Source organism: Drosophila innubila, chromosome X, assembly GCF_004354385.1.
Source record: "Drosophila innubila isolate TH190305 chromosome X, UK_Dinn_1.0, whole genome shotgun sequence".
Taxonomy (NCBI): Eukaryota; Metazoa; Arthropoda; class Insecta; order Diptera; family Drosophilidae; genus Drosophila; species Drosophila innubila.
Window position 1 is genome coordinate 33,800,359 of NC_047626.1, and position 110,063 is coordinate 33,910,421.

The 110,063-nt window shown below is 34.1% G+C and overlaps 2 protein-coding genes across 6 annotated transcripts; one reads left to right on the plus strand and one right to left on the minus strand.

Moving 5' to 3' along the window:
• Positions 1-11,696: 11,696 nt before the first annotated feature.
• LOC117784083 lies at positions 11,697-51,906 on the minus strand. 5 transcript variants are annotated; one of them, XM_034621703.1, is made up of 7 exons: positions 51,664-51,906; positions 36,292-36,474; positions 20,765-20,872; positions 14,357-14,694; positions 12,447-12,567; positions 12,176-12,385; positions 11,697-12,017 (listed from the first exon to the last, which is right to left on the minus strand). In XM_034621703.1, exons 2-7 carry the CDS (start codon positions 36,427-36,429, stop codon positions 11,952-11,954), a joined length of 981 nt encoding a protein of 326 aa, XP_034477594.1. In that variant the 5' UTR covers positions 36,430-36,474; positions 51,664-51,906; the 3' UTR covers positions 11,697-11,951. The 5 variants fall into 5 exon arrangements, with proteins under 5 accessions (XP_034477594.1, XP_034477587.1, XP_034477610.1 ...); XM_034621696.1 differs by having other exon boundaries at positions 12,447-12,582; positions 51,664-51,905; XM_034621719.1 differs by lacking the exons at positions 11,697-12,017; positions 12,176-12,385; positions 12,447-12,567; positions 14,357-14,694 and adding exons at positions 17,507-17,567; positions 17,687-17,980 and having other exon boundaries at positions 51,664-51,894.
• A 36,297-nt stretch (positions 51,907-88,203) lies between these two features.
• LOC117794008 lies at positions 88,204-94,060 on the plus strand. Its single transcript, XM_034634471.1, has 7 exons — positions 88,204-88,911; positions 89,000-89,107; positions 90,148-90,294; positions 93,065-93,133; positions 93,195-93,338; positions 93,404-93,463; positions 93,591-94,060. Exons 1-7 carry the CDS (start codon positions 88,204-88,206, stop codon positions 93,921-93,923), a joined length of 1,569 nt encoding a protein of 522 aa, XP_034490362.1. The 3' UTR covers positions 93,924-94,060.
• The last annotated feature ends 16,003 nt before the right edge of the window (positions 94,061-110,063 follow it).

Genomic DNA, 110,063 nt, shown 5'->3' on the forward strand with positions numbered 1-110,063 from the left:
CGTTATTACTTTTTACGAACGCTTTCGTCAAAAAAATGATTTTTGCCACGCTTTTCGACATCCTGCCCCAGTGTGCGCCGTTGCGACGAAAAGTTGCTCCCGGGGCAAAAATTTTGTCGGCGCCCCCTCCACCCCTAACAATTTCTTTTTAGCAACACATTTTTTAAGCAAATTAACAAAACAAAGATGATTACTTTAAAAAACTGACAACTCTAGTGTCAAAAATGTTTACTAACTTTAATTAAATGTTACTACATTAAAAACTTATAACATGATATTTAGCTCATTACATAAAAATGGGTACTATTAGATTCGTGACAGATTATGGTACACCATTTTGAACACTTTTATCTCCGAGACTATTAGAGTTGGAGGAACAAAATCAGGTGACAATACTCTTAGGATGTTGACCTATCGGAAGTTAATTTTAAAATTTGGCCAGGCCCACGTCCGCCCTTGTTTTTTTAGTAAGATCAAGTATTTTTGACTTCTTTGACTTTTAAATGCTGAGTCGTTGCCATTTCATCTGCATATTGTCTGAATTTAACAATAACATCCTGATAAATACTTTACAAATACATGCTAAAATGAAGAATTTAAAGCTTTAATTTTAGATTGGTTTGTTTTATCTAAAATTTTAAAACGCAAAATTGATTTAAGGTCCCCAACTTGAGGTATTAATTGTTAGCTTTTATGAAAGCAAAATCATAAATTACTTTACCCATATTTGAATATATTCGATTGATGGCAAACGGAGACTTCAAATCATCAGAAACAATAAAAAGTGGCTCAAATCTCAATTTTAGTTGCTAAATGATGGGGTGGATTGATTCTAAAAATGGAATTCGAAATGTACCAGTTTCTGATATGTATTTGCTATCATCTGCAGCCACATATTAAAATTGTTTTCGCACTTTTCGTTGTCTAATTAATTTAAATTTAGGCTCAACCCCTCAACAAGTTCAAACTCTTTTTGAAATATTTCAAAATTTTATATTTTCGGCGCCCCTAATATCTTAGCGCCCGGGGCGGTTCATTCATACATAGTCTTAGATTAAAATCATTTGTTTTAGAGCCATTAATTTTCCAAAAGAACGTGTCCGCTTTGTTTTAAACGGATTTTTACCAATTTTGGTATTGTTAAAAAAATGTAAGTCCAATGTTTTCCAATCGATCTCAACAGTTGATATCGTTTTTAAAAATCAAAATAAAATAACTATAAAAATAATAATTTTTTTTTAAATAATCTGGAATCCACAGAAAGTGCTTAAATTACCTGGCACTATAGTAGGTACATACAAACCTGTTAAAACATAAGGGGGGACCTTAGAACTACTAAAGCTCACATATATGTTCTCTTTACTCTTAGACACCTAAGACCGTCTACAAAAGGTCATCACTTAAATCTATTTATATTTAAAATCAAACGTTTTCGCAACCTAAACATCAAATACGATTTTCGACAATGTTGTGACTAATTACACTAGGCAACAAATTTTAAATTTTTGGCTATTACAAGAACCAAACCCACTTTTTTTTTTATAGATATGGCCAGCGCCGCACAGTGGGTAGATCCTCATTTTGCGTTGCAAAAATCATATCTTTGAACCAGTAAAGATATTTTCAAAATTTAAAATTTGATAGAAAACTTCATAAGATTTAAAATGAGTGTTTCCACTGCGTAATAGGCCTACTGGTTGATTTAGGGCTTTCGGTCAAAGTTGAAAATATTTTCAGTGCATATTTTACAAGTAAAATTAAAAAAAAAAATTATTTATTTTTGTTCGAAATATAATTTAAATCTTTTTATTTTTTAAACAGCATCGTTTAATATATAAAAAGTTGTATTATGTTTATTTAAAAAATTTTTTTGTTTTTTGATAAATCTTGTATGATGCCCGGCATAACGAAAGCGTATGTAATTGTACTGCGCTCTTCCTCTTCTATTACCATTTTTTTGCGAGGTTGCATCAGTTTTTGTCCTATAACTTCCCCAGACGCAGCTGGACGCATAAAAGACCGGGGCTATTTCGTTAGAGAATTGATTAACAAAGACTCCTGTGGTAGTGGGATCGAGTCCAAATGAGTCCAATTTTTGTTCTATTCCATCAAAGTCAAAAAATAGCCTAATTTTAGTGCTTTTTTTAAACATCACTGGGATAAAAGGTCAACAAGTGAAGAAACAAAATTCTGCGGCATTTAATTAGAAATGAATGTACTTTTCATATGAAAACAATAACATAAAGAACGGTCATATAACTTGTCATCAAATCAGTTTTTAAGTTTGCATTTTTTATAAAATTTTCACATTTTTGCGCGCACTGAAAAGTGGGTCAACTTTGAGAGGCTGTCACGCCCACAATTTTTACCCGATTTCAAAAATCTTTTGGATTCGTAATCTTTCAAGTTTTCCCTATCGAATGCCGTTATTACTTTTTACGAACGCTTTCGTCAAAAAAATGATTTTTGCCACGCTTTTCGACATCCTGCCCCAGTGTGCGCCGTTGCGACGAAAAGTTGCTCCCGGGGCAAAAATTTTGTCGGCGCCCCCTCCACCCCTAACAATTTCTTTTTAGCAACACATTTTTTAAGCAAATTAACAAAACAAAGATGATTACTTTAAAAAACTGACAACTCTAGTGTCAAAAATGTTTACTAACTTTAATTAAATGTTACTACATTAAAAACTTATAACATGATAATTAGCTCATTACATAAAAATGGGTACTATTAGATTCGTGACAGATTATGGTACACCATTTTGAACACTTTTATCTCCGAGACTATTAGAGTTGGAGGAACAAAATCAGGTGACAATACTCTTAGGATGTTGACCTATCGGAAGTTAATTTTAAAATTTGGCCAGGCCCACGTCCGCCCTTGTTTTTTTAGTAAGATCAAGTATTTTTGACTTCTTTGACTTTTTAAATGCTGAGTCGTTGCCATTTCATCTGCATATTGTCTGAATTTAACAATAACATCCTGATAAATACTTTACAAATACATGCTAAAATGAAGAATTTTAAGCTTTAATTTTAGATTGGTTTGTTTTTATCTAAAATTTTAAAAACGCAAAATTGATTTAAGGTCCCCCAACTTGAGGTATTAATTGTTAGCTTTTATGAAAGCAAAATCATAAATTACTTTACCCATATTTGAATATATTCGATTGATGGCAAACGGAGACTTCAAATCATCAGAAACAATAAAAAGTGGCTCAAATCTCAATTTTAGTTGCTAAATGATGGGGTGGATTGATTCTAAAAATGGAATTCGAAATGTACCAGTTTCTGATATGTATTTGCTATCATCTGCAGCCACATATTAAAATTGTTTTCGCACTTTTCGTTGTCTAATTAATTTAAATTTAGGCTCAACCCCTCAACAAGTTCAAACTCTTTTTGAAATATTTCAAAATTTTATATTTTCGGCGCCCCTAATATCTTAGCGCCCGGGGCGGTTCATTCATACATAGTCTTAGATTAAAATCATTTGTTTTAGAGCCATTAATTTTTGAATTAAGAAAATAATGTTTTGTGTTTAGCTTTTTTTTTTAGATGTTTTTACTTGAAGGTTCAAGGAAACGTCGGAAAAAATTGATTACACTTTCTTTTCTATTTTATTTACAAAGCATTAATTAAGCGTCGTTTAAGATATGATTCATTAAAATCTATGAAGAGACGGCTAAGTAACTAGCATATAAGCAATGAAGCAATTTTTACTCAATGGTGGATTTTCGACTGATCGGTCTCTTAAAAGCTATATGTTATAGTGGTCCGATTCCAACCAAATTTGGACAGGTTGTATAAGGCAATACGAGTTTTTAATTTGTAAGTTTGGTACAGACAACTTAAAAAATAAAAAAGTTTCTCATACTAAAGGTTGCTTATCGATCGTTCCTATGGCAGCTATATAATATAGTGGCCCGACTTCTACCAAATTTGTTTAGGATGTAATGGGCAATTAAACATTTCCAATTTATACCTGTTACTTATTTCAATATATGTAAAAGTACATTAAAGAAAATAGTACTTTAAGGAAATTGCTTGTATTACATTGAAAATATTAAATCTCCATAACTGCCGTTCTACTTGTCCGATCTTGATGAGATTTAGTGTGCTAATATATAATATTGCTAGGTAAAGTTAATACCATAAAAACTGTATTATCTTAAAAACTGTAGGTGCTAAATTTAAATCAAACGTGATCTGCGTAGGGTCTATAGAAATGTGTGTACCAAATTTGGTTACTCTATCTCGTTTAGTGTTAGCGATCCTATTGTTTATACAGACGAACGAACGGTTTATCGCGATTTGCATGGGCGGAAGGGGTCGTGTCAAAAATTTAATACGAACATGACCTGCTTCAACGCTTTTGGAGTCTGTGTGTGAAAGTTTGGTATCTGTATCTCTTATAGTCTCTGAGATCTAGGCGGTCACACAGACGGACAGACAGACAAACGGACGGACAGACGGACACATGGGTATAACGACTCGGCTGTTAATGCTGATCAAGAAAATATATAATTAATGGGGTCGGAGATGCCTCCTTCTCCTTGTGACATACATTCAAACAAACACAATATACCCTTTTCCTTGTTTTTCAAGTTCAATTGAGTCAGGAATATTTTTGGTAGGATGTTTTTTCAATAATTTGTTGATAAATTGATAACGGATATGAAATTATTCTTGAATTCCAAAAAAAAAAACATCTTCGCGAGGTAAAAGTCTAGTGACGAAAGTCTAGATACCCTAAATTCTTTTCTGATATCCAATTTTGGGACGAACGATATTAAATTTAATATATAAATTATATAAAAATTATAATTTTAAATCAAAATAATTCGGCAATCGGCACTGCACAGAAAAGCTATTTTTAAAGGTAATAGTCCTAGGCTGGGCCAACTCCAAACAAATAAAAACTACATCCTAGAGAGGGGTTCGGGAATGTAAATAGGGGACCGTAGAAAAAAAAATCGCGGGATTTTTACATCTACATCCTAGAGGGGTTGATGAATGTTAATAAAAAAAAATTTGTCCGGGGCGCTTTATTCTCACTTCATGAGCATATAAATCCTTCTCCAATTGACCAAATATCCAAAATAATGATCTTTTTTATTATATTATTTTTCGAATGAGATTTTTCAAAATAAAACTCACAAACCCATGGTGTACTTGGTAAACAGGCCATAAAATGGACATGTCAAATAAAAGTAGTTGCAGAAAGCAATATCAAAAATAGGCAATTTGTATGGAAACTTCAAAGATAAATTAATCTGTTTCATGAGATAAGGGGGTGTAAATAGGAGGAAAAAAATTTAAATGATTGCAGCTAATGGGGCCGTTGGGTTCTTTTGGTAAAAATGTTAATTTTAAATTAGAAATGCTTTCGACACTAGACTTTTACCTCTTGTAGAGGTTTTTTTGTGGGATTATCTATTAAACCCACTTTTTTGGATAGATTTGAAGCCCCAAATTTTGACTTTTTTTTTACCTTATTTTCGAGGTGCTCCTACATTTGTCGTCAATACTCGAGAATGCCTTTCCGATTTTCAAAAGCTTTAATTTTTCTGAAAGCTTATAAATATATCTCTAATTCATTAATACACAGTCAATGATTTAAACCAATAATTTTAGAGCCTTCAATTTTTAAATTAAGAAAATTATAAATTTTTTATTTATTATTTTTTAAAATTTTTTTACTTTAAAATTCTTTAAATTAAGAAAGGTTTAAGCTGTTATTTGCATAGCTGCATTGCACTGAATTAGGCGTTGTTTAAGCTATAATTCATTAAAATCTATGGAGAGACGGCTAAGTCATTAGCATTTAAATAAACAAATAAATTTCAAGTTAAGGTAAATTTTCGACTGATCGGTCCCATGGCAGCTATATGTTATAGTAGTCCGATTCCAATCAAATTTAGACTGGTTGAACAAGACGATACGAGATTCATAATTTGTGCGTTTGGTACAGATATCTTAAAAAATACAAAAGTTTTTCATACAGATGTAAAGGACCACATAAAATACACAATTTGTGAGTTTGGTTGAAATATCTTTGAAAATAAAAAAGTTTTTTATAATATAGTTGGATTTTTGGTTGATCGTTCATATGGCAGCTGTATTGAATAGTGAACCGATGTGAAAAATATTCGGTAGGGATATATAACACATTACCAGATACACAACCTGCGTGATTAGATAATATATCTTAAGAAACAGCAGAAGCTTTCATACTAATGGCTGATTCTGAACCGTTCCCTCCTATGCCAGCTATATGATATAGTAACCCGATTTTAACCAAATATGGTCAAAATGTTTAAAATAACATCAAATTGATATTGTGTGAGATTCGTTAAGATATCTCAAAAATCACAAAAAAATGCATACTAAAGGTCATGCCGCTCCACAAGGAAGTCATAAAAATCGACAAAAAACATTCATAGATATAAAATAATATTATATCGCCGTCTTTTCATAGATTTTAGTGAATCATATCTTAAAACAAGTGGGAAAGGTTATAGTCGAGATCCCGACTATAGGATACCCGTCTTCTTCAATATATATAAAAGTACTTTAAAGAAATTACTTGTATTACTTTGAAAACATTAAATCGCCATAACTGCCGTTCTACTTGTCCGATCTTGATGCGACTCAGTGGGATAATAGATAATATAACTAGATAACGTTAATGACCGCTAAAAACGTATTATCTTAAAAACTGTGCGTGTGGTGGTTTTTCGCGATTTGCGCGGGCGAAGGGGGCGTGGCTTAAATTTGAAACAAACTTGATCTGCGTGGGGTATATAGAAATATGTGTGCTCTATCTCTTATAGTCTCTGAGATCCTTCTGTTAATACAGACCAACAGTCGGTATTTCGCGAAGAGGGCGTGTCAAATAAACAAACTTGACCTTCTTCAACGCATTTGGAATCTGTGGGTGAAAGTATAGTCTATCTAGTATAGTCTCTGAAATCAAGGCGCTCACACGGACGGACTTTATGGGGTCGGAGATGCCTCCTTCTCCCTGTTACATACATTCCAACGAACACAATATACCCCTTACTTATGATTTTTTTAATTCGAAAGTTTATGTCTCTTAAAAATTCTAGTTTCAATCTTAGACAGTGTATAAACGAATTTAAGATATATTCATTAGCTTTCAGAAAAATTTAAGTTTTTAAAAATCGGTTTTGGCGTTCTCGAGTAATCATAACAAATGTGGGCGCACCTCTGAAAAAAGTAATAAAAAAATCCAAATCTTACAAAATTCTTAAAGAAAAACTCACCATTAAAAAAAAGTGTTTTTTTCTATATAAGGCCCCATATCTTTTAAAAAAAATTGGGTTTGGCTCGTCAATAAGTTTAAGGTCAGAATGTACAAAACTAACATTGATGCATATTCTATAAGTTTGCTTAGGATGTCTCAAAAACAAAACACTTTTTCAGACTAAAACTTGACTTTCTACCGATCGGTCCTATGACAGCTATATGATATATTCGACTGATTTAAACAAACTTTGGTCAGGATGGATAAAACCAAGCTAAATGCATATTCTATCAATTGGATTAAGTCATTTCATTCCAATTTCTTGAAGGAAACAAACTCTGTTTCTGCTCTTCGTCCTTGGATTGTAACTGCCCATTAGGCCGTCCATCAAAGGGACTCCTTCCAATGTGATTATTGCATTCCTTTTTTATTTGGAGGCAACTGATTTTTATATATAGCTTCTGCATCCTACCATAATGCAGTGCTTTAGCTCTTTCTTCAATTTGATTGGCTCTGAGGAGTGGTGATTTCCTAACATATATTTGGATGCCAGCCTACCGCATTTGTTAACTTTTCACTGTACCGAATTTATGAAAACTCCTTGAATCTTGGAGCAGAACTCGGCGGGAAGCAGACTGGATTTGAGAACTAGTTGGTTCAAGTATGGGCAACGAAGATCGAATGCTTTGGAAAGACTGTTGCAGTTGTTGATGAGGATAGTTCTTCTATATCGATGGATATAGCACCAACACTTTAGGTGAAATTGTTGCGTGAGTGTCTTGGGAAGAATTGAATGAGAGTCTTAAATCTTGAAGAAATGCATCGGAATTATCATTTTAAATAATTTTCCAATTTTCTAATGGTTTCGGAATATTCTGGGTTTCTAGATTGAATGTTGTCGACAACATAATCGGAGTCGCATCACTGTTATAACTGCTAAACTTATCATCGCTTCTAAAGAAGCAAGCAATTGTTCATTTAAAATTGCTTATAAATTAATATATTTTATCACTGCGGGCGGCAGTTCGCGATAGTGACGAAAGCATCACGAAGGGTGCGAAAGGCGACTAACAATATATACAGCTAAGTTGGAAAATTTGCTACAACTGTCCGATCAGTTTATACCGACAACTATATACCGACAACTGGTTCAAAGGACAGCTAAAATTTAAATTTTTAGTGGTCATATCAAAATGAAAAAAAAAGTCAGTTTGTCTGTTTGTATCAAAGCGCTAAAAAAGCTTAGATGTAATGATGGGGATTTATTCCTTTTCAAAAATCTAGGAATGTTTGTTCTACGACTTTTTGAAAAAACCGCTAGTTCAGCGGAAAAACGCTAAATCTCGCTAAAATTGAAACCTCAACAGTTTTCAAACCATAGAAACTACAGATATGTTCTGTATATCATTGGAAAGCTGTGTTTGAGGGCTTTTATGCGTACCGTAAATACTTAAGTACTCAGGTAACGTTTTACAGGTGATATAATGTTTTTGAGCTTACATTTTGGCGATTTCTGACAAAACGGCTCTAACGATTTTTGTTAAATTTTAATATGTTGTAATACGTAATATGTTGTATACGTACTCAGGTAACGTTTTACAGGTGATATAATGTTTTTGAGCTTACATTTTGGCGATTTCTGACAAAACGGCTCTAACGATTTTTGTATGTATTTTTAATATGTTGTAATAAGTACAATTTCCATTTTTTTGGTATATGAACATAAATTTTGGTTGAGGGGTTCTCAAGATTTATACCTGTTAAGTGAATAAATACATTTTTCTATTGGTCGAAAATCACTTTAAGTCCGAAAAACTTTTTGGTCTTATGAGATATCTCAACCAAACTGATACAATATGCATTTAACTTGGTTTTATATATCCTGACCAAAGTTGGTTCAAATCGGACCACTATATCATATAGCTGTCAAAAGACCGATCGGGTCAAAATTAGGTTTAGTATGAAAACCATATGCATTCAAGTCAGTTTTAAAAATCCTGACCGAAGTTAGTTCTTATGGAACCACTATATCATATAGCTGTCATATAACCAATCGGGCGAAAATCAAGTTCTACTGTGAAAAACTTTTTTGTTTTATGAGAAATCTTAACCAAACTAATACAATATGCATTTAACTTGGTTTTATATATCCTGACCAAAGTTAGTTCAAATCGGACCACTATATCATATAGCTGTCATAGGACGGATCGGTCCAATATTAAGTCTTAGTATGAAAAACTTTTTTGTTTTACGAGATATCGTAACCAAACTAATAGAATATGCAATTAAGTTAGACGTATATATCCTGACCAAAGTTGGTTTTAATTGAACCACTATTTCATATAGCTGTTATAGGACCGATCGGGTGAAATCCAAATCTTAGTATGAAATAATTTTTTTTTTTATAGTAAGTACGGGGTCGATGCTTAACAAAACTCTGTAAAAAAAAACGGTTCATCGGAAAATAATCATATAAATTTTAAAACGTCAGCAAATCAATTCTAAACACATAATAAATAAACTCGAATAGAACAATTTATTAGTTTTCCACTTATAATCTAAAAACGGAAGACCGTCTACAGACGGTCTTACTCGTTAGAGGGTTAAGATACCTCAAAAAACAAAAATCTTTTTCATACTAAGACCTAATTAAGAGTCTCTGTTGCAGCTATAGGATATAGTGGAGCGATTTTAACCAAATATGCTCAGGATGTATAATACCAGCCCAGATGCATATTCCATCAGTTTGGTTCTGATATCTCAACAAACAAACAACTTTTTCATACTACAACTTCATTTTCGATGTATCGTTCCTATGACAGCTATAGGATATAGTGGTCCGATCCAAAAATAAAAACAAGCTTGATCTACCTATGGTATCCAGGAACCCACATATGAAGTCTCTAGCTTTTATGGTTTCTGAGATCGACGCGTTCAAACAGACAGACGGACATGGCTTAATCGACTCGGCTCTTGATCCTGATCAAGAATATATATACTTTGGGAAATCTGGGCTCAGGGTATAAAAAGTAGTTGAAGTATACAACTCTTGTCTATTATTTTCTCCAGCTAACCCACTAACACCGTCTGCAGACGGTCCTTAAAATTTTTTTTTTACCTGCCACTTTCAGGTGAAATATTTTTTTAAGCACAACTTTTTAGTATTTTAGTCCAAAATCATACTGGAACCAAAATTCCCAAATCAAAATTCTGCGTATTCCGATTGCAGTGGTTAGTTTCCAAAATACTTCTGTAAAATCCAAAAATTCTTCTTGACTTACGACCAAAGCAACTTTGTCTTGGTAAACAGGTACCTTACATTAGATTTAGAAAATCTCATTCATAATCTGCGATCACAAAATTATAGTTTTCACGCCGAGCATTTTTTTTGCTGATCTAGGTCTCCTCCGTTATATTTTTGACATTTAGGCACACACAAAAGGGAAGTGTCGGTGTTTGGTGATCAGACTGCTCTTCCTGAATCTGAATTCCATTTTGTTGTAGCACGTCGGGATTTTTTCCGATCCTCAAATAACCTGCCTTTCAAATTAATCCGCCACATTTTTTGACTTCGTTTGTTTGCATAGCGCCCCTCTGCATTACTTAAAGCCAGCGACTGAGCTAACTACCAGTGTTGCACCACGGGGCTAGAACTGGGTGGTACCTCCACAACAGGGAAGCTGTAAAATCCGACAATCCATTGTAAAATGGTTATATGTAGTTGTAATTGTATATAAACCGTTTCTCAACAATAAATTTTATTTATATACATGAAAAATTCACTTAAACTGCTAAGTATAATTCATTAAAACATATTTCGCTTAGAAGTAAACTAAAAAACTCCGGTTGAAACCAGTTGATTTAATAAAGAACTTTTTCGCATAAACAACTGCGCATATGAAAACCTTGTTGTCAAAATTTTTGTGTTGTCAAATCTTAATTGATTAACTTTAATTACGTTTAATTTATTTCATGAGACATGAGAAATGGAGGCTTTATACTATGTATATTTATATGAGTTACTAATGTTGATCGCAGGTAAATGGTTGAGGACAAATTTTCTTTTTATAGATAATTGTGAATTCGAGTTCTCCGTCTTGTACATAAATTTATATTTTAAAAAATAATAGTAAGTAAAACACCACAGTCATGATTTTTTAAGTAAAAAAAATTAACGAAGTTAATGAATCGTTTAGGAAAATTGAATGTACATAATCAAGTTCATCCATATTAAGGCAGTAGCAAAATATTTACATAAGTTTGAGAAGGGATAGTGAGAAGCAGTTCAAGAAATTAAGAGACAGCAAGCTAGTTTTTCTTTTGTTTTTTTTCATATACATATTTAAATACATATGTATATAAATTTTGTTTGAAATTTTTTCAATATTTTTTCATATTAAAGCAAAAAAAGAATAAATAAATTTCGATTTGATTTTTTTCGTTATCTTTTGTATTGTAATTCTTGATTACAATGTGATTGCTTGTGTTACTTATTTAAATTTGATTAATTTATAAACAATATTAAATTTGCTAAAAATGTACACTTTTCTTCATTGCCAAATAAAATCGTTCAATGTATATAATGTTTTTATGTGTGTGTGGAAGTAGTTGAAGGTGCGTGATTCTGTACAGTTGGGTTGACTTGACTAAACCGGGCGGTAAGGACGTGGATATAAAAGCAGTTAGATCAGCGCTGTTATCAATTTGGCCTTGAAGTTCACAAACTTTTCACTGGTGGCTGCAACGCGCTGCAATGACAAATAAAGAATATTTAATTATTTTTGATTTTATTCAAATGGAGTTTCAATTTTTTATGATATTTAAAATTTTAAAATTACATTTCGCTAACTGCTCTTGGTTGACGTTCTATAAACAAATAATATTAAATATACAATTTATTTCTTACCAATATTAAGTCTTGTACAAGATTGGCAAGTCCACGATTGGCCAAGACTACGAGACGTGTCACGGGGCCGGGAATACCTTCGGTGTAACCGTCAACTGTGCGTGTGCTATCGCTACCTCCATCCGTATCATCTGTGCTGCTGCTAGAGCCGCCGCCTAAGCTATTGGCTGCTTCATCACCTTGCTGTGTCTGAACACTGCCAGAAAAAAGCTGAGAGACGAGATAGAATAGTTGACACGACGCTAATGCATCAAGTTTCAGGTGTACTTACGCGCACCACATCCAGCAAAAAGTTACCAGATCCGCCGCCCAAACTATTGCCACTTGGCGAGGCACCGGCACCTCCACCGCTTGAACCGCCAGCCAGACCAGCACCTCCGAAGCTCAGGAACCTTTTGAATAGATTGCTTTTGTGGTGTTTGATTGCATTATGGAAAGGGGGAGTGGGGGGAAACGTGAACCAAAGTGTGTAATTAGGTAAGTGTCGGGAAATAATTTTACGTGTTGGATTTGTTAATATTATTCTGAGGACAACTGTTGGCCAACATAGATATTTGTCAGCTAGTATTAGCTATTTTCAGAGTTCGATTGATAGAAAATTTTGAAAATTGCTACTAGCCGAAAATATGGATATTTTAAATATATATTTAACTATTACTTCCTATTAACTTTTTTTCCAAAACTATGTGCAAAACTACATCGAAAAAACTATTGAGCAACTCTGTCCGTGATAATATAAAATAAAAATGAATATTGAACTATGCTTTTGGCGTGGCTGTAAATGATATATTTAACAAAAAAAAAAACCTATACACGAGGTAAAAGTCTAGTGACTAAAGCAATTTTTGGCCCCAAAAGTTCTGATATCCAATTTTGTGACGAACAAAATGCAGTTTAATATAAAAATTTTTAATAAAAATATAAATTAATAAAAAGAAAACGAAAATTGGCATTGTGCACTGTGCGCAAAACTGCTTTGTACATAAAAATTACTTTTTGCGCAGTGCCGAATGCCAATTTTCGTTTTTTTTTTTTTTTTATTAATTTATGTTTTTATTTAAAATTTTTATATTAAACTGCATTTTGTTCGTCACATTTAAATTGCATTTCAATTTCTTTCATTTAATAATCTTTTGAACTACTTGTCAGATTTGGGTGATCGAGATATCAATCGACGTGTATTTTTGATAAAAAAAATTTTAAAAATACAAAATTTTACCATAAGACCCCAATGGCCCCATTAGCTGCAATCATTACAATTTTTTTACAATTTACCATTTTATTCACTATAGACATTAGAAGAACATATTATGGCTGATAAGACTTTGACCGAGTAAAGAAAACCTATATTTTTGATGTAAAGTTTACATTGTAAGCCATTGTTCTACTCGCTCCTTTTGTTATTGAAAATCATCTTTGCTGTAGAAAGGGCAGTCTTCATATATGTATTGCAATGTAAATTGTACATCCTTGGCTAGGATATGTTATCGATTAGATACATTCTGTGGTCGGCAGTTTAGTTTTGTACGTGTTATTTGGTTTGCCGGTGTACATTGATTGAAATTTGTAACCGTAACCGAAACAAAACCCTTTAATATAGCGCCGAGATAGCCGTTTAGAAACCAACTCATGTTGTTATTGTGAGATCATCGTTTTTTAAACTACATAGATATGTATTTTTTATTTTGTCGGGAGCAGAACTAAGCATGTTATTCTCTGCATAATCAATATCTGTTATAAGTCTAGCCTGCACATTTGCATAAGCATATTGCTAACATTATGTAAAATAACACTCTTAATGTTTTTTGTGGCTTGTGCAGCATCATACAATGTGCAGCATCATGCAATTGAGTGATGAGTGACTCAATTGCTGTTATCGAAAATATACGCATGCACACAACGCTGCTCAATTGAAGCCACGCTTGGTTTTTATTTTCGATATTTAATTCGCAAAAAGGGCTTACAAAATAGTAAATCCTCGAAAAAATTTTGAATGTTGATATCATTAAATGGATTTTCTGTTTTAAAATGAAAGAATTATTGCTTACTTATTTCACATATTATTCGAACGAAACCGATATAAAAATATTTTTCATAAGCAGTAACTGAAGATTAAAATAATATTATAGTTTTGTTTCGGTTTGATTTCATGACTGATAGTGTACAGGAAATTTCACTTACCTTTTATTGCGATCATCCAGATCAGCAGTATCCTCGGTAGAGTCAAGTGTCAACTCATCAATTGCTGGCGACTTCGATTCCGATAATTGCAAGTCGTTCGTGACTAATGTTTTCACATTAGTAGATTCGGTGTCAGAATTAACCGTGTGTAGCTCATTTTTAAAACTTAGCTGTATGGGCTCATTGGTCTTGAGAGGAATTGGCGCCTGGGCAACGGGCGATTGGTCAACTGCAGCTGCAGCGGCTTCTGCCTCTTTCACCTGACGTGCTACTCTTATGGTTTCCTCGAGTTGTTTGTTAATAGCCGAAAGATCGATTTTAGTATTAGTTGCGCCGTTCTGTGATGGGAACAGAGTTATCCGCAGGGTCGACCACACGTTTGTTGAAAGGGTGTTTTTTTTTTATATTTGTGTTGTAGCAATTTAGAATTTTGTAGTTGATTATGTGCATGTTGTATGTTGGATATGTATGTTCGGATGTGAATTATGGTTTGTATTGTGTTTTTGTTTCGATTTCATAGCGTAGAATTTTGGATAGTGTGGGGAGGTGTATTGGTAATTAATGTACCCGTGACATGTTATTTATGTTTGTAAGTGTCGTGGTGGGTTAATGGTGTGTTGAATGGACAAATTTACCGGACGTCAATCATTGGATATGTTAGTATTTAAATAGAGTGATATTAGACAGGAAATTATTTTATTTTTATGTATGAATGATTTCATTGTTGGTGGCATTGTAGGTTATGATTTTGCCAGTTTTGTTTTATATAATATGGAAGTACAAATATTGTGGATTAATTGGTTGGTGATGAAATAATGCACGAGCCACAAATGCAAGTAACGTATTTATGTATACATTTTAAGATTTTTTCGATTATTTTAATTATTATTATTTCGATTGTTTTAGATTTAATTACAGTTTGGTGATTTTATTGCGTAACAAATTTTCGATTTTGAAATACGGATATTTATAACATTTTGTAGATTTGTTAAATTTATTTTTATATTATAATTTTTAGTTATTTGCACAAATCGAATCGGTTTAATGGAACATGAAAATAAAGAGAAAAAAGTTTCAAAATAAACAAAAGAGGAAACAAAAGCAGATAGACAAATGAGCAATTAATAAAGGCAATTTATCGCCACGGTAGACACATGAGAGTGAGGACGCATGTGTTGTAGCAAAAACCAAAAATGTTCTGACCATGGATATCAAAAGAGTGGTAGAGAGAACGATTTAGGAGTTACTATCAGCGAGGCTTGAAAGTTTTTTTAATTTAAGGAAAACACTAAAACCAACCATTTTAATTTGAGTTTTGGGTTAAGCCCTTATTTTCTTTTTACGTATGTTTCGTACTATTTTATTTTTTAAATCTTGATTGAATTTCGCTTCGTTTTAATATTTTAACCATTCATATCTATGTAGAGAAGGCTAACCTGTCTAATTTTAAGTTAAGGTAGATTTTCAAACGATTTCAACTAAACTTCATCAGGTTGTAAAATACGAGATACATAATTTGTGAGTTTGGTTGAAATATCTTAAAAAATAAAAAAGTTTTTCATTGTTAAGGTTGACTTTCGACCGATTGATTCTATGGCAGCTATATGCGACAGTGACCCGTTTTTAGCAAAATTTGGTAAGACTATGTAACATAAAAACCTGTGATATTGGTTGATGTATCCCAAGAAATTACAAAATATTTCATTCTATAGGCTGATGGTATAGTAATTTGACTTAAATCAAAAATTGTCAGAAAATGTAAGGCAACAAAAAGTTAATAATCTGCGAGATTAATTTAGGTATCAATGGTCAAAACCTCAAAAACTCCTCAAGAGGAAAAATTTTAAAGGACCACTTATGTAGTTTTTTATCATTTTCATGAGGAGCTTGGGAGATTTTGACCTTTAGTACGAAAAAAGTTTGTGGTTTTTGAGATATCTAAATGAATCTCACGGATTATTAGCTTTTAATTTAATCAATTATAATATGCTATATGAATAATGCTATGTAAATACAGACTCAAACAATATGTCGAATTTTCCTAGAATTTTAATGTAAAAAAAAACATTTAAAAAAATCAAAATTTTCTTAATTTTTAATTTTTCTAAATTAAAAGCTTGTATGAACATGACATGGATATGAAACTATCAAGGCTAAGATGGATAATAAGAGATTTTAGCCGATTCTATGCGAATGCTGTGGTGGTTTTGGTAAGGACACGCTCTATTGCTAGCAGTTTAAAGTTCATATTTGGCGTCTCAAAAATTTTTCCAAGAAATTGGTCCAATTTTTATCACTAAAAGTATATTAGCTTTAACAATTTTTGGCATTCTGACAATAATTTGTAAGCCGTTTTAATGAAACATTTTTATTATTATATGTAAACATATAGCTGTGAAGATAGGAACCACCGCAGTATTCGCATGGAATTCGCTGGCTATATCCACTTGACATTTTTGTATGGGACACTTTATTGCATGACAGTGAAACATCTTTAGAATCCATTGCCTTTAATGTTAAGCATCCATGAAGGCACTTGTGAATGTTGATAATGTCTTGGCTCGTGTTATGAAAACAATAAAAAAAAACTTCTTAGAAACTTCTATAAAATAGTTTTATGAATATCGTAATGAATGGTTTGAGTACCCAGCTTGCGATTATTTCAGCTTAACAAATCTCATATAGATATTTTACAAATGTTTTGCTATATTTAATATTTTTATATTATAAGCAATGTTCAAATGTTATGTTCAAAATAAAGCACTATACTTTTAAATGCATCGGCCATGAATATAGTAAAATAGAATTGAGTAAAAATCTGTTGCATCAAGTTATTAAAAACACGCACTGAAGGGAAAGTATAATTAAGAGAGAGATAAAGTGAAAGTGACAAAGATAGAACAGTAAAGTGATCGAGGAAGAAAGATTAATAGCGAGATTGCTGTAGCTGTAGAAAAACTTGTATGAGGAGACATTACTATCGTCAGAAAATAATGTCTGTGACAGAGACTGTTGATATGTTGTGCATTATTGATGGTATTAGAGTATCAAAAACCACAAAAAAAAATAAAATTTCATATATTACAAAATAAAATTTTATATTTTCTTATATACATTTTCATAGTGCAGGTCTGTAATTGTATTTTTTGATGGGAATTGCCGTTTTTTTTTGTTGTTATTGTTGTTCTTGTAGGATATCCAATTCAGGTTTCTGTTTTGAAAACATGGAACAAAATTTTATAATTATTAAAAAAAATTGATTTCCAATTCGTGTAGGTATATGAAAATGCATAAATACATTGCTTAGTTGTTGTAGCAAATTACACGCACTTTTTATTTGGTAGGAGTGGTAGTCTCGGTGCTCTTTTCATCCGCATCTATCTCGTTGTCATTATCGGGTTCAAAGGTGGGCAGCTCGATGGTAACCCGTGTGCCACTATCTCCACTCGTTTCAGTGCTAGCGGTTTTACTAGTGCCACTGCTCTCGTCATCATCTTCAAAGTCAGCATCAAAGGTTGTGCGGGCTGCATTCGCGGTATTTCCTTGAATCGCGGTGCGTAAGACTGTTGGGCCCAAAGTTCGCAGAAGCTTGGAGATGATGCGATTTGCTTGCTCATCAATTTGCTACAACAATCAGGTTTTGATCAAAGGCCGGATTCGGGTGTGGTTTACAACGAAGTATAGTTGGGTATTTTTCGGTATTGATGTGCGTGTGCATTGGGAACAGTGTAAAGAATGGTTTTTATTGTGTTGTTCTTGTTGTTTTTAGTGTTAAGTATTGTAGCAAAGGTTAGAATTGTGAAAGAATGTTTTCTGATCTCTGATTGAATCGAATGTGGCAATAAATTTAAAAATCAAAATCCGAGTCAAGAAAGTGTTTTACAAACACTGTAGACGTGTATATTTAAAAATTTATTGCATGTTCAAAAGTCGATTCATCGACGTTAAGTCGATGTTTTCACATCACTACACTTTAGTAGTGATGTATAACAAAACAGAAAATTAAGTTTCAGATTGAGTTTTAAACATCGATTTCACGATTCATCGGAGAAAATGAGATAAATTATTCGATTCATCAATGTTCCACAGAAATTTTCAAGTTGCCTCTTTTTTATTAATCAAAATAAACTCTAGTGAATTGTAAAGAGGCAAGTTTTTATGATCATTAATTTATTTCACTCGATTCATCGCCAAGAAAACATCTAATAAAAGTAGTTGACACTGCTTTATAGTTTTCGTTTTTAAGGAATAAGTACATTAAATATTTAAAATTAGTTAAAATATCTTATTATTATTTAGTTGAAATCTAATATCTTTCACCAATAGTTCAGTAGAGTTTTCAAAAACTTTGCTCATTGGCTGTTATTTCGTCTGAACCTAATTTAAATCTTTTCACTACACCAGGTAAGCCCCGCAACCCGCTCAATAAATACAATCAATATCATGAGTTTGGCATTCTTCTAAAAAAAAGTCCTTGCTACAAGAGCCTTATTATATTTGTTGTGTCTGTTCATCTAGTTGTTGTTTGTTGATTTTAAGATTGTTCAAATGTGCTTGGGTTTCATTTTTAATTAATCATAGACCGGCAATAATTTCGTGATGTTGTTTTCAGTTGTAGACACCACTGTTGCTGTTGTTGTTGGCGGTACAAGAATTTTTGTTGTTGTTGTTGGAGTTCTGGATGTTGGTAAATTATTTCTGGTTGTAATAAAATAGTTTGTAGAATTTAATAAACGATTAATATCGGTTATAATTGTAAGCAATTGTGGTTGATCGATGATATTATTGTTGTCTTTGTTGCTGTTGGGATACTGGATGGAGTTGGTGGTGGGTGCTAATTGGGAGGTTGTTGTTACATTTGTTTCTTCATCAGCTGTAACTACTGGCGCTGTATTTGAATTTGCTGTCATTATAATTGTTGGCTCAGTTACCAAAACGCGGGGCAACAATTCGGGCGCCACATCTGCCCCAATTTTTTTACTTTCTGTGGAGACTTTGGTGTCTGTTGTTATGCTGGGGCTAGGACTGGGACTGGTGGTGGTGAAGGTGGTTGTTGTTGTTGATGATGATGTTGATGCTGTTACTATTTCGTTTGTTTCGCTCATACGCTCACTCACTTTGTTCGCCAAGGACGATTCCGGCTCTGGCGCAAATGTAGGCAAATCGATTTTAACCTGTGAGCTGCTATCAGATGTATCTGAAGCTGGAGTTGCTGTTGCTGTTGGTATTGGAGCGCCAACATCATCATTATCGTCAAAACTATCGTCATCGAAATCGGCATCAAAGCTGCTGTCTGCTGACGGTGTGGTGCTTCCACCCCCTGCACCTCCGCGATTTCCCGACAGAACGCTATTAAGCAGACCTGGACCGGCGACGCGAATTACTTGTGCTATAATGCGATTAACAATAGAGTCGATTTCCTAGGAGGAAGACAGAGAGATATACAGAAAAACTGACTGTGCACAGGCTTGTTCCGATCAACTGCCATGAAATTCAAATGATGACGCGTTATTCTTGTTGTTGTTCAAATTTTAGTCGGCGTTGTTGTTGTTTTTGTTGTTGAATTTGTAATAGTGTTGAAGTTGATGACGGCGGTTGCTTTTGTTGTGGTTGATGTTGTTGTTCTGCAACTTGATGATTAGCCAATTGTTTAATGTTTGTTTGATTAGGGTTGAATCAATTTCAGTGCGCTTTGGTATTTTGTATTTATTATTAATTAGCTAGCAAATTAACATGTCTGGAATATGTTTTAGTTTTGCGATAGTCTGTTTAGGTAGGACAAGCTTTCTACTGGTGCTGACATGGCATGCATGGTGGATAATGGTGGTAAAGTGCTTTAATAAGTGCACTAAATACTAAAAAGTACTGAGAATAGCGAAAGACTACTTAGAGATGTGTAGTAACATGCAGCGTATTTTGGGTGGGAATGGGATAGTAAACTATTAAAACGAATGCCAATTTGCTAAAACTACACATTGATTAAATTTCAATTGTCCTTAAGCTTGTAGTCAAAATCCTTGTCGGGATTAAAATTGGTTAACTCCTCGGGTAGGCTCTCATAATCCTTGTCGAGCGGCAGCGCTATATCATTATCATCAGCATCAACAATAGGTTTCCGGGGAGAACTAAGTTCCGGATTAAGAACTGTGCCCAAGATGACAGGCCCAACACGTTGCAATATATTATTGACTAGACGATTAATTTGCATATTGATTTCCTATGAAATGTCCAGGCAATACAACAATTAACAATTACAGAGCCACACAACTTTCCGAATAACTATAAAACTAATTTTTTTTGGGCGTATATACGTATCTATCCATCTAATAGAAAGACTTTTTTGAATCTAACCAAAGTTCAGATACATGAACTGATAGGGGAGTAAAGATTTGTGGGCATCGCACTTACCTTTGTTATATCTGGAAAGAGTTCACGCAGTAGCCCAATCGTTCTTTTGTTGCGATCGGCTATCAGTTGTTCTTGATCCTGTGACCCAAGTGTCAAGACATCGATTTCCTGTAAGAGACGTAAGCAATTACAATTACATAACTTTACTGACAGTTTAATACATCCCACAAAAAAAACCTCTACACGAGGTAAAAGTCTAGTGATATTAAATTTTGTGATAAACAAAATAAAGTTTAATATAAAAATGTTAAATAATAATATAAATTAATAAAAAAACAACACGAAAATTGACATTCTGCACTGTGCGCGAAAAGGGTGCGCTATCACAAACATAATAAATACTTTTTGAGCAGTACCAAATGCCAATTTTCGTGTTTATTTTTTAAAATTTATATTTTTATTTAAAAGTTTTAGATTAAACTGAATTTTGTTCGTCACCAAATTGGATATCAGCAATTTTGGGGCTGGAATATGCTTTCGTCACTAGACTTTTACCTCGTGTAGAGGTTTTTTTTTGTGTGATATCAGCAAATTTTTTCAATTGCTTTTGCTTTCGACATTATAACTAAGTCGTTAATGCAGACAAATATTAAAATAATAAATTCACTTTTTGAATTTTTTTCGTATTTCAAAAAAATTTGTTTCTTTAATAATAAAGAGAAAAAAACACATAAATTAATAATTAATATGCGTTGCAGAAAGGCACAACTAATTTAATTCATTTAAACTAGTTTAGCAAAACTAGCAATATAAAATTTTCTGGCAACACTGTTTGTTTTCGCCTCGCAAAACCTTTTTGCTGCATAGGTGTGCTAATATGAAACTTTATTGCTGCTGTCATCATTGAACTCTAAGTATTATGTTTATAATCACTTAATTGGTAACATCTTGCCGAAATGAACTTTTACAGATATGGGTGATATACCTAAAAACGCGGCATTTTATTGAATATAACATATTAAAATTTGATAAAGACGAGTTGTGTCAATTTTTAAAAAATCGCCAAAATGTAAGCTAAACAAGTGGGAAAGGCTACAGTCGAAAGTACTTTAAAGAAATTACTTGTATTACTTTGAAAACATTAAATCGCCATAACTGCCGTTCTACTTGTCCGATCTTGATGCGACTCAGTGGGATAATAGATAATATAACTGCGTGGGGTATATAGAAATCTGTGTGCTCTATTTCTTATAGTCTCTGAGATCCTTTTGTTAATACAGACCAACAGTCGGTTTTTCGCGATTTGCGGGGGCGGAAGAGGGCGTGTCAAATAAACAAACTTGACCTGCTCCAACGCATTTGGAGTCTATGGGTGAAAGTTTGATATCTTACTAGTATAGTCTCTGAGATCTAGGCGCTCCCACGGACGGACAGACTTGGCTGTTGATGCTGATCAAGAATATATGTACTTTATGGGGTCGGAGATGCCTCCTTCTCCCTGTTACATACATTCCAACGAACACAATATACCCTTTTACTTATTTTTTAAGTAATGGGTATAAAAACCTTGTATCACCTGCAAAATGTTGCCTGAGTACTTTAGAAAAAAAATCTAAAGATAAGCCTAGAGCCATCAAACACACCTTTCCAATGATTCATATAACATATATGTAGCATCTATGGTTTGGAAACTATTGAGGCTTACATTTTAGCGGGATTTAGCGTATTCCCGCTAAATTAGCGGTTTTTTCCAAAAAGTAGAACAAACAATTCTAGATTTTCGAAATGGAATAAATCCCCATCATTACATCTAAGCTTTTTTAGCGCTTTGATACAAACAGACAAACAAACAAACTGACTTTTCATCTCATTTTGAGAAGTCCTCTTAAAATTTCAAATTTAATTATCTGTTGAACTAGTTGTCGGATTTGGGTGATCGAGGTATCAAATTCTACCAAAAGACCCCAACAGCCCTATTAGCTGCAATCTTTAAAATTTTTCCCCTCCCACTTACACCCCCTTATCTCATGAACCAAGTAAGTTAGCAAAAGTTACGCCATTTTGTTAGATTGGACTAAACTTTTCGATCGGGTTATAACTTCATCTGGATGGACAGTCGTAGCAAATTTTCCACCTTTCGCACCCTTCTTCAAATTTTGCAGTAGACACGAAATTTTCGATCGGGAGCACTACAACAAATCCAACAAAAACTACCATTATGTTTGAGTTATGGGTTATTCCACATGTTTATATTATAATTATAATTATAAAATATTTTGTGTTACAACTAAAAATTATTTTAAATATAAAATATAATATAAATAGAATAAACAGAATATGTGACCAAATTTCACTGGTGTTGTCATTGAAGTGTCAAATTTCTTTATCACTGTATTTGAGGTTTACATTGCTCTGCGACGATTTTTTGAGTTTGCTATTTTGACAGTTCGAATGGAAACGATGTCGAGAGCATGATACAATAATAGTATATTTGTATAATAGTCAAAAGCGGTAATTGCTTTTTTGTTATTATTTGTTTTGGGTATTTTTCGAAAGGTGCAGGTGCATGCAAAGCTTAAGTGATTTAAATGCTTTTTTTTTGAATATTTATTTATTCTAATACAAAATACGCGTCGGCTGCCAGAATTTAGACAGACTAAAATTGTAGTTTGTGGCTACTCTTGACCATGATGAAATTATAAATTCATCATGCTCTTGACATGTAGAGTCTACATCGATTCCGAGCGATTACGATTTGCGTCTTATCAATTTGAATTTAATTATACCCTGAGCTCATTGTTTTTTGTTTTTTGAGATATCTTAACCTAACTGATAGAATATGCATTTAACTTAGCTTTGTACATCCTGACCGAAGCTCGTTTAAGTCGGTCCACAATATCATAAATCTGTCATAGGACCGATCGGTAAAAAATCAAGTTTTAGTAGATAGAATGATAGAATGTTGGTTTTGTACATTCTGACCAGATTTGGCTCAAATCGGTTCCATAGGAACAATTGGTCGAAAATTAACTTTTATAAAAGATTAGCTGGGCTCAGGGTATCCTACTGTCGAGCGTGCTCGACTGAAGCCGCACCTCACCGCGAGCGAAGCGAGCAGGGGGCGGAGCCCCCTTGTTTTTCAACTCAATTTTAGCAGTTTTTTTTATAAAATTTCTAAATTTTTTTAAATTATTATCTATGTATGTTATATAGATATAATATATTTAATTCATACTGTTAGGAAATTTTTTTAATCATTTGATTTAAATTATTTTATTTTGGCATTTATACAAATGTTATGTTAAAATTCTATATAAATTTACCACGTAAATTTATGTTTTTGGTAAATTTATCTTTTTACTTCTTTTGATTTAATTAAATTGTGGGTTTCAATTGTGTTACCATATGGATTAAGTGCTCGATAATTTATTTATTTCAAAATTTTGCATTTAATCTCTGTTAAGGTTTTACAAATGCTTAACATACCCAAACATGCATGTGCGCATGTTTATATATATGAATGTTTAGCTAGAAACTACTTTTGTTTTGGCGCGTGCTTACCAGTGGCGCAGGTAGCCATTTCGGGGCCCAGGTCAAAAAAATATTGGGGGCCTTTTTTTCAATCTCTTAAATTACTTACAATATCAATAAAATAATGTACTTCTGAATTCTTTAAAGATCTCCTCGTAGCTAATTGTGGTGGCTTTCTCGTGCTCTATGGAGATGGTCATTAAATGATGGAGCCTCTCTTCGCTCATCGTATTCCTTAATTAATTTTTTATTAAAGATAATTTGCTAAACGCACTTTCTCCAGAAGCCACAGATGGAGGCAGAACGAGCAAAAGTCTTAAGGAGAAAAAAATTGTTAAAACGGGTTGTCACGAGCCCTGACCAAAGTTATGAAAAAAATAAATTTTTAGGTGATTTTTTCAAATTCTTTTATTTTTTCCAAGTTCTTAAAAATTTTAATTCATTTTTTTTCTGTAAAAAAAATTTTTTTGTTGCTAATTTTAGCAATTTAGTTTTTTTTCCTCGTAATAGGTACTTCAAATAAACCTTGCTAAACATATCGATGCGTGTAGATGATATTAACAATAAATTATTACAGAAATATTTTTTTTCAATCCATGAAAAAATTAAACGTGAACTCGTGATTTTTGCAGAGGCCTGGGACCGCACGATTTTCAGGCCCGAAGCCCGTGGTGTTTCTGTTTTTAGATTTAGCCATCTTATTCGGTGGCATGAAAATTCTTTTTTTTCGTAAAAGATACATTTGATTACTAATCAAATTAAATATCATATTTGTGAATATATTGAAACTGTGCAATTTATCACTTAAAAACTTTTGATTATTGTTCAACATATTGTTAACTTACAGGTAAACGAAACCTTCTATACAGCTTCTGAGCTCATTTTTAAATTCAAAGGCCCAAATGTATCTTAACCAAAGCTGAAAGCCGGTTCTGAACCAAACCTCGTAGAACCGTTTCGGTTCGGGTTTTTAAGCAGCCTGAACCGGATCATGAACCGAACCCTTGAAATTATTTTCTTTGCAAACCCGAACCTAAGCCGAACTGCGTTCTAAAATAAAAGGTTCGGTTCGAAAAAAAAATAACTACAAAAATTTTATGGTTTTCTAATATTACGCAATTATTTGAGACTTCCGATTAAAATAAGTCATATTTAAATCTTCAAATAAATTTCATTTATCATCAAAATTTGATGTCTTTAAAAAAAAATTTAATTAGTTCAAAATGTAGGGAAAAATGTATTATATAATGTAGTATATAAACCAATTCGCGAACCGAACCAATGTCTTGCCCTATGGTTCGAGCCGCCGAACCGAACCTTTAACAAAATTTTGGAGGCTTTCAGCCTTGATCTTAACAAATGTTATATGATTTTTTTTTTTTCAATATTTAGAAAGTTAGTCTTGGAGGGCTAAAAGCGTTATCTGTTGGATTGCTTGACATATATCAAAGAATCAAAACGTTTTTCGTATTAAAACTGGATTTTTAATGGATCGTAAAATGTACATTTAGTTAACCAATTAGTATCTTCCAAACTCGTTAGCTGAAAGATATTTGTCGTATACCACAAAACATATAACATATTAAAAATTAATAAAAGTCGTAAGGGTCATGTTCCATTATCTCGCCAAAATGTAAGTAACAATTATTTTTCACTTGTAAAATCTTACCTAAGTACTTTAGAAAAAAAAGGTACGCCGAAAAGCCACCTAAAATGAGATATGAAAAAATGCATCGAAATATCGACAACTCTATTTTCGAGTAATCGATTATCGAGTACTTTAACTCCATAATTTTGGACGATTTATCTAGTTGATTAAAGCGATAAAAATCCATGAAAAATTGTCAACTCGGTAACTCGATACTGTTTTTAGGCGTTTTCTATTTGGATATAAAAATCGATGCAAAGATTGGATTTACCTAACAACCAAAAATACCTTTTCAACAATATATAAACCATATCTGTAGCTTCTGTGGGTTGAAAACTGTGGGATGTTAATTTACGCGGGTTTAAGCGTGCTCCCGATAAACAAGCGGTTTTTTCAAATATAGTAGCTCTAGCTAGATTTTCGATAAGAATTAATAATTCCTTATCATCAAATCTAAGCTTCTTCAATGCTTTGATACAAACAAACAGACAGACAAACTGACTTTTTGTCTCATTTTGGAGAAACAACTTAAATTTCCACATTAAAAATCTTTTGAGTCAGTTACGGATGATGGAATGATCGAGATTTCATTCGACGCGTATTTTTGATCAAAATATTTAAAAATTAAAATTATTACCCAAAGGTAAAAAAAGTTTAACTTAGAAAAATACTGCAGTATTACCTCAGAGAGAGGAAATAGAGGGAGTGCTATTTAGACAACAAGCAAGTAGTTTTGACTTAATGACTGAAAAGCAAGCGCTTCTTCTTTTCCACTTATTTAAAAATTTAGTTTCAAAGAAATTGCCACCAATAACAATAGCACCGTCAACAGCAATAAAATAAGTACGTGCTACTGCCATGTTACAACAAATTGCAATTGACGTTTTTATAGACGAGTACAACGAGGGGTGTGAGTAAGGTGTGTGTAAGCAGTCTCCCGAGAGCTTACATAAGAAACCTGTGGCAACCATGAACAGCTGCCGCGAAACAAGCGTCGCACAGTGGGTCCACTTCTCATTTTGAGTTGCAAAAATCATATCTAGTGAAGATTTATATGAAAAAGTATACATTTAGAAGCTTGACAAGCTTTGTAATGACTGTTTACACGTCGTGATAGGCCGATTGGGTAAATCGGGTTTGTCGGTCAAAATTGAAAAAAATATTTTCTATGCATATTTTACGTGAAAATTAAAAATTTTTTTTTGTTTTTTAAATCTCGTATGATGACTGGCATAGCGAAAACGCATGTAATTGCACTGCTCTCCTCCTCTTTTATCACCATTTTATTGCGAGGTTGCATAAGTTTGTGAACTATAACTTCCGTAATCACAGCTGGACGCAGGCAAAACTGGGCTCATTTAAAGAAACAAATTTGTTCGGTATTTCAAAAGAAATAAACATTCTTTTCAGATAAAACCAAAAACATAAATTGAATGCATTTATTTCATTATACGAACGCTTTCGTCAAAAAAATGATTGTTTTTTCGCTTTTCGGCCTGCGGCCCAATGTGCGTCGTGTCGTCTACGTCACATAGGGGGCAGCCAAGCAGCCTCACAACTTGTAGGGTTGTTTGTGATCTTGTTGCTGCAGCTGCTGCTGATTCATCTGTTGGTATTTAAAAGTCGTTGTGCCTCAATAGATTTCGTTGTTGTTACATAATTTTATTGTTAGAGAAACAGAAACAAGCTGGAAAGACTATAGTCGATATAAGATACCCGTTACAAAAATTGGATATATATAAATATTATCTATGAGTTTTAACCTCCAACTCTAAAAAAGAATACTGCTTTCTATTATTTTATAATTTGTATTATAATTTATATAGTATATGTATTTTAAATTTTAAATCGTTTGTCACAATTTTGCATATCAGAAAATTCGGGGCATGGAAGGCTTTCGTCACTAGACTTTAACCTCATAAAGAGGTTTTTTCATTTGACAGTAGGATACCCTGAGCTCAGTTATCAGTTTAAATGCATTATCTGTAAGATTGGTCAAGATATCTCAAAAAACTAGTGAATAAAGTATATAGAAGTTTCGACAACTCAATTTTCGCGGAGGCGATTATCGAGTACTTCGACTCGATGTTTTTTTTTTGACGATCTATCGTGTTGATTAAATCGATTTCCAATAACAAAATCAACAACTCACGGGGGATTTTTCATCAAAATTTATTTGTAGAATTGAGTTTGGTCGTTAAATTTTTGATTAATGACCGTAATAAATAACCTACAAAATTGCCAAAGTTTGAATAAAGCATGAAAACAATACAAGAAAAATAAGATTTGTAATAAAAGAACGCGTGTATTTGTGATTTTGAGAAAACTCGACATTTTCAACTCGATCTACTATCTTCCGAGTACTTAAACTCGATAATTTTGGACGATCTATCTAGTTGATTAAATCGATAAAAAATCCATGAAAAATTGTCAACTCGGTAAATCGCTACTTTTTTTTAGGCGTTTTCTATTTGGAGATGAAAATCCATCTAAAGATTGGATTTACCACGTTTCCACGTTTTTCCGACGTTTCCTTGAACCTTTAAGTAAAAACATCTAAAAAAAAAAAGCTAAGCAAAAAACATAATTTTCTTAATTCAAAAATTCATGGCTCTAAAACAACTGGTTTTAATCTTAGACTATGTATGAATGAATTGTAGATATATTCATTAGCTTTCAAAAAAAGTAAAGCTTTTGAAAATTGGCATTCTTGAGTAATGTTGACAAATGTGGGCGAACCTCTAAAAAAAAGTAAGAAAAAAAGCCAAACTCAAAAAAGAAAGAAAAAAAAATCTGACAGAAAAAAATTTTTTTTTGTTTGATTTCCGGGGAGTTACCTAGTGTTATCTTTCGTTTTAGGTCTGTATTTGTCTGCAGCAATATCTGTCAGGAAAAAAACATGCCTCAGTTTTTATATATACTGCACAAAGTCCGACAAGCCTTTCCTCCCTTTTACATACATTGAAAAGAATACAACCTTATACATACTACATAAAGAACGGGTATAAGTAATCTGAGCTGATATCAAAATTAAAATGTTATTTTTGTGGCTTTTAAATAACTACCAGCTTTCTCAATACTTGAATAATATTACAGATATACAGACACTAAACCAGCCGGTTTTAATTAAATTCGCTTCAAGTGGCGATTGTATAAAGTGTCTTAACACCCAAGGCGGACCAACTTGTCTGGCCTGTTGGCACACAGCGAGCCAAGGAAACATAACAAGAGTGCCAATTTTTTTACAGCTGGTCTCTGTTAATGTTCCGATTCGGTCAAGCAAGTTCCAGTTGTCAGCGGCATACAGACCCGTAGACCTGCATATTCTTAAGACTTAGCTGCAATTGCAATGAGGGGGCTCCACCCCCTGTTCGCTTCGCTCGCCTACCCCCGGCTCGCTTCGCTCGCGGTGAGGTGCGGTTACAGTCGAGCACGCTCGACAGTAGGATACCCTGAGCCCAGGTACTCTTTTATAAAAGTTGATTTTCGACCAATTGTTTCTATGGCAGCTACATGATATATGTAACCGATTTGAACCAAATCTAGTCAGAATGTACAAAACCAACATAAATGCATATTTTATCAACATTTTCATACTAAAGCTTGATTTTCTACCGATCGGTCCTATGACAGATTTATGATATTGTGAACCGATTTAAACGAGCTTCGGTCAGGATGTACAAAGCTAAGTTAAATGCATATTCTATCAGTTAGGTTAAGATATCTCAAAAAACAAAAAACAGTGGGCTCAGGGTTTAATTAAATTCAAATTGATAAGTCGCAAATGGTAATCGTAATCGTTCGGAATCGATGTTGACTCTACAAGTCAAGAGTAGCCACAAACTACAATTTTAGTCTGTCTAAATTCTGGCAGCACAAATTTTCCTCTCTCACTCTCTCCCTCGAAACAAATTAGAGTCTGCCAGAGGCTACTGCATTGCGCGCGCAGTTTAAAATAAAATATAAATTCTAGTTTTATGCGATTTTACAAGCGGAAAATGTTAAATATCTTCTTACAATGATAATAAGCGGAAACTTAATGAATATATGTGTAAGGAATCGGAAATATAAATAATTAAAATTATTGTTTTGCTGCATTCAGTGCTCGGCAACGATGCAAAAGTAGTGCTGCAAAATGATCGCTTGTCCTCTCATGCAATTTCATGCATAGCAATCAGCTTCAGTCCGACTTTATTGAAAAATGTGACGTCGTATCGAATTTTGACATGCAAAAATAAATAATTGTATATCAACACAATTATATTTTAATCTTGTTGTATATTTGTATGTACATAAATCATACATCAACATATTCATTACATGATAACGATAACAAAAAATTATTTTTATCTTTTGATAAATTTTTAACTCGGTACCCAAAAATGGGGATCAAATTTAAGGTCGTCTCTTTGGCCACGGTGGTCTAATAGTGTTTGTTTCTAAGATTATAAGAGTTAGATCAATCAAATTTGATGACAATACTCCTAGGATTCTGACCTTTATCAAGTTTCCATTAGAATTTGAACTCAAAATTGTTGTCCGTATTAACACCTAGATCTCAAAGACTATATATTGTGCACGCAGTTCAAATTCGTTTCAGAAATTGGTCACGCTATTCTTGTGCCCCTCAATTGAAAAAAACTACAAATTTCAAGAGCAGACTCCAATTTCAGCATACACATAGCTTTCATCGCTTCTTTATACATTGGCTGAAGGGATTGTGGGGCCAGCAGCAGCAGGATACATCTAACATGTTAATTATCCTTTTATCAATGTTATATTAACATAATAACATAGCATAATAATAACAAAACATAATTAACATAACAATGTTATATTAACAGTTACATATGTTATATCAGTGTTACGTTTATGTTATTTTATCATAATATATAATAATTTTTAGTTATTCAATGCTCACACATTTTTTGTTTATTTGTTTATATTTAATTCTTTTAACCTCAAAACGCTTAATTTTAATTTATGCAAATTTTGTAAAATTCAATTAAAAGAAAACTAGTTGAGTCCCCCAACTGATTTTTTCGCAAAATTCATTATAAACACGCCTCTATATGGGTATTCATTTCGAGATAGGCCCAGACAAACAGACTATTACCAATTTTTAATTTCATTTAAGGTCAAATCGAGCGGCGAAGATTCCACACCGTGAGCAAAATGTCCCGGAAGTAGGCGAGCGAAGCAGAAAGGGGGCAGAACCCCCTTGTTTTTTAAGTGTGAGTCGTTGTGGTGTAATTTTGTCCCATGTGAACATCTACTTTTTCCTATTTTTCAACGAATTTGACATTTTTGCGAGTTTGAGTATCCAAGCGTGTTTTTTATTTGATAGGGCACAACAAAAGTGTCGCAGCAATAACATTACTTATGATAAAGCAAGTCGTTATAAACTCAATCCTTGATTGATCTCACTGTCATGTCGATAACACAGTCTTCATCGGCATGTTTAAAGTTTTAGAATTCATTGCGATATCTCTTTTATACCTCTTATCTCTTATTAATAAATAAATGCAGCTAGCGCAGTCATTTGGACCACTGTGCAACGTGTCGGTTAACTCGCTAACTCATTCAACTGCCAGTCTGTTTACCAAATACAAAGCTACAAAAGAGGGCAGCACGCGTTACTTTTGTGACTATTTGTCATCGAATATGGAATATGTTAACTAAATCAACCCTTTGGGATGTTCGTGTCAAAAATGAATTAAATATGTGAGTAGTATAAGAACATATAGACATTATAAGTAAATTAACTAAGATAAGCTGAATTAAAAAAAACATCGAGATTTTTTTTTAAATTTTAAATTAAAGTTTCAATTATTACCATGTAAAATAAAAAAAGCAATAATTTATTTGATAAAAAAAATTGTGTTTAATTAATAGTATTGAATCCCAAGTTAAACATTACAACATTGAAAATTACAACACTGTCATAAGAACTGCTGACTTCCATATGATGATAACAGATCAATACCAAAGCTTGAAAAATGAGAGAATAAAAGAAAAAGCTTTACATTTTCTAAAAGCTAACAAATATACATTAGCGTGGAGTGAAAATTACTTTTTTTGTATTTTTGAAAACGCTGTATCATCAATGGACGATACGATATAAAAGCAATATCTGTAAAATAAATCAATTGTTTTGGAGGTTATTTTGAGGTGGCTCAACGACGATCAATTTTGAAAAATCAGTCAAAAACTCAAAATATCCGAGATATTTGCGATTTAATCCCAAAAGATAATATTTAAAAAAGTTAGTCCTTACTTTTTGCTTTTTAAAACCATATCAACTATTGAGATCGGTGGAAAAACATCCGACTTACATCTGTTAAATTTGAGGCGGACACTTTCTATTAGAATGTGTTCAATACATGATGTAGGCACGGTTTTTTTTAGTAAATGCTCGAAAGAATTTTTTTAGGTTGATTATTTTAATAATATGGTTGTAACAAGATTGTGAAAAGGTTGTGAAATGGCCTGGCACTATAAAAAGTAACCACACCGGCAAAAAAAAAAAAAAGAAAAGCCCCTTAAAGTACATTGATCATTAAAAAATCTTAACGTGAAAACCATAGATTTATGATCGCAGCTTCCAACACATTTCGAAAGATCTTTTCAAAATCTTATGTCGGGCACTTGTTTACCAATATAATGTTGCTAAGGTTGTAAGTCAAGCTGAATTTTTAGATATTTTGGATATATTTTTTAATCTGATCTGTGTTTAAGAGTACATTTATATAAATATTTTATTTTTTATTTCTTGTCAGGTACTTCTATTCCACAATTTTATGACCGGTACTTGTACTGACTATAGTTCAAAACCATTTTACAACCTTTCCACAACCATATTAATCAATAATCAATCCAAAAAATTCATTTAAACATTTGCAAAAAAAAACGTGCCTTCTTCATACATTGCACACATTCCAAAAGAACATGGATATATTTTTTAATCTGATCTGTGTTTAAGAGTATATTTATGTAAATATTTTATTTTTTATTTCTTGTCAGGTACTTGTATTCCACAATTTTATGACCGGTACTTGTACTGACTATAGTTCAAAACCATTTTACAACCTTTCCACAACCATATTATTAAATAATCAATCCAAAAAATTCATTAAAACATTTGCAAAAAAAAACGTGCCTTCTTCATACATTGCACACATTCCAAAAGAACATGTCGGTCTCAAATGTAACTGATTTTTACCATTTTGGTATTCTTAAAAAATCTGTAAATAACTCTTTTGGGATTTAATCACAGATATTGATTTTATATCGTAATATCCAATAATGATACAGCGTTTTCGAAAATAAAAAAAAAAATGCTATTCACTCCACCCTAATATACATATTGGAGTCTGCCAGAGGCTGCTGCATTGCGCGCGCAATTTAAAATAAAATGTAAATTCTAGTTTTATGCGATTTTACAAGCGGAAAATGTTAAGTATCTTCTTACAATGATAATAAGCGGAAACTTAATGAATATATGTGTAAGGAATCGGGAATATTAATAATTAAAATTGTTTTGCAGCCTGTCCTCTCATGCAATTTCATGCATAGCAATCAGCTTCAGTCCGACTTCATTGAAAAATGTGACGTCATATCGAATTTTGCCATGCAAAAATAAATAATTGTATATCAACACAATTATATTTTAATCTTGTTGTATATTTGTATGTACATAAATTATGCATCAACATTTTCATTACATGATAACGATAACATTTTTGTTTATCGATCGATTTTTAGTAGGTACCCAAAAAAATGATTACTTATTTATGCTGGGTACACAAAAAAATGAGTACTAGTTCGTACTCTCTTTGCGCGCGGCTTGAATATAAACATATATATGCTGTCTCGCTCGCACGCTCAATTTTTGTCGATCGCATTGAAATTTTCAGGGTCGTTTAATACTTCTTACTTCTCAACTGATTGTTCAGTTAGGGAGTGCAACCTTACGAATTGCGCCTGTAAATCCTTTTGAGCGATTTGTACGCGAAGGGGCGTGGCATCCTAAATTAGAAACAATCTTGATCTGCGTATGGTATCCAGGAACCTATATACCAAATTTGAAGTCTCTAGCTCTTATGGTCTTTAAAATCGACGCGTTCAAACAGACGGACAGACAGACGGACGGACGGACAGACGGAAAGACGGACAGACAGACGGACTCAATCGACTCGGCTGTTGATCCTGATCAAGAATATATATACTTTGTAGAGTCCGCCACGCCAACACGCTCGACAGCAGGATACCCTGAACCGATTTGAACCAAATCTGTTCAGAATGTAGAAAACCAACATAAATTCTATCAGTTTGGTTAAAATATCTCAAAAAACAAAAAAAGTTTTTCAAACTAAGACTTGATATTTGTCCGATCGGTCGTATGGCAGCTATATGAGATAGTGGACCGACTTAAACGAACTTCGGTCAGGATGTACAAAGCTAAGTTAAAAAACTTTTTCATACTAAGACCTAATTTTCGATTGAGCGTCTCTATTGCAGTTTTATGATATAGTAAACTGATTTTTAGTCAGGATGTATAATACAAGCCCAGACGCATATTCCATCAGCTTGGTTCCGATATCGCAACAAACAATAAACTTTTTCATACTAAAACTTCATTTTCGATGTATCGTTCTTATGGCAGCTATATGATAAAGTGGTCCGATCCAAAAATAAAAATAAAACTTGATCTGCGTATGGTATCCAGGAACCTACATACCAAGTTTGAAGTCTATAGCTCTTTTGGTCTCTGAAATCGACGCGTTCAAACAGACGGACAGACAGACGGACATGGCTCAATCGACTCGGCTGTTGATCCTGATCAAGAATATATATACTTTGTGGGGTCCGCCACGCCCCCTTCCGCCTGTTACATACAATCTGCCAAAGACATTATACCCTTTTTTGTCTATTTTCAATGGGTTCAGGGTATAATAATTAATATTATTTTTTAAGTTTGGGTAAAAAATCTCTTAAGAAATCTCATACCAAGCTCATTTTTTGACCGATTGCTCCTATGGAAGCTATATGATATAGTAGTTCAATACTGAATATATTTGTTCAAAATGTATAGAACATAATAACTCTTGTTACTAGCGAGTTTTGTTGAGATACGTTAAGAAACAAAAATTTTATCACACAACTCGTTTTTCAACAGGTTGTTTCTATGAAAGCTATATAATATAGTAGTCAGATTTTGACCAAATTTGGTCAGGGTGTAACAGACCATCCCAAATATACAATCTATGAGCTTGGTTAGGAAATCCTCAGAAACAAAAAAAGCTTTTCATACTAAAGGTTAAGTGAACCCGATTGTTCCTATGGTAGCTATATGATATAGTAACGCGATTTTGACCAAATTTGGTCAGGGTATAACAGACCGTCCCATATATACAATCTGTAAGCTTGGCTAGGATATCCTTAGAAACGAAAAAGTTTTCCATACAATAACTATATTTTTTCCTTCAAATGCCCTGTGGTGACCTTTAACCCGTTTTTGGGTCTATCAAATGATCCCCGATCGGGCTCAAGTTTTGCAAGTGTAGTCTAGGGGTAAAAAGGAATATTGATATCGCCAACTTGAATAAACTCCATGCAAAACGCGGTCAGGCTTATGTTTATGAATGCAGAATATTTAATATTCTTTTTTTTATACACTTGGTAAATTTGAAAAATATTGTAGCTGCTTAATCCCTAGTGTTTTAAACATTAGTTTTTCGTCGTTTAAGATATAAGTCATTGAAATCAATACAGAAATTTTTTGTATTTAATTAGTCAGAATAATATTTTTATTTTCGCATATATCAAATATAACGCTAATACTTTCGGATCGACTTTGAAAACAAAGACAAAAATTAGATCTAATGTGTGAACGGGAGCAACCCTTTGTTGAATTTCTCGTTTTGCGCGTTTACTCCGACTAAACGAATTTCAAAGCTCGAGTTGAAATCGGTAGAGAATTCTGTAGAGCCCTTGAGTCTTTTATACTGATGATACTGAATTTTTTAATAACGGATTTGAAGGGAAACATATTAGGTCGACTGTGGGTCGCCAGTTATCTGGAATATGTGCATGTTCTCCGCCACAAATAAAACTTTTATAGTTCGAAAAACTGAGTTCCATTCCCACCCTGCTAAGCTAAAGGTGAACAGTCATTAATGAAATAAAATAAAATGATATATTCGCTGACAAGTTGTAATAAATGTGTATCTAAGTCCATGAAGAATGAAACGCAAATTAAACTTTTCAAATTAAAAAAAATAGAATTTTTGTAAATTCCAATTTGAAAGGTCATCAAAAAATCAACTGCTTTAAGAAAAGCTTTCAAATACTTTAAGAACACAATGAAAAATTGGCATTAGGTATAACTATTTTCTTAGTGACTTACCTTCCCATTGGGCAGTGGTATTTGTAGCACATCTAATTCCTGATTACTAGCTGGCTGTGGTAGTGGAGACGCGCTTATAAGGGAAACAGTTATGCAGACAATCAACGCTACGATTTGGTGTGTGCTTAGCTGCCTCATCTTTTGTTGTAGTAGTCACTGGGTAGCCACTGGGTAGGAGAGTATCTAAAATATAGACTTAGTATAAATAAATATATACATTTCGATTGGAAAATTTGTAATTTCGTCAAAATGAAATATCAGGGCTGTTCCGGTTATAACTTTCGGCAAGGTTTCACGGAGATGAATTTTTCTAACCTGATCACGTTTTCACTTTCGGCAAGATTTACCGGATTCAATTTCTTTGACTTTAAGGTGGTGAGTTGAAATGCAAAGGGATAAATAGATGATTTTTGCATGGTTAATATAGTTAAAACATTAGGGTATTCACATAACAAACTTTTGTTGTATTTGTATAAATTTACTAGACCTGATAAGACAAAGACGAAGATGAAGACGAAACACACGCTGTCAGCTTCAAACAGTTCGGTACTGAATTTGAAGCAGAATCGCTTGCGTTTGTCGCCGTTACTTTTTGAATTTTGTGCGTTGCTTTGCATTTAAAAAATCTTTAAGCAGGCATTATCGGACTTTTGATGAAATATGTCTATTGTTAAGTTATAAATGGCTCAATATTTAACAAAATATAATAAAAAGTAGCGATTTTATTCTTATACTATATATTCTAAAAATTTTTCGCAGCTCATCATATCCGACCCAAATTAATTGGGTAAGCTCGATGTGAGATTTTCCTTTTCAATTTTGCTTTAAAAACAAGCAAGAAAAATTCTTCATCAGATGATGAAATTATTGTAACTTCCAAATTAGTGCAGTATATTCAGCTTCCACTATGCACACTTGTCAGCTTACTTGCAACGCAACCAATTTTTCTTCGTCTTTAGCTTCGTCTCAGCGTGCACTATGTTTGCAGCCTAAATCTACCCAGAGTTTTGTTACATCACATTAAATGCAAAAAATTTCAGAGCTTTAAATATTCAGACATACACAAATATCGTTTGCTCTAAATTCACCTTAAATATTTATTGCAAAATTATTAATTATGCAAATATTTGTTACCAAAAAACTTCGTTTCAGATATTATATGCCTTTTTATTAAAATTAAAAATTTATTTGTTTTAATTCAATAGTTTTAAATTTTTAAAAGCAGCAATTACACTTTGCAACAAATTTGAACTTTTTGGCTATTACAAGAACCAAACCCACTTTTTTTGATAGATATGGGGCCCCGAACGATGAAAAACATTTTTTTTTCTATGATGAGATTTTTTTTTTTTAGAATTTTTTAAAATTTGGCTATTTTTTTAATACTTTTTTCAGAGGTGCACTCACCTTTGTCATCATTACTTGAGAATGCCAAAATTCTTTACTTTTCTAAAGCTTTACTTTTTCTAAAAGCTAATGAATATATCTATATTTCTTTTATACACAGTCTTAGATTTAAAGCAGTATTTTTAGAGCTAATAATTTTTGATTTAAGAAAATGGTGATTTTTTGCTTGGTTATTTTTCAGCTTTTAAGACCCCGTACTTAAAAAAAGTACAGGGGTCTATTGGGTTTGTTTTAGTGAATATGTGCGTAACAGGCAGAAGGATGCGTGGCTGGCCCTATTAAGTATATCTGTATGACCGCCTAGATCTCAGTGACTATAAGAGATAGAAACAGCAAACTTGGTATGTAGCAGAGAGCTGCAATGGATATGATCGGTCATGTGTGCAAAAAGCTCAACCAAATCAACTCAGCGGCTGGGGCGCAACGTGTTCGATCGGGTGACGCGCCTCTCTGTTTACGATCGAGTATCGAGCGTGATTGTTTGCTTACGAACTACTCAACTCGATTGAGGTTGGTTTATGACGATACCCAAAGCCACGTTTTGGTTTGGGTATGCTTCGAACTTGGGTATGCATGGGTATGGATATGCAAACATGTGTCGGTTTTGGGTGTTCGAACCGGTATGGGTATGGGTATGCGAACGGGTGTCGGCTTTTGGGTATGCAATCAATGATCATGGGTATCGGTTTTGGATATTTAAATGGGTATGGGTATGAGCTTGAGTGCCTGTGTTTAAAAAGTGTGCGACAGAGCGCGCAATAGCGAGCACGCGCGGTGTTTACTTTTACACTAAAATGTGTATAAAAAATAAATAGTATGTATGGTACAGGTGTAAGAAAATATAAAATTTTACTTTTTGAAATTGAAAATTTTATGTGATTTTTGAGATATCTTAACGAATCTCACACAATATAATTTTGTTATTATTTTACACATTTTGATTATATTTGGTTCAAATCGGTCGATTATATCATATAGCTGCTATAGGAGAGATCGGTTCAGCCTTTAGTATGAAAACTTCTACTGTTTCTTAAGATATTTCATCCAATCTCGCGGGATGAGTATCTATTAACGTGTTATGTATCCCTACCGAATTTGGTTAAAATCCGTTGACTTTTCAATATAACTGCCATAAAAACGATCAGTCGAAAATCCAACTTTAGTATGAAAAACTTTTTTATTTTTTAAGATATTTCAACCAAATTCACAAACTGTGTGTTCTATGTTGTCCTTTACATCTTCACCAATTTTGGTTAGAATCTGACCACTATATCATATAGCTGCCAGAGGACCGATCGGTCTTAAATCAAGTTATAGTATAAAAGTATGCGACCATTGTTTATATGCTTAAACGACGCGTAATTAATGCAGCTATGCAAATAAAATAGAAAATAAAATGTAATAAATCTTTTTCGACTTTTCCTCGAATTTTAAAGTAAAAAAACTAAAAAAAAAAAGCTCAAAAAATATCATAATTTTCTTAATTCAAGAATTAATTTCTCTTAAACTAATGGTTTAAATCTTAATCTTGTATAAATGAAATATAGATATATTTATAAGCTTTGAGAAAAAGTAAAACTTTTGAAAATCGGTTTTGGCATTCTCGAGTAAAGATGACAAATGTGGGCGCACCTCTGAAAAAAGTAATAAAAAAAGGCAGATTTTTAAAAAATTCTAAAAGAAAAATCTCACCATAAAAAAAATGTTTTACGTCGTTTGGGGCCCCCAAATCTATCCTAAAAAGTAGGTTTAGTTCTTGTAATTTTTTGCCTGTTGCCCAGTGTTATTGGTATCTGGGGCATCGGCAATTGCTTTTCCTGTGCTTTTGAGTTGAAAAAAAATTTGTAGAGCATGCCAGTATAATAAATTTGCAAGAAATCCACTAAGACTAAATGACTACGAGGTTATATTTCATTTGAATGGAAAAAAATTTACAGACTCGATAAAATTTTATATTTATTAAATTTAATTTAATTATTTTTAAAATGAACCAGTTATCGGATTTGAGCGATCGAATTTAATATAAAATAAAAAAAAATAAACAAAAGGCCCCAACAGCCCCATTAGCTGCAATCATTGAAATTTTTCCCTTCCCACTTATACCCCCGTATCTCATGACCCAGGTGTGTTAGAAAAATTTTTAGTATGCCATTTTGTAAGTAAGGTATAAACCTTTTGATCGGTATATAACTCGATCTAATCGGACAGTCATAGCACTTTTTTTTTTGAATCAGCTGTATATATTGCAAGTCGCCTTTCGCAACCTTCGTGCTGCTTTCGTCACTAGCGCGATCTGCCGTCCGCAGTGATAGTTAAAATCAAATGATTTGCATTAATTTGTGTAATAATGTTAGCCTCCTTTCTTTACCATTTGAACGTGTCTTTGATTTTTAATCAGTGAGTGGTTTAGTCAGTTAGTTATACATAAATATGTTTAGATATCTACAATTTAAACATGTTAAATGAAACAGATAGAGAGAAGGCTAAATAGCTACTTATTAGTTGTTGAGCATTGAACGATTGATAAAAGGTCGTTCGCTGACCTTGTTGTCTTAAGATTATGTGGTCGTTTGAGCAACTTGGTTTTTTTTTTAATTTTGTTGAAATGTGGTAATGAACAACACAAAGTCAAATAAAGATGTTTGTCAGGTTGTTAATTCAGTTATATGGTTTTTATACTCTTTTTCGTATCTCTCTAAATTTGTTGTTGGTTAGACTAGGCAACAAATTGTTAGTTTTTGGCTATTACACGAACCAAACACATTTATTTTATAGATATGGCGCCCCATATGACGAAAACATTTTTTTATACCCGCTACTCAAAAAATAAGTGAAAGGGTATATTGTGTTCGTTAGAATATATGTAACAGGGAGAAGGAGGCATCTCCGACCCTATAAAGTATATATATTCTTGATCAGCATCAACAGCCGAGTCAATATAGCCATGTCCGTATGTCCGTCCGTCTGTGTGAGTGCCTAGATCTCTAAGACTATAGGAGATAGAGATAACCAACTTTCACCCACAGACTCCAAATGCATTGGAGCAGGTCAAGTTAGTATTATCTATTATCCCACTGAATCGCATCAAGATCGGACAAGCAGTTATGGCAATTTAATGTATTGAAAGTTATACAAGTAATTTCTTTAAATAACTTGTATTTATGTTGAAATAAGTAACGGGTATTCTATGGTCGAGATCTCGACTATAGCCTTTCCCGCTTGTTTTTTTTTTTTCTATTGTGAGATTAATTTTTTTTTAGAAATTTTTACAATTTGGCTTTTTTTATTACTTTTTTTCAGATGTGCGCCCGCACTTATCATAATATCAGAAATAGAATGCCAAACCCGATTTTCATAAGCTTTAAATTTTCTGAAAGCTAATGAATATATCTTTAATTCGTTCATACACTGTCTAAACCAGCGGTGGGCAAGGAATTTGCAATCGTGAGCACTACAACAACATCTACAACAAACACAACATCTGAAGTCGTAAATTAAAGCAAAATAAACACATTTATGACTCTGTGCGTCGCGACGAAAAATCTGTGTGGTTGTTGTTTAGTATGAAATTTTTTTGTGTTTTTAGAGATATCTTAACTAATCTCACAGAATGTCAGTTTGTTGTTGTCTTACACATTTTGTCCATACTTGGCTTAAGTCGGATTACTATATCATAAGAGGGATCGATTCAGTATCAGCCTTTAGTATGAAAACTTCTACTGTTCCTTAAGATATTTCATCCAATCTCGCGGGATATTAACGTGTTGACTTTTTAATATAGCTGCCATAGGAACGATCAGTCGAAAATGCAACTTTAGTATGAAAAACTTTTTCATTTTTAAGGTATTTCAACCTAACTCACAAACAGTGAATTCTATATTATCATATACATCTTCACCATTTTTTGTTAAAATCTGTCTACTATATCATATAGCTGCCAGCGGACCGATTGGTATAAAATCAAGTTTTAGTATGAAAAACTTTTTTGTTTTTTGAGATATCTCAATCAAACTCACAATTTAGTTATCTTTAATTGCCCATTACATCCTAACCATCGGACGACTATATCATATAGCTGCGATAGGATCGATCGATACGAACGGTAGATAAGCAACCTTTAGTATGAAAAACAATTTTATTTTTATACCCTGAGCTTATTAAAAATGGACAAAAAAGGGTATATTGTATTTGGCAGTATGTATGTAACAGGCAGAAGGGGGCGTGGCACACCTCCAAAAGTATATATATTCTTGATCAGGATCAACAGCCGAGTCGATTGAGCCATGTCCGCCTGTCTGTCCGTCCGTCCGTCTGTTTGAACGCGTCAATCTCCATAGTCATAAAAGCTAGAGACTTCAACTTTGTAAGTAGATTCCTGGATACCATAGGCAGATCAAGTTTATTTTTATTTTTGAATCGGACTACTATATCATATTGCTGCCATAGGAACCATGCATCGAAAATGAAGTTTTGGTATGAAAAAGTTTTGTTTGTAGAGATATCACAACCAAACTGATAGAATATGCATCTGGGCTGGTATTATACATCCTGACCAAAATTGATTAAAATCGGTTAACTATATCATATAGCTGCAATAGAGACGCTCAATCGAAGATTAAGTCTTAGTATGAAAAAGTTGTTTGGTTTTTGAGATATCTTAATCAAACTGAAAGAATATTCATTTAGCTTGGTTTTGTCCATCCTGGCTGAAGTTCGGTCAAATCGGTCAACTATATCATATAGCTGTCATAGGACCGATTAGTAAAAAATCAAGTTTTAGTGTGAAAAAGTTTTTTGTTTTTTTAAGACATCCTAACCAAATTTATAGAAAATGCATTTGTACATTCTGACCAGATTTGGTTCAAATGGGTTCCATATATCATATAGCTGCCATAGGAGCAATTGGTCGAAAATCAACTTTTATAAAAGAGTACCTGGGCTCAGAGTATCCTACTGTCGAGCGTGGTCGACTATAGCCGCACCTCCCCGCGAGCGAAGCGAACCGAAGGTAGGCGAGCGAAGCGAGCAGATGGCGTAGCCCCCTTGTTTAAGTTATCTGTACCAAACTTACAAATTATACACCTCATATTGCCTTAAACAACCTGACTAAAATTGGTTGGAATCGGACCACTATAACATATAGCTGCCAAGGGACCGATCAGTCGAAAATCAACCTTTGCGTAAAATTGGTTTCATTGTTTACATGCTAGTTACTTATCCGACTTTCAATCGATTTTAATGAATCATATATTAATGCAGCTTTTTAAATAAAATAGAAAAGAAAATGAAATACATTCTTTTGGACTTTTCCTAGAATTTTAAACAGAAAAAATAAAAAAAAGCTAAACAAAAAATCATAATTTTCTAAATTCGAAAATTAATGTCTCTACTGGCTTAAGTCTTAGACTTTGTATGAATGAGTTAGATGTATATTTATTAGCTTTCAGAAAATCGGTTTTGGCATGCTCGAGTAATTATGAGAATTGTGGGCGCACCTCTAAAAAGAGGTAAGAAACAAAAAGCCAAATTTTAAAAAATTCTAAAAAAAAAAATTACACCATGGAATTAAAATGTTTTTTGTCATATGGGGCCCCATATCTATAAAAAAAAGTGGGTTTGGCTCGTGTAATTTTTTGGGTGTTACCTAGTGTTATTAGAGAGCCTGTCGACTGCGGAAAAAGGGCCAATTTGCCGGGGCCCCAAGGTTAAGGGAGCCCGCGGTCGAGAGCCTCCAATGGACATTTTTTTATACCGTAGAAGTAGGATAAAATTGTTGGCGCGCGCTTTTATTTTCTTGAGCTTAAAAAAAGTGCCGAATGCCAATTTTATTTTTTTTTTAATTATTAATTTATATTTTTATTTAATATTTTTATATTAAACTGATATTTCTTCGTCAGAAAATTGGATATCAGAAATTTTGAGGCTAGAAATTGTTTTCGTCACTAGACTTTTACCTTGGGTAGAGGTTTTTTTGTGGGATATCAGAAATTTTTGCAATTGCTTTTGACATTGTAACCTTATCATTAATGCAGGCAGATAGTAAAATAAACAATTTATTTGTTGACATTATTAGATTTTCAAAAAGGCCCCATTAGCTGCGATCGTTTAAATTTTAACCCTTCCACTTACACCCCCGTATCTTATGAACCAGGTGAGTTAGAAGAAGTTTTAGTATGACATTTTGTAAAATAGGACTAAACCTTTCGATCGGCATATAACTCGATCTGATCGGACGGTCATAGCAAATTTTCCATATTAGCTGTATATATTGCAAGTCGCCTTTCGCACCCTTCGTGCTGCTTTCGTCACTAGCGCGAACTGACCTTCGCAGTGTCTTATAAGTAAATGCACACTTAGTCAAGAAAGTGCCTTGCAAACACCGTATACGTGTATATTTATAAATATATCATGTTAAAAATTCGATACATCGATTATCACAACAATAGTTAAAACTTTCTTTATATATATATATATTAATAAGAATAATAAATAATATACTTGTGAAAAAGTGTCAACTTGACTAGAATATAAAGGCAAGCAGAAAAATTTGACTAAAAGCTAATGTTCCACCTTAGTATTTTTTTTTTACGCAAACTTGAAATCCGGAATAAAAAAAAACGGGACACCCTAATGCTGATTTGTAAATTTTCTTACACATTCATTTGTTTACATTCTTGTATTCTATGCGTTTCCAGTGAACAGAGACACCATTTTTATTGAAACAATTTGCTGCGGCTATATAAAATAGAATTTGGGCAATCGGATGCTAATAAGAGAGGCGCTCTTTACAAGCACGGGTTATAATAATTACGGTCGATTGAACTCGACTGTTTTTCTAATTTCATATATTTTTGGCAAACTGACAATTAAAACGTTGATTGCTTCGTTTTGATTTGTGTCTGGTTTGGTCATTTGTAAGTATATCTGTTATTTTAATATTAAAAAAACCTTTAGGATGTAAATACTTTTAATACTTTTTAATGAAGACATTTTATCAAATTATGTATGTACACGTACATATTTGCTCAGCAAAGATTCTCTATAGAACCTGTTGGTCAGTCATTTGTAATAATATTGAACATTTCTGAAGCAATTGGTCGTATGAGTAATATATGTACATTGTGAATTGTGAGCTCAACTACAACTGCAACTACAGCGAAACAACCAACATCGATTAAAGCAATTTATAAATCACAACAGTCAAATCCACAACAACAATAGCCAGCCCAATAGGGATTATGTAAGTTTATTTGGATAACGAATTCGTCAGCCAAGGCAGCGTAAAATCAACAGCGGCAGACACGTTGATAGCTAACTTTAAGAAAGCTTGCAAATGGTGCAATTGTAAATACAGTTAGCGAGCGGAAGAGGAAAATTAAAAGTAAGAGGAAGAGAAATAGTGTGAGCACTATAGAAAGAGGGGAAATAAAGAGCGTAACTGTCTTCGAAATGCATATGAAGTTAATACAAATTAAGTCTCGAATACAAAAAAAAAAGAGGAGGATCTCGTATAAGTTGGAGGATCATGGATAGGCTGGGAGATTCAGGCCATATACTATTAATAATAATATTAATAAAAATACGATAAAAAAAATCGATTATCGCTAAACACACGATTCTTCCGAGGCCTTAGAGTCCTCAATTGGAAAGTAAATTAAATTTCGTTGATAAATATAAAACTTTTTATTGCTCATATTCGACGCGTTGGGCAAAACAATTTTGCTTGGGCTATTTTTTAATTAATAATTTTTTCCTGATCGTATCACAAACTTGTTATTAATTTATTTTCAAACTATATGCAGCCAACACAACAATATGTTATAATTTTAAAATAATAAAAAAATTCTTCAATAATAATTAAAATTTAGATTCAAAAATGTATTCACATTTATGGGACAATACGCTTGAATCATACTCAAGACGAATATGAAATGTTTACAAAAGTCTAGTTAAATAAGTATCGCAAATTCCATGGATCATCGCCTAATGAACCCAAAAACTTCCAGACCTGAATTTTCTGTTGATGCAATGTGTTTATCAAGTTTAAGCCAATGATCCAAGATTTCTCGCAGATCATAAGCTGAGCTTTTAGAATCATTCACACATTCCAGGGCAATGCCATTAAGCGAATACGAATGGGGCAAAGTTCAAAGATATTTCAATAATAATTTAACTTGGCACTGAAGAGAAAATACATTTATAAATACAATAAACAGAGCTTGACGACATCCGCGTACTTGTGTGCATGCGAGTAAGATTAAACGAAAGATCATTTATGAACAACGTTAAAAGCAGGGACCATAACTTTTATATATTTTTAAAATAAAAATTGTAATGCAACAATTGTTTCCAAATTTTTTTTTTTTTAATTACGAAATAATAGGCTATTTCCAAGACCACTCACATTTGCCACATTTGCTCACATTTAATGTGGCTCATTTTTGGATTTCCACGACCAAATGTGAAACTGTTAAGACATTTGACATTCACCCAAAGAAAATCAGCTGTTCAGTTTCTGTGCACAAATTATAAAAAGCTGACAATAACCGCATTTCAATATTTATTTTGATATTATAGTTGGCGCTAATTTAATGCCTACCGTTATCGAAGACAACAGCTGGTTCAAGTGATAATTGCTTTTTTTCTTGAGTTTATCGATAAAAATCGGGCGCTCCATAAAAAATACTGAAATTTGCCGGGGCGAATGGTAAAAAATCTTAACACTTATTATGAATGAGACCAAATGATTATTCGGAATTTGTACTGAAATGAAGTCCACATTCGGGCCGAATGATGAAAATGGCCTCGAATGTGCTGTCGTGGAAATAGGCTAAAGCACTTGTTTTTGATTTTTTAACTCAAATAAAAAAGAGTTATTTCTGTATTTGATTTCAAAATTTACAAATAAGAATTAATTAATTTAAATGAAAAAATAGAATTTAAAATGATTTAAATTATATAAGTCGTAGAAAGAGGTGTTTGACTGATTTCGCTAATTACTATTACTAAAATAGCAATTTTGATCTATTCCATGTTGCCGTAACATATTTCCTTATTATTTGATTAGTAAAAATTCGCATTCATACGTATTGATTGCCTATTGCCTTTAAGGTATCCCAGACGGGACTGTGACAAATTTTAAAAATAACATTTTGTGTTCTGTTGCACAAATAATTAGAAAACAAAACAAGAATAATTGTAAATTTAAAAACCGAGAGGAAAAATCATATTGTAAAGTTATAAAATAATAAGATCAAGAAGTAATAAAGAATCTGTCAATTTTTACAGATAGCAGAGCAAATATAAAAAGTATCAGGGTGCAAATCATTCTGCTGAACGTGCCCCATAAATATTTCATTTGAAATTTTCAATAATAATAGTATTAATTGGACATTAATTTTTTTTATATTTTTATAAGATTTTAAAGCGAAAATTGAGCATACTTTATATATTGATTGGTAAAGTATAATTTTAGTTGTTAAAAAATTATATGAAAAGCTGGTTTCTTAAAAAACTAAGCACAAAAGTGTGCATTTTTGTTTTTTTAAACATTCAGGTTTTTAATATATTTTTGGCAAATTTAAATTTTAAAATAGCACCATAAACACTTTTGTTAGTTGATTATAAGTTGTGCATGGCAACATGGAATGGCGTTCAGCGGCTATAAAGTAGGGCGAATAGCAGCGAAAAAAAAACGAAAAAAAAATGAAAATAAACGAAAGGCATACAAAAACAAAAACAGAGAAACGAGAGACAGAGAGGTTTAAGACGAAATGCAATGGGATGGAAAGGGAGAGTGAAGATTGCTATGAATGACTTGGGAGTGCTGTGAGCAGCCAAACCGGTCATAACAGACAACAGGCCCCAGTTGACGGTTTGGCATAGTTATGTCATCTGCACGGCACGGACGCAGCTGATTTTTTACTTGTCTGCTTTTACTTTTATCTCGCCTGAAGCACTCCCAATGCTGAGTAACTTTTGGCGTCTTATCAACAGAAAATGTTGTAACCTTCAATTAAAGCTAGCATTCAGATAATTTACATACTAGCATTTTGTTTGTCACTACTTACTAGTTATAATAACCTATTGCCTAGTTTACATTATGGCATTGAAAGTTCAGAAAATACCGTTGCCTAAATAAAAAAATATTGAAAAAAAAACAAATACTGTTTCTACCAGTCATTAAAACTAAAGACAATTGAAAGCGAGTAATAACACTCTAGTCGAGAGTGCACGACTCCGATTTACTCCGATTTACTTGCGTCCAGACATTTGGATACCCTAACACCTATATCCACACGGATCTATTTGCATATGGACATTTCACCAGAAAGGTCCACCGCGACCAAAATCTTAAAATTGATCAAAAACTCACTTCTCGTCAAATTTTATTTTCGGAAACGAATTAAAGTTACTTGTTTAAACAATTTAAATAAATTGAGATTCTCTATATTTTTGCCTGTTTTTGAAAAATTGACTTCCAAAATGGAGTGCATGTATTATATTGATTATTTGACCAAATCTCTCTTCCAGCATCAAAAAGGTAAAATGCAAAGAAAACAATTCAATTAACCCGAATATTCCCAGCGGTACCATATGGCAACTAGCAATGGGCATTTACTAAAACTTCATTTTCAGACAACATATTAACATTACACTAACTTCAATATGATATTCTAAGAGTAAATTGTTGTCTATAACAGATAAAAAGTTGATTGAAACAATCTCTTGATGCTAGCTATTCGAAAAATGCGCTTTAAGTTACTCACTGTATTCTGCAGTGCAAAAAAACGGCATTTAGCAATTCGTCGCAAGTAAATTTAAATCGTTTAACTAATTTTGGTACTGAACCATAGGCAATGCACACATCATTAGAAAGCTAAAAGAGTGCTCTTTCTAATTATAAAAAAAAAGTTCGATAAATTTACGCTTTTTATTTTCGTGTTACCATATGGGAAGTACAGGGTACAGGTTTTTCCCATACATTTTAGTCGCGTTTCGGTACTGTTTTATTCATAAAATATGATTGTTCCTAGGGCAGCTATTTGATATAGTATGCCGATTTGAACCAAATATGGTCAGGATGTATAAAACCAACTTAAATGCATATTCTGTGAGTTTGGTTGAGATTTATCAGAAAAAAAAAAGTTTTCCATACTGAAGGTGAATTTAACCCCGATTGTTCCTATGACTAAAGCTGTCATAGTGCATATAGTGAACCGATTTAAACCAAATTTGGTCATATATATCAAGGAGGAGCCCCTTTGTTGGATAAAGCTGTGTTTATTAGACTTTTTCGCAAATATTCGTATTTTGTAGCACTAAAAAAAACCTGTACCCTGTTATTCCTATCGTTACCATATGGTCCCGTTGTTTATCCTGACAAGGACGAACAAAAAGAATATCTTTTTCGGATTCAGCGACCTCAAATGTATCAGTCCTGAAAGTTTCATGAAGAAACTTGGAAATTAGTTGCTCAGGACGATTCGGGATAAGATATATTTCAAAGTTTTCATTTTGTTTTTCTAAATAAAATTTGATAAAAATTCTTGTCAAAAACTAGGTGAAAATTTTTTCACGTTCACGATGTCGCGTTAAAAAAAAAGTTGTAAAATAAATAAAATGATAGTAACACATCAAAATAATTCCTAAAATAAAAAACTACGTTATTTTTTTATGGTTTAAGAATATTTTCTTCCAAATTATTCGCCACATTTCGCAGACTTTCTCATTGTGCATTGTTTTCTACAAATAATTCGAAAATGACAATTCTTCAAAGCTTATTATAAAAATAATGTTGATAAAATGCTTTAAACACGTACCAAAAAATTTTTAAAAATGTAAATTTTTGACATTTTTTTTTAAGATTTTGAAGATCCTGGAAATACCTATATATAGTTAAAGCACAAAACAAAAAATCACACTAGCAAACACCCCGCAAGCTTTATACGTTGCACCGTCAAGACACTTTTAGTATTCTTAATTTAATGCGACTCAGTAACTTTCGAATTTACTTCTCGATCGCTCTGAAATTAGTTTCACTTAAAATAAAGATAGTCTGAATATGGTGTACCTGCATACTAAATTAAGAGTCTTTAAGGTCGAATTAAAAATTGAGCATCGTTTGGAGTGAAGGCGATTGGTCATTATCAAAAAGACCCTGTATAGTGCATTGTCAGTAAGTGGAAGTCTTTATCACAATATCTAGTCAAGGTTTATGATTATTCGCGCCATAATTATCTGAATCTTTCTAGCATTCTAAATTGACTGTACTTTAGTTACGAATGCAGAGTGCAATTAAGCATTATCAGTCAGAAGCGCAGTATCTTATTGCAAACGAGTTAGTCAATGGTCAATAATGTGTTATTTAAATTGGGTGCATAATAATGTTTAAATAGACGGAAATTTTTATATAATAATATCAGAGTATCTACTTATTAAAAAAACTAAGCAAATCCCAATCTAATGCTGTGAATCCTTTTTGTTTGTATGAAAGGTTATAAATCAATATCAATCAATTAAATCAAAATCAATCCCATAAACTTTATATATTCTTGATCAGTCACAACAGTCGATATAGCCATATCCGTCTATCCGAGACTTCAAACTTGGTATTTAGGTTCCTGGATACCGTACGCAAATCCTGTTTGTTTTTATTTTTGGATCGGACAGCAATATCCTACAGTTGTCATATGAACGAAAGGTCGAAAATAAATTTTAGTACGAAAAACTTCTTTGTTTTTTGATCGTTCTATGACGGTATAAGCAATGCTTGTTAAGCATGTATAAGAGAAGGGGAATAGCGAGTTTTTTACATTTACAAACAAAATAGTTTGCGCCCGCCTAAAAATCGTCTTCTTCAAAGATTACTGATTGTAAGGCTTGTATTTTTCTTAATGGCAAAAAATGACTTAGTTATTTGAAAAAATTTGCCAATCGTCGGAATAAATTAAATTCCTTTAACAGTTAATAGCTAAGACTTCTAAAGTTTCTATTTTGTGCAATTTGACAAAGTTATGAGCCAAAAACAAAGTTATGCTAACAACCGAGCACCTACCTAACTTACCCCTGACAAAATTTATTAGGTTGGTTGAGATACCTATCTGAAAGTTGGCTTCGACCGAATGTTCCTATGGCAGCTATATATTATAGTAATCCAATCCGCCCGATTCCGACTTACATATGTACTCTCTTTAGATGAACCTTTACCAAGCAGACATAGGTATATCGACGTCGTCCTGTTCACGAATTGATAGAATTTAAGATGAGTGTCATGCTTTCCTTTATGAGTTACACATTGTGTGACAAAATTATAATATCCTCTGCAAGGGTGTAAGCAAAGTTTATTTATAAAAAAAAATAATGTTGTTTCCTGTTGCTACCTCTAATAATGGTTTTTTATATATACGTTGTTCTACACGGTCTGCCAGATGGCCTTGGCTTCACCGATTCACCTGGTCACACTGGTTCAGAACACTTATTTTTGATAGGGTCAAAGATGCCGCCCTCTACCTACTAAATTAATTTTTTCACTTAATGATACTCTCCGTTTGCTAGTATATACATATACAACAAAACAGCTTAGTATTCACATTTTATTGGATTTGGCCAAAATTTTTTAGATCACACAAAAAAATTAACAAAAAAAAAAAACTCAAGTAACCGGAAAAAGGTAAAAACATTGTGAGAAAAAAAAAGTAAACTTTAATTGTTTTGATTGGTGTTTATGAAGTGTTGTTTTTTTCGTATTGTGTAAATGCACAAGTTGAGAAACTTTTGGAAGTTGCGAATGCTTATCGGTTTTTAGGCTGTTGTTTTGATGCTGTAATAGTTGCTGATGTTGTTTTCGAGTAGAGAAATTTAGTTGTCATATTTCGTCTCTTATATATATGTTTATTTAGAGATATCTATTTTTTTTATATAATAATATACTTGTATTTAAACATATGTTAAGTATATCCTCACGTTTATGGCGATGAAGACGGGTAGCTTCGGCGACGATTACGAACACGCTTTGTATATTTTGTGATTGTTTTGCTTTTGTTTTGTATATTGATAATTTGGTTTTAGTTTTTATAATTTTTTGTGATTGTGTGGATCTTTATGCGACTGGCGCTGGTTTTTCGGTCTTGGCTGGTGGGCTTGCAATTGGTTACTAACGTGATTTTATTATACACTAGCGACTAAAGCTCAAACAAAGCGACGAAGCATACAAGTGACTGCGAAGCGTCGAGACGTCGACAGCGAGCATTGAGCAGCAGCAGCACAGCAGCGACGCTTAGTTGCTGAGCAGCAGCAGCAGCAGACGACGCCTAGCAGCTGTTGGATTTGTAGTTGTTGTTAGCGCCAGACGCTTAACGCCTTGACTGTGACGTTGCGCTCAAAAAAAAAAAAAACCCCAACGAACGAACGTGAGTCAAAGCCAAAGTCGTATTTGAGACAAAAAATTGAGTGAAACAGCAACTGCCTGACGAGTGCAAATGCATTAAGGCTTTTGTCTTTGAAACATACGCGAATTTTCATCTTTTTGTTCGTCTGTTTGCCACTTACCAAAAATTTCCACTTTGTGACTGCAGCAGCGCACTTTGTTAATCTTGTTGTGAGCCGAAGGCAAAATTGGACTTACACAACATGTGCAGCTGTAGCTGTACCCATCTCATGAATGTTATTTGCAATTTTACATTTAGTAGTCACAGATGTTATTAACGATCAGCTCTTTTTAAATATTACCTCAAGTGATAATAACTGTAGACTCTTCCCCTGGTACCTGATTTACTGTATCTTTACCAGAAAAAATTTTTAGGTTCGTTTGAGCCAAGTCATCTTAACCAAATCTCTCAAACCAAACCGTAGGTGACACAGAATTTTGAGAGATTTCATTTTTCGGAGTATTTAGTCCAAGTAAACCCGCAAAACGAGAACGGAAACAAAGAGCTGCTACCGTTCACCAAAAAATATGTACTAAAATATATTTTTATATATTTCTTTGTTTTTAAAGTCGATCCCAAAGTGTTAGTATTATATTTAACAAGTGGAAAATAGCTTTATTTTTGTGAATAATTGCTTGTAAATTAAATACAAAAAAAGTTCAATTATTTTGACAGCCAACAAATTTAAGTTGTGTGACAACCCTGCGATCATGTCAGCTGCTTAGTCTCTTATTCGATTGATTGTGAATGGCAAATTGGTTTGCTTACATTTTTAATATGCTGAAGTGAAGAAAGAAAATTCAAAAGATACCTCCTGCAAGATTGCTGGCCATTGATTTCTTACGGAGGAAACAGTTGGCCAAGGAAAGGATCGATCGCAGGTTTCTTCGAAGCGCATCGGATCCACTGGCAACTGCTGACAGCACGTATGCGTTTTTTATGTTAATTACACTAGGCAACAAATTTGAACTTTTTGCCTATTACAAGAACCAAATCCACTTTTTTTGATAGATATGGTACCCCAAACGACGAAAATCATTTTTTTTTTTCTATGGTTTAAGAGATATCAATACTTAAATTTAAAAAAAATTGTTTTTTTTTAAGCTTTTTTCTAACCTTTTTTTACTTTAAAATTCGAGGAAAAATTTAAAAAAATTTATTACATTTTATTTTCTATTTTAAAGATGCATTAATTACGCGTCGGTTAAGATATGATTCATTAAATTCTATAGAGAGACGGCGATATAATATTATTTTGTGTCTAGGCATGTTTTTGTCGACTTTGATGACTTCCTTGTGGAGCGGCATGACCGTTAGTATGAAACTTTGTTGTGATTTTTGAAATATCTTAACCAATCTCACAAAATATAAATTTGTTGTAATTTTACACATTTTGACCATATTTGGTTCAAATCGGTCTACTATATCATATAGCTGCCATAGGAACGATCGGTCGAAAATCCATCTGTTATATAAAAAGTTGTGTTATTTCTTGAGATATATCAACCAATCGCACTGATTGTATATCTGGTAATGTGTTATATATCCCTACCAAATTTGGTTTAAATTGGATCATTATTCATCATAGCTGCTATAAGAACGATCGGTCGAAAATCCACCTTTAGTATGAAAAACTTTTTTTTTCTAAGATATTTTGAGCAAACTCACAAATTGTGTATTCTGTGTTGTCCTTGCCAACTTCACCAATTTTGGTTTGAGTCTGTTCACTATATTATATAGCTGCCATAGGACCGATCGGTTTAAAAACTAAAGTTTTATTAAGAAAACTATTTGATTTCTTAGATATCTCAATCAAACTCATAAATTGGGTGTTTTAATTGCTCTTCACAGCCTTACCAAATTTGGTTGAAATCGGAGCACTATATCATATAACTGCCATTGAAACGAAAAACTTTTTTATTTTTTAAGTTATCTGTACCAAACTTACAAATTAAGAATCTGGTATCGTCTTATGCAACCGGTCCTAATTTGGTTGGAATCGGACCACTATAACATATAGCTGCCATGGGACCGATCAGTCGAAAATCAACCTTTGCGAAAAACTTGTTTCATTGTTTATATGCCAATAACTTAGCCGTTGTTCCATAGATTTTAACGGTTAACATACTTAACGATGGGTTGTTTTATATAGCTATATATAGAAACAAATTTAATAGTTCAAATGACCATCTTAAATGAATATTCTGTCAGTTTAGTTAAAATATCTCAAAAAACAAAAAACTTTTTCATACTTAAACTTGATTTTCGAATGAGCGTCTCTATTGCAGCTATATGATATAGTGGACCGATCTTAACCAAATTTGGTCAGAATGTATAATACCAGCCCAGACGCATATTCTATCAGTATTCGTATTCGATCGTTCCCATGGCAACTATATGATATAGTTAACCGATTTAAACCAACTTTGGTCATAATGTGTAAGACAATAAAAAATTCAAATTCAGTCAGTTTAGTTAGGATATCTCAAAAAACACAAAAAATGTTCCTACTAAATTTCTTTATTCAATAATTGATATCTCTTAAGCTACTAGTTTAAGTCCTAAACTTTAGATTAATGAATTAAAGAAATTGGCATTACCGAGTTATGATGACAAGTGTGGGCGCACATCTGAAAAAGTTATAAAAAAAGCCAGATTTTTAGAAAATTCAAAAAAAAAATTTAACCATAAAAAAAAATGTTTTTTTCATATGCAAATCTATCCAAAAAAGTAGGTTTGGTTCTTGTAGTTTTTTGGCTGTTGCCTAGTGTTTTGTACAAACACAGAAATATGAAAGCTATTCCTTTTTTGAACAGATTTCGATATAAGTACCGTGTCGACAAGCACACATTTGTGATGATTTTTAATTTATCAGTTATTAGCTATTAGCTTGGTTCTGATATCTCAACAAACAAAAAACTTTTTCATGCTTAAAGCTATTTGATATAGTGGTCCGATCCAAAATTAAAAATAAACTCGATCTGCGTATGGTATCTAGGAACCCACATACCAAGTTTGAAGTCTCTAGCTTTTATGGTTTCTAAGATCGACGCGTTCAAACAGACGGACGGACGGACAGACAGTTGGAAATGGCTCGATCGAATCGGCTGTTGATCCTGATCAAGAATATATATATTCTGCCAAACATTTTTGCTCATTTTCGATGGGCTCAGGGTATAAAAACGCAATCAAAATAACATACTCAAGACTCCGAATAATTTTAAATTGATTCGAAAACTAGGTGACATCTCGCTTGCTCAGGACAGTTTTGTGCGTTACAAGTGATTTTGTATAATTAAAAATCATTAATTAAAACCTTTGTAATATTGAAATGTGTGAATACAGATATTTATGAAATTGAATGACCTTTCCAAAACAGTAACACTTTTTATGCATAACAAGCTTTATATTAGTGAACTTGATCAAATCTCCGGCAAAAATGATGGAGATTTTAAAATCATGTTGAGCTGGGGTCTGTGTCACCTAAAATCTAATAAAGTTGATTTTTAGTTGGTTTTCGGTTGGTTTCGATTTCTGTGGCACCCCTGTATAAGATCAATCAGCTTATCGTACAAAAACTGAATTTTCGACCGATCTTTCCTATGGCAGCTATACTATATGATACAGTTGTGCGAATTACAACATATTTCACACCCTTCGTGCTGCTAGCGCAAACTGCCGTCCGCAGTGATTGAAAATTATTTAAAATCATTAGCGTCATTTTCTAGTAAATCGCAAATATGTAAGCTAAGAAACCTTATTTCGTTTGTTGATTTTTACCAGAGTACTGCAGAAAAAATATTTAATAGGACGCCTTAAAGCTCTCAAAATTACCTTCCCGACAATATATAATTATAAAATATATCTGTGGGCTGAAAACTACGAGTGTCAATTTTAGCTGGTTTTAGCGTTTTCCCGCTTGGATGGCGAATTTTTCAAAAAGTCGTATAACAAATATTTCTAAATTTCCGAAAAGGAATAATTCTTCATCATAATATCTTTTTTAACACTTTGATTAAAGTTTTAGATGATTTAAAAGCCCCATACGCACATAGCAAAATTGTTCCATTTTTTGAAACATTGTCATCCTAAAAACCAGATTTAAAAATAAAAATTGCAACTTAATAATTATTTCCAAACTTTTATTTAAAAGTTTCGATATTACACTTATTTTTTACTTTTATTAAAAAAGTAACAATTAAACAACAATTTTTATTTAAAAGTTGAAAAATAGCACTTATTCTTGATTTTTTCAATAAAAATTTAAAATAAGTGCTATTTTTGATTTTTATTTTAAATGTCACAAATAAGAGTTATTCAATAGCTTTTTTTTAGTAAAAATCAAACTAAAAAAGTTCAGTTGAATGTCTTTTGAACCAATTGGTGTTTTAAACAAAATAAAGATATTCTTATTCTGTTTGTGCCAACCGGACTTGGTGCTTTTTGCTTATGCCCAGAATAAGAATATTTTTAAATTTTTTAACACACCAATTGGTTCAAAAGACATTCAACTGAACTTTTTTTGTTTGATTTTTACTTAATAGTTATTAAATAACTTTTATTTAAAATTTTGGTGTATTGCATGTTATCCCAACATAATTCTATCCTTTTGATTTATTAAGTTAAAATTTGCTGACATAACAGTTATTTACGGTCCCTGCTTAAAACTAATTGAGCCCGGGAATTAAATTCTTTTTGGACGTTTTTTTCTTATAATTGTTTGTTAATAACGACATAAATGGATTTCAGCTCGGCGACACCGGCAGAGGACATAAATTCCCATACAAATACCTCTTTATCACCATGTTTCACTGTCGCAGCAAAGATGGATAAGGGTCCGCAAACCATTTGGATTGAAAAATCTTCAATTTGCTGTCATCTAATAGGCTATTTCCACGGCAGCACATTTGGCACATTGACTCATTCATAATGAATGTTAAGATTTTTGCCATTCGCCCCTGCGAATTTCAGTATTTTTTTATCGAACACGCGATGTTTATCGATAAACTCGTCAAAGTAAAGCAATTATCACCTTAACAAGCTGTTTTCTTCAATAAAAACGGTAGGCATTAAATTTGCGCCAATTATTATATCAAAATAAATATTGAAATGTGGTTATTGTCAGCTTTTTATAATTTGTGCACAGAAACCGAACAGCTGATTTGCTTTGGGTGAATATCAAATGTCTTAACAGTTTCACATTTGGTCGTGGAAATCCAAAAATGAGCCACATTCAAATGTGAGCAAATGTGACAAAAGTGAGTGGTCGTGGGAATAGCCTATAAGAGTATTTTGTGCCAAAAGACATTTAACTTGCATTGAATGTCCGCAATTAAGAACTTCACTCATGAGTGAACAAATAAATTTTTATCTAAACACTACTGTTCATAAATAAACATGGTATTTAAGCAAACCTCGGAATGCGCTGCCAGATGTTCGGTAAACCAATGGAAAAGGTCACCAAGGCTTTGGATTACCACGTGGGAAGCAATCCTGGCGCAGAAATAGATGGACAAGGACAACATAAACAAAACTGAATACACAATAGATAAGAAATAACTCCGTCACATAAGACTCAATAACTCAATGAGAAGAAAAGAGTAAAGAATACTTGAATACAATAGTGATCTCTGTCCTTTAGTACATAAGATAGCCTATAAAACCCCATACCAATCAATAAACGAGACAGTTCTTAAACAAACGCGTGAGTGTTTTAACTTAAGGATTGGCAAGCGTGCTTACATACTAGTTCTGACGTTGCACAGTGGGGCCATTTCTCATATTGCGTTGCAAAAATCATATCTTTTGAGCCAGTGAAGATATTTTTAAAATATAAAAAGCATTTGATAGAAAACTTCCCAAGCTTTGAAATGACAGCCCACAAAGGGTGATTGGGGGTGATTCAGGCTTGTCCGTCAAAGTTGAAAAATATTTTCTGCGCATATTTTGCATATAAAATTAAAAAAATCAATCTACTTTTTGTTCGAAATATACATTTTAATCTTTTTTCGTCTCTTAAACAACATTGTTGAATATTTAAAATAGTTTTATTACTCTAATTACAAAAAATAAATTTTTTTTTTTAATTTTGTATGCTGCCTGGCAAAGGGAAAACGTATGTAATTGCACTGCACTAGTCCTCTTCTACCACATTTAAGGCGAGGTTGCATCAGTTTTTGTACTATAACTATGCTTAGGCGCGCCCAGATGCAGGCGAAACCGGGGTAATTTAGTTAGAAAATTAAATACCCGTCCTGTAGTAGTGGGATAGTGGCGGTCGGAAGTGGAAACTAGTTATCTTCCATCAAAGTTAAAAAAAAGCCGAATATTAGTGCTTTTTTTATTCATTGCTGGTAAAATAAATAAATAAGTTAAGAAACAATTTTTTTTGAGTATTTCATTTAAAATGAACATACTTTTCAGATGAAATCAAAAGCAAAAAGATCAGTCGCATAACTTGTCTACAATTCAGCTGAAAAGTTTGTATTTTTTGTAAGATTTTGTCATTTGTGCGCGCACTAAAAAATGTGTCAGCTGCGAGAGGCTGTCACGCCCTCAATTTTTACCCTATTTCAATAAACGTTTGGATTCGTAATATTTGAAGATTTCACTGTCGAATGCATAAATTACTTTTTACCAACGCTTTCGTTAAAATAATGATTTTTGCCACGCTTTTCGGCCTGCGGCCCCAGTGTGCGTTGCGACTAACATCGCGACAAAGTTCAAGTACAAATTTGCATGAACTACAATATTTCTTGTTATATGGAATTTTGACCAATACTTCATCAAAGGTTTGTGCCCTTTCTAAGCAACAATTGCATAAGTCGATCTCGAGCTTAAAGTTGAAGGCTGCGCCTTTTGTTAGCATGTAAATTTGGATTTGAATGTTTTGCCACTGCGAACAAACAAATACAGCATCTAAAAAATAGCTGCCCATAAGCAACCAACCATTAAAGTTGATTTCGATGTCATTTTCGATTTGGCAAGATTGAAAAGTAACCGAGTGACTAAAACTACTTTATTTCATAATTTTTTGCATATGCAAAGCACAGGTTTAAAGTGTGTTTGTGTTTGTATCTGAGTGTGTGTGTAAAAATCTAATTCACCTTAGACTAATTTTAAACGCATGCAACAGCAACATCAGTGAGTCGACTCGAACTTCGACATGACTTGAGCAGCATGAATTTGCTCTTCTGTGTGCGTTTTGTAATCACAAACTACAAGATACTACAAATTATTTCACCATGGCCGTATGTCATTTCGTTTGTCTGTCTGTCTTAATAAACGTGTCGATCTGGAAACAATAAATTTGGCATGAAGTGTATTACAGATCAAATCTATTTACAATTTTGGATACCTATTCCACTATCCAAAAATAAAAGAAAAGGTTTGCAAGTAAATTTCTGAACGTACTTTATTTATTTTTTTAACGTTAACGAAGAGCTGATCAAAAGCAACTCAAATATTAAAATATAATATAAATTAGAAAATTGATTCAAATTAAAAAAAAAAGAGAATTTTGTATAATCTAAAATTAAAAATGAACATCGATAAAAAATTATATTTTTTTATTTAAAATTTTTGATTTGTTGCATGGATCGGGGAGACCCCAGAAGAGCCTTATTATCATTTAAAACTTTTAAAAATAGTGATGTAAAATGATACTGTAAGTTGCATAAAAAAAAAGTTGGGAAAAAAATTGTGCATTGTGTCATTACGCAAGGTACTAATGATGTTAATCCAAAATTTGGATCGAATTTTATATCGAAATGTTAAATCGAAAACAACAAATTAGTAGGACTGTCGATATATCAGTAAATAATACATCGACCTACATATATCGAGTTTTCTTAACAATTTTATCAGTGGTACCACAGAAATTGAAACTAACCGGTAACACTAGGCAACAGCCCAAAAATTAAACGAAGCAAACCCACTTTTTTGGATAGATTTGGGGCCCCATATGACGAAAAACATATTTTTTTTTTATTTTTCTTATTTTTTTTTTAGGGGTGCGCCCACATTTGTCATCATTACTCGAGAGTGCCAAAACCAATTTTTTAAAGCTTTACTTTTTCTGAAAGCCAATGAATCTATCTATAACTCATTTATACACAGTCTCAGATTTAAAATTCAAGAAAAACTGAAAAAAACAATTAATTAAATTTTCTTTTCTAGTTTTTTTTACATAGCTGCATTAATTACGCGACGTTTAATTTTATTTATTAAAATCTAGTGAGAGACGGCTAAAATATTAGAATATAAACAATGAAACAAGTTTCACGCAAAGGTTGATTTTCGACTTATCAAATCAAATCTGGACAAATTGTATAAGACGATATGAGATGTGAGTTTGATATAGATAACTTAAAAAAAAAGTTTTTCATACTAAAGGTTGCTTATCGACCGTTCGTATCGATTGTTCCTATGGCAGCTGTATGATATAGTGGTCCGATTTCTACCAAATTCGGTAAGAATTTAAACCCAATTTATGAGTTTGATTGAAATATCTCCAGAAACAAACAAGTTTTTCATACTATAACTTGATTTCCTACCGATCGGTCCAATGTTAGCTATATGATATAGTGAACCGATTTGAACCAGTTTCGGTCAGGATACATAAGAACAACTTCAAAGCATATTCTATCAGGTTAGCTAAGATATCTCCAGAAACCAAGAAGTTTTTAATACTAAAACTTGATTTTATACGATACAGTAGACCGATTTGATATTGGTGAAGATATATAAAGCAACATAAAATACACAATTTGTGAGTTTAATTGAAATATCTTATAAAATAAGGAAGATTTTCAAACTAAATATGGGTTTTCGACCGATCGTTTCTGTGGCAGCTATATTGAAAAGTGAACCGATTTAAGCCAAATTTGGTAGAGACACATAGCACATTACTAGATACTCATCCTGCGAGATTGGATGATATATCTTAAGAAACACAAGAAGTTTTCATTCTAAAGGCTGATTCTGAACCGATCTCTCTTATGGCAGCTATTTGATATAGTCGACCGATTTTAACCAAATATAATCAAAATGTGTAAAATTACAACAAATTTATATTTTGTGAGATTGGTTAAGTTATCTCAAAAAACACAAAAGAAAATTCATACTAAAGGTCATGCCGTTCCACAAGGAAGTCATCAAAGTCGACAAAAACAAGCCTAGACATCTCCATAGATTTTAATGAATCATATTTTTAACGACGTGTAAATAATTCAGCTATGTAAATAAAATTAAAAAAAAATTTATACAATTTTTTTCGACTTTTCCTTGAATTTTAAAGTAAAAAAAATCTAAAAAAAAAAGGTAAACCTCTAAAAAAAAGTAAGAAAACAAAGCCAGATGTTAAAAAAATCTAAAAAAAACAACTCTGCCAAATTGTTGCCTATTGTAATCTCCCAAAACTCGATACGTTTTTTTTTTTTTTTGGTTTTTTTAATGACAAAATACATTCGTACTTTTATTTCAAATTTTATTTTTCTTGTATCGTTTTAATGCCTGCTTTAAACTTTGTCATATTTAGTAGGTAATTTGTTACGGTCGGTTCAAAAATTGAACGACTGTGTTGTAGATTATTCGTGGGAATAAATTTAATTAACTTGATCGTCAAAAAAAAGTTGATTAATTTTGAGTACTTGAAAATCGCTTCCGCGACAATCGAGTTTTAATTATTAGAGACGGGTTCAGGGTATCACACTGTCGTGTGAGCTCGACTGTAGCCTTATCGACTAGTTTTTTTTTGTTGGTCTTGCTGCACAACTCGACATATGAGTAATTTGTAGTTTTCCATGCATGTCTTGAGACAACTGGCTGTTCTGTGTCGTACGAAGTCGCCAGCCAACTGGTTATCCTTCAGATCTCACGCACGCATAACACACTAACACAGACGCCGAAATTAAAAAGCTCATACGTATTTATGTATGTATTGTGATCTGTGGCCGGCACTGGCCGCAATCGTAAAACTGAGTCCGCCAATATTCGATCTCAATGTTTTTGAACATCGACTTAATTTCAAAGGCATTTTGGCACCTAACTTTATACGCCGTCAACTTCCGCGGTGTCGTGAATAAACACACTCGTAACATCTGCTAAGCATTTTATTTCAATACTTAGTGTACCTTTGTACTTTGTAATGTAGCATTATTGCTTAATTTTTTTTAATACATTTACATTTATACATCTGTGAGCAAACTTTGTATGTATGTTTTTGCTGGCGCAATGACATTTTGAAATAATGTGGCTATATTTTTGGTAGATTTTATTACTTTTAAGTTGTTTAAAAATGTTAAAATACAAAATTCACACTGTTGTATTTACTTGTTGTTATGTAAAAACATGTTATTTTTCTACGCTAGATTTAGCGATTCATATTTTTTCTCTCTTATTTTCTTAATTGACAAGAAAAAAAAATTAAGCTTAATAAAAATATCGATGCAAATCGATAAAAGAAATGCGTAAATGATATTAACAGCGAATTATTACAGAAAAATTTTATCAACCCATATGTAAAAAAAGTGTGAGATCGTGACTTTTCAGGTCTTTCGGGCTTCGAGCTTTTTGCTGCGGCCCGGGCCCGAACGAAAAAAGGCCCGTTTTCAATTTTTAGGCCCGAATTTTTAAAAAAGGCCCGCGGGACAGGAAGCCCGAGAACGGAATTTTCCTACCATCCCTACCAACCACTGAAGTATACTGTTCGGTGGGTCTCAGCTCCAAAAAAGTGGGTACGACCCAGTAGCTCGCAAAAAGTTGAATTGTGTTGCAATAAAGTTGGAAACAAATTAAGAACGTTTTTCATTCACGGTGGACTTTTGTATGTCATGGTCGGATTGATAAAAAAATAAATGCTAATACCGCTCTTACTGCAACATAAAAGCACACATTTCACTGCGGACGACAGTCCGCGCTAATGTCGATAGCAGCACGAAGTTTGCGAAAGGCGACTAGCAATATATACAGGAAGAATGGAAACTTTTCTACAACTTTTATACCGCTCGAAAGGTAGAGCTTTAACTTTTGATAACTCACCTGGTTTCTGAGATTCATTTATTAATTATACCCGTTACCTAAAAAATAAGTAAGAGGGTATATTGTGTTCGTTGAAATTTATGTAACAGGCAGAAGAAGGCATCTCCGACTCTATAAAGTATATATATTCTTGATGAGCATCAATAGCCGTGTCGATGTAGCCATGTCCGTCCGTCTGTCTGTCTGTATGAACAAAAGGATCTCAGAGACTATATGTTAAGAGATAGAGTAACCAAATTTGGCACACAGATTTCTATATACCCTACGCAGATCAAGTTTGTTCCAATTTTAAGATACGCCCCCCTACGCCCCCAAAAACCACCACATCCACAGTTTTTGAGGTAATACAGTTTTTATGGTAAATAACGCTATCTATTAATATTATCAATAATCTCACTTAACCGCAGCAAGATCGGACAAGTTGGACGGGACTATTAGCTTAACAAAGTTATTAATAAAGTTATTATTTGAATACAATCACCTAAAAGTATTTAGTAGTTTTTGTTAGGTAGTAATTTGCTTAAAGTACTTTTATATATATTGAAATAAGTAACGGATATCCTATGGTCGGGATCTTGACTATAGCCTTTCCCACTTCTTTTTAGACCCCTTATTAAATAAAATACAGGGGTCTATTGGGTTTGATTTAACGTATATGTGCGTAACAGGAAGAAGGAGGCGTGGCAGACCCCATAAAGCATATATATATTCTTTATCAGGATCAACTGCCGAGTCGATCTAGCCCTGTCCGTCTGTCTGTCCGTCAGCTTGAACGCGTCGATTTCAGAGACCATAAGAGCTAGAGATTTCGAATTTGGTATGTAGGTTCCTAAACACCATACGCAGGTCAAGTTTGTTTTCAAATTTGGGTGTGATTGACCCATAAATAAAGAAGATATTTCGGAATTAGTTTTTATTCAATAATTACACTTGCATGGTAAATTGGTCGTGCGAGCGAGACAGCATATATACGTTTATATGCAAGGCGCGCGCAAAGTAAGCGCACAAAGAGAGTACGAACTAGTCCCCATTTTTTGGGTACTAAGCTAAAAATCGAGCGATAAACAAAAATATAATCGATATCATGTAATGAAAATGTTGATGTATTATTATGTACATCACTGCGGAGGGCAGATCGCGCTAGTGACGAAAGCAGCGCGAAGGGTGCGAAAGGCGACTAGCAATTTACACAGCTAACTTGGAAAAATTGCTATGACTGTCCGATCAGATCGAAAGGTTAAGTCCTTACTTACAAAATGACAAATTTTAATGATTGCAGCTAATGAGGCCGTTGGGACCTTTTGGTAATAATTTTTATTTTTTTTATCAAAAATACGCGTCGATTACCCAAATCCGACAACTAGTTCAAAAGATAAATTAATTTGAAATGTTTAGTGGACTTATCAAAATGAGATGAAAAGTCAGTTTGTTTGTTTGCTTGTTTGTCTGTTTGTATCAAAGCGCTAAATAAAAGCTTGGATCTAATGATGGTAATTTACTTCCCTTAAAAAATCTAAAATTGAAACCTCAACAGTTTCCAAACCATAGAATCTACAGATATGTTCTATATATCATTGGAAAGGTGTGTTTGAGGGCTTTTATGAGTATCTTCAGGATTGGAAGATATTACCTGTTTACTGAATATACACATTTTTATATCGGTCGAAAATCACGCTTTAGTACAAAAAGCTTTTTGGTTTTATGAGACAACTCAACCAAACTGATACAATATGCATTTTACTTGGTTTTATATATCCTGACCAAAGTTGGTTTAAATCGGACCACTATATCATATAGCTGTAATAGGACCGATCGGGTCAAAATTAGGTTTTAGTATGAAAAACTTTTTTGTTTTATGAGATATTTTAAAAAAAAATTGATAGAATGTGCATTTAAGTTAGACGTATACATCCTGACCGAAGTTGGTTCAAATCGGACCAGTATATCATATAGCTGTCATAGGACCTATCGGGTCAAAATTAGATTTTAGTCTGAATAATTTTTTTGTTTTAGAAAAATTTTAACCAAATTGATCAAATATGCATTTAAATTAGTTTTATTCATCCTGACCGAAGGTGGTTCTTATCGTACCACTTTATCAAATAGCTGTCAAAGGACCAATCGGGCGAAAATCAAGTTTTACTGTAAAAAACTTTTTTGGTTTTATGAGAAACCTCAACCAAACTAGTACAATATGCATTTAAGTTGGTTTTATATATATCCTGACCAAAGTTGGTTCAAATCGGACCACTATATCATATAGCTGTCATAGCACCGATCGAGCGAAATCAAAGTCTTAGTATGAAAAAAATTTTTTTTCATACTAAGTTCGGGGTCTCCGACAGTAGAGTATGTTCGACTGTAGCAACGCGAGCGAAGCGAGCATGGGGCGGAGCACCCTAGTTTTCTTTATAATTAAACAAAACATTTTTTCAAACATGAAAGAAATTCAACAAATAAATTTATATATTTTACTATCTGCCTGCATTAATGATAAAGCTACAATGTCAAAAGCAAAAGCAAATGCAAAAAGTTCTGATATCCCACAAAAAAGCCTCTACACGAGGTAAAAGTCTAGTGACGATAGCAATTTCTAGCCCCAAATGATATTCAATTTTGTGACGAACATAATTCAGTATAATATAAAAATTTTAAATAAAAAAAAATAAAAATTAATTACACGATTTTGCAGGGTCTCCACTTGAGGAGCTTGTTCTTTAAGCGTGACTGCTAAGACCCGTTTTGTCGATTTTATCAAACGGTTCCAGCATCCACCCAAGGTTGGGTTCGACGGGCAATTAATTTTCCAATTGATGCCTTTGTTTGCCATTTTCGATTTTATAGCATCCGAATCGAACTGGTCCTTGTTTATCTTGATAAAAGTATCTGCTCCGACGAAATTCGTGCCCAAGTCCGATTTGATTTTTACTGGTGCAGTTCGTCGATTTACAAAAATGCGGATACAAAGTATGCATGCATTAGTGTATTGCCCTTAATGTAAGGCACGTATACAATGCATCTCTTCTCATGTCGTTGGTGCAAAATAGTTCAAATCTATGTAAGAAACTGGTACTGGTATGGTGTTACTTCGTCCATAGGTAACTTCCCAATCTATGCCAGTATTGGCGCTGCTGCTTTTGCTCGCTTTACAGCTTTGCGCAGATGTACATTCGAAAATGTTCGCCTCATTTCGTTAATAATAAGTTCCTCGATTTGGTGATGGTATACCCCGCGGTACCATTTGAATATTAAATTGGTCAAAATTTACCCTGTTGGCATGATTCTGGGGCGCCGAGCTGATTCTGGAAAAGCTGCGGCATATTTAAACCTTCCACCGAAAACCCAAAATGCCATCTGTAAATATTGCTGGACACAACGAAAATATTGCACTGCGTTTCGTAACTGTGCTCCTTTCTCTTAGATTCACCAACTCCTGGTTGTGCACTTGATTCAAACCTTGAGTTGCCCTTGTAGCTTTCATTGTCATTCAAGTCGGTAGACATCCATTTCCAGTTGCTTGCATCGCTACTTTACCGGTTTTCGCTTATACGGTGAGCGACGAATCACGCTAGTGACGAAAGCAGCACGAAGGGTGCGAAAGGCGACTAGCAATATATACAGCTAATATGGAAAATTTGCTATGACTGTCTGATCAGATCGAGTTATATACCGATCGACAGGTTTATTCCTAACTTACAAAATGGCAGACTAAAACTCTAGCTAACCAAAGATTTTCATGAGGTAAGGGGTGTGAGTGGGAGGGACAAAATTTAAATGATTGCCGCTAATGGAGCCGTTGGTGCCTTTTGGTTAAATACGCGTCGATTGATACCTCGATCAACCAAATCCGACAACTAGCTCTAAAGATTACCCATAAAAAAAACCTCTACTCGAGGTAAAAGTCTAATGACGAAAGCAATTGCTAGCCCCAAAATTTCTGATATCCAATTTTGTGACGAACAAAATTCAGTTTAATCTAAAAATTTTAAATAAAAATATAAATTAATAAAAAAAGCGAAAATTGGCATTGTGCACTGTGAGCAAAAAGGGTGAGCTTCTTTGTACATAAAAATTACTTTTTGCGCAGTGCCGAATGCCAATTTTCGCTTTTTTTATATTAATTATATTTTTATTTAAAATTTTAGATTAAACTGAATTTTGTTCGTCACAAAATTGATATCAAAATTTTTAATGCTTTGTCACTAGAATTTACCTCGTGTAGAGGTTTTTTTTATGGGATATCAGAAATTTTTGCAATTGCTTTTGCTTTTGACATTGTAACTTTATCACTAACGCAGGCAAATAGTAAAATATATACATTTAGATATTGAACGTATTTCATATTTAGAAAAATTGTTTTCTTTAATTATAAAGAAAAACTAGGGGGCTTCGCCCCCTGCTCGCTTTGCTCGCGTTGCTACAGCCGAGCATACTCTACTGTCGGAGACCCCGTACTTACTATGAAAAAAAAATTTTTCATACTAAGACTTGGATTTCGCCCGATCGGTCCTATGACAGCTATATGATATAGTGGTTCGAAAAGAACCAACTTTGGTCAGGATATGTAAGTCTAACTTAAATGCAAATTCTATTAGTTTGGTTACGATATCTCGTAAAATAAAAAAGTTTTTCATACTAAGACTTAATATTGGACCGATCGGTCCTATGACAGCTATATGATATAGTGGTCCGATTTGAACCAGCTTTGGTCAGGATATATAAAACCAAGTTAAATGCATATTGTATCAGTTTGGTTGAGATGTCTCATAAAACCAAAATGTTTTTCGTACTAAAACGTGATTTTCGACCGATAGAAAAATGTATTTATTCACTTAACAGGTAATATCTTCCAAACCCCTCAACCAAAATTTATGTTTCATATACCAAAAAAACGCGAAATTGTACGTCTTACAACATATTAAAATTCAACAAAAATCGTTAGAGCCGTTTTGTCAAAAATCGCCAAAATGTAAGCTAAAAAACTTTATTTCACCTGTAAAATGTTACCTGTGTCGGTTTTAAGTATTCGAACCGGTATGGGTATGGGTATGCGAACGGGTGTCGGCTTTTGGGTATGGAATCAGGTTTGGGTATGGGTATGATCATGCGTATCGGTTTTGGGTATCTGAGTGGGTATGGATATGAGCATGAGTGCATGTGTTTAACAAGTGTGCTACAGTGTATGTATGGTACAGGTGTTAGAAAATATAAAATTTTACCTTTTGCTTAAATAAGTATAACTTTTAGGATTAGGTAAATAAAATTTACAACTATAGTTTCTTCAATAATTTTAAATATACCTTAAAATTAACTTCTAGAAATAAGTTAATAATAATTAGTTTCTTTCGTTTAATTTACTTAAAAAATGCAGTCAATAAAATGTTTAAAGCATAAGTTCATTTTTAAAATGCAAAAATAATATTTATTATTTTTAACACGTTTTTTTTAATATTTTCAAAATAAAATAATTCATATATTTTCAATTATTATTTCTTTGTCATACAATTTATTTTTCCATTCAATAAAAATTTTAATACAAACTAACCAACAAGAGTACAAAAAAAAAATCATACGCGTATGTAATCTCTTGCAAGCCTGCATAACCAAACGCAGGCAAACATGCGCACAGCCATACGCATACCCATATTCGAACTTATACCCATACCCATTTAGATACCCAAAACCGATACCTATGCTCATACCCATACCCATACCTGATTGCATACCCCAAAACCCGACACCCGTTCGCATACCCATACCCATACCCGTTCGAATACCTAAAACAGGCTCGAGCCTCGTGTACCATTACCGATCTGATCGTTTGAACAAAATGAGTAAGCATAATATCAAGTCAGACTGCCGGTTCGATCAATACTCGTGATTGAACAAAAACAAACGAACACTAGCGGTCATGAACACAAACGGGCAATGTGTTCGAACTGAGCGTTCGAGCCGAGCGCTCAGTTCGAACGGTCCGCTCCCGTCGCTTAACCAAAGCGAAAAAATCATAACGAGTTCGAGTATGATCGAACATTTTATACCCCTTGCAGCTCTCCTTATAAAATGCAAATCAAAGGTTCATTATGAATAAAACGTTCTTTAAGTATTTTCAAAACCATAAAAAAACCTCTACACGAGGTAAAAGTCTAGTGACGAAAGCAATTTCTAGCCCCAAAAGTTCTGATATCCAATTTTGTGACGAACAAAATTCAGTTTAATCTAAAAATTTTAAATAAAAATATAAATGAATAAAAAAAAGCGAAAATTAGCATTGTGCACTGTGCGCAAAAAGGGTGAGCTTCATTGTACATAAAAATTACTTTTTCCGCAGTTCCGAATGCCAATTTTCGCTACGACTTGGATTTCGCCCGATCGGTCCTATGACAGCTATATGGTATAGTGGTTCGATTAGAATCAACTTTGGTCAGGATATATAAGTCTAACTTAAATTCACATTCTATTAGTTTGGTTAGGATATCTTGTAAAACAAAAAAGTTTTTCATACTAAGACTGAATATTGGACCGATCGGTCCTATGACAGCTATATGATATAGTTGTCCGATTTGAACCAACTTTGGTCAGGATATATAAAACCAAGTTAAATGCAATTTGTATTAGTTTGGTTAAGATTTCTCATAAAACAAAAAAGTTTTTCACAGTAGAACTTGATTATCGCCCTATTGGTCCTATGACAGCTATATGATATAGTGGTCCGATAAGAACTAACTTCTGTCAGGATTTTTAGAACTAACTTAAATGCATATGCTATCAATTTTGTTAAAATATCTCACTAAACAAAAAAGTTTTTCATTCTAAAACCTAATTTTGACCCGATCGGTTCTGTGACAGCTATGTGATAAGGTGGTGCAATTTGAACCAACTTTGGTCAGGATATATAAAACCAAGTCAAATGCATATTGTATCAGTTTGGTTGAGATATCTCATAAAACCAAAAAGTTTTTCGTACCAAAACGTGATTTTCGACCGATAGAAAAATGTATTGATTCACTTAACAGGTGAAACCCCTCAACCAAAATTTATGTTTCACATACCAAAAAAAGAATTGTACGTATTACAAAATACTAAAATTTAACAGGAATCGTTAGAGCCTTTTTGTCAGAAATCGCCAAAATAAAGGCTTACAAACATTATATCTCCTGTAAAATTTTACCAGAGTACTTTAGAAAAAATTAAAAGTATGTAAACGGTTGCAAGCCATACGCATACCCATACCGGAACTTATACCCATACCCATTTAGATACCCAAAACCGATATCCATGCTCATACCCATACCCATACCCATACCTGATTGCATCCCCAAAAGCCGACACTCGTTCGCATACCCATACCTGATTACACTTATTACAACATACTAAAATTTAACAGAAATCGTTAGAGCCGTTTTGTCAGAAATCGCCAAAATGTTAGCTTAAAAACATTATATCACTTGTAAAATGTTACCTGAGTACTTTAGAAAAAATTTAAAGCCCTCAAACACACCTTTCCAATGATATATAGAACAGATCTGTTGCTTCTATGGTTTTGAAACTGTTGAGGTTCAATTTTACCGGGATTTAGCGTTTTCCCACCAAACAAGCGGTTTTCTCAAAAAGTCGCAAAACAAACATTTCTAGATTTTCGAAAAGGAATAAGTCCCCATCATTACAACTAAAATTTTTTTTTGCGATTTGATACAAACAAACAAACTGACTTTTTATTTCATTTTGAGATGAGCACTAAAAATTTAATTTAGCTATCCTTTGAACCAGTTGTCTGATTTGGGTCATCAAGGTATCAATCGACGCGTTTTTTTTGATAAGAATTGTTAAATTAAATTAAATTATCTAAAGTACTTAGGTAACATTTTACAGGTAAAATAAGGTTTTTAAGTTTACATTTTAGCGATTTTTGAAAAATTGACACAACATCTTTATCAAATTTCAATATGTTATGTTTTTGGTATATCCCATTTATCTGTAAAAACTCGTTTCGTCAAGATATTACCGATTAAGTGTGTATATACATATTACTAAGAGTTCAAAGATGACATCAGCAATAAAGTGGCAAATCAGCAAACCTATGTAGCAGACAGGTTTTGCGTAACAAAAATAATCAGTGTTGCCAGAAAATTTTGTTTTGTGTTGCAGAAAAAGCCAGTTTTGCCAAATAGTTTAGTTTTGTTTTTTGACAATTCGGGCTTAAACTAATTTAATTGACCTAAACATGTTGTGTCTTTCTGCATCGCATATGAAATTTATTTATTCTTTTTATACCCTGAGCCCATTGAAAATGGGCAAAAAAGGGTATAATGTGTTTGGCAGCATGTATGTAACAAGCAGAAGGGGCGTGGCAGCCTCCCAAAGTATATATTTTTAAATCGGACCACTATATCATATAGCCGTCATATGACCGATCGGACAAAAATCAAGACTTAATTTGAAAAAGTTTTTTGTTTTTTTGAGATATCTTAACCAAACTAAAAGAATATGCATTTATATTGGTTTTTTACGTTCTGACCAGATTGGGTTCAAATCGGTCAACTATATCATATAGCTGCCATAGGAACAATTGGTCGAAAATCAACTTTTATAAAAAAAAATACCTGGGCTCAGGGTATCCTACTGTTGAGCGTGCCCCACTGTAGCCACACCTCACCGCGAGTAAAGCAAGCAGGAGGCGGAGCCCCCTTGTTCTTTTTATTATTCAAGAATATAATTTTTTTTAAATATGAAAGAAATTCAACAATTAAATTTACAATTTTTTATTATCCGTCTGCATTAATGATAGTTATAATGTAATGTAAAAAAAAAATCAATTTAAAAAATTTCTGATATTCCACAAAAAAAACCTCTGCATGAGGTAAAAGTCTAGTGCCGAAGCATATTCCAGCCCCAAAATTTCTGATATCCAATTTTGTGACGAACAAATAACGTTTAATAATAACAAACAAACAAACAAACTGACTATTCGTTTCTTTTTGAGAAGTCCACTTAAAATTTCAAATTTAATTATCTTTTGAACCAGTTGTCGGATTTGGGTGATCAAGGTTTCAATCGACGCGTATTTTGACCCTCCCACTTACAACCCCGTGTCTCATGACCCAGGTGGGTTAGAAAAAGATTAAGTATGGTATTTTGTAAGTTAGGACTAAACCTTTCGATCGGTATATAGCTCGATTTGATCGGACAGTCATAACAAATTTCCCATATTATCTGTATATATTCCTAGTCGCCTTTCGCACCCTTCGTGCTGCTTTCGTCACTAGCGCGAACTGCCGTCCGCAGTGATATACAATTAGATTATAGTATAATTGTGTTAAAATATTATTATGTATTTTTGCATGTCAAAATTACATATGACGTCGCAATTTTCAATATAGTCGGGCAGAAGCTTATTGCTATGCATGAAATTGCATGAGAGGATAAGCGATCATTTAACAGCACTACTTTCGCATTATTGGCAAGCACTGAAAGCTGCAAAATAATAATTTTAATTATTAATATTTCCGATTCCTTACACATATATTCATAAAGTTTCTGCTTATAATCATTGTAAAAAAACACTTTACATTTTCCGCTTTAAAAATCTCATAAAATTAGACATTGTCTTTTATTTCAAATTTCGCGCACGCTGCAGCAGCCTCTGGCAATCTCGAATTTGTTGAGTAAGAGAGGAAAATGGGTGCTGCCAGAATGCAGTCTGAGCAAAAACGTAGTTTGTGGCTACTCTTGACACACTCTACATCGATTCCGAGATTTATCAATTTATAATTAATTTAAACTACGTTTAATATAATACCGAGTGATTTATTAGTTCAGTGGTGCATTAATAAAGAGACTGGGCACAGTCTTTCCTACCGTCGAGCGTGCTCTACTGTAGCCGCACCTCACCGCGAGCGAAGCGAGCAGGGGGCGGGGCCCCCTTGTTTTTTACTCTGTTTTGTTTTATTTATTTTTACTTTGTTTTTTTTTTGTTTTTTATTTAAATTTTTTTTTATTTACTTATTTTTTTAAATTTTATATTTTATTTTTAAGAACATGGCGATGGGGCTTACATTTTTTAAACTATTTTTATTCATGACTGCTCTAAGGAGAGACTCGACTGCTGCGGGACTCGAACCCAGGTCTTCCTATTGTCTTCCTATTTATTGTCTAACAATAAAGAGTGCTTAGCCTACTTTGATAATATTGCTTTTCTGTTTTTTTAAAATTTGATTCAACAAAACATTCGGACCGTGCAGACGTGTTTCTTGAAAGCGCTCCGAATTAATCAAAATTAAATACTACCCAAGTGCGGCTAAAATCTAAAATTAGGCCAAGAGCTCCCTAGTGCGATGTGCACGATCATCAATTTAGTTTTGAAAGTGTAATTAAACTAATATATAAACAATAAGCAAATCAAATAGAATTTGTTAACTTCGATGAGTCACTACGATACCCGTGCCCAACGTCAGCGCGAGTAAAACGAGCGGCGACTCTCGTTGGCCAAAAATAACGAAAAATCAATGCAGAACCTCTTAGCCGTAGAAGATGTGAGAGCGCGTTCTTGCTCTCCGATTTTACTAACTAACTAACTCCAAAAACCTGGAGCGAAGAGTGTGCCTCTCCATTGCCGACCCCCTCACCGAGGAATCCACTATCACCACCAAGCTTGCCCTCACAAGTCGCTTCAGTTAACGCTACGGCAACAACAACGTTAGCTGTGTCAACAGTCGTCGTACCATCTACTGCTGACCAAGCGCAAGCTCTTTCAACTACTGCTTCGATTGCAAGCGCAGCGTCAAAAGCAGCGGGTCCGGCTAGGCAGACTGGAATGGATCGCTACATTCAAATATTGCGAAAACTTAGCCCACAAAAAATACGGGTAAATAAAACAAAAACTAAACGCGCGGACTCAAAACAAACTACTGGAGACCCAGTAAACACCAACAATAGATTTGCACCGCTGGCTAATACTGTCAACGACCAGCCTACCGAAGCTGGAAATGGACCAAAGAAACTAAAGCCTCCACCTATATACATTCGGGAGAAGATATCCAACGCATTGGTGAACAAGATTGTTGATCTCGTTGGAAACAACAATTTTCATGTCGTTCCTTTAATTAAAGGGTTCACGAAATCAAGCTTCAATCAAAAGACGAGGAGCATTTCCGGAAAATCTCCAAGTATAAAGCTAAGAAAAGCTTCTACACTTACCAACTAAAAAGCAACAAGGGCCTACAGGTAGTACTTAAAGGTATTGAGCCGGATGTAACCCCTTCCGAGGTCGCAAGTGCGTTAAAACATAAGGGCTTTCTCGCTAAGAGAGTCACAAATATTTTAAAATCGCTAATGCTTTAAAATCTGCCCTTAAAACATCAACTCCCTCAGCAGCGCTCCCAAGTGTAATCCAAGAAGATTCGAATATGGATAACGCCCAGCAATCCATACAGAAGTCACATGGCTCTTTTGAAGCGATGATTTTCACCCTACAACAAAGTATGATGGAGTTCATGACGTTTATGATATCAACTATGCAAAATCTTATGCAAAATCAAAACACCTTGATACAGATGCTTGCATCTTAACAATCCAAATAATCAATGGCGCCTCTACGAATATCCCTGTGGAACGCCAACGGTGTTTCACGGCATAAACTTGAACTTAACCAATTACTATACGACAATCACATTGATATAATGCTGCTTTCTGAGACGCACCTTGCTGCCAAATATAACTTTCAAATACGAGGCTACATATTCTACGGCACAGATCATCCACTTTCGGATCTTTCATCCGACCACTCAACCGTGTTACTAAATCTACTCCAATCCCCGGAATATGTGGAATATCCTAATAGACTTACAACACACAGAACCAACTGGCTCAAGTACAAGAAATACGTTAGCTCTCACCTCGATATTAACCCGCAATTCAACATCGAAGCGGACATCGACTGCTCTGCTGATTTACTAGAATCTGTACTTGTTGCAGCAGCTAAATCTCTACTCCAAAACACGTGCAGACCAATCAACGCCAAACTAATCTTCAAATAGAACAACTTGTTCTGGAAAAGCGACGATCGCGACGTGAAACAGTGTCACCGGTCGCCATCTATAAAACAACGCTTTAAGGATGCTTCACGCAGACTGAGCAAAGCTTTAAAGCAAGACGAAGCAGATGCCCAACGCCGCACAGTGGGACAGATCCAAATTTTACGTTGCAAAAATCATATCTTTTGAACCAGTGAAGATATTTTCAAAATTTAAAAAGCATTTGATAGAAAACTTCATAAGCTTTTAAGTAAAGTATTTACTGCGTATTAGGCCTACTGGTTGATTCAGGGCTTTCGGTCAAAGCTGAAAAATATTTTCAGTGCATATTTTACATGTAAAATTAAAAAAAAATTATTTATTTTTTGTTCGAAATATAAATTTTAATCTTTTTTATTCTTTAAACAGCATTGGTTAATATATAAAAAAGTTTTGTTACGCTTATTTCAAAAAAAAAATTTTGTTTTTTTGATAAGTCTTGTATGATGCCTGGCATAGCGAAAACGTATGAAATTGCACTGCGTTCTTCTTTTTCTCACACTAGTAAATTGCGAGGTTGCTTCAGTTTTTCGACTAAGAGTGTGCTTAGGCGCACCAAGATGCATGAAAGACCGGGGTTATTTCGGTAGAGAATTAATTAACAAAGACTTCTGTGGTAGTGGGATCGAGTCCAAATGAGTCCAATTTTAGTTCTATTCCATCAAAGTCAAAAAATAGCCTAATGTTAGTGCTTTTTTTAAACGTCGCTGGGATAAAAAGTCAACAAGTGAACCTGAACCACCTCTACAACAGAGTCTTCATGAGATGCAACACTACTTCATCGAATGATCATATAATAGAAGCTGAAGTTTCTCACGGAAGTGTATTGGGACCAACACTTTACGTAAAATACACAGCGGACATCCCCATAAACGTGCGGCTTACAACATCTACGTTTGCCGACGACACCGCAATCCTAAGTCGCTCCAGATGCCCCATTCAAGCAACTGCACGTCTAGCTGAACATTTGGCGGTAGTAGAGAAATGGCTAGCCGACTGGCGTATTAAAATAAATAAACAAAAGTGTAAACAAACGACTTTTAAGCAACGATTCTACTTTTTTTCTTCAACTGACGCTCTTGATGACTTCTATCGACTAATGTTATTCTTCTTATACTTTTGGTGTTGCCTTCTCTCCTCAACCAGGGATGCTGCAGTGCGCTTGAGGGTTGTCACTTTGCATTTATATATTAAACATATACGCCAATTCATTATTTCAATGCAGAAAAATGCGACAAGTGTGTCCGCTAGCCGATATGGTTAGCACCAGAGAAATTGAGTTGCCACATAAAAACAGAGGTTATCTACCAAAACATCGAACTGTTTGGAGTGTCGTTACGTTTAAAGCAGAGGAATGACCGGCACACAAGCGGGAATTTTAAAATTGGTTAATAATGACAACAATGCTGAAAACATCGATGTTCCCACTATCGATGTGCCCTGCGCCCAATTAAAATGTGCAAAAAAGGGTAGAGTGCGTTTGCTTGATCAGGATCAACAGCCGAGTCGATTAAACCATGTCCGTCTATCTGTCCGTCCGTCCGTCTGTTTAAAAGCGTAGATTATAGAGGCCATAAGAGATAGAGACTTTAAACTTGGTATGTTAGTTCCTGGAAACCATCCGTTTGTTTTTGTTTTGTTTTTATTTTTGGATCAGACCACTATATCATAAAGCTGTCACAGTAACGATAGGTCGAAAATAATGTTTTAGTTTAAAAAACTTTTTTTTTTTAAACATCTTAAGCAAACTGACAGACTATGCATCTGGGCTGGTATTATACATCCTGAACAAATTTGGTTTAAATTAGTCCACTTTATCAGACGAGAAATCGAAAATTAAGTCTTATTATACAAAATATTTCTTTTTTCTCGATAGAATATGCATTTAAGTTGGTTTTGTACATCCTTACCGAAGTTCGTTCAAATCGATGTATAATATACAGCTGTCATAGGACCGATCGGTCAAAAATCAAGCTTTAGCATAAACATTTTTTTCGTTATTCGATACTTCTTAACCAAACCGATGAAATATGCATTTAAATTGGTTTTGTACATGCTGACCAAATTTGGCTGAAATCGGTTCCACATATTATAGAGCTGTCATAGAAACAATCGGTCGAAAATCAACTTTTAGAACAGAGTACCTGGGCACAGGGTCGCGCGTGCTCGAATGTAGCCGCACCTCACCGCGAGCAAAGGGAGCAGGGGGCGGAGCCCCCTCTTTTTTAAATTGCTTTGGCGGACGTATGCGTGGTCGAATTTTAAATCAAACTAGGTCAAAATAATTGGAGTATTATCACCAAATTTGGATCCTCTTACTTTTTTAGTCTTGGAGATAAAGGTGTTCAAAGTGACGACCTTTAATTGTATCGAATCTAATAGCTTTTCTACACATATTTGGGTTGCGAGTCAATTAAGAAAATGGGGCCCTCTACATTCTTGCTGTCCCGGGCTCCGAAATGTCTAGCTGCGCCCCTGCCATTATGGTTTATCAACAAAGCCTAGACCTTATCTCTTGCAGCTTCCTAAAGACTCTACTGTAGTCTTAATAGGTTTTCTAAGTTCGTGTACTTGTATGTAGCAGCTGACTCCGAAAACATAGTGGAGAATACAGACCAATCCTTAGCATTTCCACCAAATACTGGCAGATTTATATATTTGCGGTGTTGCCTACCTTGCGTCTAATCAAACCTTGCCGCACCATGAATATCACTGCCCTGTGCAGAGACACCAGTCACCCTGTGTGGCTTTGCCTGATGCTTTATATTTATAGCTTGTTCATGCGTGTAGACAGATTCCCAGTTACAATCGCCGTACAATCGCCGTGTGCAGCTAAAGCCTCACTTTGTGTAGACATTGCTGTATTTTGAGTCAACATTGCCGTCATCTGCTCACTTACGCTGCACTATGGGCAATTTTTCAATTTAGGCGGCATAAACTCTAAATATCAAGCTAGAGACTTAAAATTTTTAATGTACGTTTAAAGTACTACGTTAGTTACACTAAAGCGGAATTCTTAAATTTTTTTTGGAAATTGGATTAACCCCTTCCTATTCAACTCTGGGAAAAAATGCAATATATTTTCAAAAACTCTAAAAGTAAAGCTAAGCACTTGAAATTTAGTGCAAATATTACCTATAATAAACAAGCTTTTCGAATAAAAAGTTTGTAAATAGGGCCACACCTTAACTTTCTGCCCCTGAACTTGTACAAGCAGAATGACATTTTTTAAATGCGATTTATTCGAAAACGAGCAGACAAGGATAATAACATTAGACTATAGACTTTAACAAATCTTCCAAAAAAAAACCTATTTGCGAGGTTAAAGTCCTGTGACGAAAGTCTTTCTATGCCCCAAAATTTCTGATATCCAATTTAGTGACGAACAATATTCAATTTAATATATAAATTTAAAACAAAAATATATAAATTTAAAAAAAATTACATGCGCAAAGAGGTTGAGCTTCTTATATCTTAAATATTTTTTAAATGTATATATTTTGGTTTTAAATTTATATAAGAGTCCTTAAAAATACCTTTCTAGCGACATATAGGACATATCTGTAGCTTCTATGGTTTAGAAATTGTTGAAATTATCAATTTTAGCGTTTTCCCGCGAAACTAGCATTTTTTTTTCAAAAGTCGTAGAACAAACTTTTCAAAATTTTAAAAATGGATTAAATCCCTATCATTACATCTAAGGTTTTTTTTTAGCGCTTTTATGCTAACAGACAAACACACTGATTTTTCATTTCATTTTGAGAAGTCCACTAATAAATTAAAGTTTAATTATTTATTTTTTATTTATTTATGCTTATTTATTTATGCGACTAAAAGCAGTCGGCAAAGAAAAAATTACGAAGTATAAAAATTAAGTTAAAGATTACAAATACAAATAAAATTAAATATAAGCTATGAACTGTAAAGAAAAAAAAATTAAAGGTAGATCTGGGGTAAGCAAAAATTATAAATGATCCAACATTTGTTGCAAGGATTGGGGAAAACCCAGAAAAACCAAATCAGATCAATAAAGATTATCTTTTGAACTAGTTGTCGGATTTGGGTGATCGAAGTATCAATCGACGCGTTTTTTTTATTAGAAAAAAAGTTTTTGCCGCAAGGCTCCAACTGCTTAATCGTTTAAATCGTTTGCCTCTCCTACCTACAAACCCTTATCTAATGACCCAAGTGAGTTAGCAAAAGTTTAAGTATGCCATTTTGATCGGTATATAAGTCAATCTATTTGGACAGCCGTACCAAATTTTTAATATTAGCTGTATATATTGCTATGGCATCCATCGTGCTGCATTCGTCACTGCCGTCCGCAGTGATAATTTGTCATCTTAAGTTGCTTGCACCACAAAATTAATATTCCGCGGAACACAATTTCTTTGTTAAGATTTTTAGCAAAAAAAAAAAAAAATACTAGCAACAAATTTATACTTTTTTGCCATTATGCGAACGAAACCAACTATTTTTTTTTTATAAATTTGGGGCCCCATATGACGAACAACAGTTCTTATACCCGCTACTTAAAAAATAAGTAAAAGGGTATATTGTGTTCGTTGGAATGTATGTAACAGGGAGAAGGAAGCATCTCCGACACTATAAAGTATATATATTCTTGATCAGCATCAATAGCCGAGTCGATATAGCCATGTGTGTCTGTCCGTCCGTCCGTCCGTATGAACAAAAGGATCAGAGACTATAAGAGATAGAGATACCAAACTTTCACTCACAGACTTCTATATACCCCACGCAGATCAAGTTTGTTTCAAATTGAAGCTACGCCCCCCTCCGCCCCAGCAAATAGCGAAAAACCTTTCGCTCGTCTGTTTGAACAAAGGGATCTCAGAGACTATAAGAGATAGCGTAACCAAATTTGACAGACAGATTTCTATATATCTTACGCAGATCAACTTTGTTTCAAATTTAAGCCACGCCCCCCTCCGCCCCCGAAAATCGCGAAAAACCACCACACCCACAGTTTTTATGATAATACGTTTTTTGTGAAAATAAACGTTATCTATTAGTATTATCTATTATCACACTAAATTGCATCAAGATCGGACAAGTAGAACGGCAGTTATGGCGATTTAATTTTTTCAAAGTAATTTTTTTAAACAAAAGGATTTCAGAGTCTAAAAGAGATAGAATAACCAAATTTGGCTCGCAGATTTCTCTACACACCACGCAGGTCAAGTTTGTCTTACATTTTTATCACGCCCCCCTCCGCCCTCGCAAATCGCGAAAAACCACCACACCCACAGTATTTAAGATAATACGTTTTTGTGGGTATTAGAGTTGCAAGTTGCTTTTATCTATTATCCTATAAAATCGCAGCAAGATCGGACAAGTAGAACAGCAGTATTAACATGCCGAAGCTCTTGAAGCAAAATTAGCTCCTTAGAGTATGCAATAGTTTTAATATTGTTAGACAACAAAAATGCATCAAATAATTCTCAACTGGTTCTGACGACGCAAATATGACATTCGGCTTGAATCGCTACTCGACTCAACCCAAATGGTACCGATGAATCTTCAATGATGATGGAACTGGCATCTATGGAATCGTATTGAGCATACTCCTTGCATTTATGCAAGTGTAGTATGTTGTTGAGCGTGTCAAGTCACCGGTTACCATATAGAGAGGTCGATAGCCAAGGGGATTGACATTTAGCAAAATTATAAACCTGAAGAAGTTGCTAATTTAAAATTTTTTGAATCGACAACTAAGTAACAACAGCAACACAATATGCCACAATATTTTGTCATTCTTGTGCCTAAGAATTCTCAGCTGGATTCAGGCAATATAAAATAACAAAAATTAATAATAACAAAATCCTTTTTTCTTAAAAAAAAAATTCTTAAAAAAATACTTTTATACATATTTAAGTTAAGTAACAGGTATCCTATAGTCGGGATCTCGACTATAACCTTTCCCACTTGTTTTTTTCTATGGTGAGGTTTTAATTTCGGTACCCAAAATGGGTACTACAGCCTATTAGATTCATGACAAAATATGGTACACTAATCTGAACACCTATATATCCGAGACTAAAAGAGTTAGAGCAACCAAATTTTGTTACATTACGCCTAGGATGTTGACCTATATCAAGTTCATTTTTAAATTTGGCCACGCCCAAGTCTGCCCACGTAAATGATATAAAATCTAAGACTTGGCTCACATGATGGTGAAACAAGTACTGAAGTGTGTTAAAAAAACTTCATTGAAATCGAAAAGAGCTAAAATATGCCAATAAAATAATTAAAAATGTCAAATTCAGCGTACGTATATATTACATATTGATGGTATTCCTGAAACAGACTCGGATTAGGTTTTGTTACAGATTTGATTTCGCCGATCAGCTGTTCACAGCTGCTCCATACAAAATGTGTAGGGTTGCCAGGCAAAATAAAAAAATAATACGGAAAGTTAGGTAACCCTAAGTGATTTCATGAAATCAGGTCTGAGGCCACAATTTTTGTTTAATGTTGTGTTTGAGATTTTAATATAAAGAATGAAGAACGTATCCTGCATTCCAAGAATTGATAATTTGATAACCATATATTAAATGCAGAATAAATACTATAGATGTCCCAGATGGATATGACAGCTAAGAAAGGGCTGTGAGAATTGAAGCTAAAGCAAGAAAATAGGTTAAAAAGACGATAAGGATATGATAATGTGTAAAGTTGCAGATTAAACATTAAAAACAAACAGTATTATTCTAATTATACTAGCCTGCAAGAAAACTATGAGTAAAAGTCTAAGAAAAACAGTTTTCACACATTCATTTAACAATTGATGTTTTTGTGACATTTTTTGAACTCTCGAAATCAAAATCAAATCAGTGTGCAAAAGGGGTCGTTCCAGAAAATGATTCAGATTTGCTTAAGCCAAATCTAAACCAAATCCGAATCTGTTTCAGGAATACCACGATTAAACTTTATGATGTATACTGAAAATTTCATTGCGGTCGGATAAAAATCATCGAAGATATGTTCACATGTTATGTTAATGTTATAATTACATAATGTAATTTGAGTTATTTAAGTTAACAGTGCAGTTATTCCCCCTCGACTCTCATCGCCCCCCGCGATAAGCAGCACATTCCAAGCGCTCTCGCAATATTCACTTACAGCCCAACGTTCTACTTCCCTCGTCGCCCCCCGCTCCGAGTCAGCATTCTAAGTGCCGTTGACTCGCTGAGACAGCGGTCACCATATCCGCTGTTGCACAACATCAGCAAGTTCGGCGCCAGCAACGGCCCAACTCTTGTGACCAGAAATTGTGTGCACTACAAAACAACAACAACGTGTGACGGTCAAATTGCACTGTCTGCAATACGGGCGCCGACGTCGAAGACAACATCAACGGCAAGAACGAGGCTTGCCAAAGAATGAGCTAGCCGGCAATGGGCATAGAGAAATCCGGCCACCATTGGGAACAGTACTTTAACTTGGATTGTTATTATTGAATACGATTTGAATAAACTGATTATAACGATTTAACTTGGCTGCGTATTCTCTCTTGCGACAATTTGTGGGATCTCTGCACACAATGTCTAGGTATTGCAGCAGTCCGTTGTCATTGGATGACGAGCGACAAGTATTCCGTTGTCATGGGATAACGGAAATACTTAACTTACATGATATATCAATGCTATGTAAATGTTATATTAACATAGTTTAATTAATGTTAGACATGTTATATGAATGTTATGTTAAAATATTATATTGTGTTAATATACATTTATTCTGTTAATTCAATTGATTATTTAGTAATGTTAATGTTGAATTTAACGTCCAGGATCAGAAAGCTTTGGAAAACATAAGTAATAAGGCGAAGCGAGTTAAAATAATACGATAGTGTTAATTTATTGCTCAGTAACTAATTTGATTTAAATGCACGTCTTTTCATTTCGGCGGTACAATACAGAAGAAGGAAGTAAGCAAAGATAACATAACTCAGGTGTTGCCACGCTTAAACAATATAGTGTGACCAGTTTGCTGCTTTGACACAATCTCTAGTGTAGGAAACGTTCAATATTCAAACAGGCCCCTTCAAAGTAGCAATATAATTCAAAATAAAAGTTTAAATGCGTGTGATACCCAGTGACGAAATACATCCAAGGATTTTGGCTCTGTTAAGACTTTTCGTCAGGACATCTGCTGGCATCTGTTCCGTCGGCATATAGACGATCACGATGTCGCCACTCTTATGTAGTCGTTGGATAAAGTAGTGAAATTGGCTAAGGAAATTCACAGCATACGCAATGTCTGGTCTGGTTATGACTGCAAGAAACATTAAAGCACCTATTATGCTTTGATATGGATACTTATTTATATCTCGATCATCTGCTCCCTCTGGACGCTGCAAAACTGATTTCGCTTCAATCGGTGTTAGTGCCGGCTTGCACTCCGTCATTCCAAACCATTTTAGAATGATATCTTTAAACTTTTCTTGTGAAACGAAGACTCGGTGTTTCTGCCTGAATTATATGCTTAAGCATGTTTTCACTGGTCCGATATCTTTCATCTGGAAGGTCTCGCTGAGATAAATCTTCACCTCCTTTAGCCATTCGGGATTGAAGCCATTAACAAATCGTCAACGTAGATTGTGACCAGTAGAAGTTTGCCTTCTTAAAGTTTTATGAACAAGCACGGATCCAGTTCGGTGGGTTGCAATCCAACTTCCTGCAGATTGGTAGTTAGCTTCTCGTACCATCGAAGTTCACTTTGCCGAAGTCTGTACGAAGCCTTTGCTATCATGCAGACTGGGTTCTGGAACTGCTTAAGTGTCTTACGCCATCTCTTTGCCAATTGTTTGTACTTGGAGTCAGGAATTGCTTGATTTGTTCCAATTGAATAACCAAATTCCAGCTTCTTTATGAAGTCTGAGGATCCCTCTGGCACGATCATTCATGATAGTCTTCTCCCGGTCAATGCGCGCAGCCCTTTGCTACTAAACGTGCCTTTTTCTTGCCCGTAAAAGTGTCATCGTGTTTTGTCCGGAACACCATTCTATTGCCAATTACTTTTCTGTTGGTTGGACGCTCAACAATTTTCCATGTATTGTTCAGGACTTGCGCCTTGAATTCATTTTCATCATATGTGGTTGGATCATCTGTTGCTGTGAAAGCCATTTCACATTCCTAAAACGTGTCCTCTTGCGGTGAACCGCTGCTTGTCTCCTCATTTTCCAAATTCGCATTAATGTCTTTTGCTGCTGATTGATAAATCTTGCGTGGTCTGCCTGGCTGTCCCGAGCGCAATAATCTCGGACGCCCTCTGCCACGTCGCTCTTTCTGGGGATATTCTTCTTCAGACTCTTCGTCGCTTGTATATATCTCTTTGGGTTGCTGTCCACTGGCTTTCAATAAAGCTTCGACGTCATCATGTTCGTTCTCAAAAGATTCTTAATATCCGCTCCTGAATCCGGATACGCTTATGAATCTTACGTTCTTGCTGCCTATCATCGTGCGCCTTTTGGGAACATAAAGTCGGTACGCCTTCGCTTCTTTATCATATACAGTAAGAATGCATTCCTCAGAACGAGAGTCAAATTTCCCTTGGTTACCCTTTATTAGTACGTATGCCTTCATACCGAATATACGCAAATATGACATCGTCGGCACCTTAGATGCCCAGAGCGTATATGGTATATCGCCAGATAAACTTCTGGTAGATCATCGGCTTCTTATATAGCAAGCTGTATTGACAGCTTCTGCCCAGAACATTGGCGGAACACCCGCCTGCCCCATCATGTACCTTGCCATTTCCATCAGCGTTCTGTTGTGCCGCTCTGCGATGCCGTTCTGCTGCTGTGTGCTGCTCTGCTCATGCCCATGAAATCATCGAAGCTTCCATTGCGATATTCCGTTCCATTGTCGCTTTGTAACATCTTTATTTTTGGATCAGTGAAATTGTCGACAAACGCTTTGTACGGTTTGAAGGCTTCAAAAACATCTGATTTCTGCGAGATAAAATAAATTTCACAATAGCGTAAATGGTCTTCGATGAAAGTTACGAAATACTTTCGACCGTTTATTGACTCCGTACGCATTGGACCGCACACGTAACTGTGCACGATATCAAGCAGTTGACTTGTACGCTTCTCTGTTGCGATTTTAAAGCTACTCGCAACTTGGCTTTCGGTTATACATATTTCGCACTTGGATAACTTTTCATTTTCTTTAATGTTCATACAGTTCACTTTGCCTTTTATGGACATACTCTTTAAATCATGTTTGTTACGGTGTCCCATGCGAAAATGCCATAAATCGATATCACTTTGATTTTCGAAATCAATTTTACTTGCTTGATGTTGTTCTACATGTAAGTGAAATAAATTTCCGTATAGTTTTGCACTCAACCACACTTCACCGTTGTTTTTTACTATTGCGGCTTCGTTTTTACGAAAATGTACTTCGTGCCCTTTATCAGTTATTTTGGAAACTGAGAGTCTTTTAATATTATTTCATTATTTTTATGGTTTTCTTTAATCTCAATGTTCACTTCACCGACACCGTTAACTCTGGTTGTATTATTGTTTGCCAAATGCAGTGTCTTTTTGACGTCTGCTATATTTTCAAATGTATTTGCATTGGAACACATATGTGCTGTGCAACCACTATCAAGGCACCACATTCCACTTTGCTTTTCAGCAAGAAATGCATTATCGCACGTTATATTTAAAGCTTCTTTCTTACTGTGATTTGTACTGTTTTCTTGATCTTTTGATTCGCTTTTCGAGTTTTTAATTTTTGCTTTATTTCTGCAATTCCGAGGGAGATGTCCAACCTTGTCGCACACATATCACTTTCTCGTTTTTTTCTGTACCTTTTCGTTTCTGTTTCTCACTTTTTCATTATTCGCGTACAGTGCTTTCTGATCGCCGCGTTCTCTTTTCGCGCTTTCGTTTTTTCAAGAATTTTAATTCTAAGAACTTCAGGTTCAGGCAGGTTCGTCACGTGACTCCATGGCGCAACGAAATGTCTCGAACGAGTCAGGCAAACTGTATAGTAATAGAATCGCGAGAAGATCATTGCGTCAAAGAACCCGCTTATATGCTGCCTGGCTTCGCCGCTTTCGCTCATACGCGAGAGTGCAACGCGTTTCCTAAATTTGCCTTTCGCACAGGCCCTTTCGATTGAAAACTCTCTTGCCACCTTAAGTAAGAACTTCTATCTGTATCACAGTTCTCATAAATAGCCAATTCTGATGTGCTAACAGAGAGTAATACATATATCCGCGCGCGCTTTTTCGTCGAGAATTTTCCACGCAGCAACTTCACTGGGGTCCTCAGGACACGGCTTTGCACCATCTACAAATTGCCACAGATCGTTTTTTACGAGCACTTCGCGCATTTTCAGCTTCCACGTTTTATAGTTTTCAGAACTTAATGGCTCAATTTTAATATAAGCGCCCGCCATTTTTCACGGCTTTTCGTACTATTTTGTCTGTGCCTTATTCACTTGCACATTATACTTTGTTCTGAGTTTCCTATGCCCATAGCCTGTTGAATTTAACGTCCAGAATCAGAAAGCTTTGGAAAACATTAATAACAAAGAGAATCGAATTAAATTAATACGATAGTGTTCATTTTTTGTTCAGTAACTAATAATCGATGTGGGTAGCGAGCATATAATTGTCGAGTGGGCTCGACTAAAGCTCTTTCACACACCACGTTGAAACGAGCCAGTAAAAAGCGAGCGAAGCGAGCGGGATCGGAGCCCATTGTTTTTTAATTTCTGTAAATTTTGGCTTTTTTTCTTATCGTTTTTTTGAGGTACGCTTACATATGTCATTATTACTCGAGAATGTCGAATTCGATTTTGTACAACCTAAAAGCACAAAAATGGCTTTGTCGAGGCCCTAGAAATTATCAATGATTGCTGTTAAATGTAAAAATTTATGATACGGGAATTTCGAAAAATAAGAAATTTTCGTTTTACCTCTTTGAATGCATGATTTTCGGTTCTCGGACAGCACATGCAATCATTCAATTCATAAGAAGCCGCAGCTGAATTCATTCAATTCAGTTTGGCATGAATATCTCATACGCAGACCTATAATACCAACCAACAAAAGGTGAGTAGAATCAGGCTTATAACCTCAATTTTGCTTTTCAAACTCTAACATATTTTATAGTATAAGTTTGGCCCTGCATAAGGCGGACGTTCATTATTAAAAGCAGGGACCGTAACTGTTATAAGTTTTGAAAATAAAAATTGCAACTTAACAATTATTTTTAAACTTTTATTAAAAAGTTTCGATATAACACTTATTTTTGATTCTTATTAAAAAAGTAAAATATAATAAATAAATAATAACTTTTATTTAAAAGTTGAAAAATAACACTTATTCTTGATTTTTTCAATAAAAATTTTAAATAAGTGTTATTTTTTATTTTTTGAATGTCGCAAATAAGAGTTATTCAATAACTTTTAAGTAAAAATCAAGTAAATAAAAGTTCAGTTGAATGTGTTTGAAACCAATTGGTGTGTTAAAAAAAATTTGAATATATTCTTATTCTATTTGTGCCAACCGGACTTGGTGTTTTTTTATAAAGCCCACATCGACTTCTTCTATGGTAGAGCGCTAGAATTATGACACCTTAGATAAATTACATGAGTTTGTAGATATATATGTTTTTGATAATTACCATATCATAGTCAGTAAAGCGAACAAATAAAGACATGGACTACTGATCAACTACGTACATATATGAACAAGACATATTATTTGTGAACGATTACTCAATGTAATGCAAGGTGCACTGAAGCGAGGGTAGGATGAGTATGGGAGCGACGCCCATACGCCCACACACGAATAAGCAGTTAACAAAATGTAGAGAGCTGAATAGAAATGGAGGGGACGTGCTTTTATTGGCTGACTAAACAGATTGATATATAAGTGAGCTGAACTTCTGAACACAGATTTAGTGTTGAGTCCAAGCCATGAATAATATGATGGTTTCTCAGGTGCTGCTTCTGCTGATCTGCGCCTGCTGGGGTACAAAAGCCCGGATCAGTGAACTTACCTTGCAGTCTCAGTACCTGCGTGCTATAAGCGCGTATCGGCGATTGGAGCGTAGCTTGCCGCCGCAGGATTTACGTTCATTGACCGCCTTAGGACTATTAAATGGAGCTCGTCAGACAGAACACCAAATGGAGCAACATCTGGTACAAGCAATTAAGAAGTTCCTTCAACAGACTGACTTCCAGGCGAGCAGTCAAGTACTTCCCAAGATTGATGAGATCGAAAAAGAACTATTACGTGATCAGCGAGCACTTAACATTCTTGGCAGTGCCATAGATGTAATAAGCAGTACTAAAAATCAACAGCAGTTTCTCCAGGAGCTTCACAATATTCGCGAACAGCAAGCCATTGAGCTTCAGCCACAATCCGCAGAAGAGCCACAGCTGGGTGAACGATTGGGACAATTACGGCTCCACATACTGGCGCAGGTTCCTCAAATGAAGATTGATTTGGACACGAAGATTAAAACCGCACTGCAGCAACTAATGAAACAGGCAACTAATGATGGAATTTTAGCCAAGTTTAGTCAAAAGGCTCTTCATAAGCGGGCGGCAAATGAGCAATTGGGAGAAAATCAAGGAGATAATCCTAAGGAAATGCATAAAATCAAATCCATAATGTCGGAGGTAAGTGAGTCAAAATTCGCAGTATATGTGAATTGTTAAGATTGTGCATCAGTTTGACTGACGTATTACTTATAAATTTAATTAGCAGATTGATTTTCGAGAAAATCTTGTGGAACAGCAATTTGACAAAAGTGATAACAATAATAAACAACCACAGTCAAAAGACGATTTCGATGATATGACACTGGATATTAATGTGAGTATCTGATTCATTAAGCCTTATTATTCGATCAATGTAACTTACCTGACGCTTATTATAGTATGTAAGAATTTTAATATTATAAAAAGCAAAGTTTCTTACAATCATACATACGACGCTTATCATAGGTACCAAAAATAAAATATATAGCCTCAAATTGCTCATTTTATGGGTTTTTATACTCTGTACCCATAATTGTTGGAGTAGTAAATCAAAATTGTTCTTAAAACTTAAAAAATAATAACATGGGTCTATTAAGTTTGTTAAAAAAAATGTGCGTAACAGGCAAAAGGAGGCGTGACAGACCTCATAAAGTATTCATATTCTTGCTCAGTATCTAGTCGAGTTGAGTTAGCCCTGTCCGTTTCTCCGTCCGTCCGTCGGTTTTCCCTGCCCTGAGACACAGAAAATGATAAAAAATATTTTTAAAAAATTGAGATATTTCAAGATAAATTATATTTTTTTTATTAAAATGAAGCCTAATCCGGTAGCTGGTGAGTCGCTTCTAGAGAATGATCGAACTTGTGGCTTCCCGTCAAAATACTCGTCCCTTATGTTTACGGCATTTTCAATGCTTTATTGCATTTTGGAATGCTTAGTTAAAGTCCACCTCCTTAAAATTTTTTTCACGAATTCTACTATTAGAATTGCGTTTTCTTCCCATAGCTGCCATTTGCTTTGGTCTGTTGGCACAATCATGACTTTGCTTAAAGTTTTTACCCGACACCAATGACAATATTGCATGAAAATTAAAAAAAAAAATTGGTTCGGAATTAATATGAAACTCACTCTACGACATGTGATTTTGTCCACATTTGAAACCACACTAAGAACAGTTTCTGGGAATACGTCACCTTATATAAATACTCCTTGGCCTCAATCCGAACCGTAATCTTCCTTTATTGTTCGTACCATTTAACCGAATCTTTTTCAAAAACATTAGAGGATTACAGCCATGATAATACTTACTCATATAATTCTGAGATGAAAACAGATTTGTTGGCAAATTATTATTCCCCATTAATACACGTTTGAAGTCGCAAAATGTTACAGTTAAAAACAATACAAAAATAAACGGCACACAGGAAACTGGAGACGGTTTTTCGGAGCTTGGAGATGACGACGCCGATAATGGAGGTGGTGGTGGCGGCGGTATTGTTGGAATCATTGGCAGCTTGAGTGGCGTAAGTCATAATATTTATAGGCATTTGTCTAAAATATGCCGCTCTTTATGAAGAAATTTTTTATGCTTCAAAATGCTATAATTATTGTCAATTTTCGAAAAGCTTAGTTTGATACATCATGTTTTTTTGCACTGAAACTTCAAAGTGCATTTTTAAAAGAAACCGTGGATGATCGGGAAGAAATAATTGCTTGTAAATTCATAATAATTCGCGATTCATCAAGGATTTTTTTTCGGGAATTTAGGACAGGTCGTGCACCAAACAGACATTTACCCGCCCAGGTAAGTTCTGTGAGATCTGCGCCTCACAGTGAGGCCATTTCATATTTTGCCTTGCAAAAATCACATATTTTGGACCAATTAAAAAATTTTAAAAGCATTTGATAAAAAACTTCATTGGGTCACAGGGTGATTCAGGTTTGTAAAGGTGCCCACACACGACAGACATGCGTGATGAGCTTGTGCACAGACGGCGAGCGGCTCGTTGTATATCCATGTGATTTTTTGGTGTGTTTTGGTTTGATGTTCGCACACAACGCCACAGACGATGAGCTTGTTTTTCAAAACCAACGACACGCTTGCCAGCTACTTCACACTATAAAAATGCTTGTCGTGTGTGGGCACCTTACAATACATTTTTTTTTTTTATCAAAAATATTAATTTTTATCTTATTTCACTCTTTAAAAAAACAAAAGTTTAAAAATGGCTTAATTTTAGTGCTTTCTTTTATACGGCCTTAAAGGACCGTATCGAATAGACCAGAAAACGGTCTGGTAGGTCTAAACGCCATATAAAGGCTAGTTTCGAGTAGACCAGAAACCACAAAAAAAAACCTCTACACGAGGTAAGAGTCTAGTGACAAAACCAATTTCTACCCCAAAATTTCTGATATCCAATTTTGTGACGAACAAAATTCAGTTTAATATAAAAATGTTAAATAAAAATATAAATTAATAAAAAATAAAATGCGAAAATTGGCATTGTGCACTGTGCGCAAAAATGGTGAGCTTCTTTGTACATAAAAATTACTTTTTGCGCAGTGCCAAATGCCAATATTCCTTTTTTTTTTTTTATTTCCTTCATTTATTTAAAAAGAAAACTAGGGGGCTCCGCCCCCTGATCGCTTCGCTCGCGTTGCTTCAGTGGAGCATACTCTACTGTCGGAGACCCCTTACTTACTATGAAAAAAAAAGTTTTTCATACTAAGACTTGCATTTCGCCCGATCGGTCCTCTAACAGCTATATGAGAGTGGTTCGATTAGAACAAACTTTGGTCAGGAAATATAAGTCTAACTTAAATGCATATTCTATTAGTTTGGTTACGATATTTTAAAAAACCAAAAAAGTTTTTCATGCTAAGACTTAATATTGCACCGATCGGTCCTATGACAGCTATAGTGTATAGTGGTCCGCCTTGAACCAACTTTGGTCAGAATATATAAAACCAAGTTAATTGCATATTGTATTAGTTTGGTTGAGATATCTCATAAAACCAAAAATTTCTTCGTACTGAAACGTGTTTTCGACCGATAGGAAAATGTTATTAGGTAATATCTTTCAAACCCCTCAGCCAAATTTGTACGTACTACATCATACTCAAATTAAATAAAAATTGTTAGAGCCGTTTTGTCAAAAATTGCGAAAATGTAAGCTAAAAAACTTATATAATAGTCTTAATTACTCTTAAGAGGACATATTATTTTATGAGTTTTTATGTTTTAATATAATTTAAGTGAACTTGTTTTGTTTCCGCACGATTGAACTCACTTCACTTCTCGATAAGCACTAAATTCGAAGAAAAGTTTCGATTGAAGATCATTTAGTTCTGCAAATGAGCTACGATAAACAAACTAAAGTGAGTTGTCGATGTTTACATGGAAATCGATTCAATCAACTCGAAATATCGTCGCTTTCACGAAAATCGAGTTGACGATATTTCGATGTATGCTTACATCACTAATAAAAAGAATATACTTATTTTTTTTTTCGAACCGAACCTTTTATTTAAGAAATGGGTTCGGCTTAGGTTCGGGTTCACGGAGTATACAACATCAAATGTTCGGTTCAAGATCTGGTTCGAATTGCTTAAAAAACCCAAACCGAACCGGTTCAGCGAGGTTCGGTTCAGAACCAGTTTGTAGCTTTGATATAAAATTTTTTTTTTTTGTCTCGCTTTTCGGCCCCAGTGTGCACCAGCAAATTTTTTGTTAATTTTAAATCGCGCCTGCGGAGCTGCGACACACTTATCCTTAAGGATACTGACAAAGCAGACGACTAAGAAGCCATTTTCCAAATAAATTGACCCTTTTCAGGGCCACCAATAAATTTGAAGATAATTCAAAATGTTCAATACATCATTGCACAACTACAGCTATTTCTTAGGCATTACGATTCGCGGTCCATCTAGAATTCCTTTCGATAATGCTTTACAAATTAACGGTTGCACTTGCTTAAAAACTTTTTAAGATTCGGAAAGATGTTGCGTCTTTAACCAAAGCTAACTATGTTGAAAAAAAAAATTATTATTAAATTATTATTATTTGTAGCTACAAAAGTGCTATAAATGTTAACAATGAAAATACGGACTTTGTACTAAAAAATTCAAAACGCATTTAAATGGAAACCATCGAAGATTTGGTAGATTTTGTAACTTGACATTTCATTATATTCGGGAATTTTTTTTTCAAGATTTATGGAACGTTGCGGTATATTTTAGACATTTGCCTATTGATATCATATATATATCAATACTAAGTAAATCAGATTGTAGGGCGAAGGCGGATCGGATGTTGGCGCATTGATTGGTGCACTCACTGGCCTCATATCGACTCTGTTTGGCGTAAGTTTTCTGGAAATGAGATTAAAAATGTTAACTTAATAAATTTTATTGTATTTCACAGCCCGGTGGCTTGGACATTGAGTCATTGATTAGTACAGCCACATCGTTACTGGCCGGTCTGTTGTCGGGTAACAAGAATTTTGGTGTCGTTCTGGGTCAATACGTGGGTACCGCCTTTGATGGCCTGTCTGGTGGAGGCGGAGCGGTACGAACGCTATATTATCTATAAATGCTTCGTTTTTAAAAGCATGATTTCTTTTTTTCTTGCAGATCAACAATGGACAGTTTCTTGGTCATTTTTTTGGCACCGTGTTAGCAGCACTTAGCGCAGTAATTATATTTATTAACTTTTACATATCCAATTTCCAAATCCAAATGGGCAATTTTAATGCCCAATTAATTGCATCACTGTCTTAAGGCATAAATAATAGAAATTAATTCCTTGGTTTCTTGACAGGATCCAGAGGATGAAGGCCTGCCGCAGCCATTGACATTTACGAAGAATTTCGTCAATGGTTTTCTTGAGTCAAAGTTTAGGCCCATGTCAGACGAGGCTTTGGAAGCACGACATGGCAGCAGTGAGCTACCTCACCAAAAGAAAAAGGAAGGTGGTGTCGCTTCCTTCGACTCGGGAATGTTTGTAAAGCAGATTACATCGCACTTGGTTAACAGAGCTTTGGGACTTTTGCTGAATTCATCGTTAGGTGCTTCTGGCGGTGCGTCACAAGCCTCAGCTGGTTTATTTTCGAGCAGCAGCCATCATATGAAGTCGGCCACGGGAGGATCATGAACGCAATTTCATATATACCCCTCGCAACCTCCCACACGCATTCTCAAACACATACCACAGGCTTATTCCTTTGAAGGTCCATCTCTTTTATGGATGAAAGACAGGTCACCTTCTTCTCTTTAATTTATCTGCTAGAGTCTAATGTAATTGGCATTTTTTTTTGTAATTCCTTTTTTTTTTTTTTAAATATATGTATATAGTACATACAGTGGCTCAAAGCTTATTTTGAATAAGGGTACAGTACAACTATAGAATCGGGTAGCCGCTAAATATCAAAATAATTTAAATCCAATTATTTTCAGCAGTCTTTATATATTAGCTTGGACATATCACTTTAAATATATTTCTAAAAATAACCTTTAAAAATAAGGAAAACTAAAACTACCGACTTTTCCCATGTCACAGCTTATTTCGTGCAAAGCACTCAAACTTAAATATTTATAGGAAAACTTAAGGATTATATATTTTGTGGCCTCCATTTAGTTTAATAGTCCCTTTTAGACTTGTTTTCATTGAAAAATCCAAGTTTCCGGTGGTATCGCTGGAGAGGGCAGTTCCAGATTAACCAGGACTGCACAATGCCCGCATTATGTTTTGGGTTACTGTGCTGCTAGAACTTAAAAGTACTCTAATTATTAAAGGTTCATATTCCAGTCCATTATGCTATTAATAAAAACCAGGTTTCCAACGTCTAAACCCGCCATTGAGCCCCAAACAATTATACTGCCACCGGCATGCCATACTGTTGATTTGAGATGCTTGTTTTGGAGCTCCGTTTTCGTTTGTTGTCAAACATATTGCATTCTATCGGAACCAAATATGTTAAACTTTGACTCGTCTGAAATATATAACGTCATTGCAGAAGAAAATTGGACGAGTTTCGATAGTTTTAGTTTTTCTTATTTTAAAGGTTATTTTTAGAAATATATTTAAAATGAAATGTCCAAACTAATATAGAAAGACTACTGAAAATAGCTGCATTTAAATTATTTTGATACCTCTAACAGTTTAGCGGCTACCCGATTCTAAAGTTATACTGTACCCTTGCACGAAATAAGCGGTGAGCCACTGTAGGTACATTCATAAAAATAACAATATGCATTTTTTGTATTAGCTTGTAATAATAATAAAAAAAATTCGTTCAAGCTTGTCTTATATGCCGACTATGTGATTGTCTATGTGTTAGCCTACGAGTGTCGAAGATGTTTAAAGTCGATCGTCGATAATGGAAAACGTAAAAGTAGTAAAAACGTTACAGTCGAGGCCCCAAATAAAGATACCTATGACTCGAATATAATAAGGGCAATCACTAGAGTGGGTCAATTTGTATGGAGTAAAAAAAATGCACAAAGCGGTTATGAAATTCGTAATCTGCGATGAATTCTATGAAGAATTGCCCAAGAAACCATAGGTCTAAAATCGATATCGAGCTTCCACTTTTTACAGAGAAGTTTTAACTATCACGTTCGAGTAGCAATAAGCGGAATGATTTTTGAGCGTTTGTGAGCGTTCGTTTCGATCGAGTCACGAGTCATGATCAAACTAGCTAACTGATTTGATTTGATTGTGATTGTTCGAGTATGATAAAAAATGAGAGTGTCTTTTCGTATTTGTCTGCTTCTCCTTCCAAGTAAATGTGCGCAGGTACATACATACATAAGTATTTGAACTTATGTATATGCATTTGTATATAAACGCAATTATATACACACATTTTAATAAATTATTTATTTAATTTTTAATGTTTTTTTTATATATTTAATGTCAAGAGTAGTTGATTAAAATTAAAATAAAATTATGAAAAATGTCTGTTAAATTAAAATTTCAAATTAAAACTAAATTTAAAAAATTATATTAATTAAAATTATAAAAGTATAATTAATTTTATATTATTTAAAGAATGATACTTTTTTCCAGACTGTAACAAAATTACAATACTTTTTTTTTTTAGGCATGTGTAATTGCGCGTATGTAAAGGGTGTTTTTTTTTTTAGAGGTATAGAACTTCGAATTGAAATAAAACACAAGAAAATCGTTTTCATGTCCATTAATTTGGCTTTATTGGAAGGATAATTTTATGCCATTAATGTTTAAATATGATATCCGGCATGTGGCCGCCTTGGCCGCCTCGAATATAGCCAAGTCTAGAGGTCCAATTTTCAGCCCTTTTCTCGAGCATTTGGGGCCGTATGTCGGCAATAACGCGACGAATGTTGGCTTTCAAGTCCCCTAACGTTTGTGGTTAGGCGTAGACGAGCGACTTCACATACCCCCAAAGAAAATAATCCAATGGTATCAAATCACACGATCTTGGTGGCCATTTGACAGGTCAATTCCGCGAAATTATGCGCGCATCGATTGTTTCCTTCAATAAACCGATTGTGACGTGCGTTGTGTGGCATGTAGCTCCGTCTTGTTGAAACTATATCTCATCCACATACATGCCATCCAATTCGGGAACAAAATAATCGGTTATCATGGCTCTATACCGGTTTCCATTAACGATAACTGACTCTCCAGCATAATTTCGGAAGAAGTATGGCCCAATGACTCCACCAGACCATAGAGCACACCAAACAGTCAGTTTTTGTGGATGTAATGGCGTCTCAAGGGTCTCATGTGGATAATCTTCACTCCAAATGCGTCAATTTAGCTTGTTGACGTTGCCATTCAACCAAAAGTGAGCCTCATCACTGAACAAAATTTTGCGATGAAAATAAGATCAATCTCATTTCAGATCATCTCATCTCACGACTCACTACATGGTTTCGCGGCTTTAATTCTTGAACAAGCTGGCCCTTGTAACGTCGTAAGCCAAGATCTTTGCGCAAAATCTTCCATAAAGTTGATTGACAAAGCTCTAATTGCTGTGCAAGGTGGCGAATCGATTCATTCGGGTCCTCTTCAACACTTTGCTCTACTGCGGCAATTGTTAAATTGCGTATTATCACATAAAGTAAACGTAGTGCGATCCATGGTTTACCGAATTAATTGCTCTGATGGACGATTATGTCGACCATAAAATGGACGGAGCTTGCTGTAAGCTTCGCGAACTGAACCATTATTTTCGAAATAAATTTGCACAATTTGCAAGTGTTGTTCTTTTGTCAACCTGTTCATGATACTGAACATAAAAACAAACGCTGCTACGTGCGCGATCTGTCTCACACATTTTCTGAACGAGTAAACTCGAGTATGACTCGATGATCGATCCGATCGTTTGAACAAAACGGGTATGCATCAAATCAAATCAGCCGGCAAATTCGATCATGACTCTTGAATCGATCGAAACAAACGCTCACAAACGATCAGCATGATCGCGGACGAACGCTCAGTTCGAATGATCCGCTCCGATCACTCAACCAAAGAAAAAAAATCACAACGAGTACGAGTCAGCGTTCGAGCCTGATCGAACATCTCTTACCCTTTGCAGTTCTCTGATTCACATAACGTAGTGTCGATGTATTTGTGTAAAAAATACTAGACCTGTCCAGTACGATTTTTCGCTTTCAAAACGTTCTTCTGGAAGCATTCAAATTCAGGCTAGAACTAATAGCCAATCTATTTCGATTTAATTAGGGGCGGTACATGACAGGTAACTGGTTTTTTGGAAGCTATATTGCCATGAAGCTTGACATGCTCTGTTACATTCCGTTTCCCTTTCCATTCCCCATTTTCAAATCACTGCTGATGGCAGTCCACGCTAGTGATGAAAGCAGCACGAAGGGTGCGAAAGGCGACTAGCAATATATACAGCTAATATGGAAAATTTGCTACGACTGTCGATCAGATCGAGTTGTCGCTGGCCTTAAAAATTTAAAAATTTAACTGTCCTCCTACCGAACCATTCCATAGCTATCGTTCTTCATACTGATAAATATCGAAAATACAACCCAAACATTATCGACAACAATGTATCGAACGTGCCATAATCGATGCCATTGTCAAGAAGAAACAGGATTGAACAGACTTCGCTCGGCACTACAACGTGCTAAAATAAATACTCAAGACTACTCTTAGGCCTCGCGCACACTGGGAGCTGAAAGCGGAGCTGACAGCTGAGCTTATAAGCGAGCTTATCAGCGCCGAAAAACAAACGCACTGCTTGTCAGTCAATCATATATTGAATAAGAAGTATAAACATAAAAAAAATGTATTGAATAAGAAGTATAAACATAAAAAAATGTTTATACTTCTTATTCAATATATCATTGACTGTACATAAACGAGAAAAGATCAACGAAGAGGTGCACAAAGAAGAAGAGCAAACATGAAAACAAAAACAACTCGCATGTACTCATTTATGCACCTTTGACAATTTAACCCTCTCTTGCCCAAATTAAAATAGGCGTGTCTAAAAATTTTTTGAGTAGACATTTAAGCTAGAGTTGACCTCAATATCAACTGACAAAAATTTCAATGTCCTAGGTGTCCTGGTTCAAGAGCTACAGGATGTTGCGTATATGCAACATTGGGCATGAGAGGGTTAAGTTGCTTATCTGCAAAAGTAACGGTTGTAATCTTTTTGCTTTTGCTTGTATGTATGTACAGTAATTATTCGCATGTGTACATACATATGTATAGTTACATGTAAATATGAAATTTACTGCAACTTGTAAAAAGAGCTTTCAGTTTTCGGTGTTGCTTTGTGTATCCAAAACAAACAGATACATAAACTAGGGTTATTTATGTATATGTCATGTTCTGAATACACTTAGCAAAAAATTGTATATTTTCAAATACATTTTTTATGACAAATAAAATATTTGGATTTTACAAAGTTTATTTTATTTATAAAAAATTTTAGTTACAAAAAAATAAAATTTGTTTAATTAAAGTATTGTACAAATACTTCTCTTATTTGCTGGGCTTCATTTCCAATTCTGTTATTTTTTTTTTGATAGCATATTATGGTCTGTCTGTTCTTCAGCGTCGTCAAAAGAGTAAGTAAATGTAATCTGTTATGTTCTCTTGGTCAATAATTGTGTTGTGCAGCACACACATTGTTTTAATTAATAAGATTGCCGTATGCGGCACAACATCAATTTCTCTTTTAAGCAAACGCCATTTTTCTGTCAAAATGCCAAAAGCACATTCGACGCAACGCCTAGCAGATGAGAGCCTCTCGTTGAAAATTTCCTTTTTCTCATTTAATGATCTTCTTGGAAATGGCCTCATTAAATATTTCATCAACGGGTAGGCTTCGTCACCAACGAAAACATGTGGTGTTTCAATATTTGCAAATGGCAGATTCTTTGGATTAGGAATATTTAACATGTTGCTTCTAAGAGCTCTTTGAAATTTCGAAGCAGCGAAAATACCGCCTTCGCTTTGACTTCCTTTAAACCCAACTTCAATAAAAATAAATTTGCATTTTGCATCGGCAACACCTTGCAAAACTAAAGAAAAAAATTTTTTATAATTAAAATAATCAGATCCGGAATTCTTGGGGCATTTGATTCGAACGTGTTTTCCATCAATTGCTCCAATACAATTTGGAAAGCCACTTTTTTCAAAAAAGTCATTAGCTATATTCAAAAAGCCGGTGGTGGTAGGTGCTGCCAAGTGTTTGCTTTGAAAAGTATCCCAAATCGCTTGACACACTTCAGGTATTATTTTTCGTAGAGTGCTTTCTGCAATTCGAAAACTGAATGACAATGCTCTAATTGCCATCCCAGTTGATAGATATCTGTAATATATCATTTATATTTTTCAATTTCAGAAGCTGATTGTAAAAAAAAATTTTAATATTTAAAGGACGAGTACAGAAAGGCGCTGCGAAAGGTCCCGCAATCTGCATCAGGAGCTGCAGCAGAGGCACACGTCTCAAAATTTAAATATTTTAATTTAATGAGTTTTTTAAAGGACAACTCAGCCATGACAGGGGACAGCAACATTGAGTACATTTTTGACGACATAACGATATTCGACGACACAAGCAGGACGAACATAACATTGGACACTATTGACACTATTGACAGCAATAAGCCAACGACGAGTCAACAACAAAAAATACAACAGGTGACAAAACGTAAGACGAACGACGAATACTTGGACATAGAACGGAAAAAACTAAAACTTTTGGAGGCAGACATCGAACGGGCAAATTACGAAGACGAAGACTTACAGTTTTTTAATAGTTTACTACCATCTATAAAAAAATTTCCCCACCTTAAAAAATTACAATTAAAAGCAAATATATTAAATCAAGTTATTGAGATAACAAAGGAGGAGGAGTTAAAAAATAATTTAGAATAAGTATAGAATAATTTAGAATAAGTATAGAATAATTTAGAATAGAACACTACACATGTACAAAATATTCATTACACAATACACAATACATACACAATATACAATAAACAAAAATTATTAATACTTATTGAACAAATAAAAATGGATTTTATTTTTGATGATGCATACCTTATTGTTACAAAAAGCCTTTCTGTGGGTGAAATTGGCTTCCTAAAATTCGTATCAAGTTTCTGAATTTTTTCTTGAACTCCACTTAAAATGTAATCAAATGTTTCTACTTGCATTCGCGAATATTCGTAAAATTTAATTGGAAATTCGCGTAACTGAAAATACAAGTGGTGGAATTCGCCTAACACTTCTCTGTCTTTGTATATAGCATGCACCCATACTTTTCTCTTCACTTTCTTTATTTTACGATTTTTTCTATTATTTTCAGTTAGAAAAAACTGACGCAGCCGCGTTGACACCATATTGGGTGAAAATCTATGAGTGACTTATATTAAAATGAGCATCAGCATCAGCTAAAAATAAGCTTTCTGTGTGCGCAGCTTAAAAATTTCAGCTCGCTGAAAAGCTCGGAACTTATCAGCTCGCTTATAAGCTCAGCTGTCAGCTCCGCTTTCAGCTCCCAGTGTGCGCGGGGCCTAAAGGCTTCACATTTGACATGTGCGTTGATGGATACCATTCGTAGTTCAAGTTATGTTTATTTTTGATCGGACAACTATATCATAGCGAAAAAAGGAGCCCTCAGTCCAAAATAAAGTTTTAGTACGAATAACTATTTTGTTCTTTGAGAATCTGACATAAGATGCATCTAGTTAGGTATTTTTCATCCTGACCGAGTTTGGTTTAAGTCCGATTAATATCTTATTGCTATCTTTGAAAAACATAGTCAAAGGTTTAATACAGCGCTCTACAACGGCATAAAATCTTCGGCGTTCCGAACAGCAGGTTGAGTACACTCGACTGTAGCCGCATCTAACCACGAGCGAAGCGGGTCCAGCCTATGACTTAAGCGTATGACACAACTGTCCGTGTCAGGAATTATTTGATATATTTAATTTTCTTTGCTTTCTGCTTATTTTCTTTAACCTCCTCGACAGCATAGAGTGCATATACATATGCAACAGCAAAACTCCTAATATAAATTATTTTATTGTTGGCCGAATTCATCACATTAATCGATGACAGTGCATAAAGCAAATCATTGAGAAAAGTTGGCATTTTATTTAGTTGCCATTTTGTTCCAAAAATAAGTTTGTAGCAAATGTGTGAACACTTCACAAATTGTTTGCATGCTAACCGAGTTTTGTACTAAATCAGCATTACCAACTATATCGATGATTTTGTATAACGTATGACCGGCAACCAAAATTTAGTCAAAAATTTTTAATTTTGTACAAATATCCGACGTTTGATTTCGTGTTAAATATTTTGCCTGTCTGACCTTACCTTTAGTTAGCCTAAAATAGTATTTAAACATATTTTTTTTGGAAATTGGCCCAACCCACCCCCAATCGGCGCTGTGCAAAAATTCGACATATTGCCAAGAACTCTGAAAGTGATGCTATGCACTTGAAAATTTGTACAAATATTACCCATATTTAACAAGATTTTTGGAAAAAGAAATTTGTCAATCGAGCCACGCCTTTACTTCCCGCCCCTGAATTTGTACAAAGAAAAGGAAATTTTTAAAATGTGATGTATTTGAAAAGGAGCAAAAAAGAATAATTACATTACAGACCTTAATAAAAAACTTGTCATCTTTAGTTGCTTGCACCAGCGTGCACCACGATCGACGCGTTCAAACAGACGGACAGGGCTAGATCGACTCGGCTGTTGATCGTGATCAAGAATATATATACTTTTGGGATCTCCCACGCCTCCTTCTCATGTTACATACATACTTTCAAGCCCATTATATCCTTTTTTGCCCATTTTCAATGGGCACAGGGTATAAAAAAAAAACTAAACTTCAATTCGGGACCAAATAGTCGGTTATAAAGGCTCTATACCGGTTTCCATTAACGATAACTGACTCTCCAGCATCATTTCGGAAGAAGTATGGCCCAATGACTCCACCAGCCCATAGAGCACACCAAATAGTCAGTTTTTGTGGAGGTAATGGCGACTCAAGGGTCTCATGTGGACTATCTTCACTCCAAATTCGGAAATTTTGCTTGTTGACGTAGCCATTCAACCAAAAATGAGCCTCATGGCTAAACAAAAATTATTGCGATGAAAATCATCATCGAGATCGATTCATTTTCTTCCCATACACTAAAATCACGACGCATTGCATGGTCTCGCGGCTTTAATTCTTGAACAAGCTGGATCTTGTAAGGTCTTAAGCCAAGAACTTTGCGCAAAATCTTCCATAAAGTTGATGGACAAAGCTCAAATTGCTGTGCACGGTGGCGAATCGATTCATTCGGTATATATAGAACTACAATTATTTTTTTTAGCTTAATACCAATCTTAAGTTTATCTCAATTATTTGCTGGTCCAACAACAGGTGGTTAATAGCGCAGCCAAGTCATAACGCGGTCAAACTACAATTTCAACTATTGGTGTATATCCACAGGCGTCTTGCAGCTCTTTTACAAACATGTTTGGCCTCTAACCATGCCAATGTCCGATTTGTCGACGTGATTTCTGACATTACTTAGTACATACCATACATACATATGTGTGTACATAAGTACATATGTATTTGCATTAATTGTATTTTTGCTGATTCGTTTCGGCTTCTCGCTTTTCGTTTTAAATAGTTTGTTTAGCTGAGCGCATTCTTTGACACTTTCTACGTATGACAAGATACGTAGTGGTGGATTGGGCTGGGAGCTTAAATAAGCTTTTTACTTTCTGTTCCAATTGAAGAAAATTCTTTATAAATTTTTGGTGTTGCTTTCACAAGACCAAGTGACATTTCGAAACAGAGAAGCTTTTTTATTTTTGTATTATACCCTGAGTCCATTAAAAATGGGCAAAAAAGGGTATACTTGGGCCTATTCCGAATTCGACAGGAATTGTCGTTTTCAAAACGTGTGCTGTTGAGCGGGCGGAATCAAAAGTAAATGCTACATAAAGCATAAAAATAGTTCCCTAAAACAATAAACTGAAAATTCAAATAACCTTGAACATTTTCAGAATCGTTTAACATCACTACTTCAACTTTTTAAAGTTGAAGAGTATTTTAAAAGAATTTTTTTATAAACATCTATAAGATATTGCATACAAACAAAACCGAGCGGCAATGAGTAAATATATATTTATATATATTTAAAATTAATTTTCAAAAATAGTTTTAAGTAATTCTAATCGGATTTAAGAGAAAAATTGAGGATATGATGTGTTTATTTTTGAATTCATGACAACTCTGGTTCATGTCGATATGCACAAGCCAGGCAATCAGCTGGTGACAAAAAAATTTAATGCAAAAATGCAAGCAACCAACAACCATAATTGCACCCTTTTTTTTAAAAACAAGTCCATTTCGGTCGGAATTGGGAACAGCAAATAGTAAAACGTTCGTTTTCGTTTCGTTTTTACTTTTTGAAAACGTTCGGAATTAAGAACAGGCCTGATTGTGTTTTAGTTTGTGTTTTGTGTATCTTTTTTTATTTACTTTTTGTTTCCCGAATTTTTAATATACTAAGTAAATTTTTAGTATCAAATTATATGTGAAAACAGCATTTCTTGTTGATGTCTTTAATTTAACTCGCGCTTTGCAGGAAAAGTTTTCAATGAAATTAGTTTAACAAGTGTAAAAAAAATTTCTGGGAGTACCTGCATACTCGGCTATGTTAATGTTATACCCGTATGTTTTGAAGCGCTAAAATAATATAAAATTGCTGTCAGTGTGGCGAATATCAACTTGAATTTTTTTAAACATCTTGTAAAAAAATCTTGTAAAAATCTAGTAATTTTAGTAGAGTTGGGCTAATCTATATATATAAAATTCTTTGTCCAACTGACTGAGCATTCAACCGCCCAAACGGCTCAAGATACAAATTTGAAATTGTAACACAACACAGATATGACAAATTCATCGGCGTTTAAGACGGCGTTTTGGCAATTCGCCCTACAAGCGCGTTAAATTCGAGGTCAAAGTTCGCGTTTATTTTGATTTACATATAGCAGCGTTTGGTCAGGCGATGCTATGAGTACCTAGGTGGCGCAGAGGATGATGTATAGACTTAGGCGCAAGAGGTCGCAGGTTCGAATCCCCGACAATGCAAGATTCTTATTTTTATTTATATATTTTATTTTATTAATATTTTTTTTAGATCAAAAATAAAATTATGCAACATTTTGCGTTTTTGTTGTTGTTTGTCATGCTGCTTTATCATTGGTATTCTTTTTATAAATTTCGCACAAAATCTCAATGGGCTGCAACATTACATTTGTTTAACAGATGCCAAAGCTTCTGTTAACAGTCTGTGTGTATAGAATGATTTAAATAAAATATTTTTTTTGTATAAATTTTTTTTATCAAAAATAATGTGTTGCCACATTCCCTATTTTTGTTGTTGTTTGGTTTTGTTTTTGTTAAAATCAAAGAAAACTTAACCCAGGGCTGCAGCATATCATATTCGCTTAGCAGTTGTTAAAGGTTTTGTAAAAAAGCTGGTTTACACTAAAAAATCATTATCCTTAAAATAATAATTGTTTTGTCAAATTAATATTATGAAAGCTAAATAAACCGAATTGTTTGTAAATTGTTAATAAATAAACTCCGCATTTAGTATTCTTATCGACACATCTCTTTGAATGTCATATCGATATTTACTTTGCATAAGTATCGCTTCTTTGCATCAATAAATAGCGATACCCATCACTAATAGTTGAAAATGAACTATGGCGGCGAGAGATCGGTGGGTGCGCTGCAGCCCAATTTGCAGCTACAGCAGCCACAGCAACAGTCATATTGTTATGGCCAAAAACAACAGCAGCAAGGCAGCCAGCAACAAAAACAGCAACAGCAAAAGGAACAGATGCAAATGCAGTTTGAAGAAGCCACCAAATAACTAAAATATTTTGAAAAACTTTGTTTTTTTTTAGTTATCCCAACCAAACTCACAAATTTGCCTTTACACGCCAAGTCTCAAATTTTTTTTACCAAATGTAGATTTTTTCCCGCCAAATGTGGCTATTTTCCCAAAGTCCAATAGCAGAGGCAGCAGGCAGCGTGAATGTAATTATTTGTTTATCTTTAAAAAAATGGTATTTTAATTTACATTTAGAAGTGTTTGGTCAGCTGGCGAGCTTAGTACCTAAGTATTGCACAGGATGATGTATTAAGATCAGGTGCAATAAGGCGCGGGTTCATTTCCCACACAAGCCAAGATTTTATTTTTATTTTTTAATTTGGTTCCTTTAATATTTTTTTAAATTTATCGATATTTGACAATTTGTTCAAAATCGGGTTTCTATATAATATACACAGCTTTCATAGGAACAACCGGGTTCACAATAAGCTTTAGTATGAAAATTATTTTTGGTTTTTAAGTTATCTCAACCAGATTGCAAGGCAACGGGCAAGGTGAATATGATTATTCGTTTCTCTTTCAAAAATTTTTATATTATATAAGTTTTTTGCTTCTTATTACACTCAGAACGAAATTTCCAACAATAAAATATGCTAAATTCTTCTCAAATAACTGATAACTGCTTATAATTGCTTCGTACGAACGGCGAAAAAACGTAGTAGTCTGATTTGTATAAGAAGCTATCAAGTCATATAGCAGGTACTGATTACTGATCTTCATCAGAAGTAAAGAAGGCATTACTGATTTTTGTAATCAGTCGAATAAACCAAATTTTAGAAATAACGACCCTTTGCTCTTGAATGACAGAGACTGCAGTTGAAATGCTTAAGAATCAATAAATTTGTTACAAAAGATTTTTTAATAGATAAAAATTGAGTGTCCGAAATTTCAGGTTGTCCTAGTTAACAAGTGTCAGAATTATTGAAAAAGAACAGTTATTTATTTTTGCGTAAAAGAAGTTTATTCAAGAAAAATATAAGAAGTGTAAGTAAAATATTAAATGTTCATAAAACATAAGACTTAGGCAACAAACCTGCCAACTGGTATGGCTGCGAGACATGGTTTATTTAAACAAAGTTTGCATTGACAGACACGACAGTAACAACCATGACAAATGGCGCTTTTATTGCATTGCAACACGCAACACATACGAATTCGTAGTTATAAATGAATTTACAATAGGTACATATATGGATATATATAATATATATTTGTGTAGTCTGCCTGTGTGAATATCAGAAAATCTGAATGATTGTGACTTGATTAGCATACTTTTATTAATAACTCATGCAACTCGAAATCTAGTTAGGTCAGGCCTACAGTAAATAAAAAAAAAACCCACAAAAAAACCTCTACACGAGGTAAAAGTCTAGTGACGAAAGCAATTTCTAGCCCCAAAATTTCTGATATCCAAGTTTGTGACGAACAAAATTCAGTTTAATATAAAAATTTTAAATAAAAATATAAATTAATAAAAAAAAAACCGAAAATTGGCATTGTGCACTGTGCAAAAAGGGTAAGCTTCTTTGTACATAAAAATGACTTTTTGGGCAGTGGGGCTAGAAATTGCTTTCGTCACTAGACATTTACCTGGTATAGATGTTTTTTTGTGGGATATCAACACTTTTTGCATTTGCTTTTGCTGACATTTTAACTTTATCATAAATGCAGGCAGAGAGTGTAATATATTAAAATTTATTTTTTGAATTTCTTTCATATTAAAAAAAAATATTTTTTTCATTGTAAAGAAAACTAGGCGGCCCCCTGCTCACTTCGCCCGCTTTGCTACAGTCGAGCATACTCTACTGTCGGAGACCAAGTACTTACTATGACAAAAAAGTTTTTCACACTAAGACTTGGCTTTCGCCCGTTCGGTCCTATTTCAGCTTTATGATATAGTAGTTCGATAAGAACCAACTTGGGTCAGGATCTATAAGTCTAACATAAATGCATATTCTATTATATTGGTTACGATATCAAGTAAAACAAAAAAGTTTTTCAAGCAAAGACTTAATATTGGACCCATCGGTCCTATGACAGCTATATTGTATAGTGGTCCGATTTGAACCATCTTTGGGCAGGATATATAAAACCAAGTTAAATGCATATTGTTTTTCTTTTGTTTGAGATTTCTTATAAAACAAAAAAGTTTTTCACAGTAAAACTTGATTTTCGCCCGATCGGTTCTTTGGTGAGGACATATGAAAACAAATTAAATGCAAAGTGTATTAGTTTGTTTGAGATTTCTCATAAGGCAAAAAAGTTTATCACCGTAAAACTTGATTTTCGCCGATTTGTCCTATGACAGCTATATGAACCAACTTCGGTCAGGATGTATTAAACTAACTTAAATGCGTATTCTATCAATGTGGTTAAAATATCTCATAAAACAAAAATGTTGTTCATACTAAAACCTCATATGACAGCTGTATAATATTGTGGTCCCATTTAAACCAACTTTGGTCAGGATATATAAAACCAAGTTATTAGCATATTGTATAAGTTTGGTTGAGATGTCTCATAAAACCAAAAAGCTTTACGTACTAAAACGTGATTTTCAACCGATAGATATGTATATGTGTATGTTCAGTAAACAGGTAATTTCATATACTATATAACGCAAAACGTACTACAACATACTTTAATTTAATAAAAATCGTTAGAGCCGTTTTGTCGAACTGCTGTCCGCAGTGACAAGTCGGACTTTATGTATGTACTAGTTGCTAAAAAGTATTTTCAAATGTAACCGACTAAAAAAACTTTTTTCATATTTTAGTTTTTATCGGAAAACGTTCGCTTCTCAACCGAACTTCATATTAATATCTCACAATTCTAGTGATTCTATTAATGCACAATCTCAATATATCACGACTGAAAAATTCTGTTGGCTGGGTCTAACCCGGTGATGTTCCAAAGTTTGATAAAGTAGGCTATGAAATACTTTTTCGTAGCACATGTAATAGGAGAAAGTATTTTTAGCCTACTTTGGATACCACTGGTCTAAGCTCCAAATCAAAATAATAGTGGCGGAACGCTTGATAAATTATTTCGCTTGAGTTTAGCTGTTGCGGTACTCACCAAAACCATCAAAAAAAGTTGGCAAATAAGGTGCGACGGTTTTCAGCACTGTAGGGAACAGCTGATATTTCTCTGACGACTTTAAAAATATATCGAGCTCTATTTGCATAAAACAAGCAATTAGAAAAATGCTTACGAGAGAGTTGTTTTAATTATCATGTGACATGCTTCGCACTCAGTCGCTTACGTTAAAATAGACAGGCCAATAACTCCGTAAAATATATAAAATTAAATATTTTGGGGGCAGATGCTGTCGGTGTTTATGAACACATTTGGATAAAAACTGCCGTTCTACTTGTCCTATCTTGATGCAATTCAGTGGGATAATAGATTATACTAATAGATAACGTCAATATTCACAAATAACGTATTATCCTAAAAACTGTTTGGTGGTTTTTCGCGATTTGCAGGGGCGGAGGGGGCGTGGCTAATGTTTGAAAAAAACTTGATCTGCGTGGGGTATATGTATGCCAAATTTATTTACTCTATCTCACATAGTCTCTGAGATCCTTTTGTTCATACGGACAGACAGACACACATGGCTACATCGACTTGGCTGTTGATGCTGATCAAGAATAAATATACTTTATAGGGTCGAAGATGCCTCCTTCTCCCAGTTACATACATTCCAACGAACACAGCACGAAGGGTGCGGAAGGCGACTAGCAATATATACAGCTAATTTGGAAAATTTGCTATGACTGTCCGATCAGATCGAGTTATATACCGTTCAAAAGGTTTAGTCGTAACTTACAAAATAGCATACTAAAACTTTTTCTAGTTCACCTTGGTCATGAGATACGGGGTGTAAGTGGGAGAGGAAAAATTTAAATGATTGCAGCTAATGGGGCTGTTGGGGCCTTTTTTATTAAAATTTTATTTTTTAAAAGTTCTAATTAAAAATACGCGTCGATTGATACCTTGATCATTCAAATAGCTGGTTCAAAAGATAAATCTATTTGAAAATTTTAGTGGACTTCTCAAAATGAAATGAAAAGTCAGTTTGCTTGTCTGTTTGTCCGTGCTAAAGGGCTTTAAGGCGTACCTTTAAATTTTTTATCTTAAGTACTCAGGTAACATTTTACAGGTGAAATAAGGTGATAATTTATGACAAAGCGGCTCTAACGATTTTTTTTAAATTTGAGTATGTTGTAGAACGTAAAAATTTTTTTTTGGTATATGAAACATAAATTTTGGTTGAGGGGTTTGGAAGATATTACCTGTTAAGTGAATATATACATTTTTCTATTGGTCGAAAATCACTTTTTAGCACGAGAGAGATATGAGATATCTCAACCAAACTGATACAATATGCATTTAACTTGGTTTAATATATCCTGACCAAAGTTGGTTCAAATCGGACCACTCAATCATATAGCTGTCATAGGACCGATCGGGTCAAAATTAGGTTTTAGTATGAAAAACTTTTTTGTTAGATGAGATACTTTAACCAAATTGATAGCATATGCATTTAATATTGTTTAAAAAATCCTGACCGAAGCTGGTTCTTATCGGAGCACTATATCATATAGCTGTCATAGGACCAATCGGGCGAAATTCAAGTTCTACCGTGAAAAACTTTTTTGTTTTATGAGAAATCGTAACCAAACTAATAGAATATGCATTTAGGTTAGACTAATAGATCCTGACCAAAGTTGGTTTTAATCGAACCACTATATCATAATAGGATAGGACCGGATAGGTAATAGGACCGATCGAGCGAAATCCAAGTCTTAGTATGAAAAACTTTTTTTTT

What these genes read in the sequence shown, in the direction of transcription:
- LOC117784083 (XM_034621696.1), bottom strand. Translation starts at nt 36,429, where the DNA reads ATGAGGCAGCTAAGCACACACCAAATCGTAGCGTTGATTGTCTGCATA. An exon ending in TACCACTGCCCAATGGGAAG is followed by an intron (nt 20,873 to 36,291) that starts GTAAGTCACTAA and finishes CGTCTCTTACAG; the next exon opens with GAAATCGATGTCTTGACACT. An exon ending in TTGTACAAGACTTAATATTG is followed by an intron (nt 12,018 to 12,175) that starts GTAAGAAATAAA and finishes TTGTCATTGCAG; the next exon opens with CGCGTTGCAGCCACCAGTGA.
- LOC117794008 (XM_034634471.1), top strand. Translation starts at nt 88,204, where the DNA reads ATGAATAATATGATGGTTTCTCAGGTGCTGCTTCTGCTGATCTGCGCC. An exon ending in TGTCTGGTGGAGGCGGAGCG is followed by an intron (nt 93,339 to 93,403) that starts GTACGAACGCTA and finishes TTTTTCTTGCAG; the next exon opens with ATCAACAATGGACAGTTTCT. An exon ending in TGTTAGCAGCACTTAGCGCA is followed by an intron (nt 93,464 to 93,590) that starts GTAATTATATTT and finishes GTTTCTTGACAG; the next exon opens with GATCCAGAGGATGAAGGCCT.